At 45.7% G+C, this 115668-nt stretch overlaps 4 protein-coding genes and 1 pseudogene across 4 annotated transcripts; 1 reads left to right on the top strand and 4 right to left on the bottom strand.

Moving 5' to 3' along the window:
• Positions 1-12563: 12563 nt before the first annotated feature.
• LOC144479453 (perilipin-3-like) lies at positions 12564-22998 on the bottom strand. Its single transcript, XM_078198138.1, has 8 exons — positions 22916-22998; positions 22493-22572; positions 20216-20411; positions 18190-18272; positions 17432-17717; positions 16672-16859; positions 15277-15414; positions 12564-13820 (listed from the first exon to the last, which is right to left on the bottom strand). The coding sequence occupies exons 2-8, from the start codon at positions 22562-22564 to the stop codon at positions 13455-13457; spliced, it is 1329 nt and encodes a 442-aa protein (XP_078054264.1). The 5' UTR covers positions 22565-22572; positions 22916-22998; the 3' UTR covers positions 12564-13454.
• Positions 22999-30570: 7572 nt separating this feature from the next.
• On the bottom strand, positions 30571-33620 carry LOC144479384 (perilipin-2-like). Its single transcript, XM_078198005.1, has 5 exons — positions 33558-33620; positions 32806-32992; positions 32524-32714; positions 32023-32160; positions 30571-30972 (listed from the first exon to the last, which is right to left on the bottom strand). Exons 1-5 carry the CDS (start codon positions 33618-33620, stop codon positions 30571-30573), a joined length of 981 nt encoding a protein of 326 aa, XP_078054131.1.
• Positions 33621-42542: 8922 nt separating this feature from the next.
• On the bottom strand, positions 42543-61752 carry LOC144479383 (perilipin-2-like). The gene is made up of 5 exons (XM_078198003.1): positions 61705-61752; positions 44520-44742; positions 44240-44430; positions 43740-43877; positions 42543-42944 (listed from the first exon to the last, which is right to left on the bottom strand). The coding sequence occupies exons 1-5, from the start codon at positions 61750-61752 to the stop codon at positions 42543-42545; spliced, it is 1002 nt and encodes a 333-aa protein (XP_078054129.1).
• Positions 61753-64144: 2392 nt separating this feature from the next.
• LOC144479452 (perilipin-3-like) lies at positions 64145-80387 on the bottom strand. Its single transcript, XM_078198137.1, has 8 exons — positions 80307-80387; positions 79912-79991; positions 74107-74302; positions 71118-71200; positions 69525-69810; positions 68342-68529; positions 65144-65284; positions 64145-64592 (listed from the first exon to the last, which is right to left on the bottom strand). Exons 2-8 carry the CDS (start codon positions 79981-79983, stop codon positions 64236-64238), a joined length of 1323 nt encoding a protein of 440 aa, XP_078054263.1. The 5' UTR covers positions 79984-79991; positions 80307-80387; the 3' UTR covers positions 64145-64235.
• A 3474-nt stretch (positions 80388-83861) lies between these two features.
• On the top strand, positions 83862-84019 carry LOC144479799 (U2 spliceosomal RNA; annotated as a pseudogene).
• The last annotated feature ends 31649 nt before the right edge of the window (positions 84020-115668 follow it).

The following is a 115668-nucleotide window of genomic DNA, read 5'->3' as shown; positions in this document are numbered from 1 at the left end:
TTTGAGTTCGTTTACTTGATTGGTATCAAAAGAAATACTGCAAGTGTGAGGTGGTTCTCAGCCTTTTCGCTAAGATCAAGTGCCCAAAAGATTGATCAAGCATCAATCAAGGCCAAGATCAGGTGCAATGCTTTTTCTTGTCAGTTTGGATTTGTGTGTCTAGGGCCTATGAATTGGATTCAATTTGAATTTGATTTGGTTTTTGGAGCAAGCAAGGCCCTAGCTTTGAATCACCTAAATTATGAAATTCAAGTGTCAAAATGTCTAGTAAGCATTGTGAAAAGAGCTTGGAGCAGGACAAAGAATTACTGATGAATCCAAACAGTTGCTTAAATATAAAATTAACAACCAAAGCTGATGAAATTCTTGAATTTCGATCCAATCTGAAGAACATAGGAGATGAGATGCGCAAAATGGAAGAGCAAATCCAGGCTTTAAAAGTGGAAAAGAAACATTCTAAGAAACAGCTTGAGGATCTAATGAGTGAATGGGAAGAGTCTTAGGAACGGTCAGTGACCATCGAAGAAAGACTCTGAAAGGAACAGATGAAGTTGCTAAGCTTGTGTAAGAGTGCCACAGATAACTCTGAAACAAAGACAACTGAACTCTTCAGAGCAGTTGCTGAGCAGAATGTAATGATTAACAAGCTTGAGAAAGAAATGAAGAACAAGAAAGTAATGGAATGTTTGGGTGCAATTGTGAAACAAGTGGAAATGAAGGTTCCATTTTTGAGACATCAACTTCCAGCAAGATCATGGTGAACTCCACAGGAAAAGAAAACCCAAGTCCACCCTAGGGATGAACAGAATGGATATTCTCTCTGGAAAGTATGTGATAAGCCCATGACATGCGATCAGAGAAGGCAGATTATTAATAAAAGAAAAAAGGTAACACTAAAGAGTCCAAGAGGTGAATCAAATGTTGAAACCTGGGTACTTAAGACTCCCAATTACTGGAGAGACAGTATACTACAATTTCAACTCCGAACCATCAAAGTCAACTCAAAGCACCCAACACTACCACTTCTCTTAATGTAAAAAGATCAAGATCTGACAGAGTCGTAAAGCCTCCAGATTGTCTGACTTTATAAAATCAGAGACTTGAGGGGAGGAGAAGGGGTAGCATAATGGTAATGTAACTACGTTGGGTAAAAGTTAGGGGAAGTAAAATATAAGGGTATGTAGTAGCAAGATTTAACATGGGGCTGGGTACAGTACTGCCCACATACTGATGTGGAGAATCATGTTATAGTCGACTTTGTGAAGAAAATTCTGGAAAAATCAAGCATGGAGCCATCACCATGCAGAGCGGCTCCTTGAGATGTATATGGTGATGAGTTGTCAATAAACACTTCATGTTAAAACTTACAAGCCTCCAGACCTCTTAGTGAGACACTTAGAAACAGGAACAGTCCATTCGGCTCTTTGAGCTTGCTCCGCCATTCATTTTGATCATGGCTGATCATCGAATTCAACATTCTGATACCCCCTTCCCTTCGCCCCCCCTCCCCCCCCCATATCTCTTGATCCCTTTAGCCCCAAGAGCTATATCTAATTTATTTTTGAAATCAGACAAGGTTTTGGCCTGAACAACTTTCTGTGGTTGTGAATTCCACAGATTCACCACCCTCTGAGTGAAGAAATTTTTCCTTACCTCAGTTCTAAAAGGCTTACCCCTTGTCCTCAAACTATGGCACCTAGTTCTGGACTCCTCCCCCACCATTGGGAACATTCTTTCTGAGGCTACCTTGTCTGTGGTGAACCATTGTTGGTTACCACCAGGAGTGCTGAGCCATGGTCTGGCCAGCACTATGAGTCTGTAGATATGTTACTGTTGGGGTTAGGGTTGGGCTGTTCTACCTGGTAATATAGTCCTATGGTACACCCCAGTTGGCTCCGCCTTCCGGGAGAGGTATAAAGATCACTGCTCTGCCTGGTGACCCTTTAGTCTGGGATTGTATATTGTATATAGTAGCTCCGTTATTGTTGGTAATAAAAGCCTTTATTTCCCGGGTACATCCAGCCTCCCGTGTGATTTATCGCGCATCAATTTTATGACCAACAAAATTTTTTTTTGACAAAAAAAACAAAAGAAAACCATGGAGCAAATGCTGAAACCCGAGCGGCTTACGTTGGATCCACGTGCGGCGGGAGCATCAAACACTTTCGACCATTGGTTGAAGTGTTTCCAAGATTACCTCGACGCCTCCACAGCGGTTCAAAACGACGCCGACAGACTGCGGGTCCTCCACGCGAGGGTAAGCGACGCTGTATACTTAGCGATCCGTGAGGCCCAAAACTATAAAGGGGCCATCGAGCTTCTCAATAAGCGATACAACAAACCGCCGAATGAGATTCATGCTCGACACCTTCTAGCCACTCGACGGCGGCAGCCTGGCGAAACGACAGAACAGTACCTGTGTGAACTTCAGCAGCTAGCCAGAGCCTGCAACTGCAAGCCAGTGTCGGCAGCCCAGTATATGAGCGACCTAGTTTGAGATGCGTTCGTGGCGGGAATCGGCTCGTCGTACATTCGCCTTCGGCTGCTAGAGCAAGGTAACCTCGACCTCACTAAAACCGTAGAATTAGCTGACGCTCTAGAAACGGCCTCCAAAAGTCTGGAGATGTACCCCGACGACCGCGTGGGGACATTGTGGCAGGTGCAGCCGCAGACTCCACTTTATTCAGCGGTTTTGAAAAACTGCGCGATTGCGTTTCCAGCCACAGACCTGACGACGGCAGCAGCTCCAGGAGGCCTGAGGTGTTACTTCTGTGGGGGGGTGAAACACCCTCGGCAGCGATGTCCAGCTAAAGCGGTATTGTGCTCCGCCTGTGGCAAGAAGGGGCATTATTCCAAAGTATGCCAGACCAAACCACCCTCCAAACATAGCTGTGCGGCGTGTGATTCCCCGGAGCCGGTCTCCCTGTCTTCAGCGTCTGTGAGGTCTTTCACCACATGCGATTCCAGAGCGTCGCCATTCCTAACGACGGAGTCGCAAGACACGTGCGACCTGCAGGGGCCGCCGTTTTTGGCGCCATCGACCACGTGCGACCTATGGGGGCAGCCATTTTGGTTGGCACCGACCGCAAATGACCAGCAGGGGCCGTCATCAACCAGCTCAGCTGCCTGCAGTTGCACCCACGATCCAACGGTGGCGTCAATCATCCTGGACCAGGCCAAGCCTCACAGACTCGACAAGTCCATGATGGACATACAGGTAAACGGACGCCAGATTTATTGTTTGTTTGACAGCGGGAGCACGGAGAGCTTCATTCACCCTGACACCGTGAAGCGGTGCGGTCTCCAGATTCGGACTGTCAAGCAGACAATTTCGATGGCGTCAAGGTCCCGGCCTGTCACCATGCTAGGGAGCTGCGTGGTCAACCTGACGGTGCAGGGCACGGTTTACGAGAACTTCAGGCTCCTTGTGTTACCGCACCTTTGCGCGCCGATACTCCTCGGACTAGATTTTATGGTCCACCTGAAGAGTGTAACCCTGCAGTACGATGGGCCACTCCCTCCGCTTTCAGTGGGAACACTGCAGCCTCTAAATTGCACAAAGCGCTCCACATGTAGTCTCTTGACGCTCAGGATTACCCCACCCTCCCTATTCCAGAATCTCGTGCCAGGCTGCAAGCCCATCACAACAAAGAGCAGGCGTTACAGCGCTGAGGATCGGATCTTCATTCGATCTGAAGTTCAGCGGCTCTTCAAGGAAGGGATCATCCAACCTAGCGCTAGTCCATGGAGAGCCCAAGTCGTGGTGGTTAAGAATGGGAACAAACCCCGGATGGTCATAGACTATAGTCAGACCATTAACAGATACACGCAGCTGGATGCGTATCCCCTCCCACGCATATCTGACATGGTCAATCAGATTGTGCAGTACCGTGTTCTCCACCATTGACTTGAAGTCTGCTTACCACCAGCTCCCCATTCGCCCAGAGGACCGAAAATACACGGCCTTTGAGGCGGATGGTCGTCTGTACCACTTTTTAAGGGTTCCCTTTGGTGTCACGAATGGGGTCTCGGTCTTCCAGCGTGCTATGGACCGAATGGTGGACCAGAACGGGCTGCGGGCTACCTTCCCGTACCTGGATAATGTCACCATCTGCGGCCATGACCAGCAGGACCACGATGCCAACCTTCTTAGATTCTTATGCACTGCGTCTCGCCTGAATCTGACCTACAACAGGGAGAAGTGTGTATTTCGCAAGCGCTGCCTAGCTATCCTCGGATACGTGGTGGAAAACGGGGTCCTTGGCCCTGATCCAGACCGTATGCGTCCCCTCCTCGAACTCCCCCTGCCCACTAGCATCAAAGCACTGAGAAGATGTTTAGGCTTCTTCTCATACTATGCACAGTGGGTTCCCAATTACGCGGACAAAGCCCGTCCGCTCATCAAGTCTACCTCCTTTCCCCTAACAACAGAGGCTCGCTTAGCCTTTGCAGGAATAAAAGCCGACATCGCGAAAGCCACGATGCACGCTATTGATGAGTCCATCCCCTTCCAGGTGGAGAGTGATGCATCTGATTTCGCCCTGGCCGCCACACTTAACCAGGTGGGCAGGCCCGTCGCCTTTTTCTCTCGCACCCTCCAAGGCCCTGAAATTCGGCATTCTGTGGTGGAAAAAGAGGCCCAGGCCACTGTGGAGGCCGTTCGGCATTGGCGCCATTACTTGGCAGGAAAACGGTTCACTCTGCTCACGGACCAGCGGTCCGTGGCGATCATGTTCAACAACACGTTACGGGGTAAGATCAAGAATGATAAAATCTTGAGGTGGAGAATCGAACTCTCCTCCTACAATTATGATATCATGTACCGTCCAGGGAAGCTCAATGAGCCCTTGGACGCCCTGTCGCGTGGAACATGTGCTAGTGTGCAGGAGAATCGATTACAGGCTCTCCACAATGACCTCTGCCATCCGGGGGTCACTCGGCTCTTCCATTTTATAAAGGCCCGGAATCTACCCGACTCGGTGGAGGATGTCAGGTCCATAACCAGAAGCTGCCAGGTATGCGCGGAATGCAAACCGCACTTCTACCGACCTGACAGGGCACACCTCATTAAGGCCACTCGTCCTTTCGAAAGACTGAGTGTGGACTTCAAGGGCCCCCTTCCCTCGACAGATCGGAACGTGTACTTCCTCAATGTGATTGACGAGTACTCACGATTCCCTTTTGTCATTCCCTGTTCTGATATGACCGCTGCCACGGTTATCAAAGCATTACGGGATCTTTTCACCCTGTTCGGTTACCCCTGTTATATCCACAGCGATAGGGGCTCGTCGTTCATGAGCGACGACTTGAGGCAATACCTGCTCTCACATGGGATTGCCTCTAGTAGAACCACGAGCTACAACCCTAGGGGTAACGGACAGGTTGAACAAGAGAATGCTACAGTCTGGAAGGCTGTCTTACTGGCGTTGAGGTCTAAAGGTCTTCCAGTCTCCCGTTGGCAAGAGGTACTCTCTGATGCGCTCCATTCCATCCGCTCACTCCTGTGTACGGCAACCAACGCTACTCCTCATGAGAGAATGTTTTCATTCCCTAGGAAGTCTTCCTCTGGGACCTCATTACTGTCTTGGTTGATGTACTCAGGACCTGTCCTCCTGCGGCAGCATGTTAGGACCCGCAAGTCCGACCCTTTGGTTGAACAGGTCCATCTCCTTCACGCCAACCCTCAATATGCCTATGTGGCATATCCTGACGGGCGAGAGGACACGGTCTCGATTCGAGATCTGGCGCCTGCAGGGGGCTTGGAAACCCCAGTCGCTCCCACACCCCCCGACCATTATCTCTCCTCCTGACACGGTGCGGGCAGTATCGGGACCACCACTTAACCCTCTTACTCCCGTGTACAGCTTACCTGAGTCCAGGAGATTGTCGCCACCTCGAGGCGTGCTCGAGTCCAGCGGATTGTCACCACCTCGTGGTCTACCGGCCCGTGAGGAATTGGAGGAGCTACTGGACACCGCCTTGGAGAGAAGGTCACTGCGATTGCCTGAACCGGCGTCATCGCCATTGTTGGGGAGGTCGCAGAGACGGTGCGGTCCCCCAAAACAATTGAACTTATAGACAGATGAACAGTTGTTCTGTTTTTTTTGTGCCCCGCCGGCCTTTGTTTTTAAAGGAGGGGTGAATGTGGTGAACCATTGTTGGTTACCACCAGGGTGCTGAGCCATGGTTTGGCCAGCACTATGAGTCTGTAGATATGTTACTGTTGGGGTTAGGGTTGGGCTGTTCTACCTGGTAATATAGTCCTATGGTACACTCCAGTTGGCTCCGCCTTCCGGGAGAGGTATAAAGGTCACTGCTCTGCCTGGTGACCCTTTAGTCTGGGATTGTATATTGTATATAGTAGCTCCGTTATTGTTGGTAATAAAAGCTTTTATTTCCCGGGTACATCCAGCCTCTCGTGTGTGTGATTTATCGCGCATCATTGTCCAAACCTGTAAGAATTTTATAAAGTGGGGGGGGGGGGGCATTTCCACTCCATCTGACGAAGGAGCAGTGCTCCGAAAGCTTATGGTATTTGCTACCAAATAAACCTGTTGGACTTTAACCTGGTGTCGTGAGACTTCTTACCGCAGCCAGTATGGGTCAGTGTTACAGTTCCAAGAAGCTAGAAGTGGTTTTAATTCTTTTAACTTTTTCTGGGGAACTATTGGTGTATAACAATTGGCAGCATCTGAAGTTTGTGATTTAAATCACATTATCGGATGGTTCACAGGGCAAGGTAATTGTCTAAAGGAAGTTTGAACTTATTGGGCAATTGCTGTGCAATCTTTACCTAGAAGCTTCCGGGTGTGGGGCAGTTTCCCAGCACTTCTTTGGGATAACCCCCAGTTACTTTGCCCTGGTGCTGGGGCCAGTAATTTTAAGTGTGGCCTACTTTTGTATTTGCAAGCAGAAGATATCAGTGCAGAGTATAATAGCCCAGAAGAAACAATGTCAGAGTTTCCAGGATGAAGAGTTGTGTATTATCCATGAGGTGCAACTGAGACATTTCCTAGGACTTGGAAAAGTGGAACCGCCCAGGAAAGTGATGTCCTTAGCCCAGACAGTGAGTGCAAATAGTAACATGTCACGATTTAATGCATCTTGCGAGGGAATGTGTATAGAAGATATTTTGTTAAACTTAAAGTCCTAGTTTTTGAGTTGAAAAAACAGAAATGCTGTTTTTGTTGACTAATTTTATAAAGTGTCATAAAATGCGGTTGGGTTGGAGATTGTCCTAACTTTGATTAGTTTTATCCCTAATCACACTCTCTCCTCCTTTGAGTATAGTTAACAAGTTGTCTCCATAGTTGTAAAATGCATCACAAGACAGCAGAGCAAAGTCTGGAGCATGTGTGCTTTAAAATTTGTATTTCTTCCTTTAGGCAAAGTTGGTCTCTAATGTCAGGAGCACTTGCTGACCAGGGGGCGGCGGGGTGGTGGGCAAGGGGCAGGGGGGCGGTGGAGGCGTGTGTGGGGAGGGGGTCAGGGGTGGGGGAGTGGCCAGGGTGGTGTGACATCCACAAAGGAGGAATTGGCGAGGCTGCTGTTTACTATTTCCAACCACTCAATAACCAATGATGGATCAGAAGTGCGGATGAGCAAAGGTGTCATTACCTGAAAGCTTAAACCATCGGTAGGGGGAAAGTTAATTTGCGTGACAAGAAAAATGTGATTTGATTTTCCTCTGGCAGATACATAGATGTCCATGGAGAGATCAGATGAAGTGAATTGTTGGCAGTGTTCAAGCTTCCTGAAAGAGGTGATCTGGAAGGGCGGAGGAGAATGTTTCACACCATGGTAGTATGTTAGCTGCACTGGAGGAGGAAGCTGAGATTTGAGTTGGTGTTAGAATCTGTCTTTACATGAAACCTTTTGATTGCTGAGGAAAGGGAAGCCTGTGATGTTATGTCAGAAATTTTGGGAGGCGAGGAACCTGTACCTTTGGAAGCAGAATCTCCACAAGCACACGGGCACCGCCAGGGCAATGATGATGGCATTGAAAATACAGGTGGTGCAAATTAACTGGCATTTCTTGATCAGTTATATCGTGGCCAGCGGCAGATAGTGGGAATCATCTAACTAGTGCTGACCCACTGCAGCAGACTGATTTGGTTCAAAGTGTGCACAATATAGAGACAAGTCTTTCTCAGCACCTGCAAAGAAGCATTGAGTCACTTTGTAACCTCCTGCAAAGCCAAAAATGCCTGTAGATTGCTTCAGTCACCTGGTGAATGCAGGTCTTCACAGCATCCTGGAATATGTTGTACATGTCACCGGTATCTGACTGAAATGATCCACATGAATAAAAATTCCATGCAGTGGTTACTTTCATTGCCACTAATAGGGTGGCTAGTACAGCCTTTTGACCTTGAGGGTTAGAGAGATTAGTGGGTAAAATATGTAGGGATATGGGGATAGGGCCTGGGTGGGATTGTGGTCGGTGCAGACTCGATGGGCCGAATGGCCTCTTTCTGTACTGTAGGGTTTCTATGATGATCTCTGATGATTGACTTCAGGTCACGCTGCAAGTTATCACAGAGGCGGACGATCACTTCTCTGCTGAGTTGCCTGACACACAACCTCGTCCGACATCCCTTTTACAACATCCTTTCCCTATACACTCCGGCAGGTGTCAGTTAGCGGATATGGTGCCTGACTCTTCTTTCATCGTCCCTATGCCAGCATCGCGCCTGTTCTCTCACTAACTTAAGTTGCGAGACAGAAAGCAAGATTTCTGAAGTGCCAAGACAAGAGGCAAACATGTCTCCAGCTCAACATTTGAACCCACAACTGCTGTTAAAGTGATAGCTTACATCAGCTTACCAATGTTCCTGTCCTGAAGGTCCAGAGATTGGAAGATTTGATCCAACATGTGTTCCAGTCTCTAGACTAGAAATTAAAAATGTCACCTTCTAAGTCAGGCAAGACTGCTACCTTAGAGCCTGACCCGAATTTAGAACGCATTACCTAGTCCAAACTTCTCCAAACCACGTTACTGCTGCTATCAGACTTTGAATGGACTTACCTCGCATTAAGTTGATCTTTCTCTACACCCTAGCTAAACCAGCCTTCCATCCATTGACTCGGTCTACGCTTCCCGCTGCCTCGGCAAAGCAGCCAGCATAATTAAGGACCCCACGCACCCCAGACATTCTCTCTTCCACCTTCTACCGTCAGGAAAAAGATACAAAAGTCTGAGGCCACGTACCAACTGACCCAAGAACCGCTTCTTCCCTGCTGCTGTCAGACTTTTGAATGGACCTACCTTGCATTTTGATTTTTCTCTGCATCCTAGTTATGACTGTAACACTACATTCTGCACTCTCCCCTTTCCTTCTCTATGAACAGTATGCTTTGTATAGTGCGCAAGAAATAATACTTTTCACTGTGTACTAATACATCGACAATAATAAATCAAATTAAAATTCCTTCTGTTTTCAACTATACCTACACTTCATGTTGTCCTTGCTGTATTTTTTCAGGATTTCAGCTATCATGTTTGCTTAAACATTTGTGTTTACCTCAGAAAAGGTAGATGTTGGATCTTTACCTTCCCAAAAAAAATAGATTAAAATCTCTCCTAAAGTGGTCTCTGCTTGGAGGTTTTAAGTTCTCTGTGACCTTCAACTAGTTGTAGCAGGATTCACAAACAGGGGCAGGAGCTATTATTTACCAGAACATTTTCGCCAGGGCTAAAAGAGTTAAATTAGGAGAACAGAATACAGAGATGAGAATTATATTCCCTTAACTGTAGAAGATTAAGGGGTGATCCAATTGCATTTAGGGTGACATTTAACCTGCCTGCGGTGGGAAGTACATTAGCTACTTGTATCAGTCCCATCAGTGAATCTGCAGAAACTTCAATTCCAGGCATTTTCAAACACAGGAATATCATTGTATGCATCAATTTAGTAATTGTCTCATGAATGTAACAATTTTACATGTCTTTACTAGTCTACGGACATTATTTCATGCCACAAAGAACTAAAAAAGGTAACCAAAAAGGTTTTTGGAATTATCTGGGGCAATTTAATAAATCCAGCTTTTTGTTCATTAGTTTAGCCTTTGATCAATGTTCATGTCTTTAGCGACTCCTTGTTGGAAGTTCTTCTTCCTGTTTTCTTTACTCTTAATTTGTTCATTCCTTTTCGTAAAGTTTTGAGTTGTTTTATGATTGGATCCAACTGATTAGAAGAGTGAGGCAAAGTTTTCACCTAAAAGCGTTGTGAACCTGGCTTTTGCCATACAAAATATTGTAATAGTTTGGTTGATAAAAGGCACCAAGGTGTCAGGGATAGCATCCACAATGCCTACAGAAATTTTCCATACCATTTCTTAAATTCATTCATGAGAACATCACTGGCTGTGTCCGTTTATTGGCAACCCTAATTGGCCTCGAGGACATTTAAGAGTCAACCAGTTTGTCATGGGTCTGGAGCCACGTGTAGGCTAGACCAGGTATGGTGGGTTATGGAGGCAGTATATGAGTTGATCAAACAGAACCAGCACGGATGTGAAAAGGTTAGTCATGCCTTAACAAAATTGGTTTACGTTTTTGAGGTGGTAACTAACCTGCGAGATGAGGAAGTTTCACTGGGTATTATTCACTTGGACTTCCAGAAGGCATTCAACAAGGCTCCACAGAAAAGGTGGCTATGACCACGTGAGGAGGGGTTAGACTCCCCTACTTTACCAATCCAGGTTTGGCTGTAACAGGGCTTTGTAGTAAATTTAGTGAGGATGTGCTTTGCCAATACTGCAGGAATACCATTATGCAAATGTCAGATTCTAAAGAATTAATCATACAGGTTTTGAGTTTAAATTGAAGAACAAGTTTATTGACTGAGTTTTAAATTGGTAAATCACAATTCTTATTCACATGCACAAATACACATTCTGCGACACACACACACTCACACGTACAGGTAGTAGAATACAAAGACAGACACAGTTTTGCAGAGAACATAATCAAATATACGGTTAACTGCTCTTGGTGCTGCGATTCCTGGCCTTTTTGTTCATACAATTACAGAGGGACAACTGGAGTAAATTTCCATGTTTAATTCCCAGAAGATTCCTCTTCTCAGGCTGATTACTCTGCTCAATACTTGAGACAGCTCTTGCAGCATTTCAGTATATTGTTCCAATCTCTGCTCTGACTTGGTTTAAAAAAAGTCTTTAAAAGCCTTGTTGGCTGTATATTTCAGAACAATTTGATTACCTGGTTTAGTGTATTCATTGTATTGTAGAACAAGTAATTACAATTTTGTGGTCTCATCTCAAACTTTAAGTTTAGTGTAAAGGTAAACAGGAGATGTCCAATAACAAATGGAGGAACTGATCTGTGGCAAATTAAGTAGTTAGTCATAATGAAGAAATGAGATACCCAGAAGTTGAGGATGCAATATTTCACATCTTTCAACTTCCAGAAGTTCTGCTGGTTCGTGACCTACACCTTCCATTGACAGATTTTCTAGATTTAATCTCCCTTTTCATTGTCTTACAAGACTTTAAGCTCCTGGACAAACGGCTTCATGTCCTCGAAGACATTGTGATACATCTGCTTCTGGGCTTAGCAAGTGACAGTTAAGGGCAGAATTGAGATCGCCTAGTACAATATTTGTTTTCCAACTTGGACATTCACCATATTCTTTAAAGTATATAACATCCTTAACAGGAGATGAAACACTATATGGATCTTGTTAACCAATTAAAAACCCATCCTGTAGCAAAGGGAACCAGATTTGATCACAATTAACAATTCAACCACACAGATGCAGCTATTTTTCTCGGATGTCTGAAATCCAAACCAAAAATACTGAAACAAAGGCAGCACAGTGGCTAGGACTGCTGCCTCGTAGCACCAGTGACCTGGGTTAGTTTCCCAGCTTGGGTCACTGGCTGTGAATTTGTCCCACCGGCATGGGTTTTCTCCTATAGTCCGGACGACATTCTGGTTAGGTCCATTGGCAATGCGAATTTCTCCATCAGTGTACCCGAGTGTGTTGACTAGGGGATTTTCACAGCAACTTCATTGCAGTGTTAATGTAAGCCTACTTGTGATACTAAAATAAATATTAGACTGTAGCACTGTTGGTAATATGCTCACATGGGAGTCAGAAGGTTGTGCATGCAAGAGCCTTGCCACTTTTTAAAAAAAAATGCAGGTATCACTTATAGCATTTATGTGCATGTCAATTGCCCTTGAACCAAGACCACTTAAGAGTCAACCACATTGCTGTGGATCTGGAGTCATAGGCCAGATCTGCTGATGCAAGAAGATTTTCTTCCAAAATGGACACCAGTGAACCAGATGGTTTTTTAAATGACAAATGGTTTTTGGACTATGGTATGATTCAAATGCAGGTCCCCCAGGTCACTTAGTATCTATATTCCCTTCATGATTACATCAAAATGCATTGGGATATTGGAGATTAAAATAGAATACTGGAGAAGGAGTTTGCATTTATATTCTATCCACATGTATTTGTAATTTAGTATTCTAACCATCCACTTTAAACTGCGGGATCACAGCACATGGAGAATTATACTCTGTAAACTTGTGGTTTATGTACTTTTACTGAAGAAAAACCATACAAGCAAACAATGCATTCTATTAACTTTTACTGAAAACATACAAAGTGCATACAATGCCATTCACCAATTTTATGTAATCCTGGACCCATTTCAGATTCTTGACAATGAAGTATTTGTCTCTGGTAACACTGGAAGTATTAACTTCTAAACAGTTAGAAATGAAAGTGTATTTAAGAAAAATCAGATGAATTGTATCTAAACAAGAGGAAGGAGCAATCAAAACAGCCGCTTTAGTCATGGATCACAAGACAAAAAACTGCACAAGATAAAGTCAAACTCTTACATAATACTACTCCAATTCAAGTGGTCAAATTCTCCAACTGGTGCTGTCACGAATTGCTTGAAACTTGTATATCTGAAGATGCAGGCAGTTCAGTATTCCAAAATGTTAATCTAGATCATTGTCCATTCAGGACTAGATTATACTATTGGGCAAAATATTTATCACAGGTTTCACACATGTTACAAAAGGTCAATTTGTCAAATTAGAATGCAGCAGCACTAGGAATTTACAGCATTGAAACAGATCAAAGAGCAACTGGAGAGAAGCTTAGTCTTACTTGAAATGGACTGGAATTTCACCTTTCACGGTGTACATGAGTGCTGGGATTTCTCACCATTCTAACACCCACCCCCCCCATTCCACCTTGATCTGCTGAGCATGGAGTTAGTATTCATCTCCAGTCAGTAGAGCTAGATTACAGAATCCCATTAGGGCCACACATGCATTGACAGAGGAAAGTTATGTAGGACAGAAATACAAATTGTCAAAACAGCAAGGCGAGTTCAAAGCTCAAAATGTGAAACTTACTACAAGTATGACCCTCACAGTATATAGCTAAGACAGGTTGCATCTATTCTTTAACTTTATCCATTTCAATCTCCTCTGACTGAGGGCGCTCAGTTAGCTGTGGGGCAAATGGACCCACCATCCAGTTGAGGGGAGTGTTGTGAAGCACGTAGTCCATCACCCCATCCATGGATTCCCGGATCTTCAGCATTTGCTCTCGGCTCTGTGCCAGGAGCTGCCCGGAGAGATCACCGAAGGAATTGGCAGAGGAGAAGGAGGTGTGGATGGTCTCTGCAGTGTTGCGGATCTGCTGCATTTTCTCTTGTACATGCTGAGGGAGGCCATGTATGTTTGAAACCAAGGTCAGGCAGGTGGTCTGTAGTTGCTGGGTGAGGCTGCGGGTCATAGTTAGCATCTGGGACTCAAGTTGCTGCAATACAAAAAGAAACACTTAGAATTTGGTCACCTTTTGGTGCTGGCTAAAAGACACATTTTTTAAAAGGGTCTCAAGCTTTCTAGAGTAAAACCTGACTGCACCACAGGAGTTCTAATGAGCAGTTGCAAGTTTAAAGTCACATTAGAAAGTTGTCTGCTTAGATTACGACCCGTGCCTTGTTAGTGGATGCCTCAGTAACAATTGAACTCAAACAGCTCAGTGGAAGGATGTAGGGAACTGGAAGAAAAGCTGGTGTTCCCATCACAATCACTATCTAGGCATTCTGGCTGAAAATATCAAAGCCTTGCCTGACAGAAGGCAGGTAGATCAAAGTAGCAGGGAATGACCACCCAGGACAGACTACCTCCAATATTGAGTTTTCCTATGGAATCATCTTGAAAATGGAGACAATAGCAACCAGTCTGGTCATAAGCAGCAGCAATTGGCCCTCCTATGCCACCTACAAGTAGCAGCCTATATGACCAATTGTGCATCTCAACCAGGCTGGAGCAGCAACAATGTATTGTCATGGACTAATATTCATTCCCAGTATACTGCAGCATTTCAATCGATCAATCTTACTCTGGGAGAACTTCATTTCTACCAGAAAGAGGAAGAGCAGCAATGTTCTGTCACCTCCAAGTCACACCATCCCTACAAAGGATTACAGCACTTCGAGGCAGCAGCTCCACTCAAGGCAAGAAAGAGATTCTACAACTCTTGCCAATACTAGACAATTTTTTAAAAAATTAAAAAGCCATATAGCTACATTGCCCTCCCTGATAGGTCTTAAAGAACACAGAACACAGCAAGAAGTCTCACAACACCAGGTTAAAGTCCAACAGGTTTATTTGGTAGCAAATACCATAAGCTTTCAGAGCACTGCTCCTTCGTCAGATGGAGTGGAAATGTGCTCTCAAACAGTGCAAACAGACAAAATCAAGTTGCAGAATACTGATTAGAATGCAAATCCCTACAGGTCTTAAAGAACCCACTGGCCAGTTTGGCCAAGCACAAATGGCTTCTGGGAGAGGTGCTGGCCCCAGAAAGTCACTGTTTTTCTAGGAAGAGAGGAATTGAAAGTATCAATGCAATAGTTGCAGATTGTCAATAACCCATTCTCAAAATCAGGGATACTGGAGTAGCTGCATTGCCCAATTATATGGCCAGAAGGGGAAAATACCACTTGGAACTTTGCACAAAGGCAAGCTTTCTACCTGTCCGGGCAACATGGCAAATGTCAGGTATCACAAACCAACCAAGTAGAAACAAGCATTCTTTCAAATTTAATAACTTTGAAATGAAGGGATTTATTCTTGAATATAATAAAGGAATTGAAAAAATGTATAGTGGCTATCAGAATCAAAGCCCTTCCTTTGATAGCAAGGTTCTGTACAATAGCTGCCCCAATCTACACCCACTGATCCCAAGAATAAAATCGAATCCTTACTTCCGGTTTCTGAGCCTCTTCTTCCACTTGAGCTTTTGGTTGTTTTTTCTGCCAATCAACCCAGGTCTGATGCAGTTTGTCTTGAACGTCATGCAGCTTCTGATTTGCTGAATCTACTCCTTTCCTTGTCAATTCAATCTGCAAAAGAGTAACAAACATGCTGGTCATAACGTTGACAAATTGACTTGACAAAAGCCAAGTACAATCTCTCCATACCCCATTTCAGTGCAACAGCAGCCAGTCTTGAAGGCCAACAAGTTAAAGATATTGGGTAGGATTCCCTCCACAGGCTTCAGGACCCCAGAAAATATGTATGCTGAACCTGCATTTGCTGGGAGCCAGTTTGCTATTTGAGTTATTCCCCTTGTAAACAACCTCCAAATGAGTCACTTCTGTTATCTCAAGGATGGCAGATGGGCCTCTGATTTTGCTGGCCAGATTCAGAGATGGCAGCTCCAGCAGCCGCCAAGGGAAGAGATGGGCACTGCTGAGACAGGTTAGCAACAGAGACTCTGATGTCAGCAAAATACCACTGAGTCTTTGGTTAATATTTTAATTGGTTGCCTGACTCCATTCAGTAGTGGGCAGGCTTGGTCGATATGGATCCTTAATGTTTTCACCAGGCACCCCTCCACTGAGCTAAGGGGGCTGAGAAAGTTCAGTCTAGATTTGTTACAATGAGTACAGCAAGAAAGCAGCAAGTTCAGGTCAATGACTTTCATTACAACAACATGAAGGGTCATTGACAGGCAATGTTTACTGTTTGGCTTTCCAAATGTTTGACCCCAACAGCAGGTCCTGTTTAGTTGCGTTTGAACCCAGCCATTGGAATAAAGTGTGACATCTAGAGTGGCCAAAAACAAGCAATGGTTTACTGAAAGTGAGGAATTTTCTTGGGGTGGTATCATGCAGTGTAGTGGATCAATGCCACACAGCAATCTTACCAAATCTATTGTTGTGAGGCAGACATTCCTTGACTACTTGGCCTGGTGAACCTTGGTTGGGGAGTGTGGGCATGCTCCCAAGCTATAGAGCAAAGGAGAAGTCTAATCCTGGGGTGGTAGCTTTGACATGCAGCTCAAGACATCAAATGGCAATTGGAGCATTTACTATTCAATTCAATGGTCATTTTGGACCTGGCTGTCTTATCTTAATTGGCAGAGGGACCAGTTTGGACAATTGGAATGCAAACAAACTGTTAAAGTGATGTTGTGTAAAGAAATATGACTAAATTTCAGTTGTCTAGTGATATTACATTGACACCAGCTTTTTAAAAGGAGGAGCACATTCCTTCCAATAGTCAAGATAGATGAAAGATCCTTAGCCCAGCTATCATTATTGGCCAAATCAAAACCACCCAGGAGCACAAGGATCACCAGCAGTATGTATTCTTACCAGATCCATTGTGCTGTGAAGCTGAGTCATAATGTCTTGGCTGCTTTGCCTGGCCTGCTGCATCTTGGAAATGGAGTGCTGGTATGCTCGATGACGAATTTTTGAAGATAAAGATCCCAAACGCACATAGTAACTTGGTGGTTGTGCTGGGGCCACTTCAAAGCCTTCAACAGAGGTAGCCAGTTTTGCTGAAACAAGAGGATTTACAATTGTTATTCAAGACAGGTTTTACATTCCAAGTTTGATGAACAATAGTACTGTTCAACTTCCTTCCACCCTCCCAATCCCATGTTCTCAACTCAGACGGATAATGGAATATACTTGGCTAAACTGGCATTTAAATGTCAGTTAAGGCTTCTAATGGAAAGTGTCTGCAGTCTCAAACCTTCTCTACAGAAGGATTTTGCTCTTGGCTGTTAGGGACCTTGGGAATAAGGTGGAGAACTAGAGTCAAAGAGCTCCAAAATTCCCTGTGATGAAGTGAATGCAACCGTGAACTTTCCAAGACCCATTTCCCTTATTGGGAAGTTTAAAAGCAGGAAATGAATTGTTAGTGGAATAAGTGCCAACAAACGATGTCACTTCCTGTTTAAAAAACAAGTGTTCTGCAGAGAGGGGTGGATATATGCTCAAGGTTGACAGTATATAGAGTATAATGCATGCAAAACCCAACTTGACCACTTAGGTAGGATTAAGGGCACCAAGGCCATTAGAAAAGCATCCCAATTCAAGCAGGAGGTAGCAAAATGAATCCTCTTACCCAGCTCCTCCTCAGTCATAGGAAGATAATGATCAACCATCTCTTCAGATTTATTGAGTGCACTGTCCACCCCAGTGACCACCATCTGCCCTACTCTGGATGCCATGACAGTGTTAACTCCTTCAGCCATTATAGTCTTGGTCTTTTCAATGCCACCATGCACTGTCCCCTTGGCCAGGTCCACTACACCAGTCACTGTATTTTTAGCCCCAGTCACTGTGTTGGAGACGGCATCTTTGGCTCCAGTTATTGTAGATGAAACCAGCTCTTTGGTATCAGCAACAACCTGTATTTATAAAAAAAAGATGACAATGCAGTTCATAGCAAGAGGGCAAACATCCAGTTTTGGGTGAGCACTTGGGTCCTCACTGTTTAACTCAATCCACACAGGACAGGAGGCAATTCCAAAAAATATGCATGCATTCCGATGAAACTGGTGAATCTGCCAGATTGACTTGTGCAATTAGATTCCTTCCATACACCCAAATCCAGACATTGAAATATTGACTGACATTTCAATTTCTTTTTAAACTTGTACATGAGGGTCCAGCAAAAAATAGACATTTTTAAAAAACTAGTTAGGTGATAAGTTGAAACACCACCCAAGTAGATAATTAAAGATGGAGTTAGAAGTTACAACTTGGTGGTTTCACCAGCCACTACAGTAAAGTGATTCAAGTGGATTGTTCCAGTAATCTACAATGGTACATTACAATCCATTTGAAAGCTAGGTACCTTAAAATCAATAATTTCCTTACCTGGGGTGTGGACTGTTGAAGAATTGGAAGCTTCTCTTCCAGTTTATCCAAGCCTTTACAGGCAAATTCATTGGCAGCTGTAACTAAGCACAGAAGAACCTTTGCTTAGAGACAAACCAAAGTGTGAAATCTCATTATCCAGTTGGCTTACTTCAAAAGTTTAGCTACAAGTTATTGAAGGGTTGGGAAATTGAAAGTCAGTCATTATTTTACACATTATGTAATGTTGTACATTTAGCTTTTGAAACCAGATTCAAACAAAAAAAGCAGAATTTGATCCCTTGTGAATGCTCCACCATTCAATATCATGGTTGATTTGTTAATGTTGCAAGTGCTACATTTCCATCTACCCCCAGTAACCTGCAATTCCCTTGCCCAACAAGAATCAATCTACCTCCACATTAAAAATAAATCAGTGACCCCACCTTTTAAGACAGAGTTCCAATGATGGACAATCCTAAACATTTCTCCTCCCTGCCCAAGGGTGATCCCCAATTTTAAAACTGCGCCCCCTAGTTCTGGGACTTGCCCATAAGAGGATACATCTTTCCCCACTGTCAGACCGTTCAGCATCTTATAAACCACAATCTAGCCACTCCTCACTGAATTCCAGTGGAAATTGGATGTCCTATATTGGCCCACAATACAGCAATACCCCATCTGCTTTGGTGCAATGTCATAGCGACAAATGCTAGTAGCCAAATTTTTACTTGGGAACAAAGCCTGCATTTGGATTTCAAAGTGTATCAGAGCCAAGTGGTGCATGACTACTTCATGGTTGCCAGCTTAGACTGACAGACCAAGGGTTGTACAAAGCAAAGCTTGAAGTGTCTAAGATTCTTTACAATTAATTTTTTCAGTAGTCCCTAGAAAGGAACAAGGGTGGCACGGTGGTGCAGTGATCAGCACTGCTGCCTCAGTGCCAGGGACCCAGGTTCAATTCCAACCTTAGGCAACAGTGTGGAGTTTGCACATTCTCCTCATGTCTGTGGGGGGTTTCCTCCAGGTGTTCCAGTTTCCTCCCACAGTCCAAAGATGTGCTGGTTAGGTTGATTGGCCATGATAAATTGCCCCTTAGTGTCAGGGGGATTAGCAGGGTTACAGGGATAGGACCTGGGTGGGATTGTTGTCGGTGCAGGCTTGATGGGCCAAATGACCTTCTTCTGCACTGCAGATTCTAAGTAGTCAGAAAAGTGGAGCTTTTGAATAAAGCACAGTTGATTAGTACTACTGGAACTCTGCAGCTTTTATTTGCCACTTATGAAATTGAATCTTCAATATGCAAATCTTTCAGCCTGTACCTTCCATTCTTGGATCTCAGAAAATAACTTCCCACTTTTCCTTCATGAAGCAATAATTCCTAGTGTTTAGCAGCAGATGCTGTGTACAACAGCTGCATGCAACTAGCCTTTTTGGCAGACCAACAAAAGTAGTCACTACAGCAACAAACCTCCATAAAGTCCAAATGTGGCCAAATCTGGTTGAGGGTCAACTATTGGACATCTTGCTTTTAATTTAGAAAAAAAACAGTAGCAGGATCCATTGCAGCCACCCAATAGGTCTGGGGGCCCCCAGAAAGTCAGTGATACATACCCAAAATCTTCCACCATGCACAGTTAGGCAGAGTTCAATAGAAAACAAATCCCCTTCAGGGCATAGACTTTAAATCTCACACTTGAATGTGTATTCCTTTACTTGGGTGAAGCCATGTGACAATTAGAAGTTGTAACTTAATCATACTTGGTAAATAATTTATTTCATACCAGTTTATAAAGAGCTTCAAGAATAATTTATCATTTATTTGGGAAGTTCTAGTTCCTTTTAAATATCACTGGGTACCAAGTTAAGCTCATCTGCCCAAAAGGCAGGTTTGAATAAACTTATAATTCAGAAAGAGGTCCCATGTATCCAGGGGTCCTGGTGCAGTATATTCAATTATTTTATTTTTAAACACCCAGCCCCCATTGAGGGGCAAATTTTAGGTTTGAATTCCAGCCAACTGAAGTAATGCAAGCTCCAATCTTACTTTGAGGTTCCAGCTTGTCTATAATTGGCTTGGCGCCACTGACAGCTGCAGCCGAGATAGTCTTCACTCCCTGCTCAGCAACATCACAGACAGTCTTCACATATGGGTGGTTCTCCTTGGTGTTGTTGTACACAGCTGATACCATGTCATAGGCTGAACTCACAAGAGGCAGGTTGGTCACTCGGCTCACCACATTCTGAAATACACAAGTCATGGAATTGCCAAATCACAGTAATTCATTCCAATGATGCAATGCTTCTCAGCATCATTCTAGGAAGGTCAGTTGGACTTGTAGCAACTTCCCATTCACAGTGCAAGGAAATACAAGATGGATTGCACAACCATCCTAAAAAGATGGTTATGCAAGGATTTTAGTACATCAATTTGTACATTTATTGCAAGTATTTCATGCATTTCTTCCTAGTACATATAGTTTATAGCTACCACTTTAGATGCTGTACCTTAACTCAGGCTCAACCAGTTTGGAGTTATTGCAGGCAGAAAAGGGTTATTAACCACAAAATATCAACTCTTCCATCTCTCTCCACATGCTGCAGGAGCCTTATTTCCAGCATTAAGTTTTAAATTTTGTTTTGGGTCAGTATTTGCCAGCTATAAGGAATTAGACATTCCAGTCAAATACCAATCCCATTTCCCTCCTCCCCAATTTAATTTTGAACACTAGACAGAAGCTGCATCCCAAAAAGGAATTCTTTAGTTGCATATCTAAATTTAGCCCCTCCAGGATATTGATCCTGTCCTATCCCCTCACCCTGTTTTAATGAAATCTTTGCATTTCCTTACACCAGACAGCATGAACAAAGGTTTTTTTTTTTAAAAAAAGAACTGTATTGTCTCATTTTGAACACACTTAGCTAACACATGTACACAGGATTAAAAAGGTGGCAGGGCAGGCTGAGAAAGTGGCTAATAAAGCACATGGGATCCATACAAAAGGCTATCATAAATTTGTTGGTTCAGTCTCCACCAGAGTATTGTGTTCAATGCAAGGCAGCTGTAGGAAGGTGGTGAATGGCAGAGAGAGGATGCAGAAAAGATTCATAAGAATGGCAACCTGATAGAGGCTTTGGGAGGGATCTGGACAGAGTAAACAGGAAAAAACTGCTCCCATTGGCATCTTTTTAGGAGGAGGACTGAGAATAGCAATTAGCAAAAAAAAAACCACCTCAATAACAGGAGGATAAAGTCTCACATGACAGGGTTGGGAGATGGAATGTATTCCCCAAAACAGTGGTGAAAGGAAGCAGATTCAATTGAGGCCCTTCAAGGAGATTTTGCTCGTTACAAGTGAAAGACCAGGACAAAGGAGAGAAAAAAGGAACGAGAAGCTCTTACAGGAACCATGGATACAGCAGGCCAAATGGGGAAGAAAAGGGTAAAGGTCACCCAAACAGCAAGACAAAATCCCAAGATATCCTCATTTTCACAGCTGCACAAGATTTACTCCTCCCCTCCCCCACCTCATTCTACAAGCTCCTCTATCCCAACCTCCTCATCCCTTCATTTAGTTGGTGGCAAACTCCTGTTATTTTAAGCGCTACTCTGGATCTGTCCTCCCCCACTTCAAATCCTAGACAACACCACCTTCTCATCCACCCATTAGTTAAAATGAATACAAATTATGTTTTAAACAGTTTTGGCCTCATTAAAGCACAAGGAATAAACATTTGTGTCACAAGTAATTAGACATTAATGCTGCAATGAAGTCAGTGAAAATCCCCTGGTTAGCATGTCTTTCAGACTGTGGGTAATTTGGAGAGAAAAAAAAAAGGATAACAACTGAGCATGGATGTCACATTCTAAGTTCGCTGCTTAGTTTTTCTCCCGAGGCAAAATAAGCTCCTCCACAAACACACACGAATTTTATAGCTTTGTATTTCAAGTTTGTTGCAAACTAGGCCAAGGGTCACACAACCACAGTGTTTGAATCAGTGAGTAATACTTCCCATCAGAAGTGAAAGCAATTCATCATCTTAACCTGTATAATGGTGAGGATTTCTCAGACCACCCTTTAGAGTGCAGTATTTAGTAACTGGGCTATAGGTCACCAAGTCAGACAGTAAATACAGATCCACACAGTACACAATGGAGGGGATTTCACAAGCCACCTTTTTAAGATTGCAGTAGTAAGAAATTTACAAATACACAGATCCCAACAGTACACAATGGCGAGGATTTCCTCAGACTATACTTTAGATTACAGTATTTAGTAACTAGTCTACAAAATCGAAAGTTAAAAACCCACACTTCCAGTACCTGCTGTTCCCCGTTCTCCTGGGGCTCGGAAGGTTTGGAGACCTCAATGTTTTCTGCCACTTCTGACTCCATTACGAAATCTAATGGAAATAAATTGGGGATTGATTGTTAAAAAAAAACTAGTTTAACTCTCACCAGTCCGACAGTGAGATAACGCCAGAGTAAATAGCGACCAAGGACAGATTCAGAGCAACTTTTACAGTTAGAGTTTATTGAGCAGCTCACTACAAAAGTTGGGCAAAATCTCTTCAGAAGAAAAGTGTAAAAGTCTGCCTGTGACAAAATGCGCCAGAGGAGATTCGTACAAGAGCAGAGAAGCAGCTCGAAATCGAAGCAAAAACACGCACACACAGTGCATTGGAAAGCTGCAAAATAAAGTAATTGAAGTTTTGGAAATAGGTAGAAAGTTTCAGCTGAACTTACCAACTCGTCTCAGTAACACGCACTACTCTTTTCACCCTGGACAGATTTAGTTCCTGGTTGCGGGCCACTGCGTTTTAAACCCCTTACGACATTACCCGGGTGGGGCCACACTGGATGCTTGTCAAATGATCTGAGCAATCAACATAGAACAAGTGAAATTGATTGCGGCGCCGGCCAACCAAAGACTAGCAGAGGCGGAGTTTGTTCATTTCAGTCAAGTGTTGAGTCTTGGCAAAGCGGGGTGGGTGGCTACCTCATGTTACCCTGGGAGAATTTAATTGATGAAATATGTAGGTGCACAAAAGACTGTAGTGTCACTAAACAGTAATGCTTTATCATCTGGCCAACAATGGGGCAGCACGGTGGCACAGGTGGTTAGCACTGCTGCCTCACAGCTCCAGGGACTCAGGTTCGATCCCTGGCTTGGGTGACTGTGTGGAGTTTGCACATTCTCCCCATGTCTGCATGGGTTTCCTCCGGGTGCTCCGGTTTCCTCCCACAGTCCAAAGCTGTGTGAGTTAGGTGGATTGGCTTTGCTAAATTATCCCTTAGTGTCAGGGGGACTAGCTAGGGCAAATGGATGGGGTTGTGCAGATAGGGCTTGGGTGGGATTGTGGTCAGTGCTGACTTGATGGGCCGAATGGCTTCTTTCTACACTGTAGGATTCTATGAACTAGTACAGTCACAAGACAAATTAGAAGTTCATTATTAGGCGAGGGAGACTATTTGACTCAGTTCAGTCATATTCAGCCCTAATCTCCCCGTGGCACCGTCCAGTTGGGCCTGAAAACATTCCAGGGTGTTTGTAATGGAAGTCTGTTGGTGTGCTGACCATTCGTGTTTTTTTAAACTGCCCAAATGCTAACTCTTGCAGCTGTTGGAAATCTAAAACAAGAACACCAAATGCTGGAAACACTCAACAGATCAGACAGCATCTAGAGAGAAGAGACTCGCTTTGAGTGTGTGAATTGTGTGTCGAGAGTTTACAAAGAAATAGCATTTTATAACAGGACAAGAGACCGGGGAAGGGGGGGGGGGGGGAATACAGACATACTTGAAAAATAATAGAATGATTGAAATAATATGCAAATGCAAATTAGGAGATGGTTGGGTGGCAGACATACAGGAGACAACGGGCAAAATTGAATGCCCTCCACCATGAGGAGTTTGAAGGTGGGGGCATTTAATTAGGCAGAAGGGCACCATGCTGCCTTCCTGCTATGGCCTCAATTAAGACCATGGTGGCAAGGCCACTGGACAGCCTCCCTACCCTATTGCCAATTCAATGCTTAAATGGGCAATGCCCACTTAGGGGCAGCATCTTGCCACTGCTAGTATTCACCCAGCAGTGAGAAAGAAAGGTTCTACCCAGGAAACCCAAAGGGATCCAGCCTGCTGAGAGTCACCCCTTGACCTTGCTGCTGCCCCCTCCCCAGCCATGACCCCCAATCTTGCAAAATCCCTTCCACCATCACTATGTGCCTCTGTTCATGGTGATCTGAGGCCTTGAATATTTTATTGGTTTGTGGGACATGAGTGTCACTGGCTGGCCAGCAGTTATTGCCCATCCTTAGTTGTCCTTCTTGAAACTCTGCAGTCCACACAGTGGGTTGAACCACACTGCCAATAGGGAGGGAATGCCAGGATTTTGACCAAGAGACTGCAAAGGAACAGTATTATACAAATCAACCCTAGTTTATACTCAAAACTGCCAAGACATCCTCCCTCCGAACATCTATTTCCTCCAGCCTATTAGCCTGTAACACCTTCTCTTCCTCAAAAACATGGCCCCTCTCCTTGGTGAACACTGAAGAAAAGTATTCATTCATCACCTCGCCTATCTCTACTGACTCCATACACAAGTTCCCACTACTGTCCTTGACCGGCCCTAACCTCACCCTGGTCATTCTTTTATTCCTCACATAAGAGTAAAAAGCCTTGGGGTTTTCCTTGATCCGACCCGCCAAGGACTTCTCATGTCCCCTCCTAGCTCTCCTAAGCCCCTTTTTCAGCTCATTCCTTGCTAACTTGTAACCCTCAATCGAGCCATCTGAACCTTGTTTCCTCATCCCGACATGAGCTTCCCTCTTCCTTTTCACAAGACATTCCACCTCTTTTGTGAACCATGGTTCCCTCACTCGGCCATTTCCTCCCTGCCTGACAGGAACATACCTATCAAGGACATCCAGTATTTGTTCCTTGAAAAAATTCCACTTTTCATTAGTTCCTTTCTCTGACAGTTTCTGTTCCCAACTTATGCCCCCTAATTCTTGCCTAATCGCATCATAATTACCTCTCCCCCAATTGTAAACCTTGCCCTGCCGTACAGCCCTATCCCTCTCCATTGCAATAACAAAAGACACCGAATTGTGGTCACTATCTCCAAATTGCTCTCCCACAACCAAATCTAACACTTGGCCCGGTTCATTTCCCAGTACCAAATCCAATGTGGCCTCACCTCTAGTCGGCCCATCCACATATTGTGTCAGGAAACCCTCCCGCACACACTGCACAAAAACTGCCCCATCCAAACTATTTGACCTACAAAGGTTCCAATCAATATTTGGAAAGTTAAAGTCCCCCATGACAACTACCCTGTGACCCCCACACATATCCATAATCTGCTTAGCAATTTCTTCCTCCACATCTCTATTACTATTTGGGGGCCTATAGTAAACTCCTAGCAACGTGACCGCTCCTTTCCTATTTCTAACTTCAGCCCATATTACCTCAGTGTGCAGATCCCCCACGAAGTGCCTTTCCGCAGCCGTTAAACTATCCTTGATTAACAATGCCACTCCTCCACCTCTTTTACCAGCTTCCCTACACTTAGTGAAACATCTATACCCCGGAACGTCCAACAACCATTCCTGTCCTTGTTCTACCCACGTCTCCGTAATGGCCACAACATCGTAGTCCCAAGTACCAATCCACGCCCCAAGTTCATCTTCCTTGTTCCGGATGCTCCTTGCATTGAAGTAGACACACTTCAACCCACCTTCCTGTCTACCAGTACCCACCCTTGACCCTGATACCTTCCCCAATACCTCACCACCCTCACTGACTTCTGGACTACAACTCCCTTTCCCACTCCCCTGACAAATTAGTTTAAACCCCCCTGAAGAGCCGTAACAAATTTCCCTCCGAGGATATTGGTGCCCCTCTGGTTCAGGTGCACCCCGTCCTGTTTGTACAGGTCCCACCTTCCCCAGAACGTGTTCCAATTATCCACGTATCTGAAACCCTCCCTCCTACACCATCCCTGCAACCACATATTTAACTGCACTCTCTCCCTGTTCCTCAACTCGCTATCACGTGGTACCGGCAACGTACCAGAGATGACCACATGTTTCGTCTTGGCTCTCAGCTTCCAGCCCAGCTCCAGAAATTCCTGCTTTAAATCCCCGTCCCTTCTCTTACCTATGTCATTGGTACCAATGTGCACCACGACTTGTGACTGTTTCCCCTCCCCCTTCAGAATCTGGAAAACACGGTCTGAGACATCACGGACCTTGGCATCCGGTAGGCAACATACCATCCGTGAGTCTCTTTTGCTGCCACAGAACCTCCTATCTATCCCTCTAACTAACGAGTCCCCAATAACTATCGCCCTCCCGCTCTCCCCCTTTCCCTCCCGAGCCACAGAGACGGACACAGTGCTGGAGATCCTCTCACTGCGGCTCCCCACTGGTATGTCATCCCCCTCAACCGTATCCAAAGCGGAATACTTGTTGCTAAGGGGAACGACCACCGGGGATCCCTGCACGGACTGCTTCCTCCCAGCCCCTCTCACCGTCACCCATCTGTTTTCAATCCCCGGAGTAACTGTATTCCTAAAGCTTGTGTCTATGGCCATCTCTGCGTCCCTGATGATCCTAAGTTCATCCAACTCCAGCTCCAGTTCCCTAACACGGTTTTGGAGGAGCTGCAGATGGGTGCACTTCCCACAGGTGTAATCAGTAGGGACACTGTCGTCGTCCCTCACCTCAAACATAGTGCAAGAGGAACATTGCACTGCCTGCACACCCATCCCCTCTAGATACCTTGCCAGTACCAGGTAGAAAGTGCAAAAATGAATTCAAACTCACCCCTACTCGCCCTTTCTGCCTAAGCCCTGTGAGCCAAAGTCTTATAGCTCACACTCTGCTTCCCACACACTACACTGCCCGCTCCCGACGCTGCCCGCTGTATACTGGGAGGATGTCTTGGCAGTTTTGAATAAACTGAAGGTCGATAAGTCCCCTGGGCCTGATGAAATGTATCCTAGGATTCTTTGGGAGGCAAGGGATGAGATTGCAGAGCCTTTGGCGTTGATCTTTGGGTCCTCGCTGTCCACGGGGATGGTGCCAGAGGACTGGAGAATGGCGAATGTTGTTCCTCTGTTTAAGAAAGGGAATAGAAATGACCCTTGTAATTATAGACCGGTTAGTCTTACTTCGGTGGTTGGTAAATTGATGGAAAGGGTCCTTAGGGATGGGATTTACGACCATTTAGATAGATGCGGATTAATCCGAGATAGTCAGCACGGATTCGTGAAGGGCAAGTCGTGCCTCACAAATTTGATAGAATTTTTTGAGGAGGTAACTAAGTGTGTTGATGAAGGTAGGGCAGTTGATGTCATATACATGGATTTTAGTAAGGCGTTTGATAAGGTCCCCCATGGTCGGCTTATGATGAAAGTGAGGAGGTGTGGGATAGAGGGAAAGTTGGCCGATTGGATAGGCAACTGGCTGTCTGACCGAAGACAGAGGGTGGTGGTCGATGGAAAATTTTCGGATTGGAGGCAGGTTGCTAGCGGTGTGCCGCAGGGATCAGTGCTTGGTCCTCTGCTCTTTGTGATTTTTATTAATGACTTAGAGGAGGGGGCTGAAGGGTGGATCAGTAAATTTGCTGATGACACCAAGATTGGTGTAGTAGTGGATGAAGTGGAGGGCTGTTGTAGGCTGCAAAGAGACATAGATAGGATGCAAAGCTGGGCTGAAAAATGGCAAATGGAGTTTAACCCTGATAAATGTGAGGTGATTCATTTTGGTAGGACTAATTTAAATGTGGATTACAGGGTCAAAGGTAGGGTTCTGAAGACTGTGGAGGAACAGAGAGATCTTGGGGTCCATATCCACAGATCTCTAAAGGTTGCCACTCAAGTGGATAGAGCTGTGAAGAAGGCCTGTAGTGTGTTAGCTTTTATTAACAGGGGGTTGGAGTTTAAGAGCCGTGGGGTTATGCTGCAACTGTACAGGACCTTGGTGAGACCACATTTGGAATATTGTGTGCAGTTCTGGTCACCTCACTATAAGAAGGATGTGGAAGCGCTGGAAGGAGTGCAGAGGAGATTTACCAGGATGCTGCCTGGTTTGGAGGGTAGGTCATATGAGGAAAGGTTGAGGGAGCTAGGGCTATTCTCTCTGGAGCGGAGGAGGCTGAGGGGAGACTTAATAGAGGTGTATAAAATGATGAAGGGGATAGATAGAGTGAACGTTCAAAGACTATTTCCTCGGGTGGATGGAGCTATTACAAGGGGGCATAACTATAGGGTTCGTGGTGGGAGATACAGGACGGATATCAGAGGTAGGTTCTTTACGCAGAGAGTGGTTGGGGTGTGGAATGGACTGCCTGCAGTGATAGTGGAGTCAGACACTTTAGAAACATTTAAGCGGTTATTGGATAGGCACATGGAGCACACCAGGATGATAGGGAGTGGGATAGCTTGATCTTGGTTTCAGATAAAGCTCGGCACAACATCGTGGGCCGAAGGGCCTGTTCTGTGCTGTACTGTTCTATGTTCTATGTTCTATACAATCGATAAGGTGCAGAAAGGAAGCCAATTGGCAAGGATTACACAGCAAGAGGGATAGAATTATAAAAGTAGAAATGTGAGAATAGTGGTTGGGTGTCACATGGAGGATTATGGGCAATTCTATGCAACACACATCAGAAAAGATGTAACGACTTAAGGGAAAGTTTACTGGGGATGAGACTTAAGAAAATGAGGGTTGAATTAGAAGGGTTAGGTATTATATTCCCTGTGGCAAATGAGTCAGTCAGGTTAGAACTTTAACACCTTCGTCGATGATTGGAATGAATGAGGAGAATCTTATTTTCAGAGCTGTGAGGATTTAGATGCTGTACCCAAAGGCCCGCCCGAGCGTTCCCCTGCTCGGACGGAATTGCACATTGGCCCAAAGCCTAGACCTCCTCCCCCCCCCCCACCGGGTCAGGTGCCCCACTGCATGTGCCACCTCGCGGAAATGTCCTCCATGCCTTTTTCTACCGCGCGGAGGCATTTCCTGTACGGGCTGCTGCTGCTGCACTCCTTTCACTACCGTGTCCTCGCCTGTCGCCCGGCTACACCTTGGCGGGCCTTGTTGCCGCCGGGTGGCGGAGGTCCCTCTATGGAGGGATCGCCCCCAATTATCTTGGGGACCTGGGGTGGAGGGTGCTGCACGCAGCAGTGCCGTACAACCGTAGTTTTTTCCGGTTCACGGGCTCCCAAGACTGCCCTTTCTGTGGCCTTGTGGAGTCCGTGGACCATGTCTACGTTCTGTGTTTTAGGCTGCACACCCTTTTTGGTTTCCTGAAACACCTCTTACTGATGTTTTGTTTGCACTTCAGTCTCACGCTCCTGATCTACAGGCACCTGGTGCGGAGAGGGGCGGGTCAGTTTGCTGACCTCCTCGTGAACCTGCTCCTGGCGAGACGCGCCATCAATAGGTCCAGGCAGCGGGTGATTGACGGGGCCATCCATCCCGACTGTCTGCCCCTCTACCGCGGCTACATGTCTCTGGAGAGGGAGCATGTGGTGTCCACCAGCGCAGTTGACACCTTCCGCGACCGCTGGGCACCGCAGGGGCTGGGGTGTATTATCAACCCTGATAATCACCTTTTGGTTTGACGTTTTAAGTTTCCTTTCGACTTTGATTCGGGCTGTTCTCCCCTTCCTTTTGGGGAGCCACCCCTTTTACTTTGTCCCTAAGTTAATTTGAGTTCGTTTATTACGTTGGTACCCGAAAAAGCTACCCAAAGGCTTGATGGAAAACAGATTCCATTAATTTTAAGAGGGAATTGGACAAGGAGGAACTTATTGAAAGAGCACAATTGCTCAAAAAGCCAGCACAGGCACAATGGGATAAGTGGATCCAAGGTAGATATGATAGGACAATTATCAGATTAAAAGGAGCATTATACTAGGAAATTGAGAATGAACAGCTGGCTGGAGTGGGATAGAGGGCATTAGGCCTCAGCTTGTTTAATACCCCAAATGGGACCAATGTTTCCAGGCAAGGATTAGTTCTGATCGAATGAACTTAAAACACAGGAGCTAGTTGGCTAAGTATCTTGTGCTGGAGATCACTGTTAAAGGACCAGGATTACCTGTTGCTGAACAAGGGCAGAGATGGAACAAAGCAAGGCAAGTTGGTTACTTGCAGCACATGACCAGGAATAGGGTCAATATCCAAGGTTTGTCAATTTGGAGATTCCTGTTCACAAATTAGAATGGCAGACTAATGGAATTTGTATGCATTTGTTTATTATGACTAGAAAGTATATACAAGAGACAGTAGAATTTATCAGTAAGAAATTTTCAGCATGGTTCTTATTCAAGGCAGTTAATGTATTCCACAGCTATAATCATGCATTCAATAAATAATCTGAAGTTATGAAATAATCTCCTTTTCCTCCCTCTTTTGGGGCACAACCGCAGATTGCTTCATTGATGAACCCAGATGCTTCGGTTCTTCAGTGACCTGGGGGATGAAGGGTTCCACCAGCCAGTTAAGAGGTGTGGCATGAAGCAGGTAATCCATCACCCCTTCCAGTCCCTCATGGATCTTCAGCATTTGCTCTTTACTCTGGGTCAGGAATTGTGTGGAGAGATCTTGGAAAGAGGTGGCGGACGAAAGAGTGCTGTAGATCTCTTCTGCCAGTTTACACACATGCTGCACTTGATCCTCAATATTCTGAGGCAAACCACGAACATTTGAAGCCAGTGTTCGGCAGATGGTTTGGAGTTGATCAGAGAAATTCTGAGTCACAGCCAGTGACTGGGTTTCAAGTTGCTGCAATATTAAAAATGAAATTTAGTTTCAAGCCTATAACCCTTTTAGTAGCTGTTACTTTGGAAACTTGGGGTGAGTCATGAGGAAATGATAAGTCCTCTGCCCCTTCAAAGGAGACACCAGCTAACATCCAGACAGTTTGCAACTTTTGTCATTTAACGAAGATGAACTTCTGAAAGTCCCCATGTCACCAAGACCCATCTCCCTGTAATCCCTATTATTTTCAGTTTCCTGACCAGCCTTCCAAAAATTTGATGTCACGCCATTCCAAAACTGGCACCAAATCCAACTGATCCATTCCTTCCTAGTTTGAACCTCATCCTCAAAAGCTTCCATCATATATTCTCCCACCAATTTTGCACATACACCTTCACATCACTAATGCTCAAGATACATCTTGGATGGATGTTTTGTTGAAAGCAAGTTCTGGGCAAATGGAATAGCCCCTAGTGTTTTTAGTATTGACTGAAGGACAAAATGTTGCATTAACAGCCGACTCTTCTTGGAGTTAAAGGCCCAAGGTATTGACACCTTAAAATTAGTTCCACTGAAGGAAACCAACCCCATCCAAGGTTGACCTTTTGGAAGGATAAGATTTTGCTGCACTGTTTTATTAGTGGCAGGGCTAGTACTAAGTAACCAACTTCATTAGGGAAGAATGGCCTGCTTATAATTGCTGTCCTCTTTTCAGGTCAAACCAAACCAAGTAAACAAACTCAGATTAAATCAGAACAAAGTAAAAGGGGCAGCTCCCCAAAAAGGAGGGGGAACAGCCCGAACAGAAATCAAAGTACAAAGGAAACTTAAAAACATCAAATTAAAATGTGATTATTAGGGTCAATAATGCACCCCAACCCGTGGTGCCCAGCGGGCACGGAAAGCGTCAACCTCGCCCGTGGACACCGCATGCTCCCTCTCCAGGGACACCTGGCCGCGAACGTAGCCACGGTAGAGGGGAAGACAGTCAGGAGAAAACCTTCACCAGAATGGCTGCCCTTTCATGTCTCTTGGTTAGAAGTGTGAGACTATTATTGGATATCAAGTTCTTACTTCAGGTTTTTCAGACAGTTCCTCTTGAGCTTGATCACTTGGCTGGTGTTTTTTCCAGTCGAGTAGGACCCGATTTAGTTTGACTTGAATATCTTGTAGTTTGTTTGCTGATTCAGCCTCTTTCTTGGTTATTTCAATCTGGAAATACAATGACAAGTTATGTTATTGAAGAATCCCAAAAATTGTTGGGTTAACTTAACAGAAGCATCCTCATACAGAGACCACTGAGAATTGAAGAATCAAGCATGAATCTCAGATGCAGAGGAAAAGGATATCAAGGCATAGCATGCAAAGAGATTTATCAGGTAATGGGGAAGGAAACAAGTAAAAACTGTTGCAACCATATTTCACAGAATGGTTAAATCAGCCCAATTAGTCCATGCAAGACTCAATTAGCACAACTTTCCTAATGAGTTTGCCTGCCACTATAAACAGGAATTTTACTAGATGCAGTTTCTCAAGCACAGTTAATGTGGCATCTACAATCAAGACTTGTCTTACCAGATCTACAAGGTTTTGGAGATGAGAGAGTGTTTCCTGGCCAATCTCCTTGGCTCTCTGTATTTTGGCTACAGAATACTCATATGCACGATTGCGAACCTTAGAGGATAAAGATCCCAAACGTACATAATTCTGTTCCACTACTGTTGCTGTATCAGAACCATCAATAGGAGTGGCCACTTTAGCCAAAGCTGAAATAGAAAGGAAGTCAAGTCTTCAGGTTGAAGATCAGCAATGATTAAAAATTGATTTATAAAAGATGACAGTACAAAGTTTAGATACCTAGTTCTTCCTTGGTCACAGGAAGGTAGTGATCAACTAGTTCCTCAGGTTTGATGAGAGAAATATCCACACCAGTCGCCACAAGTCGACACACAATACTGGCATCCTCAACCACAACAGCTTTAGTTTGTTCCAGTTGACCTTGTACATCACTCAGGGTCACTAGATTCCCAGTTTCAACAAGGGCCTGTAACACATTGGGATGTGGCAGCTCAATCTGATGATTACAAGTTATGTAACATGCAGATCTATAAGTATATTGCACCTTTAAAAATTCTAGCCAAATTCTGGAGACCATTTTTGACCCCAACATATGCAGTGGTCTTCACTCCAGGGTTTGATTTGAAATAAGGGCATTATATTAGATTAGCAGCTTCAAGAGTTTGAAAGTTTTAATTAGAGTGAAATTAAATTACACTCTTTGGGAATTTGGATGAATCAGGGAAACTGCCATAATTTTAGGCATTATTCAGTACTCCAAGTCAAACAGCTAAAACATTTAATTGTATATTTAAGAAATTTAATTGAACCAAATGCCTTAATTGCTAACAATTCTATTTTCTTCAGGAGACTTCATGGCAGTTAACTCAATAGAATTAAAATGTTAGACCCAACTCACTGCACAGCTGATTGCTTGGTTATTTAGCCAAGACAGACATGTTACTAAAACTTGGCTCTTTCCTATCCAAGCAACTAAAGTACATTTAAAATATGTTAACATTTCATTCCATCATACCCCTAGCAGTAACTACCTGGTTACCACTTTCTTGGCTTTCTGCAACTTTGGAAAGCTGTTCTTCTGTTGTGGATGCCATGCTGAGCCAATGATATCTGCAGAGGAGGTTAAAAAGGGGTCACCATTTTAAAAGGGAATAAAAATCATGCAGTAATGCTTAGCACTGCTGCCTCACAGCACCAGGGACCCAAGTTCAATTCCAGCCTTGGGTGAGTGTCTCCACATGTCTGCATGGGTTTGCTCCAGCTTCTTCTCAGCCCAAAGGTGTGCAGCTTAGGTTGATTGGCCATATGCTAAATTGTTCAAGTCAGGGTTTAGCAGGGTAAATACATAGGACCTGGGTGGGATTGTTGTCAGCACAGGCTCAATGGGCCAAATGGCTTCCTTCTGCACTGTAGGGATTCTATGATACTGATTCTTATAGAAGGAACAGATCTACAAACAAAAATATGTAACTTCATGTCTGCCTTCACACCAATTTGTAACTTTAAAAAACCTACAAGTCACAGACAACCAAAACATGGTTCTATTAAAAACAACCTACAAGCTTCTCATTTGTCTAGCAAAAATTAAAACCCATCTCATTAACTCACACTACTTTACCAGCCCACTCTTTACTCACCTCCTCTCTTGTAGCAGCTTGTGCAATACATTTATATACTGATCAGGTGGTGGTAGTTGTTTTTATACTAACCAATAGAAACCCAGAGACAATAGAAAAAGAACAAACCTACTGTCATCGACCAATGTTGAGAGTCAATTTTTTTTATTCTTTTAGGGCAAACCAAATAAAGCAACTCAATTGAACTCAGGGACAAAGTAAACGGGGCAGCTCCCCAAAAAGAGGGGGAACAACCCAATCAGAAACAAAGTGCAAAGGAATCTTAAAACATCAAATCAAAATGTGATTATCGGGGTCTATAATGCACCCCAGCCCCTGCGGTGCCCAACGGGCGCGGAAGGTGTCAACTGCGCCCGTGGACACCGCATGCTCCCTCTCCAGGGATACCTGGCCGCGAACGTAGCCACGGTAGAGGGGCAGATAGTCAGGACGGACGACCCCGTCGACCGCCCGCTGCCTGGACCTGTTGAGAGTCAATTTTTTTGACAAACCAATTAAACAAAATCAAATTAACTGAGGGACAAATTAAAAGGGGCAAATCCCAAACGGAGGGGAACCACCCGAAACAAAGGACAAAGTGGAAAGGAAACTCAAAGCATCAAATCAAAATGTAACTAAAGGGGTCAATAATGCACCCCAGTCTCTGTGGTGCCCAGCGGGCATGGAAGGCCACAACAGTGCCTTCAGACGCCACTTACTTCTTCTCCTGGGGAACCCAGCCGCAAATGTAGAGGGGCAGACAGTCAGGTCGGATGACTCCCTCAGTTGCCTGCTGCCTGGACCTATTAATGCAAGTTTGGACAGGCCCAGGAGCAGGTTCACAAGGAAGTCCTCTACCCCCCTCCTCCCCCTCTCCGCACCCCCCTCTCCTGCCCCCCCCCCACTCCACCCCCTCCGCCCCCCCCTCCGTTCCCCTCCACTCCCTCCTCCCCCTCTCCCCAAATCCCCTCCTCCCTCCTCCCTCACTCCCCCCCCCCCCATCCCTCCCCTCCCCCCTCTGCCCTCCCCCTCCAATGGATTGTGACATGTGTACTAAAATGAAAACACCACGTGCTGGAAGAACCCAGCAGGTTTAGCAGCATCTGTGGAAAGAGAAACAGAGTTACTGTTTCAAGCCCAATATGACTTCTATGGAACTGGCTGGCCAGCATTTATTGCCCATCCCTAGTTACCCTTGGAGGGCAGTTGAGAATCAGTAACATTGCTGTGGCTCTGGAGTCACATGTAGGCCAGACCGGGTAAGGATGGCAGATTTCCATCCCGAAAGTACATTAATGAACCAGATGGGTTTTTCCAACAATCGACAATGGTGTCACGCTCATCAGTAGATTCTTAATTCCAGAATTTTAAAAATTGAATTCAAATTCCACCATCTATCGTGGCAGAACCGGGACCCCAGAACATTAACTGAGTTTCTGGATTAATAGTCTAGCGATAATACCCCAAGACTGTTGCATCCCCTGTTGGGCTTCACTGGAACATTGTAGTAGATCGATGACAGAAATGTGAATGTTTTTATGATTCAAGTCAGAAACTCCAAGGTGTTTTATGAAGTCTAGATCATAGATTTTGCACTTTGAATTTTGGCATGGGTAAACATAAGATGATTCACTTCGGGTATGATTCAAATGACCCACTAGGGGGCTTTTATCAAACAAAGTTTATTTAAAAATACAGTTAACACATAGAAAGACAATTCGCAAGAACTTTTACCGATTACAAACAAGAAATAAAACAACCATGGTATTGTACGAACATTAACAGCTCAATGTACTGTTCCAACACAACATTCTTACCAACACACCGCCCTGGTTTTAGCACAGAAAATATATGTGCTCACATGATTTTCCAGCTCTGCAATACCTGCTATGAATTAGTCTTTTGGTTGGAGCATTGAAACTCTGACGTCTCCGTCCTGTAGTTCCCAGCATACCTCGAGGTAGAGATCGAGCCACTGCTTGCCTCCAGCTAGTAAATCACCAACAGCAAAGCTTTCACTCCAGAAAGGCAAGAAAGTCTGGTTCCAACTAGCCAGCAGAAGTTCCAATACTAGGGAGAGAAGCAAAAACACCTCACCCAGCCTGGAATCAAAACACCTTCTAGCTAGCCAAACTGAAAGTGAGTCCTTGGATTCCTCTGTGAACAAACCATTTGACCATGACCTGTCAACCAACCTTCCCCCCCACCCCCAACAATTCAAAAGGGCTGTGAACTCATCAAACTCCAAGACATTGTATTAGGCCCAAATTAATAATAAACAAAAGCCTTTTATATGACTTCAACAGACATTACGGCAACGATATAACAAAAATATAGCAAAGGAACAGGATCAAAATACATTCCTTAAAGGCACAGTAGCGTCACATCGCGAGAGCAAGATGGTGAATTGGAATGGCAAGTGACTGGATGGTTCGTGTCATGCCTGTGGACTGAGTGAAGATGTTCTTCAAAGCCGTCACTCAGTCTGCGTTTAATCCACTAGTGTAAAGAAGACTGCACTGTGAGCAGTGAATACAGTAGATCAAATTGAAATAAGTACATATAAATCACTGCTTCACTTGGAAGGAATGTGTGGGGCATTGGACAGTAAGAAGAGAGGAGACAAAGCTTCTTTCAGTCGAAGATCCACCCTCCCCGCCAACCACCACCACCACCACCCACCTCACTCATTATGGTTGACAGTGTTACCATGGGATCTAACCCCACTACTCCACAAGCCACACCATCAGTTTAAACGTTTAATTCACTCACCAAGATGGCCAATTATTTACCTTCACTGCTGTTAGACCCAGAATAAAAGTTACTTGAACCAGGCTTCTTTTAATAAACTCATAAAGATTGACTTATTATAAAACAAAATTTCCTTTGCTGAAACAAAGTGCAAGAACTGGTAGACACACAATTGTATTCTGGAAGTATAACCATGTATCCATTTTTGAAACTACCCCAGCATGCACATGCAAATGAACAAAACAAAGGACAAACGGGTACGGTCTTTGCAGAGATTGGCTATGGTGGATCAGCTTTATAACATAAAGGATAAAGTCCACAGGATTTTTGATGCTGTCAATCTAGAGCTCTCTTGTGTGAAGATGGGCCACTGGTCCAAGTAGATGTCTGAAGGTTCTTACCAACAGAGATTTGGCGTGGAGGAGAATGTAGAGCTAGATCAACTCTTCCTGCCTCAGCTTTGCAGGGTTCCAAATGCAGACAAGTTATGCTGAGATGAGAATTCCCTGGCTGCAGTTTGATAATGAGAAATGGAATTTCAGGAAATGCAGGGAGAAAGCAAGTTTGGGCAACCTATCTCCTCAGCTTATTCCCCAAAACACAATGATTTCAAAAACAACAGTTCCAAAACTTATCTCTATCGTGTGATTTCCAGTAAATGACCAGCCATTGCCATTGGAGAAACTAAACTTAGACTGAATGGTCACTTTGCTGAAAACCTTCATTCAGTCCGCAAGTATGACCCTGACCTTTCTGTCACTTGCCATTTCAATTCACCACCTTGTTCTCATGCTCACTTTGTTGTCCACGGTTTGCTACAATGTTCCAGTGAAGCTCACACAAACTGCAGGAACCGCATCTCATCTTCCATTTTGGTGATTTGCAACCTTCTGGACTCACCACTTGAGTTCAACAACTTCAGACAATGAACCCTGTGCTCCACTTCTTTCTACCCAAGTGCCACTCAGTATCTTTTGTCATGTTATTGCTTTCAGGCAGCACTGACCTTTATCCTACACGTAACACATTCTGCTATTTTGCTTTCAGGCAGTGCTGACCTTATTCTCCCATTAACACCTACTCTGGACAAATGCTTTGTATCTTCAATATGATCCTTACCACTCCCTTTGACTTGTGTTCCATGAATATATTTTGTCATTTAATCTCCCCCGCTCTCTAACCTATCCCATACCTTCTCTTTTGCTCCACCTGTCCCTCCCCCCTTTTTCAATACATACAACTCATCACACTCTTGCCTCCCCTCAGTGCCAAAGAAGAGTCATATTGGACTCAAAAACATTAACTCTGTTTCTCTCTCCACAGATGCTACCAGAGGTTTTGCAGCACTTCCTGTTTTGACTTCAGACCTCCAAACTGGAATTTTACCGCATTGCCCGCCCGAGGCTTGTAAGATCCTGCCTGAGGCCAACAGAGAATGCCGTTCTGCGAGTCTCGCCCACCACAGAATCGGGACAAGCAAGGCGGTAAAATTCCAGCACCCGAATCCATAGTATGTTGCTTTTATTATATGACATCTGTACTGCTCGTTTGATGCCAGACCGCTATTTTTGAACTCCATGCTCCAATCTACTCCTTGTCTTAACCTCTCACAACTGAGCACCTACTAAATTAAAGACCCCGACCCACACTATTTAAAGGGATGATGAAATTCCTTCAGGTTTGATGCTGGATTTTTTCTTCTGGCCGCTGCTACCATTGTACTTGTTTTTGGAGCTTTTCTGTACATGTTTGGATGGTGTCGGTCTGGCTGGTGCAGTGAAGCGAGGCCCATTTTTGTTGATTTAAAAGATTGTGCTAAAACAAAGGAATGGCCTGGTTGTGCTTCCTCTGGGAGTTGAGCATCGCCGGGGACATCAAAAGATGACAAGCTGCAAGAAGAGGGAAGACAGGGAGAGGGGCGTTCAGCAGGAGGCCACATCTTACCTCAGTTTCAGCGATGACTAATGTTTGACATCCTTGCATCATCAAAGAGGTTGTAACTGAAATCTGACAAGTACTGTTGCCACCACGCAACCTTAAAACAGGACAAGGCCACCACTGCTTGCAGCAGCTGTTGTGAAGTTAGTATTTAAAATTATAAAAAATTGTAAAATGCTAAGAGTTGTAAAATTGTCTATTTAAAAGATGGTTTAGGTTTTTCTGTACAAAAGAGAAGCAGTGCAGTACACAGAGAACACCGAGTGAAACATTATATCGCTAGCCTAGACAGTGGTGCTGCCAAGACGACAGGTTGTTTTTGAATTTTATTTTGAATTTTTAGGTTCTACCTAGGAAGCCCAAAGGGATCCATCCTGCTGAGAGTCGCCCCTTGACCTTACTGCTGACTCACTCCCCACCCATGACCCCCAATCCTGCAAAATCCTTCACCAATCACACCAAATGTAGCATCCCCACCTGCCAACAGTTCCCATCGCTGGCAGAACTTTCCACCCACTAAACTTTGTTCCTGTCCATTGGTTAGACCTAGGACAACCCTGGGATTTAAAGATATGCTTTAGGGTTACTCCACCAATGGCTCCGCCAACAATTGAGCTTCTTAGCGTAGAACTGAGTCACCCAAGACAGGATGGCTCCAGCTTTGATCCTCGCTGAAGTGATGTTACACCTGGGCTGAATGAAGGGAGTGGAAGATCAGTCAGGGCTCTGGCTTGTCACTGTTCACCAACAATTGCCGTTGCAAAGTGTGAATGCCAATGTTTGAAGAGGACCAGAATGTACCAATTCATAGCTTTCTGACAATTACCCTCGAGATGTGTATGGTGCGGGTGGCAGGGTGGCACAGTGGCTAGCACTGCCACCTCACAGCTCCAGGGACTCGGGTTCGATTCCCGGCTTGGGTCACTGTCTCTGTGGAGTCTGCATGTTCTCCTTGTGTCTGCGTGGGTTTCCTCCGGGTGCTGCGGTTTCCTCCCACAGTCCAAAGATGTGCGGGTTAGGTGGATTGGCTATGCTAAAGTGCCCCTTAGTGTCACGGGGACTAGCCAAGGTAAATGCATGGGGTTGTAGGTATAGGGCCTGGGTGGGATTGTGGGCAGTGCAGACTCAATGGGCCGAATGGCTTCTTTCTACACTGTAGAATTCTATGAACTAATACAGTCACAAGACAAGTTAGAAGTTCATTATTGGGCGAGGGAGATTATTTGACTCAGTTCACTCATATTCAGCCCTAGTCTCCCCATGGCTCCGTGCAGTTGGGCCTGAAAACATTCCAGGGTGTTTGGAATGGAAGTCTGTTGGTGTGCTGACCACTTGTGTTTTTTTAAACTGCCCAAAAGCTAACTCTTGCAGCTGTTGGAAATCTGAAACAAGAACACCAAATGCTGGAAACACTCAGCAGATCAGACAGCATCTAGAGAGAAGAGACTCGCTTTAAGAGTGTGAATTGTGTGTCAAAATTTTACAAAGAAATAGTATTTTATAACAGGACAAGAGACTGGGGAAGGGGGGGGGGAAATACAGACATACTTGAAAAATAATAGAATGATTGAAATAATATGCAAATTAGGAGATGGTTGGGTGGCAGACATACAGGAGACAACGGGCAAAATTGAATGCCCTCCACCATGAGGAGTTTGAAGGTGGGGGCATTTAATTAGGCAGAAGGGCACCATGCTGCCTTCCTGCTATTGCCTTAAGACCATGGTGGCAAGGCCACTGGACAGCCTCCCTGCCCCATTGCCAATTCAGGTGCTTAAATGGGCAATGCCCACTTAGGGGCAGCATCTTGTCATTGCTATTCACCCAGCAGCGAGAAAGAAAGGTTCTATCCAGGAAGCCCAAAGGGATCCAGCCTGCTGAGAGTCACCCCTTGACCTTGCTGCTGATCCCCTCTCCACCCATGATTCCCAATCTTGCAAAATCACTTTCATCATCACTATGTGCCTGTGTCCATGGCGATCCGAGGCCTTGAATTTTTTATGTATTTGTGGGATATGGGGTCACTGGCTGGCCAGCAGTTATTGCCCATCCTTAGTTGCCTCTAGGTGGTGAGCTGCCTTCTTAATACTCTGCAGTCCACACACTTTGGGTTGAGCCACAATGCCATTAGGGAGGGAATGCCAGGATTTTGACCCAGAGACTGCAAAGGAACAGTATTATACAATCGATAAAGTGCAGAAAGGAAGCCAATTGGCATGGACTACACAAGGTGGATAGAATTATAAAAGTAGAAATGAGAGGCGATGGCCTAGTGGTATTATCACTTGACTATTACTCCAGAAACCCAGATAACATTCGGAGGACCTGGGTTCAAACACCACCATGGCAGATATTGGAATTTGAATTCAAAAAAAAAATCTAGAATTAAGAGTCTACTGATGACCACGAAACCAGTCAGAAAAACCCACCTGGGTCACTAATGTCCTTTAGGGAAGGAAATCTGCTGTCCTTACATACATGTGACTCTAAAGCCACAGAATGTGGTTGACTCCTAGGGTGGCATTGCAACACAATGAGGTAGCAGTGCTACCTCAGTGGTAGGGACCTGGGTTTGATTCCAGGTTTGGGTCAGTGTGTGGAGTTTGCACATTCTCCGTGGGTGGAGTTTGCACATTCTCCGTGGGTTTCCTCCCACACTCCAAAGATGTGTGGGTTAGGTTAATTGGCTATGCTAACCTGACCTAGTGTCAGGAGGAGTAGCTAAGGTAAGTGTATGGGGATAGGGCCTGAGTGGGATTGTGGTCCTTGCAGACTTGATGGGCTGAAAGTCCTACAGTGCAGAAGGAGGCTAATGAGAGAATACCAGTTGGTGTCACATGAAAGATTGAGCAATTCTATGCAACACATGTCAGAAAAGATGTAAAGACTTAACTTTCCCTCTACCCTTTACTGAATTTTGGGGGGGGGGGGGGGGGGGGAAGGAAAGAGAGAAGAGAGGGTTAAACTAGAAGGGTTATTCTTGTCCCTGTTGTGAATGAGTCACTAGTCAGAGGTTAGAAATTTAACTCCTTGGTAGATGATTGGAGTGAATGAGAAAATCTTATTTTTTTCAGAGCTGAGGGGATTTAGATATTTTACCCAAAGGTTTGATGGATAACAAAATTAATTTTAAAAAAGGAAATTGGACAGGTACAAAGAGGAACTTACTGAAAAGGAGCAGGATTGCTCAGAAAGCCAGCACAGGCACAATGGGATGAGTGGCCCAAGATAGATAGGATAGGACAATTAACAGATTAAAAGGAGCACTATACTAGGAAATGGAGAATGAATGGCTGGCGTGGGATGGAGGGCAGTAGTCCTCACCTTGTTTAATACCCCAAATGGGGCCAATGATTAGTTCTGATCTAATGAACTTAACCAACTAGCTCCTGCAATTCAAGAGCACTGTTAAGGACCAGGATTATCTATTGCTGAACAAAGACAGATGGAACAAAGGCAAGTTGTTTATTTGCTGCACATGACCAGGTCAATATCCAAGATTTGTCAATTTGGAGATTTCTGTCCACAAATTAGAGAATGACAGAGACTAATGGAATTTGTATGCATTTGTTTATTATGACTAGAAAGTATATACAAGAGACAGTAGAATTATCAGTGAGAAACCATTTTCAATGTGGTTCTTATTCAAGGCAGTTAATGTATTCCACAGCTATATCATGCATTCAATAAATCTGAACAAGCCATCTGAAGTCATGAAACAATCTCCTCTTCCTCCCTCTTTTGGGGCACAAGCACAGATTGCTTCATTGATGAACCCAGATGCTCTGGATCTTCAGTGACCTGGGGGATGAAAGGTTCCACCAGCCAGTTAAGAGGTGTGGCATGAAGCAGGTAATCCATCACCCCATCCAGTCCCTCACGGATCTTCAGCATTTGCTCTTTACTCTGGGTCAGGAATTGTGTGGAGAGATCTTGGAAAGAGGTGGCTGACGAAAGAGTGCTGGAGATCTCTTCTGCTAGTTTACACACATGCTGCACTTGATCCTCAATATTCTGAGGCAGACCACGAACATTTGAAGCCAGCATTCGGCAGATGGTTTGGAGTTGATCAGAGAAATTCTGAGTCACAGCCAGTGACTGAGTTTCAAGTTGCTGCAATATTAAAAATGAAATTTAGTTTCTAGCCTATAACCCTTTCAGTAGCCATTCCTTTGGAAACTTGGGGTGGAGTCAAGAAAAGATTAAGAGTCCTCTGCCCCTTCAAATGAGACACCAGCTAACATACAGCACTTGGACCAGACAGTTTGCAACCTTTGTCATTTAACCAAGATGAACTTCTGAAAGTCTCCATGCTGCCAAGACCCATCTCCCTGTAATCCCCATTATTTCAGTCTCCTGACCAGCCTTCCAAAAATTTGATCTCACTCCATTTCAAAACTGGCACCAAATCCAACTGATCCATTCCTTCCTGGTTTTAACCTCCTTCCCAAAAGCCTCCATCATATATTCTCCCACCATTTTGCACATGACATCTTCACATCACTAATGCTCAAGATACATCTTGGATGGATGCTTTGTTGAAAGCAAGTTCTTTCCTAAAAGCAAGTTCTGGGCAAATGGGATAGCCCCTAGTGTTTTTAGTATTGACTGAAGGACAAAATGTTGCTTTAACAGCCAACACTTCTTGGAGTTAAAGGCCCAAGGTATTGCCACCTTAAAATTAATTCCACTGAAGGAAACCAACCCCACCCACCTCAGGTTGATCTTTTGGAAGGATAAGATTTTGCTGCACTGTTATTAGTGGCAGGGCTCATACTGAGTAACCAACTTCATTAGGGAAAATGGCCTGCTTATAATTGCTGTCAAAAGCCTTCACTAGAGTGGCTGCCCTTTCATGCCTCTTGGTTAGAGGTGTGAGACTATTATTGGATAAAATCAAGTTCTTACTTCAGGTTTTTCAGACAGTTCCTCATGAGCTTGATCACCTGGTTGGTGTTTTTTCCAGTTGAGTAGGATCTGATTTAGTTTGGCTTGAATATCTTGTAGTTTGATTGCTGATTCAGCCTCCTTCTTGGCCATTTCAATCTGAAAATACAATGACCAGTTAAGTTAACCCAACAATTCAATAACATAACAGAAGCATCCTCATTCAGAGACCACTGAGAACTGAAGAATCAAGCATGATTAAATGAGAGTCTCAGATGCTGAGCAAGAGGCTATCAAGGCATAGCATGCAAAGAGATTTCAGTTGGTGGGGAAGGCAACAAGTAAAAACTGTTGCAACCATATTTCACAGAATGCTTAGATCAGCCCAATTAGTCCATGCAAGACTCAATTAGCACAACTACTTTCCTAATGAGTTTGCCTGCCACTATAAACAGGAATTTTACTAGATGCAGTTTCTCAAGCACAGTTAATGTGGCATCTACAATCAAGACATGTCTTACCAGATCTACAAGGTTTTGGAGATGAGAGAGAGTTTCCTGGCCATTCTCCTTGGCTCTCTGTATTTTGGCTACGGAATACTCATATGCACGATTGCGAACCTTAGAGGATAAAGATCCCAAACGTACATAATAACTCTGTTCCTGTACTGTTGCAGTATCAGAATCAATAGGAGTGGCCAGTTTAGCCAAAGCTGAAACAGAAAGGAAGTCAAGTCTTCAGGTTGAAGATCAGCAATGATTAAAGACTGATTTATGAAATATGACAGTAAAGTTTAGCTACCTAGTTCTTCCTTGGTCATAGGAAGGTAGCGATCAACTAGTTCCTCAGATTTGAGCAGCGAAATATCCACACCAGTAGCCACAAGTTGACCCACAGCACTGGCACCTTCAACCACAACAGCTTGAGTTTGTTCCGGTTGATCTTGTACTGCAGTTTTTACAATCTTAATTGTTTCATCTTCTACATCACTCAGGGTCACTAGATTCCCAGTTTCAACAAGGGCCTGTAATACAATGGGATATGGCAGCTCAATCTGATGATTGCAAGTTATGTAACATGCAGATCTATAAATATATTTCACCTTTAAAAATTCTAGCCAAATTCTGGAGACCATTTTTGACCAACATATGCAGTGGTCTTCACTCCAGGGTTTGATTTGAAATAAGGGCATTGTATTAGATTAGCAGCTTCAAGAGTTTGAAAGTTTTAATTGCAGAACAAAATTAAATTACACTCTTTGGGAATTTGGATGAATCAGGGAAACTGCCATAATTTTAGTCACTATTCAGTACTCCAAGTCAAATATCTAAAGCATTTAATTGTATATTTAAGAAATTTAATTGAACCAAATGCTTTAATTGCTAACAATTCTATTTTCTTCAGGAGACTTCATGGCAATTAACTCAATAGAATTAAAAATCGTTAGGCCCAACTCACTGCACAGCTGATTGCTTGGTTATTTAGCCAAGACAGACATGTTACTAAAACTTGGTTCTTTCCTATCCAAGTAACTAAAGTACATTTAAAATAGGTTAACATTCTATCATACCCCTAGCAGTAACTACCTGTTGGTTACCACTTTCTTGACTTTCCGCAACTTTGGAAAGCTGTTCTTCTGTTGTGGATGCCATGCTGAGCCAATGATATCTGCAGAAGAGGTTAAAAGGTGGTCACCATTTTAAAAGTGAATAAAATCATGCAGCAGTGGTTAGCACTGCTGCCCAGTGACCCGAGTTCAATTCCAGCCTTCAGTGACAAAGATGTGCAGCTTAGGCTGATTAGCCATACACTAAATTGCTCAAGGTCAGGGTTTAGCAAGGTAAATACATAGGACCTGGGTGGGATTGTTGTCAGCACAGGCTCAATGGGCCAAATGGCCTTCTTCTGCACTATAGGGATGCTATGATACTGATTCTTATAGGAGTAACAGATCTACAAACAAAAATATGTAACTTCATGCCTGCCTTCACACTAACTTGTAACTTAAAAAACCTACAAGTCGCAGACAACCAAAACATGGTTCTATTAAAAACAACCTACAAACTTCTCATTTGTCGAGCAAAAATTAAAACCCATCTCATTAACTCACACTACTTTACCAGCCCACTCTTTACTCACCTCCTCTCTAGTAGCAGCTTGTGCAATACATTTATATACTGATCAGGTGGCAGTCATTGTTTTTATACTAACCAATAGAAACCCAGAGACAATAGAAAAAGAACAAACCTGCTGTCATCGACCAATGTTGAGAGTCGATCTTTTTCACTAACCAATTAAACAGAATCAAATTACCTGAGGGACAAATTAAAAGGGGCAGCCCTCCAAAAAAAAAGGGGAACCCCCCAAAACAAAAAAACAAATTAGAAAGGAAACTTGCTCTTTTTGGTTAACCAAATAAACTAAATCAAATTAACTCCGGGACAAATTAAAAGGGATAAATCCCAAAAGGAGGGGAACCACCCAAAACAAAGGACAAAGTGGAAAGGAAACTCAAAGCATCAAACCAGAATGTGATTAAAGGGGTCAATAATGTACCCCAGTCCCTGTGGTGCCCAGCGGGCACGGAAGGCCTTAACAGTGCCTTCGGACACCACATACTTCTTCTCCAGGAACACCCAGCCACGAATGTAGAGGGGCAGACAGTCAGGTCAGATAATTCCCTCAATCGCCTGCTGCCTGGACCTATTAATGGCAAGTTTGGCCAGGCCCTGGAGCAGGTTCATGAGGAGGTCCTCTGCCTCCCCCTGCTCCACCCCCTCCTCCCTCCACCCCCTCTCGTTTCCTCCCCCCCCTACCCCATCCCCTTCCTCCCTCTCTGCCCCCCCTTCTCCCCCCTTCTCCCTATCTCCCCAATTCTCCCTCACCCCCTCCCCTTCCCCCATCCCCTCTCCTTCCCCCCATCCCCTCTCCTTCCACCCCCCTCCGCCTTCCTCCCCTCTCCCCTCCCCCTTCCTCCTGCCCCGTCCCCCCATTCCCCCTCCCCCCTTATCCCCCTCCCCCCTGCCCCCCTCCTCCTTCTTCCCCCTCCACTTCCCCATCCCCCCTCCCCTGCTCCATCGCCCCTCCCCTACCCCATCGCCCCTCCCCTGCCCCATCCCCCCTCACCCGCTCCATCCCCCACCCCATCCACCCTCCCCCTCCACCCTCTCCCCACCCCCTCCACCCTCCCCCCACCCCCTCCCCTGCCCCATTACCCCTCCCCACCCCATCCACCCTCCCCCACCCCCTCCACCCTCGCCCAACCCCTTGCCCCCTCTTCCCTCTCACCCCTCTTCCCTTCCCCCCATTCCCCACTTCCCCTCTCTCCCACTCCCCCCTCCCCCCTTCCCCGCGTTCCCCCCACCGATTCCCCCCTCCCCCGTTCCCCCCCCGTTCCCCCCCTCCCCGTTCCCCCTCCCCCCTTCCCCCTCCCCTGTTCCCCCTCCCCCTTCCCCCTTTCCCCCACTCCCCGCTTTCCCCCCTTCCCCCCCTCCCCCCTTGCCCCTTCCCCCCTCGCCCCCTTCCCCCCTCCCCCTTTCCCCTCCACACTGGGTAATGCTGAGAGTCTTAGAGGAGGGATTTTAATCATATTCAATCACTCCAGACCATTCTAATCAAAAGCAAGGTTATAAATTCCAAAGGGGGAATTAAAAGATTCTCAAGGTACATTTCAAGTAAGTGAGGGATTATAGAAGATCATTTAAAAAATGAGAGATGTGAAGGCCTCCTATGGGTAAAAGTTTTGAACAGTTCAGGAAGGTCCCATGTTACATTGCTAGTCTGTGTTAGCAGATCTAAACAAGTGTGTCTGAATACTAATGAGCTAGGCAAGGTGTTAGATTTTGAGATCTATTGATCATCTTTCAACAGAATTAGTTTGGAATTGGTTCTTTTAAATATTGCTAAATTATATAGTGGAGAAATATTGGCATTTGTCACACCATCTTGTTGATGTTTTGTGCCTTCCTAATGTTTGAAAATGTAATGTCAGAAGCACTTGTTCACTTCTATCTTAATGACTGACAGCGTACAGAGCCAATGGATTGTGACATGTGTACTAAAATGAAAACACCACGTGCTGGAAGAACCCAGCAGGTTTAGCAGCATCTGTGGAAAGAGAAACAGAGTTACTGTTTCGAGCCCAATATGACTTCTATGGAACTGGCTGGCCAGCATTTATTGCCCATCCCTAGTTACCCTTGGAGGGCTGTTGAGAGTCAACCACATTGCTGTGGGTCTGGAGTCCCATGTAGGCCAGACCAGGTAAGGACGGCAGATTTCCTTCCCTAAAGGACATTAGTGAACCAGATGGGTTTTTCCAACAATTGACAATTGTTTCATGCTCATCAATAGATTCTTAATTCCAGATTTTAAAAATTGAATTCAAATTCCATCATCTATCGTGGCAGAACTTGAACCCGGGACCCCAGAACATTAACTGAGTTTCTGGAATAATAGTCTAGCGATAATACCCCTAGACTGTTGCATGCCCTGTTGGGCTTCACTGGAATATTGTAGTAGATCGATGACAGAAATGTGAATGTTTTTATGATTCAAGTCAGAAACCCCAAGGTGTTTTATGAAGTCAATCTAGATCATAAATTTTGCACTTTGAATTTTGGCGTGGGTAAACATAAGATGTTTCACTTTGGGTATGATTCAAATGACCCACTAGGGAGCTTTTATCAAACAAAGATTATTTAAAAATACAGTTAATACATAGAAAGAAAATTAGCAAGAACTTTTACCGATTACAAACAAGAAATAAAACAACCATGGTATTGTACGAACATTAACAGCTCAATGTACTGTTCCAACACAACATTCTTACCAACACACCGCCCTGGTTTTAGCACAGAAAATATGTATCCTTACATGATTTTCCAGCTCTGAAATACCTGCTATGAACTAGTCCTTTGGTTGGACTTCTCTGACTTCTCTGTCCTGTAGCTCCGAGTCCACCTCGAGGTAGAGATAGAGCCACTGTTTGACTCCAGCTAGCAAACAATCAACAGCAGAAATTTCACTCTAGAAAGGCAGGAAAGACTGTTTTGAACTGGCCAGCAGAATTTCCAATATGAGGGAGAGAAGCAAAAACACCTCACCCAGCCTGGAATCTAAACACCTTCTAGCTAGCCAAACTGAAAGTGAATCCTTGGATTCCTCTGTGAACAAACCATTTGACCATGACCTGTCAACCAACCTCCCCCCCCCCCCCACCCCCAACAATTCAAAAGGGCTGTGAACTCATCAAACTCCAAGACATTGTATTAGGCCCAAATTAACAATAAACAAAAGCCTTTTATATGACTTCAACAGACATCACAGCAACGATATAACAAAAATACAGCAAAGAAACAGGATCAAAATACATTCCTTAAAGGCACAGTAGCGTCACATCATGAGAGCAAGATGGTGAATTGGAATGGCAAGCGACTGGATGGTTCGTGTCATGCCTGTGGACTGAGTGAAGATGTTCTTCAAAGCTGTCACTCAGTCTGCGTTTAATCCATTAGTGTAGAGAAGACTGCACTGTGAGCAGTGAATACAGTAGATCAAATTGAAATAAGTACATATAAATCACTGCTTCACTTGTGATGCGCGATAAATCACACGGGAGGCAGGATGTACTCGGGAAATAAAGGCTTTTATTGCCAACAATAACAGAGCTACTATAAACAATATACAATCCCAGACTAAAGGGTCACCAGGCAGAGCAGTGACCTTTATACCTCTCCCAGGAGGCGGAGCCAACTGGGGTGTACCATAGGACTATATTAACAGGTAGAACAGCCCAACCCTAACCCCAACAGTAACATATCTACAGACTCATAGTACTGGCCAGACCATGGCTCAGCACTACCTGGTGGGAACCAACAATGGTTCACCACATTCACCCCTCCTTTGAAAACAAAGGCCGGCGGGGTACAAAACACAGAACAATTGTTCATCTGTCTATAAGTTCAAATGGTCTGGGGGACCGCACCGTTGCTGTGACCCCCTCAACACCGGCGATGACACCGGTTCAGGCAATCGCGGTGACATCCTCTCCAAGGCGGTGTCCAGCGACTCCTCCAGTTCCTCACGGGCCGGTAGACCACGAGGTGGTGACAATCCGCTGAACTCGGGCACGCCTTGAAGTGGCGACCATCTCCTGGACTCAGGCAAGCTGTATACGGGAGTAAGAGGGTTAAGTGGTGGTCCCGATACTGCCCGCGCCGTGTCAGGAGGGGAAATAATGGTTGGGGGGTCCCTAACTGGGGGTGTGGGAGTGACAGGGGTTTCCAAGCCCCCTGCTGGCGCCAGATCTCGAATCGAGACCGTGTCCTCTCGCCCGTCAGGATATGCCACGTAGGCATACTGCAGGTTGGGGTGGAGGAGATGGACCTGTTCAACCAAAGGGTCGGACTTGCGGGTCCTAACATGTCGCCGCAGGAGGACAGGTCCTGAGTACGTCAACCAAGACGGTAATGAGGTCCCAGAGGAAGACTTCCTAGGGAATGAAAACATTCTCTCATGAGGAGGAGCGTTGGTTGCCGTACACAGGAGTGAGCATATGGAGTGGAGCGCATCTGGGAGTACCTCTTGCCAACGGGAGACTGGAAGACCTTTAGACCTCAATGCCAGTAAGACAGCCTTCCAGACTGTAGCATTCTCTCGTTCAACCTGTCCGTTACCCCTAGGGTTGTAGCTCGTGGTTCTACTAGAGGCAATCCCATGTGAGAGCAGGTATTGCCTCAAGTCGTCGCTCATGAACGACGAGCCCCTATCGCTGTGGATGTAACAGGGGTAACCGAACAGGGTGAAAAGATCACGAAATGCCTTGATAACCGTGGCAGCGGTCATATCAGAACAGGGAATGACAAAAGGGAATCGTGAGTACTCATCAATCACATTGAGGAAGTACACGTTCCGATCTGTCGAGGGAAGGGGGCCCTTAAAGTCCACACTCAGTCTTTCGAAGGGACGAGTGGCCTTAATGAGGTGTGTCCTGTCAGGTCGGTAGAAGTGCGATTTGCATTCCGCGCATACCCGGCAGCTTCTGGTTATGGACCTGACATCCTCCACCGAGTAGGGTAGATTCTGGGCCTTTATGAAGTGGAAGAGCTGAGTGACCCCCGGATGGCAGAGGTCATTGTGGAGAGCCTGTAATCGATTCTCCTGCACACTAGCGCATGTTCCACGTGACAGGGCGTCCGAGGGCTCGTTGAGCTTCCCTGGACGGTACATGATATCATAATTGTAGGTGGAGAGGTCGATTCCCCACCTCAAAATTTTATCATTCTTGATCTTACCCCGTAGCGTGTTGTTGAACATGAACGCCACGGACCGCTAGTCCGTGAGCAGAGTGAACCGTTTTCCTGCCAAGTAATGGCGCCAATGCCGAACGGCCTCCACAATGGCCTGGGCCTCCTTTTCCACCACCGAATGCCGAATTTCAGGGCCTTGGAGGGTGCGAGAGAAAAAGGCGACGGGCCTGCCCGCCTGGTTAAGTGTGGCGGCCAGGGCGAAATCAGGTGCATCACTCTCCACCTGGAAGGGGATGGACTCATCGATAGCGTGCATCGTGGCTTTCGCGATGTCGGCTTTTATTCTTGCAAAGGCTAAGCAAGCCTCTGTTGCTAGGGGAAAAGAGGTAGACTTGATGAGCGGACGGGCTTTGTCCGCGTAATTGGGAACCCACTGTGCATAGTATGAGAAGAAGCCTAAACATCTTCTCAGTGCTTTGATGCGAGTGGGCAGGGGGAGTTCGAGGAGGGGACGCATATGGTCTGGATCAGGGCCAAGGACCCCGTTTTCCACCACCTATCCGAGGATAGCTAGGTGGCGCGTGCGAAATACACACTTCTCCCTGTTGTAGGTCAGATTCAGGCGAGATGCAGTGCGTAAGAATCTAAGAAAGTTGGCATCGTGGTCCTGCTGGTCATGGCCGCAGATGGTGACGTTATCCAGGTACGGGAAGGTAGCCCGCAGCCCGTTCTGGTCCACCATTCGGTCCATAGCACACTGGAAGACCGAGACCCCATTCGTGACACCAAAAGGAACCCTTAAAAAATGGTACAGGCGACCATCCGCCTCAAAGGCCGTATATTGTCGGTCCTCTGGGCGAATGGGGAGCTGGTGATAAGCAGATTTTAAGTCGATGGTGGAGAACACCCAGTACTGCGCAATCTGGTTGACCATGTCAGATATGTGCGGGAGGGGATACGCATCCAGCTGCGTGTGTCTGTTAATGGTCTGACTATAGCCTATGACCATCCGGGGTTTGTTCCCATTCTTAACCACCACGACTTGCACTCTCCAAGGACTAGCGCTAGGTTGGATGATCCCTTCCTTGAGGAGCCGCTGAACTTCAGATCGAATGAAGATCCGATCCTCAGCGCTGTAACGCCTGCTCTTTGTTGCGATGGGCTTGCAGCCTGGCATGAGATTCTGGAATAGGAAGGGTGTGGTAATGCTAAGCGTTGAGTGACTACATGTGGAGCACGTTGGGCAATTTAGAGGCTGCGGGTCTCCCACTGAAAGCGGAGGGAGTAGCCCATCATACTGCAGGGTTACACTCTTCAGGTGGACCATAAAATCTAGTCCTAGGAGTATTGGCGCGCAAAGGTGCGGTAACACAAGGAGCCTGAAGTTCTCGTAAACTGTGCCCTGCACCGTCAGATTGACCACGCAGCTCCCTAGCACGGTGACAGACCGGGACCTTGACGCCATCGAAATTGTCTGCCTAACAGTCCGAATCTGGAGACCACACCGCTTCACGGTGTCAGGATGAATGATACTCTCCGTGCTGTCAAACAAACAATAAATCTGGCGTCTGTTTACCTGTATGTCCATCATGGACTTGTCGAGTCTGTGAGGCTTGGCCTGGTCCAGGATGATCGACGCCACCATTGGTTCGTGGGTGCAACTGCAGGCAGCTGAGATGGTTGATGACGACCCCTGCTGGTCATTCGCGGTCGGTGCCGACCAAAATGGCTGCCCCCATGGGTCGCACGTGGCCGATGGCGCGAAAACCTGCAGCCCCTGCAGGTCGCACGTGTCTTGCGACTCCGTCGTTCGGAATGGCGACGTCCTGGAATCGCACGTGGTAGAAGTCCTTGAAGATGCAGAAGATAAGGAGGCCGGCTCCGGGGAGTCACACGCCGCACTGCTGTTTTTGGATGGAAGTTTGGACCGGCACACTTTGGAATAATGCCCCTTCTTGCCGCAGGCGGAGCACAACACCGCTTTAGCTGGACGTCGCTGCCGAGGGTGTTTCACCCCCCGACAGAAGTAACACCGTGGGCCACCTGGAGCTGCTGCCGTCATCAGGTCCGAGGCTGGAAACGCAATCGCGCTGTTTTTCGGTCCCGCTGAATAAAGTGGAGTCTGCGGCTGCCCCTGCCACACTGTCTCCACGCGGTCGTTGGGGTACATCTCCAGACTTTTGGAGGCCGTTTCTAGAGCGTCAGCTAACTGTATGGTTTTAGTGAGATCGAGGTTACCTTGCTCCAACAGCCGAAGGCGGATGTACGATGAGCCGATTCCCGCCACGAACGCATCTCGAACTAGGTCGCTCATGTACTGGGCTGCCGACACTGACTTGCAGTTGCAGGCTCTGGCTAGCTGCTGAAGCTCGCACGCGTACTGTTCCGTCGTTTCGCCGGGCTGCCGCCGTCGAGTGGCTAGAAGGTGTCGAGCATGGATCTCATTCGGCGGTTTGTTGTATCGTTTTTTGAGAAGCTCGAGGGCCCCTTTGTAGTCGGGGGCCTCACGGATCGCTAAGTATACAGCGTCGCTTACCCTCGCGTGCAGGACCCGGAGTCTGTTGGCGTCGTCGGTGACCGCTGTGGAGGCGTCGAGGTAATCTTGGAAACACTTCAACCAGTGGTCGAAAGTGTTCGATGCTCCCGCCGCACGTGGGTCCAATGTAAGCCGTTCGGGTTTAAGCATTTGCTCCATGTTGTCTTTTGTTTTTTTTTCAAAAAAAAAGAATTTACTTGTTGGTAATAAAATTGATGCGCGATAAGTCACACGGGAGGCAGGATGTACTCGGGAAATAAAGGCTTTTATTGCCAACAATAACAGAGCTGCTATATACAATACACAATCCCAGACTAAAGGGTCACCAGGCAGAGGAGTGACCATTATATCTCTCCCAGGAGGTGGAGCCAACTGGGGTGTACCATAGGACTATATTAACAGGTAGAACAGCCCAACCCTAACCCCAACAGTAACATATCTACAGACTCACAGTACTGGCCAGACCATGGCTCAGCACTACCTGGTGGGAACCAACAATGGTTCACCACAACTTGGAAGGAATGTGTGGGGCATTGGACAGCGAGAAGAGAGGTGATAAAGTTTTTTCAGTCGAAGATCCCCACCCATCACCACCACCATCACCCACCGCCCTCACAATGGTTGACAGTGTTACCACTGGGATCTAACCCCACTACTCCACAAGACACACCATTAGTTTAAGCATTTAATTCACTCACCAAGATGGCCAATTATTTATCTTCGCTGCTGTTAGACCCAGAGTAAAGGTTACTCTAAACAGGCTCCTTTTAATAAACTCATAATGATTGACTTCTATAAAACATAATTTTCTAGCAGCACTTCTTGTTTTGATTTCAGTCTTCCAAAACGGAATTTTACCGTCTTGCCCACCCGAGGCTCATACAATCCGGCCTGAGGCCAATTGAGAATGCTGTTCTGTGAGCCTCGCCCGCCCCAGAATTGGTGTGGGTGAAGCTTGCAGAACGGCATTCTCTGTTGGCCTTGGGTGGGTTCTTACGAGCCTCGGGTGAGCGAGGCGGTAAAATTCCAGCACCCGAATCCATAGTATGTTGCTTTTATTATATGACATCTGTACTGCTCGTTTGATGCCAGACCGCTATCTTTGAACTCCAGCTCCAATCTACTCCTTGTGTTAACCTCTCACAACTGAGCACCTACTAAATTAAAGACCCCGACCCACACTATTTAAAGGGATGATGAAATTCCTTCAGGTTTGGTGCTGGATTTTTTCTTCTGGCCGCTGCTACCATTGTACTTGTTTTTGGAGCTTTTCTGTACATGTTTGGATGGTGTAGGTCCGGCTGGTGCAGTGATGCGAGGCCCATTTTTGTTGATTTAAAAGATTGTGCTAAAACAAAGGAATGGCCTGGTTGTGCTTCCTCTGGGAGTTGAGCATCGCCGGGGACATCAAAAGATGACAAGCTGCAAGAAGAGGGAAGACAGGGAGAGGGGCGTTCAGCAGGAGGCCACATCTTACCTCAGTTTCAGCGATGACTAATGTTTGACATCCTTGCATCATCAAAGAGGTTGTAACTGAAATCTGACAAGTACTGTTGCCACCACGCAACCTTAAAACAGGACAAGGCCACCACTGCTTGCAGCAGCTGTTGTGAAGTTAGTGTTTAAAATGATAAAAAATTGTAAAATGCTAAGAGTTGTAAAATTGTCTATTTAAAAGATGGTTTAGTTTTTTGTGTACAAAAGAGAAGCAGTGCAGTACACAGAGAACACAGAGTGAAACATTATATCGCTCGCCTAGTGGTGCTGCCAAGACGAAGGTTGTTTTTGAATTTTAACCAATCGATTTGAAATAGGCATTTGAATAGCTACAGCCTATCAGATTTGAATTTTGATGTTTTGATAACCTGTAAACCAATCGTGTTAGAACAAAGAACAAAGAACAAAGAACAATACAGCACAGGAACAGGCCCTTCGGCCCTCCAAGCCCGCGCCGCTCCCCGGTCCAGGATTGAATCCTGAATCCAGGATCCCCGCCCAATTTTCCAGCCTATCTACATACCAATATCCTATCCACCGAGCTGTCCCTCACAGCTACGATGCTTTGTTCATTACAACCTATTAACTCACCCCCACCCCCCCATTCCAGACCATGTGATCTCCAGGGAGAGGCGAAAACCCAGAGTGAAAAACCCCAGGGCCAATATGGGGAAAAAAAAATCTGGGAAATTCCTCTCCGACCCCCTGAGGCGATCGAAACGAGTCCAGGAGATCACAATGGCCCTGATCGGAAAATGCTTCCCAACCCTAGTCATTTTCACTTCCACGAACACCATATGAATTCCCTGCCCCCGAGACAGGTTCCCAACTATCCGCAGTCTCGCTCTGTACTGGCACCAGCAAGATGATCATAGAATGAAGCCTTGAAACGAGAAACAAGGAACAATTAGCCCACGCCGCTCCCTGGTCCAAACTAGACCACTCTTTTGTACCCTCCATTCCCACTCCGTTCATATAGCTGTCTAGATAAGTCTTAAACGTTCCCAGTGTGTCCGCCTCCACCACCTTGCCCGGCAACACATTCCAGGCCCCCACGACCCTCTGTGTGAAATATGTCCTTCTGATATCTGTGTTAAACCTCCCCCCCTTCACCTTGAACCTATGACCCCTCGTGAACGTCACCACCGACCCGGGGAAAAGCTTCCCACCGTTCACCCTATCCATGCCTTTCATAATTTTATACACCTCTATTAAGTCTCCCCTCATCCTCCGTCTTTCCAAGGAGAACAACCCCAGTTTCCCCAATCTCTCCTCATAACCAAGCCCCTCCATACCAGGCAACATCCTGGCAAACCTCCTCTGTACTCTCTCCAAAGCCTCCACGTCCTTCTGGTAGTGTGGCGACCAGAACTGGACGCAGTATTCCAAATGCGGCCGAACCAACGTTCTATACATCTGCAACATCAGACCCCAACTTTTATACTCTATGCCCCGTCCTATAAAGGCAAGCATGCCATATGCCTTCTTCACCACCTTCTCCACCTGTGACGTCACCTTCAAAGATCTGTGGACTTGCACACCCAGGTCCCTCTGCGTCTCTACACCCTTTATGTGAATTTTGGTATGTCATCAGGGGTAGAAAGGCCACAGCCCCCAGCTCCAACAGCCAGAAAGACCACCTGCCAGCGACGGCCGCAGTTCACAGCAGCTAGAGAGAGACACAGACAACTCACTGCCGGTGTAACAGTCACATTTGTGTCTGAAAAGAAAGCCTCATCTCATCTCAGAACAACAGAAGGCAGCAGAAATCAGCAAAGAAGAAAGAACATTCGGGAAGACAACAAACCTGGCTGCATTTTGAGTGTGACTGAGAAATTCTATTTGTTTTTGTTAATGAGTGGGAATTATACTTATCCAAACAGCATTCCATTAGAATAGTGCTTTATTTGGTTTGTTGATAGTTGAGTTAACCTGTTTACTGTTAGCGAGATAAATGAAGTGTTGCTTGTTGATTGTACACAGAGTCTCAGGTAGTTATTTTGATTTAACCACTAAAAGCTGTTGAAGGGCAGGTAATTCCTCCATCTCACACACACTTTAACAGATTGTGAAAGGAGGTACTTCTCTTTGAGTGGCTGAGTGTTAGTTCTCAGAGAGGAGATCAACCTTCCCCTTCGTAACACAACCATGTGACTGTAGTTCTTAAACTTTTGATATGTTTGGCTGCTTCCAGCTTGCTGCTTTTGACTTGATTTGATTTATTATTGTCACATGTATTGGGATATTCAGTGAAAAGGATTGTTTCTTGCGCGCTGCACAGACAAAACATACCGATCATAGAGTGCATAGGGGAGGAGAGGAGAGAGTGCAGAATGTAGTGTTACAGTCGTAGTTAAGGTGTAGAGAAAGATCAACTGAATACAAGGTAGGTCTGTTCAATAGTCTGATGGCAGCAGGGAAGAAGCTGTTCTTTAGTCGGTTGGTGTGTGCCCTCAGATTTTGCATGATGGACTGGGCTTCATTCACAACCCTTTGTTTATAAACCTTGTCTTCCACACCACCTTGGCTCCTGCGTACTTGTAGCTGGTGTCTCTAGCCTCTGAAATATGCTATGTTCATCTCTGAGCTCCTGGCCACAAGTATAAGATCCAGTGAGGGTGTCTATTCATCTTCACTGCCCTCCTCCTCCACTGACTGGGAAGATTCCGGTTCTTTGGTGCATGAAATGGAAAAGTGACGAGGGGTTGGATTGGGATGCGGAGAGGGGAGAAAGGAAGAGGTGCATGCTTACGCTAGCCGCAGCTAATGAATCAGAAGAGATTGCAGGATGAGACAGGGGAGACGATGGCCTAGTGGTATTATCGCTAGACCATTAATCCAGAAACTCAGCTAATATCCCGGGGACCCGGGTTCGAATCTCAATTTAAAAAATCTGGAATTAACAATCTATTGATGACAATGAATCAGGCAGAAATTGGCAGCTCTTGATTGGGAGAGGCTGTTTGAGGGTAAATCCACATCTGGTATGTGGCAGTCTTTTAAGGAATGGTTGTTAGGGCTACAGGACAAGCATGTGCCTGTAAAAAAGAAGGATAGGAAGGGTAGGATTAGAGAACCGTGGATAACCAGGGAAATTGAGGGACTGGTCAAAAGGAAAAGAGAGGCGTATGTTAGGTCCAAGCAGCTAAAAACGGAGGGAGCTCTGGAAGAGTATAATGAAAGTAGGAAAATACTCAAACGGGGAATTAGAAGAGCAAAAAGGGGTCACGAAATGTTCTTGGCAGACAGGATTAAGGAGAATCCCAAGGCATTTTATTCATACGTTAGGAACAAAAGGGTTGTAAGGGAAAAAATCGGACCTCTCAGGGACAAAAGTGGGGACTTATGCTTGGAGCCCAAAGAGGTAGGGGAGATCCTAAATGAATACTTTGCGTCGGTATTCACTAAGGAGAGGGATGTGTTGACTGGGAGTGTCTCGGAGGGGAGTGTTGAACCGTTGGAGAAAATCTCCATTACAAAGGAGGAAGTGTTAGGTTTGTTAGAGAATATAAAGACTGACAAATCCCCAGGGCCTGATGGAATCTATCCAAGGCTGCTCAGGGAGACGAGAGGTGAAATAGTTGGGCCTCTGACGCAAATCTTTGTCTCGTCACTGGACACAGGTGAGGTCCCAGAGGATTGGAGGATAGCCAATGTGGTCCCGTTATTTAAGAAGGGTAGGAAGGATAACCCGGGTAATTATAGGCCGGTGAGCTTGACGTCCGTGGTGGGGAAGTTGTTGGAGAAGATTCTTAAAGATAGGATGTATGCGCATTTAGAAAGGAATAAACTCATTAACGATAGTCAACATGGTTTTGTGAGAGGGAGGTCATGCCTCACGAACCTGGTGGTGTTTTTTGAAGAAGTGACCAAAATGGTTGACGAAGGAAGGGCCGTGGATGTTGTCTATATGGACTTTAGTAAAGCGTTTGACAAAGTCCCTCATGGTAGGCTAGTGAAAAAGGTTGGATCCCATGGGATAAAGGGGGAGGTGGCTAGATGGGTGGAGAACTGGCTTGGTCATAGAAGACAGAGGGTGGTAGTGGAAGGGTCTTTTTCCGGCTGGAGGCCTGTGACTAGTGGTGTACCGCAGGGCTCTGTATTGGGACCTCTGCTGTTTGTGATTTATATAAATGATCTGGAAGAAGGAGTAACTGGGGTGATCAGTAAGTTTGCGGACGACACAAAACTGGCAGGACTTGCAGATAGTGAGGAACATTGTCAGAGGCTACAGAAGGATATAGATAGGCTGGAAATTTGGGCAAGGAAATGGCAGATGGAGTTCAATCCTGATAAATGCGAAGTGATGCATTTTGGTGGGAATAATGTAGGGAGGAGCTACACGATAAATGGAAGAACCATAAAGGGTGTAGAGACGCAGAGGGACCTGGGTGTGCAAGTCCACAGATCTTTGAAGGTGACGTCACAGGTGGAGAAGGTGGTGAAGAAGGCATATGGCATGCTTGCCTTTATAGGACGGGGCATAGAGTATAAAAGTTGGGGTCTGATGTTGCAGATGTATAGAACGTTGGTGCGGCCGCATTTGGAATACTGCGTCCAGTTCTGGTCGCCACACTACCAGAAGGACGTGGAGGCTTTGGAGAGAGTACAGAGGAGGTTTACCAGGATGTTGCCTGGTATGGAGGGGCTTGGTTATGAGGAGAGATTGGGGAAACTGGGGTTGTTCTCCTTGGAAAGACGGAGGATGAGGGGAGACTTAATAGAGGTGTATAAAATTATGAAAGGCATAGATAGGGTGAACGGTGGGAAGCTTTTCCCCGGGTCGGTGGTGACGTTCACGAGGGGTCATAGGTTCAAGGTGAAGGGGGGGAGGTTTAACACAGATATCAGAAGGACATATTTCACACAGAGGGTCGTGGGGGCCTGGAATGTGTTGCCGGGCAAGGTGGTGGAGGCGGACACACTGGGAACGTTTAAGACTTATCTAGACAGCTATATGAACGGAGTGGGAATGGAGGGATACAAAAGAGTGATCTAGTTTGGACCAGGGAGCGGCGCGGGCTAATTGTTCCTGGTTTCTCGTTTCAAGGCTTCATTCTACGATCATCTTGCTGGTGCCAGTACAGAGTGAGACTGCGGATAGTTGGGAACCTGTCTCGGGGGCAGGGGATTCATATGGTGTTCGTGGAAGTGGAAATGACTAGGGTTGGGAAGCATTTTCCGATCGGGGCCATTGTGATCTCCTGGACTCGTTTCGATCGCCTCAGGGGGTCGGAGAGGAATTTCCCAGATTTTTTTTTCCCCATATTGGCCCTGGGGTTTTTCACTCTGGGTTTTCGCCTCTCCCTGGAGATCACATGGTCTGGAATGGGGGGGTGGGGGTAAGTTAATAGGTTGTAATGAACAAAGCATCGTAGCTGTGAGGGACAGCTCGGTGGATAGGATATTGGTATGTAGATAGGCTGGAAAATTGGGTGGGGATCCTGGATTCAGGATTCAATCCTGGACCGGGGAGCGGCGCGGGCTTGGAGGGCCGAGGGGCCTGTTCCTGTGCTGTATTGTTCTTTGTTCTTTGTTCTTTGTTCTTTGAAACCATTGTTGGGAAAACCCATCTGGTTCATTAATGTCCTTTAGGGAAGGAAATCTTCTGTCCTTACCTGGCCTACCTGTGACTCCAGAGCCACAGCAATGTGGTTGACTCTCAACTGCCCTCTGAAATGACACTCAGTTCAAGGGCAACTAGGGATGGGCAATAAATGCTGGCCCAGCCAGTGACGCCCATGTCCCATGAATTAATGAAAAAAGAGAGGACGATTAGGTATACAGATTCCATTATTATCGATCCTGTCAAAACACCAGTGGCCACGGCCTCAGTGACACCCACCAGGCTGTGGGCTCGTTAATACATTGCAGTTTGAGGGAGCTTACTGAGCGGGAAATTGGTGCTGCATTCCCTACATTATAACAGCGAGCAACTATATTTCAAAATACTTCAATGGTTGCAGAACATTTTGGAAAGGCCTGTGATTATGAAACGCACTTTAGAAATGCAAGTCTTCCTATGACTCAGGATGATCAGCTCGCCACACGGCTAAAACAGGCAAGCCACCCCCTCTGTTCTATCCCAGTTCCTAGCTTTTGCCTGAATCATCCTCTAGCTGAAAGTAAGTGGGAAGTGTGTCAGTGAGTGTCCTGCACTATCTTTGGATGATATTGGGAAGGTTGCATAGCCAACCAGTGTGAATCATAGAAATCATAGAAACCCTACAGTGCAGAAGGAGGCCATTTGGCCCATCGAGTCTGCACCGACCACAATCCCACCCAGGCCCTACCCCCACATATTTTACCCACTAATCCCTCTAACCTACGCATCCCAGGACTCTAAGGGGCAATTTTTTTAACCTGGCCAATTAACCTAACCCGCACATCTTTGGACTGTGGGAGGAAACCCACGCAGACACGAGGAGAATGTGCAAACTCCACAGTGACCCGAGCCGGGAATCGAACCCGGGACCCTGGAGCTGTGAAGCAGCAGTGCTAACCACTGTGCTACCGTGCCGCCCTTCAAATCTGTAAGTAGTTTGCCCAAGGTTTGCGACAGTGCTGGGCATACGAAAGAGATAATGTCCACAAATTCCAGTGATGATTATTGATTGTTGGTTGATGCTGATGGGGGTGTAGTAATTTAAACAGTGGATAAGGCTGGTGGTAGGATATGCCATTTGAAGGTAAACTCACTCACCTTGGCAACTTGTGTCAGATTGTTAAAGCACTTCCTTAATCGATCCATTTTAGTAATGCAGTCACTGCAACTTGTATCCAGATTGTCTCCTGAAAACACGGTCAAATCTATACTGTATAACTTTGTTTCTCCTGACATTGGTATTCTTGTGAAGTGGAGATGCCGGCGTTGGACTGGGGTAAACACAGTAAGAAGTTTAACAACACCAGGTTAAAGAGCCTCGAAAGCTTGTGTGGCTTTTGCTACCAAATAAACCTGTTGGACTTTAACCTGGTGTTGTTAAACTTCTTCTTGTGAATTACCAGAGGTGGTGGTGGAAGCAGGCACATTAGCAACATTTAAAGAGGCATCTGGATAGGTTCATGAATAGGGAGGGAATAGAGGGATACAGACTAAGGGCAGAAGGTTTTTTTTAGTTTAGTTAGGGCATCATTATCAGCACAGGCTTGGAGGGCCGAAAGGCCTGTTCCTGTGCTGTACTTTTCCTTGTTCTTTGTCTTGATTATCCTGATGAGTACAGGATGAAAAGCTTTGACAAAAATGTTTTTCAGCAATATTCAAATTTTATACTCCATCAATTTGAGTTGTCTTGCTGGTTTTAAAACAAATCCACTTTGAATTTCTGAATTATATTCATTTTGCAATCTTTTTTCAAGCAATAACTCAGTGGGAAGCATGTGATTAGTTATATGAAAATACATGTAATACCATTGAATTGCAAATCTAAATCACAAATCCACTCAGTTGCCTTGCTATGAAATAAAGCAATTTAATGGTTTGTATGAAGCCCATTCCACCAAAGGATTCTTTAAAGTATGCATATAGATGATACATATATCTAGTTCAGATATAGAATGATGCATTGTTACAACCTATTATGCTGTTTAATTGGTGTAGTCTAGAAACAAAAAGCTGGAAAACCACATTCTTGCATTTATATAGTGCCAAAGGACATCCTCAAGTGCATTACACCCAATGAAGGACTTTTAGTTGTAACACAAGAAACAGCATCAAATTTGCATACTGCAACATTTTTAGATGACTGAGTGATAAATGTTGATCAGGACACCAGAAATAACCCAAGTTCTTCAAAATAGTCATGGAATCTTTAATGTATATCAAGAGGGCAGAGGGGACCTTGGTGTCTCATCCAAAAGATGGCACCTCTTTGTGCAGCATTCCTTCAGTAATGAAGGGACAGCAGTGGTTAGCACTGCTGCCAGTATCAGGGACTGAGATTCGATTCCTGTCTTGGGTCACTGTGGATTTCCTCTGGTTCCCTCCCACAGTCCAAAAGATTTGCTGGTTATGTGCATTGGCTATGCTAACTTCTCCCTCAGTGTACTCACACAGGCACTGGAGTGTGGCGACTAGGGGATTGTCACAGTAACTTCATTGTAGTGTTAATGCAAGCCTACTTGTGATGCTAATAAATAAACTAAAAAGTACAGCACCAAAACATCAGCCTAAATTTGTGTCTATATTTTAATAAGGTTACTGAGCTGCTGTTAGAAATAAAGTTGCCACTAGTTATGATGTAGTGGCTAGATTAAAGACCCAAGTGCATTCCTGGCTTCAATGCATTCAGGAGTAATAGGGAAACAGGGTTAGAAGTTTGGCTGACAGTTTGTTAATTATATTTCAACAGGATTTCAAATAGATTCATTTCTAAACTTTTAAATTAAAGCGCTGGGGTTTAAAATTAAGATTCAAATGTTAAAGTTGTGGAAAGAGACAAAGAAAACCAAAAGGTCAAATAGTGAACTGGAAGACAGCTAAGGGACCTAGGCACAGGTATACAGGAAAAACCTCCAGGGAAACAATAAGTGAACAATGGTCAGACAAGGAAATAGTACAATTTGTTACAGAATGTAGCTGAAGACATGGGGGGGGGGGGGGTAGTTTGATAGTACTCAAGTCCTCCCTAGACTAGGGCAGCGCTGAGGTTAATTACAATGGAGATAAAGAAACTCTGGCCATAATCTTGTAGTTATGTTGGATTGTGTCAGAGAATTGCAAATGTTACACTCAGAGGGATAACCCTGACAACTGTTAAGACAAAAAATCAACCTTCCTTCAGTTGTGGGGCAACTACAGATCATGGATTTGTCAAGATTAAAACCATATCAGATGGAGAAGGAGCAGTGGGGAGTGACTCATTTTTATTGCTGGAGAGAAGTATGCAGTGGGATTCCTCCGAGGTTTGGTATTACGAACACAATTTTCTTGTATACACAAATTATCTGGACTTTGATATAGGACTGTCTTGCCTCAATTTCCTCTCCAGGTGCCATTATCCAATTAAGAAAATTCAATAATTGCACAATATGACAGCAAGAGTCCATAAAATGAATGGCTTTACCCAAACAGTGGGGGGAAAAACCCCACCTTTAACAAGATCGTTGGATATAGCAATTACTCAGACTGAAAACAAGAGATGAAAATTCATGCTGTTTATTCATAGCTTTCCACCAAATTATACAAAACGTGATAAAGGTTTAATCATTTACAATTGATATAGGCAAGTTGCATTATTCTTGAACTGTATCCATTGCAATCTCCTCTGACTCAGGCAATTGTGGGATAAACGGACCCACCAGCCAGTTGAGGGGAGTGTTGTGAAGCACGTAGTCCATCACCCCATCCATGGACACCCGGATCTTCAGCATTTGGTCTCGGCTCTGTGCCACAAGCTGCCCCGAGAGATCACCAAAGGAATTGACAGAGGAGAACGAGGTGTGGATGGTCTCTGCGGTGTTGCGGATCTGCTGCATTTTCTCTTGAACATGCTGAGGGAGGCCGTGTATGTTTGAAACCAAGGTCAGGCAGGTGGTCTGTAGTTGCTGGGTGAGGCTGCGGGTCATGGTTAGCATTTGGGATTCAAGTTGCTGCAATACAAAAAGAAACACTTAGAATTTGGTCACCTTTTGACCCATTTCAAGGACACCCAAGTTGACCCCTCACTGGAGCTAAACCACAATTTCAGAGTAATGTTTTGAATAAAGATGAATGGATTGTATGGAACTAAGAACCATTGGTAGCCTGGCAGGAAAATGCAGGGGATTTCACTATCCATCTAAGTGATGGTTTGAAATATCCAAGCTGGGCTTAAAGCAAATTCTTTCATCCTACTACTCCTAAATGCTAGTAGTTTCTGATATGTACAATAAGCCATACAAGATATGGTATTATAGGTGCACAGCTTGTATTAGTGGAGGGAAATGCCCTATCCAAATTTTGAAAATATTCAGTCTTGGTGCAAACATCAAACCCAACCTCCCATCTATTTGCAACTTCTATTTGAAGTTTGACAGCATTTGGATTCAAATTTATTCAGCCTGGACTGGTTCATCTTACTTGGCAATAAAGTTCTATTAAATAGCTGCAACAATTTAGCAAACACATTCCACACTCCACTATGCCCAATTTCTGTTCTTACCTCTGGTTTCTGAGGCTCTCCGCCCTCCACTTGACCTTTTGGTTGATTCTTCTGCCAGTTGTCCCAGGTCTGATGCAATTTCTCCTGAACTTCATGCAGCTTCTGATTTGCTGAACCTACTCCTTTCTTAGCCAATTCAATCTGCAGATATAGTTGGTCATAATGTTGAAAAATTGGAACTGGTAGACCAGTGCAATGTTGCCATGACACTGCGTCAGCTTGAGGATAAGTGATTTCAGTTTTTATTGGTCTTAGATTGGAGCCAAGTTAGCAAAATGTATTGCTTCGGATTTTACAGCAGTCTAGACAAAATTTAAAATTGAAACATTAAAGCTGGATTCTCCAACCTCACCCACAGCAGAGAGGGGAGCTTTGGCTGAGTGCCAACTTCTCCATTCTCACTGGGCATAGCAGCAGGGTTAGAGAATTCTGGGCAAAATCTCAGGTTCAGGTGTTAGAAAGGGATGGCACCAATTTCTAGAATGAACTTGGGGAGTTCAGTAAGCCAACATTCTGCTTAATTATGGAGAACTTAAACTCTCATCAATACCATGGAAAGACAACATGGGGGCTTTCAAAAATGGTTATTTTTTTAGTGTTAACTATTAAATTTCTATTAGAAACATTGTACAGTTTAATTAGAATGTACACGAGATACAATTGATGTCTCCCCATCCAATTATCTACAGGGTTCTCCCACTTTCCAATTGGAACACATTGCACAATAATTCAGTGGCCAGTTGCTATTGAAGACCAGGTTGTGATCTTGACTGAAGAGGCTGTAGTCTAGGCAACAGCATTACACATACACCTCTCCCGAGGGGACACACACCATAATCCTCATCTTCAGAATGAGATATTGGCTGCCACTTCTCCTCAAAGTCAAATTGTCCCTTAACCTTGTTTGAGAACAATTCTAGCCTGAGGGGTCATACACAAAATATTCTAGCCGAGGACTAACTGGTGTTTTAAGTTATCATAATTTCACTTGCTTAGTATGCAATTCCTCCTCTAATAAAAATCCAGGGTTTTTTGTTGAAACCACATCACGCCACCTTCTAGGATTTGGGTACATATGCCCCCAGGTCTGTTCCTGTATTCCTCTGAAATGACACCATTTAGTTTGTCTCATTCTTGCTTCCAAAATGCATAATTTTGCACTTTGAATTTTAAGTCACCCTCTAGCTTGGAGATTATGCCATCTACACTTTGTGCTGTGGTCCTGTCCAGGTCACCAACATTTATTGGTTCCACTACCAAATCCTTGGGAACACCACTGGAATTGTTCACCATTCCTCTTCCCTCCTCCCCCACCCACTGTGTTAACATTTCCATCATTTTGTACTTAAAAACCCGTAAGTAATGGGTTGAGGAGTGTCGAATACTGATCTTAGACTTTGCTTTGTTTTTAAATGTACAGCTTTAGGTGTCCTGCTTTTCACCATCATGTGGGTTTATGTTAAAAACTCACTCATCTTTTGAAGGTCCCTTCTTACCAAACATTATGCAAATGGTGAATCCAATTCACCTTTGTGTCTGAAGTACAATGAACCTTCTAGTGAAGAATCCCCTCAAATCTACTGGATGCATAACCAGCTCCCCTCATACATCAGAGCAGGTCCCACCCAATGCCCCAAGCATCACAAGTCCTGCCACTGCACCAGGTTTACAGCTGTGTTAACTTGTACCATGCTTATACTCACAAGCATGTGGCCCTAGGAGGAAGCTAGAGATTGCACCCTTAAGCAGCCCTGCACTTACATTTCCTCAAACTCCAGAAACTCTGCAAGAACCAATTGGACCCCCAATCATAAAATCCCTACAGTGCAAGAGGAGGCCACTCAGCCCATCAAGCCTGCACCAACAATCCCACCCAGACTTTATCCCCTTAACCCCATGTATTTACCCTGCTAGTCCTCCTGACACCAAGTAGCAATTTAGTATGGCCAAATCAACCTAACCCACACATCTTTGACCACACTGCTGGCTATTTACTCCCTTCATATATACCCAATCTCCGGACCACTGCATTTCTACACTTTGCTGTAGCCCTGTACAGTCATTTGCCCTGCATTGGAAATCTGTTACTGAGTACAGGAATTGTAGGCAGATTGTTGTGGCTGGTGATGTGTGCAGGTGGGAAGGGCTTCAGATTCTTGCAGCATCGAGACCAGCAATGGGAACACCACCACCTGCAAGTTCCCCTCCAAGCCACTCACTATCCTGACTTGGAAATGCATCGCTGTTCCTTTGCAGTCACTGGGTCAAAATCCTGGAATTCCCTTCCTAACAGCATTGTGGGTCAACCCAAAGAACATGGACTGCAGCGATTCAAGGCAGCAGCTCAACACTACCTTCCCCAGGGCAACAAATGTTGGCCCGTGATGCCAGTCCCACTAATGAATAAAAAAAATGAAACTGTGGGTATGCTTTTGGTCTTCATTTATTTACTGTGCTGGAAGCTGGTTACAGTGCCACATTCCTGGAGATTCCTACACCATGTGCCTTTTTACCCTGTTGGATGGCCATGAACTTTCTATTCTCCCGAGTTTAGCTGTGATGTGGTTACCTCCTGGAATGTACATTAAGAAATTCAGCTTCCTGAATGCCTTGCAGTGACTCCAGCCACTCAAGCTGCAAGTTTGAGGAACTTCCTGCATGTGCAATAATGTGCGTGCTGTCCACATGACAGGAATTGCAGACAGGTCTCTCCATGAGTTTAGTGCAGTTTAAGAGGTGTTTAAAGTAATTTGGATCCCTTTATTATAAAATATTCTACTTTATTCCTTTGACTAATTACCCATTTACTGTGGTGCCCCTGGTTGTCGTTCCCCTATATTCAATTCCCATTAAGCTACTTCCATCTCTGCATAGTGTGAACCTGTCTCACTAAAATTAGATTGATTCTTTGAGTAGCACATTCCCATTACATAGCTGGTATAGAAAAAGGTTGCTTCCATGATTCTTCAAATCCAACTACTATTTACATAGCTACTGGGTATGAAAGTGTGTACTCTGGATAATTGTGGAGAAGTGGGTAGGACATGAAATCTGTCAGAAGTGACTGGTCACACTGAAGCAACCAAATACCTAGTGGGATAAAAAACTAATCAAGTTTGATCAATAGTAATTTCTTTCTTCCAGAGGCACTAAACAGGCTGCCTCTTGTTTCAAAACCACCAGCAGTGTATTTCTTACCAGATCCATTGTGGTGTGAAGCTGAGCCATAATGTCTTGGCTGCTTTGCCTGGCCTGCTGCATCTTAGATGTAGAGTGCTGGTATGCTCGATGACGCACTTTTGAAGATAAAGATCCCAAGCGCACATAGTAACTCTGTTGGTGTGCTGGGGCCACCTCAGCACCTTCAACAGAAGTGGCCAATGTTGCTGAAACAGAAGTTTACAATTAAAAAAGTGCTATTCAAGAGGCAATCCTGGCAACAATGAGAGAGTGTCCCAGGTATGTATGGTCCACAAACAAGACAAATCCAACCACCCTACTCAATACATGGAAGGTATTGCTAACAAGAGCTTAGTCATTGTTTAATATTTAAAGAGGAGATGGATAGATTTTGGATCAGCCATGATCAGATTAAATGGAGCGGGCTCAATGGCCCACTCTTGTTCCCCACGTTATGTTCATCCAAGACCTGAGCTCTCAAGACCCCATTACAGCCTTGGCCCAAACATAAATCAGTGCTGAATTCCAGATGAACAAATGCCCCTGATGGAGCACGGCTTCAATTAAGTTATTGGAAATTAGGGAGAGCTTTCCACAGGCTAGAGTCATACCTAGCACAATGGAAGATGGTTGTGGCTGTTGAAGGTCAATTATGTGAGTCCAGAGGTATTGCTGCAGATGTTCCCTACAGCAACCATCTCAAAATAAGTCACCTCTCCTTGAGCATTCAATGGTATTACCAAAATTCCTCCATAGCCAACATCAAGGGGCAATACTATTGACTAGAAACAATTGGATAAGTTACGTCATATTGTGGTTATAGGTCAGAGGTTGAGTATACTGTGCTATGACTAAACCTCTTCCCTTGTCACCATATCACCCAAGACAAAGTGGCCTATTTGATTGGGTGGCTGATGTATTATCTACAGGATGTACTGCAGCCACCTGCCAAGATTTGTATGATTTGGTGACCTCTGTCTAATGGGATCAATATTAAAATGCTACTTTGGATTTTCTGCTTGTGGTTTAGAGTTATATTGCAGTACCAATACACAATGTTCTACATGGTGAAGTTGACATTAGTCTATAATGGATGGATTTGTACTTGACAACTTCACTGCTCAGGTCGTGTACAACACGCAACTTTAGAAGGAGATACAAAAACACTCGTAGGAGGTAGCAAAGTGGATCCTTTACTTACCCAGCTCCTCCTCAGTCATAGGAAGATAATGATCAACCATCTCTTCGGATTTATTGAGTGCACTGTCCACCCCAGTGACCATCATTTGCCCTACTCTGGATGCCATGACAGTGTTAACTCCTTCCGCCATTATAGTCTTGGTCTTTTCAATGCCACCATGCACTGTCCCCTTGGCCAGGTCCACTACACCAGTCACTGTATTTTTAGCCCCAGTCACTGTGTTGGAGACGGCATCTTTGGCTACAGTTATTGTAGATGAAACCAGCTCTTTGGTATCAGCAACAACCTGTAAAGAGGATAATTCAATACATCGAGTGATCAAATGAAATGAGAATATTCATATTTCTGGTCTAGACAGCACAGGATGGTCAGGATTGAATTCTCATGTAGACTGAGGATTTTGGGTCTCTGCAAAAAAAGCCAGAACTCCAGTTCCAATAACCATAGTATATTACAGCTGCCATTGAACCCAGTTGCCACCATTGTTGCACAGCCATAGTTCCCAGAGACAAGACAGTTTGTTACAGTAGGCATTTTGTGCAATGCAATGAACAGTCAGATTTAATGTAGAGCTCTGGCATTAATCTAGGTTGTGCACTAACATTGAACCCAAAATCTGACCAAAGCAAGAATGTCAACAGCTGCTTCCTAACCCACACGTGGTCACCTCAGTTGGCGTATTCACATTGGTTGATCTGATCTAGTCACTGACTGAATAACTAAATGCTTAGACAAGATAGATGACCAGTGGACAATTATCAAAGACAAATTAATTGCTAGTAAAGGTCAATACATGAAGGGATCTAGCAACAATGAGAAGAAATTGAAAGATGGCATTTTTAGTTCAGCAGATTCAGTAAAGACATGGACCCAAGATCAATCAAATGGAAATTTAAATATGGAGTAGAGCTCTGGGGAATGGGACTAGCAGAGATCCCACTGTACTGACATGCTGTGCTTTAACCATTATTGGTCAGAACAATGGAGTCAAATTTGAGTGGCACAGTGGCAAGCACTGCTGCTCCAGTGCCATGTTAGATGCCTGGCTTGGGTCAGTGGGGAGTTTGCACATTCTGTGGGTTTCCTCTTAGTCCAAAGGTGTGCAGGTTAGGTGGATTGGCCATGCTAAATTGTCCCTTTGTCAGGGGCAGGGGGTTAGCTGGGGTAAATGCCTGGGGATAGGGCCTGGGTGGGATTGTGGTCAGTGCAGCCTCAATGGGCCGAATGGCCTCCTTATGTATTGCAGGATTCTATGAAATACCATCAGAGAGGTAATAATCCAGGGACCCAGGTGAGTGAGATCATTCGGATGCCACTACAGCAGTTGGTGGAATTTAAATTCAATTAGTAAATTGGGAATATAAAACAGATCTCAGTAATGGCGACCATAATGTTCCTTTTGGAAAGGAAATCCGCCATCTTTACCCATTCTGACCTACTTGTGGCTTCAGATCTGTATGGGGTTGACCAACTGCCCCAGAAAGTCACTCTGTTCAAGGACAATTAGGGATTGGCAATTAATACTGGCACTCGTCAGTGATGCCCATAAGAATAAAATAATCTGCAATGTCATTTTGTAGATGATTTCCTTACCTGGGGCGTGGACTGTTGAAGAATTGGAAGCTTCTCTTCCAGTTTATCCAAGCTTTTACAGGCAAATTCATTCGCGGCTGTAACTGAGCACAGAAGAACCTTCACTTAGAGACAAACACATGTAAAGTGCTCACATTGTTCAGCGAGCTCACTTGGAAGTACTTGTGCTGTAGCTTAAAACCCAAATAATCTTGAAGCTTCGATAGAACACTGAAAAATCTTAAAGCCATTGCTTTTTACTCCCTGTATTAACACCCACAATCATGGCAGTGACAGTGTTATTTGCTTGGTCAATCCAGACAGGAAAATTAAGTTGGGAGCTTGAGCCTGAATTAAGCAGAGGTCAGAGTTATAATCACCAGTGGTATTTAGGAAATGCTCACATTTAAGTTGGCTACTGGCCAATATTTAGTGAAGTTACATACCAATTTGTTAGTCACAATTGAATAACCTGGACCACAGCCATATTATGTTGCAACTGTAGTTGACAGGTTAATCCGCCTTAACCACGTAACAAAGGCAAACTGAGCTGATAAGTGGCTCACAATTGGAGATATCAAAGTGGTCATAGAAGACAGAGGGTGGTAGTGGAAGGGTCTTTTTCTGGCTGGAGGCCTGTGACTAGTGGTGTACCGCAGGGCTCTGTATTGGGACCTCTGCTGTTTGTGATTTATATAAATGATCTGGAAGTAGGAGTAACTGGGGTGATCAGTAAGTTTGCGGACGACACAAAACTGGCAGGACTTGCAGATAGTGAGGAACATTGTCAGAGGCTACAGAAGGATATAGATAGGCTGGAAATTTGGGCAAGGAAATGGCAGATGGAGTTCAATCCTGATAAATGCGAAGTGATGCATTTTGGTGGGAATAATGTAGGGAGGAACTACACGATAAATGGAAGAACCATAAAGGGTGTAGAGACGCAGAGGGACCTGGGTGTGCAAGTCCACAGATCTTTGAAGGTGACGTCACAGGTGGAGAAGGTGGTGAAGGCGGCATATGGCATGCTTGCCTTTATAGGACGGGGCATAGAGTATAAAAGTTGGGGTCTGATGTTGCAGATGTATAGAACGTTGGTTCGGCCGCATTTGGAATACTGCGTCCAGTTCTGGTCGCCACACTACCAGAAGGACGTGGAGGCTTTGGAGAGAGTACAGAGGAGGTTTACCAGGATGTTGCCTGGTATGGAAGGGCTTAGTTATGAGGAGAGATTGGGGAAACTGGGGTTGTTCTCCTTGGAAAGACGGAGGATGAGGGGAGACTTAATAGAGGTGTATAAAATTATGAAAGGCATGGATAGGGTGAACGGTGGGAAGCTTTTCCCCGGGTCAGTGGTGACGTTCACGAGGGGTCATAGGTTCAAGGTGAAGGGGGGGGGAGGTTTAACACAGATATCAGAAGGACATATTTCACAGAGGGTCGTGGGGGCCTGGAATGTGTTGCCGGGCAAGGTGGTGGAGGCGGACACACTGGGAACGTTTAAGACTTATCTAGACAGCTATATGAACGGAGTGGGAATGGAGGGATACAAAAGAGTGGTCTAGTTTGGACCAGGGAGCGGCGCGGGCTAATTGTTCCTGGTTTCTCGTTTCAAGGCTTCATTCTACGATCATCTTGCTGGTGCCAGTACAGAGTGAGACTGCGGATAGTTGGGAACCTGTCTCGGGGGCAGGGAATTCATATGGTGTTCGTGGAAGTGGAAATGACTAGGGTTGGGAAACATTTTCCGATCGGGGCCATTGTGATCTCCTGGACTCGTTTCGATCGCCTCAGGGGGTCGGAGAGGAATTTCCCAGATTTTTTTTTCCCCATATTGGCCCTGGGGTTTTTCACTCTGGGTTTTCGCCTCTCCCTGGAGATCACATGGTCTGGAATGGGGGGGTGGGGGTAAGTTAATAGGTTGTAATGAACAAAGCATCGTAGCTGTGAGGGACAGCTCGGTGGATAGGATATTGGTATGTAGATAGGCTGGAAAATTGGGCGGGGATCCTGGATTCAGGATTCAATCCTGGACCGGGGAGCGGCGCGGGCTTGGAGGGCCGAGTTCTTTGTTCTTTGCTTTACACACAGTGATGTCCCTCCAAAAGGAAAAGATAAATGGGCTGCATGGCCATGTTTCTAAGTGGGCAGATGATTTGTTCTGTGACAAACTAGTAAATGTTAGCCAAGACAATTGCGTTTTCCCCTCAATAATGCTAAGGAATATCTTTTGCCAGACAAAGAGGAGATATGGGACCTTGATGCAGCATCCCCCAGAATGGAATGAAGTCTCAGCCTAGATAATGTACTCCAATCTTTGGATTTTAGCCTCCAATCCCCCCAGTGGGTATGAGGAAGACAGTGAGCTGGACACACTCACCCACTAGTCATTTTTACTCCTCAAAAATTGCCAATTTGTTTGGACATTTTTCCTTGCTCAGCAAGATGTTTTACATACTTATTTAATGTTGTGCCAAACCTTAACCTTTTTCAAAAAATTAGCAAATTTTGGAAGGATGGGCAAGCCAGAAGACATTATAATTCCCCATTTCTGGTGAAGCACAAACCCAAGGTCACATCATGTGACAGAGGCAGAACCTTTCAGCTCAATCATGCAACAACTAATTGCTGTCACAGCTGGTTTGGATAGAGCAAAAAGGAAGTCTTCAAAGAAAATATTTGCATTTAAAATTCTGGATCATTTCAAGTATCACCATGCCCAAGTTCAACTTCAAAGGACAAAGAACATTACAGCATGGGAACAGGCCTTTTGGCTGTCCAAGCCTACACCATGCTGCCCAAATTAAATCCCCTCCCCTTCCTGGGACCACAGCCTTCTATTACCACCCTAGGTCAAGCCTGTAATAAGCTGATGGAACATGAACAAACTGAGTTAAAAACATCCCATATCAGATTGGGGTGAGAAAAAAGTGTTCAAGCTAACTCAGTAAGCTATTATGGAGGTGATTTTTAATCCAAAAGCAAATTAAAGAGCATGTTCCAATCTTACTTTGAGGTTCCAGTTTGTCTATAATTGGCTTGGCACCACTGACAGCCACAGCTGAGATAGTCTTCACTCCCTGCTCAGCAACATCACAGACAGTCTTCACATATGGGTGGTTCTCCTTGGTGCTGTTGTACACAGCTGATACCATGTCATAGGCTGAGCTCACAAGAGGCAGGTTGGTCACTCTGCTCACCACATTCTGAAATACACAAGTCATGGAATTACCAGATCATCGCACAATAATTCATTCCAATGATGCAATGAGAGACAAACCTCAGTACCAGGGCTGCCAATTCTGGCTGGATAGATTCCAGAGGTTCTCCCCCCACCTCCCAAGACTCAAACAAACAGAACTAGAAGCAAAAGTAGGCCATTTGAGTCTGCTCCGCCATTCATTTTGATCAAATTCAATATCCTGATCCCCTTCCTCCCATATCCCGAGCCCCAAGAGCCATACCCAATTTCGTCTCGAAATCAGATGTTTTGGCCTCAACTACATCATGGTAGTGAATTCCACACTTGAAGAAATTTCTCCTCACTTCAGTTCTAAAAGGCTTCCCTCTTATCCTCAAACTATGACCCTAGTTCTGGACTCTTGTAAAATTACACTTAGCACAGATGTACAAGTATCATTTCAAACATGATACAAGAACATTCTTTCTGAATCTAAACTATTAGAATTTTATATGTTTCTATGAGATCCCCTTTCACTCAAACTCCAGTGAATATAATCCTAACCGACTTACTCTCCTCATGAGCCAGTAATCTCAGCCAGGTTGAAAGCAGCAGAGCCTGTGGTTGCCCCACTCCCCCCAGACTGAGCCCTGCTTCTGCCTCACATGGCACGAATGAACCCCATCTATACTTTTGCCTTACTGGACAAGACAACCCAAAATCTCCAGGCCCTGCAGAGAGCACAGACCCCAGCTCTTGGGGTCACCATTATCAGATAGCATGTTCAGTAGTTCCTGCAGACACATCTCAACTGTTCAGTATATCTGTTAATATTTTGCATATCCCAAATCTCCTGGATTGCTTTCAATGGGTACTGGTAAGGAAGATTCCAGGATGTCTGTTGTGGGGAAGATGTTAGAATTGATTCACAAAGTTATAGCCGGGCACTTGACCCAAGAGTCTGCATGGTTTTGGAGAAAGGAAAATCATGTTTAACCTATTTATTGGAGTTCTTTGAAGGAGCAACATGTGGAAATTCTATATTTGGATTTCTAGAAGGCATTTTAATAAAGGTGGAAAATAGTGGAGGGAGTAACATATTAGCGTGAATAGAAAAATGGCTGGCTGAATACTGTATCCATAAATGGGTCTTTTTGGGGATAAAAATCTGGTAAATGGAGTATGATATGGGAAAAATGTGAAGTTGGGCAGAGTGTTACTAAGAACAACTGCAGATTTCCAAGATAGGGGATCTGTGTTCTTCATGTATGAAATCACATGTTAGTATGCAGATACAGCATTAAAGAAAGAAAAAAATATGCTTCAGTATGCAGGGCAGTGGGGAGACCACAGGGGCAATTCTCCCAAAATTGAATTTATGCAAAAACTGGAGTAAATCATGCTGGGGTTTTTTCCCAGCAGGAGTTTCAAAAGGAATCTCCCACACTTTTGTGCACTGCAGAGTGTCTCAGTGTGAATCATGCTGAAAATCAGTGGGTGGGGCTTATTCCCACTGGAGGCCAGCAGCATAGCACTGAGTGAGCCACTGCACATGCACTGATCTGTCAGTGTTGAGAATGGCACCATGTGCAGTGGCCCTGCACTGCCAGCCTCACGGCTCCTGCATCACCAGCCATGTGAACCCCCAGGCCAGACAGAACTCCCCCCCCCCTCCCCTCCAAATGGCTGGCTTCCTTCCCTCACCACAAATGCAGAGTGGCACTCTCCACCAATTGCCCTCCTGGGGCCGCACCCCCTTGGCACCGTTTAGACGAATGAGTCACTTAATTGAAGTATACAAGATCCTGAATGGTCTTGACAAGGTGGATATGGAAAGGAGGTTCCCTGTTGTGCGCAAGTCCAGAAGGGGCACGGTTTCAAAATTCAGGGGAGAGAAAAAGGAGAATTGAGGGTTATGAGACTTTGGAATTCTTTACTTCAGAAGGCAGTAGAGGCAGGGTCATTGAATATTTTAAAGGCAGAAGTGGATACTGGTTAGACAAGGGAATCAAGGGTACTCGGGACAGATGGAAATGTAGAACTTGAAAGAAGATCAGCCAAGTGGCAGAGCAAGCTCAAGGGACCAAACAGCCAACTTCTGTTCTAATTCACATGATTTAGTTACATACTGCCAATGATAACTGAAATCTTTCCCAATGTGTCAGCTGAAAGGTGAACATTGACAGATGTCAGACAAGACATTTGCTTTCTACCCAAATAAACTAGCAGTTACAAAGCTGTGTACACCAAGTTCAGTACACTTATTTTGGGGAGATATACCTGCCTTTCTATTCCTCCAGTTATGTACTTGCTTTTATGGTCCAAGATTGTTGCTGTATTTTGGCAATTCTCATCCTCAACATTTTCTATAAAGCACCTTAACTATATCGGAGATTTCTAGAACTGGGGCAACTGAAGGTGTGGCCCCAGTGGTGGAGCAATTAAAATTGGAGATGCACAAAGAACCCGAATTAGAGGAATGCAAATACCTGGCAGGGCTGTGGGACTGGAGGAGCTTTATTCCAAAATCTAATCATCCAAGTGGCCTTTTCATTCCTGCTCCCAAAGTTATCAGCCACAACTTCACTCCTCAATTGCACTGGTCTTTATCCATTTACTTTGCAAGCTTCATCCGCCTTATTTTAGTGCAGTTCTTCACATAAAATATGATATTCCCCACTTGCCAATCAATTCCAGTTATCCCACTGTGTTGTGGCCCTCCTAAGCCATTGGATGCCCTACAACTTGATCTTTTGCATAATCTTTTTCCAGACCTTCTGAACTGCCTGCCAAAACTCCCAACTCAGCAAGAGGAAGGGCTTGGACTTATTCACATGCTTCTCACCACAAGTGACCATTTTATACTGAAAATGTCACCATGTCAGGAACAAGACTTTAGGTATCTCAGCCCTGCCACAATACCTCAAATCTTCCTGTCCACAACAGCACAAAAGTTATTATGGGACAGGAAGCCATTTGGCCCACAGAATCCACGTCAGTTCTCTGTTGAGCAATCCAGTCAGTCCATGCACCTACTTTATCTGCATAACCCTGCTGATTTCTTCCACTTCATTTTGATACAGTTGATGTTTAACTGGATGGGAAGATGCCAGAATGGAACCCTGGCTAAAAAGAACCATAACTTACTTTGTTCTTCCACATTTGATTTTAAAAAGTCACAGGTCTGCTAAATTAGTTTAAAAACACATCAACTCGTGGAAAAATCGATTACAATAACTACAAACTTTACATCAGAGCAGGGAAAATGGACACTTGGATAATAACAAACCCCTGGTTGCGCAGTCTAAAATCAGGAGACACCATAGCAAAACAAGGGGAAAGCCAGAGATGAGGAGAAATTTATTTACTCAAAAGTTGTGAATCTTTGGAATTCTCTGCTCCAGAGGGCTGTGGACACTCAGTCATTGAGTATGTTTAAACCAGAGATTGACAGAATTCTAAGTACCAATAACAGAGATACAAGGATAGTGTGGGGAAAGAGGCATTGAAGTGGATGAAAACACTTTTTAAAAAGTTTACAGTTACATGGGTATAGAGGGGTATGGGCCAAATGCAGGCAATTGGGACTAGCTTCGGGGGTTAAAAAAAAAGGGTGGCATGGACAAGTTGAGCCGAAGGGCCTATTTCCAAGCTGCAAACCTCTGACTCTATAATAGCCTTTACTATTTACCATCATAGGATCCTCAGTGAATGAGGTGGTCATTTGGCCCATTGAGTCTGCACTGACCACAATGCTCTCTCGGCCTTATCCCTGTAACCCCATGTATTTAGCCTGCTAATTCCCCTGACACCAAGGGGCAAGTTAGTATGGCCAATCAATCCAACCCGCACATCTTTGGACTGTGCGAGGGAACCTGAGCACCCAAAGGAAATCCACGCAGACATGGAGAGAATGTGAAAACTCCACACCGAGTGACCAGAATTGAACCCAGGTCCCTGTCGTTTTGAGGTAGCATTACTAACCACTGTCACCCTTTGGCTTAGCAAATTACACAGGTTTAAATAGATGACAGAGTACATTTGAAACTACAATGTATTGTGGATTGCTCCTCTGAACCCCTCTTATAGCAGTTCACAATCCAGATTTTATGAATTACACTTCTCCATTTTTAAATAGTTCTGTTCCAGGATTTTGTACAAACCCTTTTGCTGTTGCACAACTTCTGACAGCCAGACAATACTTTTTTTCTTCCCAATTACTTTATTTGTTCAGAGTGTAGCAGGACATTACAAACTTTAGGATTAGAATTCTTTTTCTAGCACTCAGCAACCAATTGCTTCTCAGCTGAGCAGAACACAGTTCATGGACCCCAGCATGCTAGACCAACTGACCCTTTGCTCTTCTAAAACTGGATTTGCTTGCACATTACTCCATTGTACAGCTTTGCTTAGAGAAGCTGGTAGTCTAGCTTCTTCTGGCAGAGAATTAAGCGAGCTGTTCACTGCTCAGTGGCTTGTCTACAACCGCCTCTAGTTTCCAGCTAAAATTAGAGAAAAGGCTTTTTGCTTCACCTTACTAGGCCTCTAGTTGTTAAGCAACTATATTTACCTTTCACACCACTGCTCTCTAAACAACTAAAACTAACATCTTTGTCCAACATGAAAGAAATCTATAGTTAGGTTTTTCCAGAAACATTAAAGCAAACCCACCTAATACCTTGAGCTTTGACAAAGGGTCACCTAGACTCGAAACATCAGCTTTTCTCTCAGATGCTGCCAGACCTGCTGAGTTAGCATTCTCTTTTGGTCCCACCCAAGGTGTGCCCATACAAATAGAATTCAACTACCTTTGGTTTCCAAATAATCTGTGCCCTGTTGCTCTTGGCATCAGCTAATGGGATCATCATGTGCCCATCTTGTCTAAAGACCATATTCTTGTACACTTGCAGCAAATCTCCCTTTATCCAAGTAGTACAACATCACCTTCTCCCAAAATAGCTTTTGTAGCCCAAATCTCCCATCTTTGATGCCATTCTAATAAATATCCTCTGCATGCTCTCAAGGGCATTCACATCTTTCCCAAGTGTGGCAACCAGAACAGGATGCCATTCTCAAGTTGTGGCCTGACTAGAGAATTACAATAGGTTCAATTATAAATTCCCATTTTGCACTAAATATCTCTAATGAAGTCCAAGATCCCATATGCTTTGCTAATTATTGTACCATGCACATGAAGTCCATTTCTCTGAAGCACGAGAAAACTACAATACTCAAGGAAGTTTCAGTTTGGGGAGGGTAGAATAAGTAGAACTAAAGGGGCCAAATGCTTCTTAAAGTAGGTGAAAGGTCACTTGGAAGAAAAAAGTTTTTAAATAAAAATCTAAATTTGTCGCTTACACCCTGGTTTTACGTTGAAGATTTCCGATATACACATGATACAAATTTGGAACTTATTTAAAGATAATGAATTCGGTCAAAGGTCGCAACAAGTCATTGAATCAGTGAGTAACATTCCCCAGTAGGGGCGGACAGCAGTTCCTGGATTATTGGTCTCGAACTCGTGATAGTTGGATCATTGTCTTGCACAATGCAAGGGTTTTCCCGCAGCAGTAACTAGTCTAAAAGGTTACCAAGTCATACAGTTACAAATACACAAATCCACACTTTCAGTACCTGCTGTTCCCCATTCTCCTGGGGCTCGGATGGTTTGGAGACCTCAATGTTTTCTGCCACTTCTGACTCCATAACGAAATCTAATGGAAATAAATTGGGATTGGTTAAAAAAAAATCATCTAGTTTAACTCTCAATCCATCAACTGCCGGGGATGAGATAATGCCGGAGTCAGGACGCTTTTTCACTGATTTAAGACAACGACTGGGGGAAGGGAGAGTCAGAACAACTTTAACTGTAACAAGCTGGGGAAATCCCACAATAGAAAGCTTGCTAAAGATATAAAAGTTAAAATACACCAGGAGTTGAACAATAAATGATCCATCAAACATGTTGGACCATAAAGACAACTGAAACTCACAAAGTAAACAGGCAAAAAAAAAGTTTCTCAACTTACGAGTTTGTCTTAAGGCTGTTCCCTACTCTCGATTCTCTGCACAATTCACACTGGGTCAGCAGCGGATTTAAATAACCACTATCGGGGCGGGCACACTAGGATTGACAATAGATCTGCCCAATCCACACAAAGAGTGAAATTTAACGAGGCATCGAAGAGTACAGAGGCGTGTCTTGGTTCATGTCAATCTGGACTGAGTACAAGTCTGAAGTCACGGATTGTGGAGGAATGACTTGCAGTTAGCCTGAAAGAGTTTGGCAGATAGGATAGACACAAAAAAGACTACAGTGTAATAGAACACCAATGCTTTTAGCACATTCTAAAGGGATCAAGGGATCCTTCAAGAGGAAGGTGGGATCACAATATTAATTTGATTTATTATTGTCACATGTATCAGTATACAGTGAAAAGTATTGTTTCTTGCGTCCTATACAGACAAAGCATACCGTTCATAGAGAAGGAAAGGAGAGAGTGCAGAATGTAGTGTTACAGTCATAGCTAGGGCGTAGAGAAAGCTCAACTTAGCGCGAGATAGGTCCATTCAGAAGTCTGATGGCAGCGGGGAAGAAGCTGTTCTTGAGTCGGTTGGTACATGACCTCAGACTTTAGTACCTTTTTCCCAGCGGTAGAAGGTGGAAGAGAGTATGTCTGGGGTGCGTGGGGTCTTTAATTATGCTGGCTGCTTTTCCGAGGCAGTGGGAAGTGTGGACAGAGTCAATGGATGAGAGGCTGGTTTGCACAATGGTTTGGGCTACATTCACGACCTTTTGCAGTTTCTTATGGTCTTGGGCAGAGTAGGAGCCATACTAAGCTGCGACACAACCAGAAAGAATGCTTTTTCTGATGCATCTGTAAAAATTGGTGAGAGTTGTAGCTGACATGCCAAATTTCCTTAGTCTTCTGAGAAAGTAGAGATATTGGTGGGCTTTCTTAACTATAGTGTCAGCATGGGGGGACCAGGACAGGTTGTTGGTGATCTGGACACCTAAAACCATTTCTCCTTCATCCCCATTGATGTAGACAGGGGCATGTTCTTCACTACACTTCCTGAAGTTGATGACTATCTCCTTCATTTTGTTGACATTGAGGGAGATATTATTGTCATCGCACCAGTTCACCAGATTCTCTGTCTCATTTCTGTACTCTGTCTCGTCATTGTTTGAGATCCGACCCACTACGATGGTGTCATCAGCAAACTTGAAAATCGAGTTGGAGGGGAATTTGGCCACACAGTCATAGGTTTATAAGAAGTATAGTAAGAGGCTGAGGACACAGCCTTGTGGGGCATCGATGTTGAGGATGATTGTGGAGGAGGTGTTGTTGCCTGTCCTTACTGATTGTGGTCTGTGGGTGAGGAAGTTCAGGATCCAGTCGCAGAGGAGGAGCTGAGGCCGTGGCCATGGAGGTTGGAGATGAGTTTCGCAGGAATAATGGTGTTGAAGGCTGAGCTGTAGTCAGTAAATAGTAGTCTGACATAAGTATCTCTGTTATCTAGGTATTCCAGGGTTGAGTGCAGGGCCAGGGAGATGGCATCTGCTGTGGACCTGTTGCAGCGATAGGTGAACTGTAGTGGATCCAGGCAATCCGGGAGGCTGGAATTGATTCGTGCCATGACTAGCCTTTCGAAGCACTTCATAATGATGGATGTCAGAGCCACTGGCTGATAGTCAGTAAGGCTTGCTGCTTGGCTTTTCTTTGGTACCGGGATGATGGCCATCTTCTTGAAGCAGATCGGGACCTCAGATTGTTGAAAAGAGTGTTTACACTCTTTACAACAATCTGAGGTTGTTACAATTGTTGTAATTGGATGATCAGCCATGATCAAAATGAATGGCTGGAGAAGGCTTAAAGGACCGAATGGCCTACTCCTGCTTCGATTTTCTATGTTTAGCACAAGAAATTGGAGCAAGAGTAGACCATACAGAAGCCTGCTCTGCCATTCAATTTGATCATGGCTGATTTTGGGCTGAATTCCAGTTTCCCGGCCTCGCCCCGTGGGTGGAATTTTCCCATACCATCCGCCACAGGAATCGTAGCGGGCGGGACAAGGACCATGCAAAGGTCCGTTGACCTCGGGTGGGATTTTCCAGTCTTGGGGTGAGTGTGGCCGGAAAATCCCACCCCTTATCTCACAATTCGCTGAGAGACCAATCATCTATCTATCCCGGCCTTAAATGATTTCAACCCTACAGGCAAAGCTCAGAAGTTAACAGTGGACTAGGAAAACTGTTTGTCTCTCTTAAGTCCAGCTATTCCTTTATGACCCTGAAGTACTCCCATTGCAGGATCCAACTGGTTTTGAATGATACCAGCGATTCCCCCTCCACTACACTATCCACCAGTCATCAAGGTCTGTTGATTACATTTTGTGAAAAGAGATTCCTATTCTTTGAATTATTGGCTGCGCATTCTTTCACATCATATTTTACTTTTTCAGTACTGTTCCTAATCCTTATAGCATGATGTCGCACAGAAGGAGGCCATTCAGCCCATTGCGCCCATGTGATATCTCTGGTGCAGCTATCCAACTAGTCCCACTCTCCTGCTCCTTTCCCATAGCCTTGCAATTTTTCATTCAAGCATTGTGTCAAATTAAAAAATTATTGCCATTGATTCTGATTCCACTACCTATTCAGACAATATATTCCACAACATACCATCTCACTTTATTTTTTTACTCACTCACATTAGCATCAGCAGCAAGACCAACTTTTATTGCCAATCTCTAAATTCCTTGAGTAGGTGGTGGTGAGCCACCTTCAAGAACCACTGCAGTCATAGTCTGGTTAGATGGGGAGCTCCAGGATTTTCACCCACCAATAATGAAGGGACAATGCAATTTTCCAAATCAGTATGGCGTGAGACTTGGAGGGGAGATTTGCAGATGGTGGTGTTTCAGTGAATCTGCTATTCTTGTTCTTCTTGGTGTTAGATGTCGCAGGCTTGGATGATGCTGTTGAAAAAGCCTTGGTGAGTTGATGCAGTGCATCTTGTAAATGGTTCACACTGCAGCACTAGTGTGCCAGTGGTGGAGGGAGTGATTGTTTATTTTGCTGGATGGGTGCTTGTTTAATGGGCTGTTTTGTCCCGGCTGGTGGTGTTGGAGCTGCACTCACCCAGGCAAGTGGAGAGTGTAGCATCATACTCCTGACATATGATTGTAAATGGTGGACGGGCCTTGGGGAGTCAGGAGCTGAGTTGGTTACCAACCTCAGACCTGCTCTTGTAGCCATAGTATTTATGTGGCTGGCCCAGCTAAGTATCTGGGCCAGGATGTTGATGGTAGGGGATTCGGTGATAATATAATTGAAGTTCAAGGGGAGATGGTTAGACTGTCTCCTATTGCAGATGGTCATTGTCTGGCACTTGCGTGGCGCAAAGGTTACTCGTCACTTCAGCCTCAATGTTGTCTAGGTCTTGCTGCATGCAAGCTTAGACTGCTTCAGTATCTGAGGAGTTGCACATGGGTCTAAACTGTCTGCAATCATCAGCAAACACCTCCGCTTCTGACCTTAATAACGTGGGAAGGTCACTAAAGATGGTCAAACCTAATAAACCGCTTCTCGGCCTTTTGGCTAAGATCAAGTGTAGTATGCGGATGCTGCACTTAGTTGAGGTCATTAAGTTACATTTAAGCTTCATTTTCATATGAAGCAATTTTTAAAAGCGGCACCTTGGCCTTTTGGCTAAGATGCAAATAAGATCAAGCCTTGGAGGAGGAAGATCTGCGCCTACTCCAATCAGCTTGGCCTATGTAGATCAGGCCCAAGACAGGAGTTGCAGACCCTGTCTTGTCAGCTTGGATTGGGAATGTCTCAACTCGTTGAGACTCTGAATTGGACTTGATTTGATTGAATTGTAAAAGTATAAAAAAAAATAAACTGCTGTGATGAATTCTGCAACAATGTCTTGGGACTGAGATTTGTGCTAGATCAGACCAGTGAATTTTCCCCTCATTTCCATTAGCTTCAACTTTATTAGGTGTAGTAGAGGACCGGCCCCCTTAAGGGTGTGCATTGGGAGGGTCATGTGACCCGATCACCCAATGGGGAATAAACACAATGATCTTGGTGCAGAGCGTGGGCTTTTGCAGCCAGAGTGGATTCTAGAGCTGGAAGTGTTAACATCATAAAAGTACTCTACATATTTATCTGCTTGTAAATAAATTGGTATTGTTTGTTTCATACTAACTGTTGATTACTAATCCTTCCAATTACTGGTGGCGTAATGGTATTGTCATTGGACTAGTAACCCAGAGACCAAGGGTAATGCTCTGGGGCCCCAGGTTCAAATCCCACCCATGGCAGATGATGAAATTTGAATTCAATAAAACTCTGCAATTAAATGTCTAATGATCACCATGAAATCAATTTCTATTGTGAATTGTCTTAAAAACCCATCTGTTTCACTAATGTTCTGTAGGGAAGGAAATCTGCCTACATGTGACTCCAGACCCAAAGCAATGTGGTTGACTCTTAAATGTTCACTCAGTTCAACTATAGTTAGGGATGGGCAATAAATAGCCAGAAATTCCACTCAACGAATAAAAAAAACTAGGGTTCTTTGATGCAATATTTGATGCTGCCTTGGTGCCAAGTGCAATCACTCTCCGCTGTACTGAGGTCAAGTGCTAGGCTGTTCCTGGCAGAACTCAACCTGAGCATCAGTGAGCAGGTTATTACCGAGTAAGTGCTGCTGAGTGGCACTGGCGATGATACCCTCCATCACTTTGCTGATGATCGAGAGTAGACTTTTATGGTGATAATTGGCTGGATTGGATTTGTCCTGCCTTTTATAAACAGGACATACCTGGGCAATTTTCCAAATTGCTGGGCAGATGCCAGTGTTGTAGCTGTAGTAGAACAGCTTGGCTAAATACAATTCAGACCCATGTAAACAACATTTTTGACACAAAGCCTTTAGGCAAAAAATGGAAGGGTCGAATTTTCTGCAAATAATATTATCAAGAGGTTGAGAAGTACAAGCTTGATTTTCACCCACATAGCAGGAAGCAAAGGTGAAGACAAAATTTTGGATGAAATTTTTTTTAAAAGATCATCGCTCTGTCAACCTCAAAAATATAAAGTTCTAGGCTTACTCCCAACTGTTGGCAGTCAGTATCTTCCGCATCAGGTTCAAATAAGGACGATAACTGGCATTCAAAATTTTCAAAAAGAAATTATTTTGAGAATAATTTGTTCTAAAAACATGCTTTATCTTTTCTCCCTCTCCTTGAGCAGACACTGAATTGTCCTGGGCCTTTGCCATGAAGCTTGTCTCCCTTGAAAAAAAAAGTTAAAATTTGTAAATGCTGTTTCTTTGCTTATTTTCATTATTTGTACATTTACAGTGAAATTGAATCATTAACCTATTGAAGGTCATATATAAAGAGGTTTGGCCGTGCTGCCATCTACACAGAAAGTGTGTAGAATCTCCACATCTCATCAATGTGACGAAATGCACTTTGACCATTTTCATGATTTAAACTTCTTAAACCAGCCTAAACATCTCCAAGGTACAGGGTGTTTTGAATATTTTGGGCATTGATTCCTGAAGAACCAAAGTCAACATTTACATGAAATAATACAAGCTTTTTAAGTCAAAAAAATTAATGGGCCGACTGTTACATGAGATTGACTTTTAGTCGGGTAGATACATGAATAACTCTGTCGATAAGACCAAAAGATGTGGGAGCAGAATTAGATCATTCGGCCCATCGAGTCTGCTCCACCATTCAATCATGGCTGATATGATTCTCGTCCCCATTCGCCTATCTTCTCCCTGTAACCCTTGATCTCCTTATTGATCAAAAACCTATCTATCTCTGTCTTAAATAAACTCAATGACCTGGCCTCCACAGCCCTCTGTGGCAATGAGTTCCACAGATTCACCACATTATGGCTGAAGAAATTCCACCTCATCTCAGTTTTAAAGGAGCATCCCTTCACTCTGAGGTTGTGCCCTCGAGTTCTAGTCTCTCCCATTAATAGAAACATCCTCTCCACGTCCACTCTATTCAGGCCTTTCAGTATTCTGTAAGTTTCAATTAGGTCCCCCGCTCATCCTTCTAAACTCCATCGAGTATAAACCTAGACTCCTCAACCACTCCTCATATGACAAACCCTTCAGTCCTGGGATCATTCTTGTGAACCTCCTCTGAACCCCTCCAAGGCCAGCACATCCTTCCTCAGGTATGGGATCCAAAACTGCTCACAATATTCCATATGGAGTCTGACTAAAGCCTTATACAGCCTCAGTAGTACATCCCTGCTCTAGTATTCTAGCCCTCTAGAAATGAATGCTAACATTGAATTTGCCTTCCTAACTGCCAACTGAACCTAAGTCTACACTTCTAAACTAATTATTTAATGTGTTGGAAGGGGTGTGGCATGGTGGCACAATGGTTAGCACTGCTGCCTCACGGGTTCAGTTCTGGCCTCGAGTGACTTTCTGTGTGGAGTTTGCACGTTCTCCCCGTGTCTGTGCGGGTTTCCTCCGAGAGCTCCAGTTTCCCACAGTCTAAAGCTGTGGATATTAGGTGAATTGGCCATGCTAAATTGTCCCTTAGTGTCCAGAGATGTATAGGTTCGGGGGATTAGTGAGGTAAATGCATGGAGTTACGGGATTTGTGCCTGGGTGGGATTGTGGTCGGTGCAGGCTCGATGGGCTGAATGGCCTCCTTCTGCACTGTAGGATTCTATGATTCTATGAATTGTCTGTGAGATACTTTGAGACGTCGTGAAAAATGCTACATATAAGCATTGTCTTCCTTTTCTCATTAGGGAGTCTCACAACACCAGGTTAAAGCCCAACAGGTGAGCGATTTCCTGATGAAGGAGCAGTGCTCCAAAAGCTCGTGATTTCAAATAAACCTGTTGGACTTTAACCTGGTGTTGTGAGACTTCTTACTGTGTGCACCCCAATCCAACACCTGCATCTCCACATCATGGCTTCCTTTTCTCATGACAATGCTCGAATGTTTCTTTTTGCCCTGGTGTTTCAACCAGTCCGCTTTGCTTTAGCATACACACTGATGGAATGCTCAAGAATCTCATTTATTCCATTTAACATACCATTTAAAAAAAAACCTCTTCCTGGAAACAGCCTTAGTTTCCCCTATGTAACTCAATATTTTGGAGCCATGGAAGATCTTCTTTGCACTGCACCCTGTGGCTTTTAGTTTACCTTATGTTGTGTGTCCATTGCATGGTCTTAGCAAGGGACATTGCCGTTTCACCATGCTTCTTCTGGCTCATTCATTTTCTCAGCTCACATGGATCAGCGTCTTCAGGAGATGGGGAGGAGTGAAGAAGGTAGAGGTGAGACGGAGAGGAGAAAAGAGAAAGGAAGGATGGAAGGGGAGAGGAGGGGAGATGTGGAAGGGGAAGAGTCGAGGAAAAGAGGAGGATAAAAAAGAATGGATAAGAGAGGGGAGAAGAGGAGAGCAGAAGAAAAGGAAAGGGCGGGAAAGAGGTGTAGGAGGTGGGAGGGATGAAGGGGAGAGAGAGGGGAGGGGAAAGTAGGAGAGGGAGTGGAAGAGGGGAGGAGAGAAGAGGAATGCTGAAGAGAGGAGGAGCTGTAGGAAAGGATAGGAGGAGAGAAGAGTGGGAGGGACAGAGAAGAAGAGAGGTGGGGTGTGGAAGAGAGGAGAGGGTGGCCGTGCTGCCATCTACACAGAACGTTTGTAGAATCGCCACATGAATGTGACGAAAGAGGAGGAGTGGGGAGGGATGGTCGGAAAGAAGAATGGGTGGGAAGAGGAGAGACACAAGAATGACAGGGGCTCAGGGTTTTAATAATGCAAATGTGAAAATCCAAATTAGCAACAATATACTGTAAGTACATAAGGGGCTGATCAGTATTTGTATAGAGGAAGGACGGTTTGATGTTAATCATCAGAACTCTTCTGTGAAAAGCATCAAGCCGAAGCATGAACTTTACCCTTTCCGAGGTTCGTGGACCTGTTGCACATCCGATCCAGTTGGCTTGAATTCTGGATATTGCAAAATCCTGGACAGGATCTTGTTTCATTTAGGCACCAGTCCAACCAGCCCGCAAACTACAAATATCCAGAGCATAGAACCTTCATTCAGCTGACTCACTGATAGTTCTGTTTGTGACTCTGCCCTCTGCACTTCTTCATAGAATCATAGAATCCTACAGTGCAGAAAGAGGCCATTCGGCCCTTCGAGTCTGCACCAACCACAATCCCACCCAGGCCCTACCCACATATCCCTACATATTTACCCACTAACCCCTCTAACCTATGCATCCAGGGACACTAAAGGGGCAATTTAGAATGGCCAATCAACCTAGCCCGCACATCTTTGGACTTATAACTTTTAAAGTACATTCCGGTACATTGGTTATTCCCCATACCACCTCCCTATTCCCCCCAAGTTTAGACCTATAGAACTATCTGTGTTACATATGGGAAATTGCAGGGTAGTAAATAGCATGAGGTTTTGCATCATAAATGATTACCTCACTGTCCAATGTCCAATGATGATAATTGCTTTGGTAATAGCACATTAGATGTTGTAATCGAAATGCAGGCCGGAATTCTCCCCAAAAATTCTAAGTGTCGAACTTGCATGAAAGCTGGAGTAATTCATGCTGGATTTTTCAGTGGGAGTTCAGAGAATATTCTTCCACACTCTGAGCACTGCAGAGGCCACCAGCGTGAATATCATTCGATTTCGGGGGCCGGGGCCTATTTCCGCTGGAGAGGCCGGCAGCAGAGCGCTGAGTGGGTCATTGCGCATGCGCCGATCTGTCAACGCCGGCTCCCCCGAGGGCCGGCCCCTGGCACAGGTTGGCACTGTCAGGTTGACACCGTCAGATTGGCACTGTCAGGTTGTCAGTACCAACTTGGTAGTGCCAACAGTGCCACAGGGTATTGTCACAGGGTACTGCCTGGTCACATCCTTCTCCCCCATGGTCTGTAGTGACCTGGTTTGGGGAGGGGGGAGGGAGGGGAGGGGGGGAGGAGCAATCCCTCCGACAGTCTGGATGAACCATCACATTGGCAAGGTTTGAAAATTTCGTGAGGAGGGAAAATCTGGCACAGGGTTTCTTTAATTAGATTAAAATTTATTAAAATGAATGCAAATTCGATGCTCACACATTATGGACACGATTCTGATTAAGTCGCTGCAGAGGGGCAGCTAAAATCAGAGATCATGATCTTGCCAGTGAGATTCACCCCTATCAGCGACCTCGCAGACAGAAATTGCGGGCTCAAGATCCCGCCCATTGTGAATAAGTGGCCCTTTAACAATAGCTTGTTAACTGGTCATTCCAAAATGGCAGGTGGGCTTCCTGTTTCAGAGCCTTCCATTATTTCTGAGACTGGCGTGATGATGTCATATAGCTGATGTAATCACACCATGTTTTATGTTTGCGTGAGGGTGGGGTGCGGATTGCTCGATTTATGGCCAGAAGATCCAGCAAGAAGTCTCACAACACCAGGTTAAAGTCCAACAGGCTTATTTAGTAGCACAAGCTTTCAGAGTGTCACTCCTCTCCACTCACCTGAAGAAGGAGTGACACTCCAAAAGCTTGTGCTACCACATAAACCTGCTGGACTTTAACCTGGTGTTGTGAGACTTCTTCCTGTGCTTACCCCAGTCCAATGCCGGCATCTCCACATCACAAGATCCAGCCCAGGGAGACTAGTTGACAGGAGTGGGATGTTTCAGGAGGCAGGAGGTTAGTTGTGACCACCTCCCCTGTGGGTACAGACCTGGATGGCTTTGATGTGTACAGCTCAGTGCTACAACAGGTGGAAAATTCACTCTGTTTTTGGGATTAATTTCCTGTTTTTATTAAATTGAGAAGTGAACAAATTATAGAATCCCTACAATGCAGAAGGAGACCATTCGGCCCATCGTGCCTGCACTGACAACAATCCCACCCAGGCCCTATCCCTGTGACCCCACATATTTATCCTACTAATCTCCCTGACATTAAGGGACAATTAAACATGGCTAATCAACCTAACATGCACATCCCTCGGGGATTTTCACAGTAACTTCATTGCAGTGTTAATGTAAGCCTACTTGTGACTAATAAATAAACTTTTAAAAAACTTAAAAATAAATTTTTACTTTAAATCCTCAGACCATGGGAGGAAACCAGAGCACCGGAGGAAGCCCAGGGAGAATGTGCAGACTCCACACAGACAGTGACCCAAGGCTGGAATTGAACGTGGGTGCCTAGCGCTGTGAAGCAGCAGTGCTAACCACTGTGCCACTGTGCTGAATTCGAAATGTATGGTTTGAAAGGGGCAATTTCCAGGTGGTTAATTAGAAATGGATTATTAATTGTGGAGAAAACCACCAACCTTTCACTCATCATCAATAGAGAAATGTCACTCCATCAACTCACAACCCACAAGGGCAGGCTAATACAAGGGCACATGCATCATTCACTGATAAACTGTGTCAGGCTTCAGTTAGGCAATATACTAACAATCCATGTTTGCTGTCATTCCTGCTTGACTTTAACAGCCTGAAATGGTGAGGTGACCGGCATTCGACCTCCCCAATGCTACTTGGGCAGAAAATATTTATTGAAAAATGTCACCTCAAAGTCATAGAGTCCTACAGTACAGAAGGAGGCCATTCGGCAAATTGAGTCTGCACTGACCACAATCTCACCCAGACCCTATCCCCATAACCCCATGCATTTACCCCAGCTAGTCCCCCTGACACTGAGGGGCAATTTAGCATGGCCAATCCACCTAACCCGCACATCTTTGGACTATGGGAGGAAACTGGAGCACCCGGAGGAAACCCACGCAGACACGGGGAGAACGTGCAAACTCTGCACAGACAGTCACCCAAGCCGGTAATCAAACCCGGGTCCCTGTGAGGCAGCTGGACTAACCACTGTGCCACCGTGCCGCCCCAAGTCTTTGCACTGACAGATTAAACTGCAGAGCAGCAATCACAGGATAAATGTTCATTTGGCTAATGTGATGGACAGTTTAAACATTTAACACCCTTGCTAGTGCAGCAGGGTTTTTATGATGGCAAGCACCCTCAAGAGAACAGCATTTCAATCTTCCTTTGTTTTATAAATAATGGGTTTTAACACTGTGAATCAACCAGACAGGCCCATTTTCTTGCTAAATTACCTTTTTAATTTCTATATTCGCTCTCAGGATGCGGGTGTCATTGGCAAAGCTGTTGTTTATTGCCCATTCCTAGTTGCCTTGACAACTGAGTGGCTGAGTACTAGGCCACTTCAGAAGACAGTTAGGAGTTAACCACGGTGTGAAATCAGAAACAGAAAATTGCTGGAAAATCTCAGCAGGTCTGACGGCATCTGTGGAGAGAGAATAGAGCCAATGTTTCGAGTCTGGATGACCCTTCGTCAGAGCTTTGTATTATCGTGGTGTGAAATTGGACTGCGCAAAGCAGGCCTCCTCCCATTTAAGGTGATTAATGCACCAATTGGACTTCAGCGACAATCCGAGAGCTTTTACTTTTACCGATGCAAGTTCTTTATTCCCACATTTTTTGAAAAAGAGCTTCAATTTCTCTATTTTGTTTTTTGGGCGACACGGTGGCACAGTGGTTAGCCTTGCTGCCTCACAGCGCCAGGGACCCGGGTTTGATTCCGGCCTCAGGTCACTGCCTGGGTGGAGTCTGCACGTTCTCCCCGTGTCTGCATGGGTTTCCTCCGGGTGTTCTGGTTTCCTCTCACAGTCCAAAGATGTGCGAGTTAGGTTGATTGACCATGCTAAATTGACCCTAGTGTCAGGGGGATTAGCAAGGTGTGGGGTTATGGGTATAGAGCCTGGGTGGGATTGTGATTGGTACAGACTCGATGGGCTGAATGGACTCCTTCTGCACTGTAGGGATTCTATGATTCAATCCTTAAACTGGTGAGATTTAAACTCATGGATTATTAATCTGGAGGAAGAAGCTCATTGCGGCCTTTCCTTGAGTGCTGTGGACGGCAACCTGCACGGGTTGTGCTGTATTCTTCAATGATATTAAGTTTATGGAGGGTATAACATGGGAGGCTGGCCAAGAATGCATTGGAATAATCAAGCCCCCCCGTTTTCATAGGCACGAAATGAGGTTTCCAGCAGCAGATGAGCTGAGTCCATGGTGGACTTGGGCGATGTTAAGGAGGTGCCTTGGTGATGGTGCGAATGTATGGCTGGAAGTGCCTCTCAGGATCAAATGTGACTCCAAGGTGGTGACCAATCTGGGTCAGCCTCAGATAGTTGTTGGGGAGTTGGTTGGAGGTGGCAATGAGGAAATGATGTACTGGATGACAGACACAGTGGTTAGCACTGCTGCCTCACAGCACCACGGACCTGGGTTTGATTCCCGGCTTGGGTCATTGTCCGTGTGGAGTCTGCACGTTCTCCCCGTGTCAGCATTGGTTTCCTCCTGGTGCTCTGGCCGAAAGACATGCTGGTTAGGTGGATTGGCCATGCTAAATTCTCCCTCAGTGTACCCGAACAGGCGCCGGAGTGTGGCGACTAGGGGATTTTCACAGTAACTTCATTGCAGTGTTAATGTAAGCCTACTTGTGACCCTAATACATAAACTTTAAAATTTTAAACTTTAAGCTTTGAATAAGCTTTTGGATCATTTAGAGACAGCGGGGATCCAGAGAGCTGGTGGTGAGATGTAGCTGGGTGTCATCAGTAGAAAATAAACATGTATGCGCTGATGTTGTGCTTTGTGATTTTTAAAAATTCATTTGTGGGACATGGGCGTCGCTAGCTGGCCAGCATTTATTGCCCATCCCTAGTTGCCCGAGGGCAGTTGAGAGTCAACCACATTGCTGTGGCTCTGGAGTCACATATAAGCCACACCAGGTAAGGACGGCAGATTTCCTTCCCTAAAGGACATTAGTGAACCAGATGGGTTTTTCCAACAATTGACACTGGTTTCAAGGTCATCAGGGGATCCTTACTTCCAGATATATTTTATTGCATTAAAATTCCACCATCTGCCTTGGTGGGATTTGAACCAAGGTGCCCAGAACATTAGCTGAGTTTCTGGATTAACAGGCTAGCAATAATACCACTAGGCCATCACCGAGAGGCAGCATGTTGCTGAGAAATAGGAGAAAGACATACATAGCTCCATGGGAGTTAGCAGTGTGGGAGCAGAAAGATTGCGAGTAATTCTCTTGCTATAATTAGGTAAGAATGGAGGCAATGGCCGAGTGGTATTTTGGGACATCACCCAAAACAGGTGATACTTCAATTTGCATGTTTTTTGCATTCATCACAATGTCATTAGCGAGCTTCACTCCCAATTGTCCCAGTTCACCTCCCTTAACCACCTTGTTCGCTGCAGCTGGAACCAGTGAGGAAAACACCTCCTGGGGATGAGGCGGGGGAGGTGTGGGGGGTTGGGGAGGTGGGGGAGTGGGGGGGTGTGGGGGGGTGGGGGGGTGTGGGGGGTTGGGGGGGGTTGGGGGTGGGGGGGGTTGGGGGGGGTGGTTGGGTGGGGGTTGGGGTTGGGGGTGGGGAGGTGGGGGGTGTTGGGGGGTGGGAGGGTTGGGGGGGACTGGGGGGTTGGGGGGGACTGGGGGGTTGGGTGGGGTTGGGGGTGTGGGAGGGTTGGGGGGGACTGGGGGGTGGGGGGCATTGGGGGGTTGGGGGGTGGGTGGGTTGGGAGGTTGAGGGGTGTTGGGGTGGGAACAGGGGTGGGGGCTGGGGGGGTGGGAGCGGGGTGGGAGAGGGTTGGGGGGTTGGGAATGGGGGTGGGGGGTGGGAGCGGGGTGGAAGGGGATGGGGTGGGGTAGGAGGGGGTGGCAGTTGGGGGTGGGATCGTGGGAGGGGGTGGGGGGTGGGAGGAGATGGGGTGGGATGGGAAGGGGTGGCGGTTGGGGTGGAGAGGGTGGGGGAGGGAGTGGGGGGGGGTGGCTGAGGTGGTGGGGGTGGGGTGGGAGGGGGTGGGGGTGTGGGGGAGGGGGAGGGTGGGGGTGGGTTAGGGTGAGGGGGTGTGGGATTTCTGTGGCAGCCATATTGGGGGGGTTGGGGGTTTGGGGGGGTGGGGGGTGGGAGGGTTGGGGGGGACTGGGGGACTGGGGGGGGTGGGGGGGTGGGTGGGGTTGGGGGTGTGGGAGGGTTGGGGGGGACTGAGGGGTGGGGGGAGTTGGGGGGTGGGTGGGTTGGGAGGTTGAGGGGTGTTGGGGTGGGAACAGGGGTGGGGGCTGGGGTGTGGGAGGGGGTTGGGGGGGGTGGGAGATGATGGGGTGGGGGGGGTGGGAATGGGGGTGGGGGGTGGGAGCGGGGTGGAAGGGTGGGAGGGGATGGGGTGGGATGGGAAGGGGTGGCGGTTGGGGTGGGGAGGGTGGGGGAGGGAGTGGGGGGGGTGGGGTGGGAGGGTGTGGGGGTGCGAGGGAGGGGGAGGGTGGGGGTGGGTGAGGGTGAGGGGATGTGGGATTTTTGTGGCAGCCATATTGCGTTTGGGTCGGGAGGCGTCCGAGTGTGTAGGGGGAGGGCGGTGGAGGGCTGTTGTTTTTCATGGGGTCTGACTTCAGCCTCTCAGCATGGGCGCAGGTCTTAGCGCAGACTCTGAGCCCTAGTGCTGGCAGCAGCAATCAATGTTAGTAGTGGGGGATGGGCTGGAAATTCTCAGAACTGGCAATGCTGCAGCCTCAGGACTTGTCCAGCAGCACTTTCTGTGGCCATGATTGCATGGGTGTGTTTGTGAGTGTGGGGTGGGGGCGGGTGGGGGGAATGGGAGGGGGCTGTGTTGCCATTTTGGGATCTATGTGTTGCTGGGCTGTGAGCCGAGTAGAGTTCTCTAACTTTTCCATCTGTTTCTCCCGCTCCCCAAACCCACCCCCCCGCTTCAGGTTGACGAGATGGCTTTTGCAATGCAACCCATTGACCTTGCTGTTCTTTTGGTTGCTGCTGGAGCTGAGGAGGAGGAGGAGCAGGAGGATGGATTGTGGGCAGTGGAGACCTAGGCCTTACCACTCACAGGAGGAGAAAGAGACGGCCAGCGGAGGCAGGACGTGGCCGTCATTCGCTTTGGGAGTGGGGGGGGGGGGGGGGGGGGGAGGGGGGGGGGGAGGGGGGGGCATTGGGAAAAGGTGGGAGTGGAGACCCCGGCAGTTCCGCATGCGATTGTCCCTCGAGCAACAGGTTGTTCCTTCGTCAGGTGGGTACACCCAGGTGACGAAGGGACAGCCTGTTCCGAAAGCTAGTGGCTTTTGCTACCAAATAAACCTGTTGGACTTTAACCTGGTGTTGTTAGACTTCTTACTGTGTTTACCCCAGTCCAACGCCGGCATCTCCACATCATGACCTTGGGGCACTCCCAGTGGCTGTGAAAGTGACGGCCACCTTAAACTTTTCTGTCACTGGATCCTTCCAGGCTGCCAGCGGAGACCTTTGTGGCATCTCACAATCGTCCATCCACAAGTGTGTGAAGAAAGTCACAGATGCCCTGTACGCCCGGACTGGCCAATATATTAAATTTAACCTGGACCAGGCCCAGCAGTAATGCCGGGCTGCAGGATTCACGGCCTTCGCGGGGATGCAGGGGGAATGCTGCCAGGATGCCCTCAAAGTCCTGCTGCAAAGTCCAGGAAGATGAATGAACAGAAAGGGCTTCCATTCCATCAATGTGCTGTTGGTGTGTGACCATCAACTGCACATAATGCACGTCTGCACCAGACACCCCGGCAGCGTGCATGACAGTTTTATATTGAGGAGTTCTGATGTCCCAGAGGCCTTTGAGGAGGAGCCCATGGTGCAGGAATGGCTCGTGGTGGATATGGGGTACCCGCTTCGGACTTGGCTGATGAAACCTGTGCAGAGGCCTGAGACTGATACGGGAGACCCGATACAATGAAGCCCACATTGCCACCCAGTCAATAGTGGAGCAGTGCAGAGGGCTCCTCAAAATGTGTTTCAGGTGCCTGGACCGTTCTGGCGGGGCTCTCCAATATAGCCCCCTGATATCGTCCCGCATTGTGAAGGTGTGCTGTGCCCTACACAGCCTGGCGCAGCAGCGAGGGGACCTTTTGGAGGAGGAGAACATGGAGGCCAGCCAGCCAGGCGTCGCTGGGGAGGAGACCATCCAGCAGGAAGAGGAGGAAGATGAGTATCGTTTCTTTCATGCTTCCAGTGGGCCCAGTTTTGCTGATTATTGGCCAATACATCTTCAGTCAATGTATCTGTTGCAGTGTCACCAATCCTGAAGTAAAGATGTCCATGGCTTAGGCCATCTGCCTGATGATATCTACGGTCATATTTCGAGCAGCAAGTGGGGTTCAGCTCCAAAAACAAGACAATAAGGAAACTGGCGGGGAGGTCGGGATCTGATTAATCTGGATATCCTCTTAATATTCATCTCTACCTGTGTTAGTCATTGGTGTGGAGATGTCGGTGTTGGACTGGGGCAAACACAGTAAGAAGTCTCACAGCTTTTATTAACAGGGGGTTAGAGTTTAAGAGCCGTGGAGTTATGCTGCAACTGTACAGGACCTTGGTGAGACCACATTTGGAATATTGTGTGCAGTTCTGGTCACCTCACTATAAGAAGGATGTGGAAGTGCTGGAAAGAGGAGATTTACCAGGATGCTGCCTGGTTTGGAGGGTAGGTCTTATGAGGAAAGGTTGGAGGAGCTAGGGCTGTTCTCTCTGGAGCGGAGGAGGCTGGGGGGAGACTTAATAGAGGTTTATAAAATGATGAAGGGGATAGATAGAGTGAACGTTCAAAGACTATTTCCTCGGGTGGATGGAGCTATTACAAGGGGGCATAACTATAGGGTTCATGGTGGGAGATATAGGAAGGATATCAGAGGTAGGTTCTTTACGCAGAGAGTGGTTGGGGTGTGGAATGGACTGCCTGCAGTGATAGTGGAGTCAGACACTTTAGGAACATTTAAGCGGTTATTGGATAGGCACATGGAGCACACCAGGATGATAGGGAGTGGGATAGCTTGATCTTGGTTTCAGATAAAGCTCGGCACAACATCATGGGCCGAAGGGCCTGTTCTGTGCTGTACTGTTCTATGTCTATGTTCTAACACCAGGTTAAAGTCCAACAGGTTTATTTGGTAGCAAAAGCCACTAGCTTTCGAAGCGCTGCTCCTTCATCAGGTGAGTGGGATTTCAGTTCACAAACAGGGCATATAAAGACACAAACTCAATTTACAAAATAATGGTTGGAATGTGAGTCTTTACAGGCAATCAAGTCTTAAAGGTACAGACAATGTGAGTGGAGAGAGGGTTAAGCACAGGTTAAAGAGGTGTGTATTGTCTCCTGCCAGGACAGTTAGTGAGATTTTGCAAGCACAGGCAAGTCGTGGGGGTTACAGATAGTGTGACATGAACCCAAGATCCTGGTTGACACCGTCCTCATGTGTGCGGAACTTGGCTATCAGCCTCTGCTCAGCGACTCTGCGCTATCGTGTGTTGTGAAGGCAGCCTTGGAGAACGCTTACCCGAAGATCAGAGGCCGAATGCCCATGACCGTTGACGTGTTCCCCAACAGGAAGAGAACACCCTTGCCTGGTGATTATCGAGCGGTGTTCATTCATCCGTTGTCGTAGCGTCTGCATGGTCTCCCCAATGTACCATGCCTCGGGACATCCTTTGCTGCAGCGTATCAGGTAGACAACATTGGCCGAGTTGCAAGTGTATGTACCGTGTACCTGGTGGATGGTGTTCTCACATGAGATGATGGCATCCGTGTTGATGATCCGGCATGTCTTGCGTGAGAACACCATCCACCAGGTACATGGTACATAATTCTGCACTCCCAGAAAGAATTACCCAGGCCAACTCGCCATCCTATCCCCGTAACCCCATGTATTTACCTACCATCTTTGGCCACTGAGGGACAATTTAGCACAGCCAATCCACCTAACTTGCACATCTTTCACACCGTGGGAGGAAACCGGAGCACCCGGAGGAAACCCACACAGACACGGGGTGAACTTGCAAACTCCAGACAGACAGTGACCCAAGGCTGGCATCTCACCTGGGTCTCTGGCGCTGTGAGACAGCAGTGCTAACCACTGTGCCACCGTGCCACCCTTATTATTATTATTATTTCATTTCAAAGAAAAGCAGGGGAATTGTCCCTATTATCCTGGCCGATATTTATCCCTCAATATCAAAAGCAACAAAAACTTATATTTATATAGCAACTTTAAAGTAATGAAAAGGTGTAGGGAGGGAATTCTAGGACTTGGGCCTGGGCAACTGGAGGCATGACTATCATTGGTTGTGTAATTATGATTGGGAATGCTCAAGAGGCCATAATTAGAAGAGTACAGATATTTTGGAGGGTTGTGGGATTGGAGGAGGAATAGATTTTGTGGTCATAGAATCCCTACAGTGCAGAAGGAGGCCATTCAGCCCATCGAGTCTGCACTGACAACAATCCCACCTAAGCCCTATCCCCGTAACCCTACATATTTACCCAATTTAATCCCTCTAACCTATGCATCCCAGGACACTAAAGGGCAATTTAGCACGGCCAATGCACTTAACCCGCACATTTATGGACCGTGGGAGGAAACCGGAGCACCCAGGGGAATACCACGCAGACACGGGGAGAATGTGCAAACTCCACACAGACAGTGACCCAAGCCGGGAATCGAACCCGGGTCCCTGGAACTGTGAGGCAGCAATGTGCCACCGTGCCGCCTGGTCACTATCACATTGCTGTTTATGGGAGCTTGCTGTGTGTGTAAATTGGTTTGCCTGCTTCCCACGTGAGAACAGTGACTACCGTACTTCATTGGCTGTGGTGGGTTGAGGTTATGAGAGGTTATTTAAAAAATGAGTTATTTTTCCGCCATATCCTCATCCTTGTGGTCGGGGCTCCTCGAGTGATCAGTTGCAGGTGCTCTGGCTGCCCCTCATTGCTCTAATTCAGGGAGACTGTACCAGTTCTAGCCCCCTCACCACCCCCTCTGCAATGTGCTAACTGAGCACAGAATGTGTGATTTTCCCAGGACAGATACTGAGAGATTGGTGGACTTCACTCTGAGCCATCAGGTACCATGTAGGTTCACACTATGGAATTTGAACTGACAACTCATATCTGTGACGTTACCCAGTGCAGAGCATGGTGTGACTTATCAGTCCCACTGATAACGCAGGAGATAAAGTTAATAGGAGCAGAGCAGTTGTTTGAGGTAATACCATACATTGTGTCACTTCAACACACGACCTAACAATAGTAAAAAAATAAATATAAAAGCAAACTACTGCAGATACTGGAATCTGAAACTAAAAGAGAAAAAGCTGGAAAATCTCAGCAGGTCTGGCCGCATCTGTAAGGAGAGAAAAGAGATGACTTTTCGAGTCCAGATGACCCTTTGTTGAAGCCCTTTGACAAAGGGTCATCTGGACTCGAAACATCAAATCTTTTCTCTGCTTACAGAAGCTGCCAGACCTGCTGCAATTTTCCAGCATTTTCTCTTTTGGTTCCCTAACAATAGTAAATGGCTGAGTAAAGCTGAGTCACTTAGGACTCAGATTTGGTGGCCACCAGGCTGGTGAACGTCTCCTCACAAAGGTTAGTGGCTCCTTTAATTGCTCAGTAACTTAAAGTGACTCAAAAACAACTACAATAAACAGTTGTCTTCTTGATGTGTGTTCAAGCTCTGTCCCATGAGGGTTGAATGTCAAGCACCCGCCTTCACTGCTCAGACATGGAGAGCTTAGAAGAGAACCATAAAATCCCTACAATGCAGAAGGAGGCCATTCGGCCCATCAGGTCTGCACCAACTCTCCGACAGAGGATCCCACCCAAGCCCTTTCCTGTAACCCCATATACTTACCCTGCTAATCCCTCTAACCTACACAATTTGGGCAAGTTAGCGTGGCCAATCCACCTAACCTGCACATCTTTGGAGTGTGGGAGGAAACCGGAGCACCCAGAGGAAGCCCACACAGACATGGGGAGAATGTGCAAACTCCACACAGTCACCCAAGGCTGGAATTGAACCCGGGTCCCTGGCACTGTGAGACAGCATTGCTAACCACTGTGTCACTGTGCCAACCCAATCCCAAATGAAATAAGGACAGTTGTGCAACACACAATGTTCTGAAGGCGGGGATACCTTTTTGGAGACTATGACCTTAAAGATGAGATGATCATACAAAAAAAGCTGTAGATCTTGCAGTCTCCTGCATTCTTCTTTCTATTTCTTAGAGGCATTTGCCAGAATTTTACCGGCACGCCTGCCCCAGAATCGGGGCGGATGAGGATTGCAGAACGCATTCTCCGTTGGTCTCGGATGGGATCATACGAGCCTCGGGGGGGGGGGAGGCGGGGGGCCAAGGCGGTAAAATTTCAGCAATTGACTCTGACAGAGGGTTGGGCATCTCATAGGCATTTCGTCCCATGAGATTTGGGTTGGGGCCTAGTGCAGAGGTGCTGACTCCACCTACTGACTGGAAAGTCAGGGCCATGTCTGCCTTCGCCAGCCCTGAAAGCCATGACTGGATTTGATGTTGGGCAGGCAGTTAACAGTCTGAGGTCATAGCTTCTGCAGTGAGTGCCATATTGGGGATAGCCAGATTGATGATGAATCAGGCAGTCAATCTTGAATCGCACAAGGAGACTTGATGGCCTAGTGCTATTATCGCTAGAATAGTAATCCAGCAACTCAACTAATGTTCTGGGGACTTGTGTTCAATTCCTGTCATGGTAGGTGGTGAAATTTGAATTCAATAAAAATCTGGAAGTAGAAATCTAATGATGACCATGTGGTGAACCATCGTTGGTTCCCACTAGATAGTACTGAACCAGGGTCTGGCCAGTACTACAAGTATGTATATATGTTGCTGTTGGGGTTAGGGATGGGTTGTTCTACTTGTTGCTGTTGGGGTTAGGGTTGGGCTGTTACACCTTGTATTATAGTTATTGTGGTACATCCCAGTCGGGCTCCGCCTCCTGGGAGAGGTATAAAGGTCTCTGCTCTGTCTGGGACCCCTCAGTCTGGGATCGTGTATATAATTAGTAGCTTCGTTGTTACAGCAAATAAAAGCCTTTATTTCCTGAGCATCAAGCCTCGTGTGTGATAACGCGCATCAGACCATGAAACCATTATCATGGAACGCCTACAGTGCAGAAGGAGGCTATTTGGCCCTTTGAGCCTGCACCAGCAATGATTTCAGCCAGGCCCCTATGCCTGTAATCCCAAATATTTACACCACTAATCCCCCTCACATCCCTCGAACACTAAGGAGCAATTTAGCATGGCTAATCAACGTAACCCGCACATTTTTGGTCTGTGGGGGAAACTGGAGCACCCGGAGGAAACCCACGCAGACATGGGAAAAATGTGCAAACTCCACACAGACAGTGACCCAAGCTGGGAATCGAACCCGGGTCCCTGGCGCTGTGAACAGCAGTGCTAACCACTGCGCCACAGTGCCGCCCCAATTGATTGTCGTCAAAACCCATCTGGTTCACTGATATCCTTTAGGGAAGGAAATCTGCTGTCCTTACCTGGTCTAGCCGACATGTGACTCCAGAGTCACAGCAATGTGGTTAACTCTCAACTGCCCTTGGGCAACTAGGGATGGGCAATAAATGCTGGCCAGCCAGCGACGCCCATGTCCCACAAATGAACAAAAAAAACCATCGGGTCTCATTTCTGCGCCAAATACATTGCGCAAAATGGAAAAAAAAAGCCTATTCTTCAGCCAAAAGAAAGAGAGGGAGAGAAAATAATCCACTATAGAGGCACTGCATTGCTGAATCTCCCCATGGTTTAGAGAGGCTGCAGATCCTCTACACATCGACAGCATTGGCAAAGGACAGGAAACATCAGGAAGGTGACTACCAAATTCCGCGGCATGAGTTTGAGTGGCATGGTGGCACAATGGTTAGCACTGCTGCCTCACAGTGCCAGGGAACCGGTGTCAATTCCAGCCACGGGTGACTGTCTGTGTGGAGTCTGCACGTTCTCCTCATGTCTGTGTGGGTTTCTTCGGTTTCCCCCCACAGTCCAAAGGTGTGCAGATTAGGTTGATTGGCCATGATAAATTGACCCTTAGTGTTCTGGGATGCGTAAGTTAGTGGGGTAAATATGTGGGGTTATGGGGATAGGGCCTGGGTGGGATTGTTGTTGGTGCAGACTCGATGGGCCAAATGGCCTCCTTCTGCACTGTAGGGATTCTATGATTCTAGTCTATGAATTGAACCGTCCGAATTCACACTTTTTAAACAAAACATGGAGCTGTTTTTATTTTGATTTGAACCAGATGAACAAGAGGTGAAAACCAAGCTAGCCATTGGAAAGCAGGGGTTGCACAGAGTCAACAGTTCGGGCCTGTCAGAGGAGGGTCCTGCTAACCTGTGGCACATGCGGGTGGATCAGCTTTGTGTAAAGGCGAACTTTGGAATGCATTGTTTGGAGCTGATGGCTTGCAGACAACAGCCTCAAGAATCAATCAATCAGCTTGTCAGCAGATACTGTGATAAGGGCAAGGACTGTGATCTCTTGGCAGCTGAGCTGTCTGAATGAATAATGGAGCTGGTTATAGCTTCAACACCAACGAAGCTTGCCAGAAAGGTCATACTGTTAAGCTGCCAAAATATGGTAGAAAATATAAAGCCATTGTAGATGGACATCAACACCTCCCAAGCATGAAGTGTAACTACCAGTATTGGACCAGTAGCCAGAAAGCAAAAACATTGTGTGGGGAGTGTTGTCAACTGCTCCAACCACGAAGCTTACCTGCGTTCCAAGGTCTTTGTACGTTACACGTCATAAAAGGACATTGGGCTCACCCATGCAGGAAATCTGGTTCTGGAGGAGCGGCAGAGATAAACAGTTAAGCAAACAGTATGTGCAGCATCCTGGTAGCAACAACGGGGAGAGGCGAATGCCAGATATCCACATAAACTCAAGTACATTTAGGAGATTCGCGGCCAGGCAGACCAGGGTGAAACTGAGGAGTGGAAAGACCTCCAACTGGAAAAATGAACAGCCTTTCTGCATTGACTTCATCCACACATTGGCCGGAACTCTAACACCTGACCCGCCATGGAATCGGAGTGGGCAAGGTTCGTAGAACGGAAATGTCTGTTGGCCTCGGACAGGATTTTATGATTTCGCCCGAGCGAGGTCGTAAAATCCCGCACATTGTGTCAAACGTTGACAAATGGTTAGAGGCTTTTGTTACAATCAATATCATATGACCAGAGAAAAGTGGCAAGCATGCTCTCACAACCAAAGTCAGTAGGGGAGTGAGTGCGAATATCTTACCAGTCGGAATCTTGAAGGATATGTATCTGGAGCACTGGAAGCCAATGATATGACCTACAGCAGATAAACTGTGTACAATGAGTGACCCAAATATTGCGTTGGAACATTGATGTTGAAACCGTAAGTATTCTATCTCGGGGGGGGTGGGGGGTGGGGGGGGGGGGTGATGTGGGGGGGGGGGGTGCGAGGGGGGGGATTGGTTTAGCTCAGTTGGCTGGACAGCTGGTTCGTAATGCAGAGCGACATCAACAGCGCAGGTTTAATTCCCGTACAGGCTGAGGTTATTCATTCATTCTCAACCTTGCCCCTCGCCTGAGGTGAGGTGATCCTCAGGTTAAATCACCACGAGTCAGCTCTCCAACTTAAAGTGGGGAGCAGCCTATTGTTATCTGGGTCTATGGAGACATTACTTTTACCTCTACCTGGTGGTCATGAGTGGCCATGATGTGGAGATGCCGGCGTTGGACTGGGGTAAGCACAATAAGAAGTCTCACAACACCAGGTTAAAGTCCAACAGGTTTATTTGGTAGCATAAGCTTTCGGAGTCTTGCTCCTTCTTCAGGTGAGTGAAGAGTTGTGTTCACAAACAGGGCATACATAGACACAGACTCAATTTACAAGATAATGGTTGGAATGCGAGTCTTTACAGGTAATCAAGTCTTTACAGGTACAGACAATGTGAGTGGAGAGAGGGTTAAACACTGGTTAAAGAGGTGTGTATTGTCTCCAGCCAGGACAGCCAATGTGCCACAGCGAAAAACTGCACCAAACTCCTCAGAAGACAAAGATGGGACACAACGGACAGAGTACCCTTCATCGGAGAGGACACTCCCCTGGAGAGATGAAGCTATGACATCTTCTCTGGAGCCTTCAACATGTCATCGATGAAGACGAACATCTCGCCAAGGCCATCCCCACACCACCACTTCTTGCCTTCAAACAACCGCACAACTTCAAACAGATCATTGTCCGTAGCAAACTACCCAGCCTTCAGGAGAACAGTGACCACGACATCACACAACCCTGCCACAGCAATTTCTGCAAGACGTGATGGATTATTGACACGGATGCCATCATCTCACATGAGAATGCCATCCACTAGATGCACGGTACATACTCTTGCGACTCGGCCAAACTGATACGCTGCAGGAAAGGATGTCCCGAGGCATGGTACATTGGTGAGACCATGAAGACGCTATGACAACGGATGAATGAACACTGCTCGAAAATCACCAGGCAGGAGTGTTCCCTTCCTGTCGGGGAACACTTCAGCAGTCACGGGCATTCAACCTCTGATCTTCAGGTAAGCGTTCTCCAAGGAGGCCTTCACAACACATGACAACGCAGAATCGCCAAACAAAAACTGATCGCCAAGTTCTGCACACATGAGGACGGCCTCAACTGGGATCTTGGGTCCATGTCACACTATCTGTAACCCCCACGACTTGCCTGGGTTTGCAAAATCTCACAACTGTCCTGGCTGGAGACAATTCACACCTCTTTAACCTGTGCTTAACTCTCTCTCCACTCACATTGTCTGCATCTGTAAAGACTTGATTACCTGTAAAGACTCGCGTTCCAACCATTATCTTGTAAATTGAGTCTGTGTCTCTGTATGCCCTGTCTGTGAACTGAACTCTTCACTCACCTGAAGAAGGAGCGACACTCCGAAAGCTTGTGCTACCAAATAAACCTGTTGGACTTTAACCTGGTGTTGTGGGACATGAGTGGATCAGCAGCAGCCGGGTTACTGGTGTGTATGGAACTCAATATTGTGACCATACACAGGATTACCAAGATACTGCCAGCAGAGAAAGAGGGCGAGAATAATCACACTGAGTCCATCCATGACCACTGGTGATCCCAGATCTGGATTCATAATTGGACACCATCCAGAGGGTTGGAGCGGAAATCACATTGAACCCACCTCTAGGTTTCAGACCTGGGAATCAAGCATATCCCCTTAGATTGCAAAATTCAGCCCGTTGTGTACCTAAGAGCAGCAAAATATTAATAATAGCCATCCATCATAGTGTGTATTTCTTCCTCCTATGCATGGTGGCACAGTGGTTAACATATTTTCCCTGTGCCTGTGTGGGTTTCCTCTGGGTGCCCGGGTTTCCTCCCACAGTCCACAGATGTGCTGGTTAGGTGCATAGACCATGCTAAATTCTCCCTCAGTGTATCTGAATAGGTGCCGAAGTGTGGCGACAAGGGGATTTTCACAGTACCTTCATTGCAGTGTTAATGTAAGCCTAATTGTGACTAATAAATAAATTTCACTTTCTGTTGCTCCGAGGCTAAGCCTGTATTGTCAGGGCCTGTGGGATTGAAGGCTCCTGAGACAGGGTTGGTCTGTCTCCCATGGCGACTTGGCCTTTGCGGGTATCCGCTGCTGCCCTCTGCTGAGCAGCCTGCTGTCGCCTCCTGGCTGCTGCTTTAGAGATGCTCTCGGGGATGGGTCAAATGTGCGGCATGTGCTGCTGCCCTTAGAAATGGCAGCCAACCACGTAAACACCAGTCGGCAACTTAACAGGCCCCTGTTTGTCCAATAATGGCATTTGCTACCAAATAAACCTGTTGGACTTTAACCTGGTGTTGTTAAAACTCCTACTGTGTCCAATAATTAGCATGAAGCTTGGCCTCAGGGGCGCTATCAGATCCTCAAAGCCTCATGAGCCAGTTACCTGCATCCTAGCTCCCAAACAGCTAAAAGCTGGTGCCCAGGATTCTGTCTATCCCATTCCCCCCCGTCACCCTCTTATTTTTAAAGGGCATTGGATAGGCTCTTGACGATGAGCAACCTGCAGGCTTATGGGTAAAAGGTGGGAATGTAGGACTAAGCATGAATGGGCGGCATGGTGGCACAGTGGTTAGCACTGCTGCCTCACAGCGCCAGGGCCTCGGGTTCAATTCCAGCCTTGGGTCACTGTCTGTGTGGAGCTTACATGTTCTCCCCATGTCTGTGTGGGTTTCTTCCGGGTGCTCCGGTTTCCTCCCACAGTCCAAAGATGTGCGGGTTAGGTTGATTGGCCATGCTAAATTGACCCTAGTGTTAAGGGTTTAGCAGGGTAAATATGTGGGGTTACGGAAATAAGGCTTGGGTGGGACTGTGGTCGGTGCAGACTTGATGGGCCGAATGGCCTCCTTCTGCGCTGTAAGGATTCTATAGTTCAATGATTCTATGACCAGCACATGCATGAAGGCCAAATGGCTTCCTTCCATGCTGTAAGTTTCTGTGATATTTATGAAGGGTCAACTCATCCGGGGAGGCAGTGCTAATAATAATAGAACATAGAACACTAGTACAGGCCCTTCGGCCCTTGATGTTGTGCCGAGCTTTGTCCGAAACCACGATCAAGCTATCCCACTCCCTATCATTCTAGTGTGCTCCATGTGCCTATCCAATAACCGCTTGAAAGTTCCTAAAGTGTCTGACTCCACTATCACAGCAGGCAGTCCATTCCACACCCCAACCACTCTCTGAGTAAAGAACCTAACTCGGACATCCCTCCTATATCTTCCACCACGAACCTTATAGTTATGCCCCCTAGTAACAGCTACATCCACCCCCCCAAGGAAATAATCTCTGAACGTCCACTCTATCTATCCCCCTCATCATCTTATAAACCTCTATTAAGTCGCCTCTCATCCTCCTCCGCTCTAAAGAGAAAAGCTCTAGCTCCCTTAACCTTTCCTCATAAGACCTACCCTCCAAACCAGGCAGCATCCTGATAAATCTCCTTTGCACTCTTTCCAATGATTCCACGTCCTTCTTATAATGAGGTGACCAGAACTGCACACAATATTCCAAATGTGGCCTCACCAAGGTCCTGTACAGTTGCAGCATAACCCCATGGCTCTTAAACTCAAACCCCCTGTTAATAAACGCTAACACACTATAGGCCTTCTTCACAGCTCTATCCACTTGAGTGGCAACCTTCAGAGATCTGTGGATATGAACCCTAAGATCTCTCTGTTCCTCCACATTCCTCAGAACCCTGCCGTTGACCCTGTAATCCGCATTCAAATTTGTCCTACCAAAATGAGTCACCTCGCACTTATCAGGGTTAAACTCCATCTGCCATTTTTCGGCCCAGCTCTGCATCCTATCAATGTCTCTTTGCAGCCTACAACAGCCCTCCAGCTCACCCACTACTCCACCAATCTTGGTGTCACCAGCAAATTTACTGACCCACCCTTCAGCCCCCTCCTCCAAGTCATTGATAAAAATCACAAATAGCAGAGGACCCAGCACTGATCCCTAATGTAGACTGCTGGTAACTGGTCTCCATCCACCAGCACCCTCTGTCTTCTATGAGATAGCCAGTTACTTATCCAATCGGCCAAATTTCCCTCTATCCCACACCTCCTTACTTTCTTCATGAGCCGACCATGGGGAGCCTTATCAAACGCCTTACTAAAATCCATGTATACGACATCAACTGCTCTACCTTCATCCACACACTTAGTTACCTCCTCAAAGAATTCAATCAAATTTGTGAGGCAAGACTTCCCCTTCACAAATCCGTGTTGACTATCCCTGATTAAGCTGCATCTTTCCAAATGGTCATAAATCCTATCCCTCAGGACCTTTTCCATTAACTTACCGACCACCGAAGTAAGACTAACCGGCCTATAATTGCCAGGGTCATTCCTATTTCCTTTCTTGAACAGAGGAAAAACATTCGCTACTCTCCAGTCCTCTGGCACTATCCTCGTGGACAGTGAGGACCCAAAGATCAAAGCCAAAGGCTGTGCAATCTCATCCCTTGCCTCCCAAAGAATCCTAGGATATATCCCATCTGGCCCAGGGGACTTATCGACCCTCAGGTTTTTCAAAATTGCTAATACATCTTCCCTCAGAACATCTACCTCCTCCAGCCTATCAGCCTGTATCTCACACTCATCCTCAAAAACGTGGCCCCTCTCCTTGGTGAACACTGAAGAAAAGTATTCATTCATCGCCTCTCCTATCTCTTCTGACTCCATGCACAAGTTCCCACTACTGTCCTTGACCGGCCCTAACCTCACCCTGGTCATTCTTTTATTTCTCACATAAGAGTAAAAAGCCTTGGGGTTTTCCTTGATCGGACCCGCCAAGGACTTCTCATGCCCCCTCCTGGCTTTCCTAAGCCCTTTTTTTTTTAGCTCATTCCTTGCTAACTTGTACCCCTCAAGCGACCCAACTGAACCTTGTTTTCTCATCCTTACATACGCTTCCTTTTTCCTCTTGGCAAGACATTCAACCTCTTTTGTAATCAACATCATTTGTAATGATAAACTAATTACGTTGTTGATGTAACATGCAGATATTGTAGTAATGACCTACATTTTATCACAGGTGTGTAAGATATCCAGTGCATGACTGTTAAATGCCAGCCAATTGCAATGCTGCCTAAATGGTGTACGGAAGTGTTTAAAGGTTATTACATGTGGTTTGTAAAATGACATCACGAGTTGCTTACTTTTTAAAATGAAAAGGAACGCTCTAGGTGAATTGCCGAATCGTGAATATTAAGGTCTTTTCCGTTTAAGGCAGATTTCCCTTTTGTTCATCTGCATATACAAACCTTTTTTAAAGCAATTGAATAGTGCAGCCCATTGGAAAAGTTGGTGTGATTAAATATTGAGAGCACCTAGATTCTATCCTGGGAATCACTGCACAGCGAGTTTCCAGGCTTTGGGTATTTTCTCTAAACAAGACCATGGGCATGCCCAGTGATGCTTTTGTGCATCTCCCAGCAACTAATTCAGCAACTTAACACTAATTGGTTGATTGGACCCGGTGACTCATTTACCCATTTTTGCTCGCAAGAACATTGTGTGGTTGTCTGAAAGGGGGGAAAAAAATAGGTACACAACATACCCTTCTGTTCGTGGAATACAGTTTAGATAAATATGATGGCAAAGTCATGCTTTAATGCTGAAATCTTATAATTAATAAAAACTTGCATTTATATAGTGCTCTATTGCAACTGTAGAGAAACCTCTCCAATAATACTCTGAATGTGCAGACCAAACAAATGTAAAGGGACTGCAGGCATTCAGCCCGACGCCAGTTCCCTGTCCCAAGCACCTTTTATTGTGTATCAAGAAACAGGCCGCTCCCGGGGCTCTCGTAATGCAACACCTCGGGACCGACAACACTGATCCGGGTGAGGTAACAGGTTTAAAAGCCCTCACTGAATGCTTCCTATTTGGTGAGCCTCTGTTTGCTCAATAAGGGGGCTCATACTCCATGAAGCTCACAGGGAGATCAATCGACCACCCGTTCCTTGGCCTCCGTGGCCATCATAACAGACGCTCGGAGTGAAACTAAATCTTGGTTTGTTCTCACTGGAACGACGGAGGTTGAGGGGCGGCCTGATAGAAGTCTACAAGATTATGAGGGGCATGGACAGAGTGGATAGTCAGAAGCTTTTTCCCCAGGGTGGAAGAGTCGATTACTAGGGGGCACAGGTTTAAGGTGCGAGGGGCAAGGTTAAAAGGAGATGAACGAGGCAAGTTTTTTTTACACAGAGGGTGGTGGGTGCCTGGAACTCTCTGCCGGGGGAGGTAGTGGAAGCGGATACGATAGTGACTTTTAAGGGGCGTCTGGACAAATACATGAATAGAGGGATATGGTCCCCGGAAGGGTAGGGGGTTTTAGTTCAGACGGGCAGCATGGTCGGTGCAGGCTTGGAGGGCCGAAGGGCCTGTTCCTGTGCTGTAATTTTTTTTGTTCTTTGTGCTTAATAATGGTTATCTCTGTCAATGAAACAGTGTAAGTTCCATCGCACCCACTGGTTGTAGGAGACCTCAAGCTTATAGACAGGGATTGTGCATTCCTGGGCCACTAGTGAGGTGGGTGAATGATAAAATTACTATGGAATTGATAGATTTTTGCTAAACGAAACTATTCAGGGATATTGGGTTAAGTGGGTTTATGGAGTCAGGTCACATCAGCTCGGATTTCAGTGAATGGCAGAAGAGGCTTGATTGGGTTAAATGGCTAACTACTGTTGCTGTGTTACTACATACGTAGAATAAAGTGTCTATTATATTTATATATATATGTATGAAAAACAGAGCCTATTTTGGGATAAACTTCTCTTCATTATGCCAGACTAATGATACTTTCAGAGGAATGGCAAATCCTGACAGAATCGCGAGCAAATGTAAAGTCTATAGTACCCTCTGGTGGACAACCGAATAATAGTCACTGCAGTTTTTCTATATTCTGGAAAAGTTCATGTAAAGAGCTGAGCCCCATGGTGCAGGACACCAGCAAGGCTGAGCAAGTAAGGAGATAAAGATCTAATAATGGCTGTGAGATTAGCCTTGTTTTCTTGAGCAATGTCTGCTCCAAGACCAGCACAAGAGATTGAGAAATTTCCAGTCCTTTCACATTCAGCGCAAATCAAGTCACTGTGATCTTCTGTGCTGGTTTAAAAAGCATTGTGGTGGGAGGCCACCCCACTCCACAAAATTGGTCAAATTAATCACCATTGCTAATTTCCACCAATCACACCTGTTGGTGGGCCGTAAGGAAGATTATTAAAATTAAATTCTTTGTAGATGCAGGGCACATTTTGAAGGAAGAAAATAATTTTTGCTTTTAGCTTACTAAGAAAATTAAAAAAAAAAATACTTTTCCAATTCAATCAAATCAAATCCAATTCAGAGTCTCAACAAGTTGAGACATTTCAGATCCAGGCTGACAAGACAGGGCGAGCGACCAAACCACCCTGTCCTGGGCCCGATCTACATGAGCCAAGCTGATTGGAGAAGGGGGAGGTTCCTCCTCCAAGGCTCGAGCTCATCTGCATCTTAGCCAAAAGGCCGAGATGCCGCTTTAAAAAAAAATTGCTTCATATGAAACATATGAAGCTTCAGTGTAACCCAATGACCTCGACCAAGTGCGGCCGACCATGGGCTGCCGACCATACTACACTTGATCTTAGCCAAAAGGGCGAGAAGCTTACTAAGAAAATTATTACTGTCAACCAGTTTACCTACTAAATGGCTCTGGATCATGGGGCGGCACGGTAGCATAGTGGTTAGCACTGCTGCCTCACAGTAACAGTGACCCCCGGTTTGATTCCGGCCTTGGGTGACTGTCTGTCTGGAGTTTGCATTTCCTCCCCGTGTCAGCGTGGGTTTACTCCGGGTGCTCCAGTTTCCCCCCACAGTCCAAAGATGAGCAGGTTAGGTGAATTGGCCATGGTAAATGCGTGAGGTTACAGGGTGGGGAGTGGGTCTTGGTAAGATGCTCTTTCGGAGAGCTGGTGCGGACTTGATGGGCCGAATTGCCTCCTTTCGCACTGTAGGGATTTATGATCATATTCTTTTCTTAAAATCATCTTTAGTTATTTAAAAGCGTGTTATTCACAGATAGTGACCAACAGCATTAATTAAACCACTCTTAAATGTATCAAGGAATATGTTTTACTGTAAACATTTTAAAAATATTATATTTGGAAACTCTACTCCAAAGGCAGATTTTACATTTGACAATGAGTTTGAGAGGCAATTTGAGCAAATAGCAGGACTGTCTGTTTCTATGACACAGAATATAGACTTAACATCTTTTCCTTTGCGTGCTCCCCTGATTTGGGTTGCTCTGAGCTGTCGAATCTCAGTTCCCCCATATGCCATTAACATGACATTGTTCAGTTTCCCTGGGGACCCACTTACTTTCAAACTTACAGGAAAAGTTGTCTGGCAGAGTCTGAGCAGGATGTTGTTGCTCTGTGCTCTGGTATCAAGCTTCAGATTTATCAGTGTGCCTCATTTCTCACCCTCTTCCTGATCTGAAAGTTGTGTGAATTTCTTTCCCCTGGGAACTACCACATCCAGCCATGACATGCAGTTGTAAGGCTCCAGATCCTCTGTGTTTTCAAACTCATCGACATTTTACAGGGTGTGTTTTTATTTCCTTTTCTTCTCATCCTCTGTCTGATAACTCATTTACCATCTTCCTTCCTTATTCTTCTCAACTTTGTTCAGAGATTTGGATGGCAGTTTGATCATATGCTGGACATTTCCTTCTGTCCCTGGATTTGTCTGTCTGTCCACAGCCCGTGCACACTTTTCTCTCTGTCTGGTGTGTATTCTTTTGTTGCTGTTTCACTGCATCAATCCTGCTGCCTTTCTCTTGACTTGACTGAAGGTTAATCATCTGAGTAGTCAACATCTTCGTCTGTTGACTTGTGGCTTCATGGGCTCAAGCCAGTGTCTACAGCTTGTGATACTGTGGGCTTGTCCCTTCCGATTAAATCTTTTTATGCTTCTGGGCATGCAGATCCCCGAGTAGACAGGTCTAACAGCCATCCTTCTTAGTCCTTGTATTTGCGTTCTCTGGCTGCATTTTTCAACTTATGAAATTATCAACAGGCTCACCCGATTCCGGTGATTTGACTTTGGCTCAAGGTGTGTGCTGGATTTTTCAGACGCTTTGTCTGGGTTTCTGCTGCTGCCTACAATCAGCTTCCAGCTATTAAATAAAATTTAACCCTTTCTCCCCGGCCCATAAAAGAATATAGTTGACCTTTTCTTCTTCACCAGTGTCTTATTGAAAGCTGCTGAATGTCAGTCTGCGCTTTTGTTTAAACTTCTCGAATGCCTGCACGATATCATCAGCCTTCGATTCATCATGGGCTCTAGCCTTGAGTTCATTGCTGCGGCAGTGGCCATTTTAGTTTTTCTCTCTCTGACACTAATTCAGGGTGATTTTTAATCTAATTCATCGTTAAGTTTATTTAAAAGATTTGAGTTTTTTACTCACTGACCGCCGCTGCCACCATGTTGTATCTCCTGTCTTCCATAAGTTACAAATAATCATATATTATGTTCAAAATACTAGAGCTTCATCGAGTGTATTTCTTGGTGCTCCCCATGTGGCTGGTAGACTTGATATGTTGGGAGAAATCTCTAGCCCTTATGGCATGTTTTCCCATGATGGCGGTGACTCACCGTCAGCCACTGGTGAGATCTCCGAGTCCCGCCAAAGTCAATAGTAATTTGCATTTGTTATGTAGTGGTGCTTCAGGCATCATCTCTTCAGGTATTTATTGATAAAGATAAACTATGTACAGGGGTTGGCAACCCTAAGCTGCCTTGGAGAAGCAGCCCCCAGCTACTCCAGTCTTTACATCTTACTACATGGACTCCAGATGTATTCTGCCCAAGAGAGGACTCCACTGTCTGGAGCACTTGGCCCCCATTGGTCCCTCAAACCAGGTGACCCTATTCTGCTGTGCTGCCTTAAAAAGATTAACTCCACAATCAGTACAACATTCCTCACCCTGTGCCACCATTGGTGAACCCACAGTTGGGGGTCAACCTCGTCAGACTGGAAGATCCCATTGGCGGGAAGGGCTGGAGTGCTCTGCCCATTGTTACTTAGCACTTGACTGCAGTGAGATGGTAAATGTGGCACTCTGGGTGTACATCCTCATAACAATTTGTTTCGATTCTCATTATGAATAATATAACAATATAACTGCGTCTCTCCTGTCATAGCCACCCAGTAAGAGAGAGGCAAAAATAGCCATTGGACCAGGGAAAATGAGGCTGGAGAAGTAATAATAGGAAACAAAGAAATGGCAGAGGAACCGAATAGTTACTTTGCAACAGTCTTCATGGTGGAAGACACCAGTGGGATGCCAGAGCTCCAGGTGAGTCAGGAGCACAGGTGAGTGTAGCGGTCATCACTAAGGAGAAAGCTCTGGGGAAACTGAAAGGTCTAAAGGTGGATAAATCACCTGGACCTGATGGACTACACCCCAGGGTTCTAAAAGTGATAGCTGAGGCAATTGTGGCGACATTGGTGGTGATCTTTCAGGAATCACTGGAGGCAGGGAGGGTTTAAGCTGTTTAAGATGGGAGGGCGACTGGAGATGGGAAATTATAGGCCGGTTAGCCTGACTTCGGTCATTGGCAAGATTTTAGAGTCCATTATTACAGATGAGATTGTGGAGTATTTGGAAGTGCTGATAAAGTAGGACTGAGTCAGCACGGCTTCGTCAAGGGGAGGTCATGTCTGACAAAGCTGTTAGAGTTCTTTGAGGAGGTAACAAGGAAGTTAGATAAAGGAGAACCAGTGGACGTGATTTATTTAGATTTCCAAAAGGCCTTTGACAAGGTGCCGCACAGGAGACTGTTAAATAAGTTAAGTGCCCATGGTGTTAAGGGTAAGATCCTGGTATGGATAGAGGATTGGCTGACTGGCAGAAAGCAGAGAGTGGGGATAAAGGGGTATTTCTCACGATGGCAGCCGGTGACTAGTGGTGTGCCTCAGGGGTCAGTGCTGGGACCACAACTTTTCACAATTTACATTAACGATTTGGAAGAAGGAACTGAAGGCACTGTTGCTATGTTTGCAGTTGATACAAAGATATGTAGAGGGACAGATAGTATTGAGGAAGCAGGGGGACTCCAGAAGGACTTAGACAGGTTAGGAGAGTGGGCAAAGAAGTGGCAGATGGAATACAATGTGGAAAAGTGTGAGGTTATGCACTTTGGAAGGAGGAATGGAGGCATGGACTATTTTCTAAATGGGGAAATGCTTAGGAAATCAGAAACACAAAGGGACTTGGGAGTCCTTGTTCAAGATTCCCTTAAGGTTAACGTGCAGGTTCAGTCGGCGGTTAGGAAGGCAAATGCAATGTTAGCATTCATGTCGAGAGGGCTAGAATACAAGAGCAGTGATGTACTTCTGAGGCTGTATTGTGCTCTGGTCAGACCCCATTTGGAGTATTGTGAGCAGTTTTGGGCCCCGTATCTAAGAAAGGATGTGCTGGCCTTGGAAAGGGTCCAGAGGAGGTTCACGAGAATGATCCCTGGAATGAAGAGCTTGTCGTATGAGGAACGGTTGAGGTATCAGGATCTGTTCATATTGGAGTTTAGAAGGATGAGGGGGGATCTTATTGAAACTTACAGAATACTGCGAGGCCTGGAGAGAGTGGACATGGAGAGGGTGTTTTCACTAGGAGGAAAAACTAGAACCAGAGGGCACAACCTCAGGCTAAAGGGACGATCCTTTAAAACAGAGATGAGGAGGGATTTCTTCAGCCAGAGAGTGGTGAATCTGTGGAACTCTTTGCCGCAGAAGGCTGTGGAGGCCAGATCATTGAGTGTCTTT

The sequence above is a fragment of the Mustelus asterias genome, chromosome 26, assembly GCF_964213995.1.
Source record: "Mustelus asterias chromosome 26, sMusAst1.hap1.1, whole genome shotgun sequence".
NCBI classification, from domain to species: Eukaryota; Metazoa; Chordata; class Chondrichthyes; order Carcharhiniformes; family Triakidae; genus Mustelus; species Mustelus asterias.
This window is presented reverse-complemented; position numbering and strand designations above follow the sequence as displayed.

Excerpts from the sequence above, each read along its gene's own strand:
- LOC144479453 (XM_078198138.1), bottom strand. The coding sequence starts at position 22,564 with ATGGAGTCAGAAGTGGCAGAAAACATTGAGGTCTCCAAACCTTCCGAG. Across the intron at positions 20,412-22,492 it reads AGGAGAACGGGGAACAGCAG|AATGTGGTGAGCCGAGTGAC; the intron begins GTACTGGAAGTG and ends TGTGTATTTCAG. Across the intron at positions 15,415-16,671 it reads TTCACAGCACAATGGATCTG|ATTGAATTGACAAGGAAAGG; the intron begins GTAAGAATACAT and ends ACTCTTTTGCAG.
- LOC144479384 (XM_078198005.1), bottom strand. The coding sequence starts at position 33,620 with ATGGCATCCACAACAGAAGAACAGCTTTCCAAAGTTGCAGAAAGCCAA. Across the intron at positions 32,993-33,557 it reads GCCAAGAAAGTGGTAACCAG|GCCCTTGTTGAAACTGGGAA; the intron begins GTAGTTACTGCT and ends AATGTGTTACAG. Across the intron at positions 32,161-32,523 it reads TCCAAAACCTTGTAGATCTG|ATTGAAATAACCAAGAAAGA; the intron begins GTAAGACAAGTC and ends TTGTATTTCCAG.
- LOC144479383 (XM_078198003.1), bottom strand. The coding sequence starts at position 61,752 with ATGGATCGATTAAGGAAGTGCTTTAACAATCTGACACAAGTTGCCAAG. Across the intron at positions 44,743-61,704 it reads ATCTGACACAAGTTGCCAAG|GCCCTTGTTGAAACTGGGAA; the intron begins GTGAGTGAGTTT and ends ATTGTATTACAG. Across the intron at positions 43,878-44,239 it reads TCCAAAACCTTGTAGATCTG|ATTGAAATGGCCAAGAAGGA; the intron begins GTAAGACATGTC and ends TTGTATTTTCAG.
- LOC144479452 (XM_078198137.1), bottom strand. The coding sequence starts at position 79,983 with ATGGAGTCAGAAGTGGCAGAAAACATTGAGGTCTCCAAACCATCCGAG. Across the intron at positions 69,811-71,117 it reads TTCAACAGTCCACGCCCCAG|GTTGTTGCTGATACCAAAGA; the intron begins GTAAGGAAATCA and ends TCCTCTTTACAG. Across the intron at positions 64,593-65,143 it reads GAGAGCCTCAGAAACCAGAG|CAACTTGAATCCCAAATGCT; the intron begins GTAAGAACAGAA and ends TTTGTATTGCAG.